The following is a 144,179-nucleotide window of genomic DNA, read 5'->3' as shown; positions in this document are numbered from 1 at the left end:
TCATCCTACAAAAAGTTTTTCCTTCCAAAAAGTCAGTGAGATTTTTATCATTAATTTTAACAGAGGAAGGATCAAGACTATTGTCTTTAGAAAGCTAATGTGCAACTATTTAAAGCTAATAAAAGAAAGTAAGCCATGTGTTTGCAAAGAAGACCTTCACTTTCAGTGATTCACAAAATACAAGTATAGTTTTCTGACAATATCAGCTCATATTAATTAATAAGATTACAAAAAAGGTAGGTCAAGTTTTAATGAGTCAAATTCTGATTTAATCTGTCTTGACTCTTCTGAGTTTAAAGAAGTTACTCTGGATTTTCATCAGTCTAAACGAGATTAAAATCCGATGTACTGAATACAGAAAAAAAAAAAAAGTGGCAGTGTTCATAATTTGCAGAAACCTTGCTCACAGGAAACATGGCTTAAGAATAGGCACTTAAGAACACTTTCTCTCCACTATATATTGTTTTAAAGTCATCTTATAAATGCAGTAACTACACTTAAATCTTCCCAAGAGGAGATATACTGGAACACGTTTCAGAACTGATTAATTTAGATCCTCTGGTGCTTTACCAAGCAGCAGGATAGGTAGATGTTTTACACTACTCTGGAAAACCTTTTTCTTCATTAAACTTTAAAATATCTTGAAATAATATTTATGCATACATGTGTCTTATTCTCCACTTTAATTAAGTGATGCTACACTAAATATGATGATACACTAAATATGATACACTAAATATGGTGAGCAAAAGAAACACTCAGAATATCACTGTATTTAATTAAAATAAACTAAAATACTCTCCATGATATGACATTGTGAAAGTTCCTGAGATTTTGCCACTGACTTGAATAAAGCTGGTATTTCACTCACAGTCATCACACAGGCACATAGAAAACACTTCTAACCACTCATTAGGCTAATTAAAGTAGCAGCTTGCAGACTTTGCCTCACTAGCATCTTTAACCTTGCAGGGCTACAGTAATATCACAGCCCTTTGCAGAGCAGGATGCCTCCTGGGATGCTTTTTCCATGCCAGTTGTTGAGAGTTTTAATCACAAACACTAAATAGAATCATTTTTGTTTTTTACTCTCAGCACAGTAATATGAAGCTATTGATTCTTGGAGAAAGGATCTCAGCTTTCTTTTTTCACATACACATGCCCCTTTTCTGCCATTCCACCATGGATCAGGGAAGCAAACTTATCAGAAGGAAAGCTGAAGTTTTCTTTGACATGTTGGCCAAGATACCCTAACAACAGCTTTGGTGAAAGTCCCTATATTCCCATTGATCTACAAGCCAGGAGCCTCAAAGAAACAGCCAGGGAAAGCGAAGAGCTTTCAAAGCTGTTTTTCTCACTCCCTTGCACCTCCAAGCTCCAGCTGTCATACTGGGGATGATGCAATGAAGAGCAAGTCCTTCTGGACAGACAGTCTGGAGGGCACTGTGAAAGTCTGGCTACATACAATTAGTCAGAATAGGACACAAACTGAAGCTGATTTTGGCAAGCGCCTTATGCCCCACCAGTATTACTGGAGAAGGCTTCAGGAGGCTTACAGGGGCACCTACTTCCCATGACCCACTAGGGGGGCAGGCAGCATGAGACAGTTTTCACTGTCAAATCAACTCTTTGATGATGACTATTACTGTCAGAAATGTTTGTTAGAATTACGGTTCCATTTAATTTATTGACAGAGGCCAGACGGCCCAGGACCTCATGTCAGCCCTTGTGGGACCATCAGCTCCTCTCCCAGCAGGGCCAGTCTCCATCTCCCCACAGCCCTGCCCTGCTTGGCCATGGGCCTTACTGAGCTGGACCCATTTTTGTGCCCACGGCCCGTCCTGACCTTGTCCAATCCCCAGGGAAGTGCCTGACGCTTAAGCTCACTAGTCCTCATGGAGATAACTCCTTCTTCCAGCCCCCAGGGAGCAGCCACCCCTGTAGTGCCCTGATATGTATTTTCTTAACTGTGTATTTAATTGCTTGTCATCACAGTTGGAATTCTCTGTTCTCTTGCTTAAGAAATAGCTTGTACTTTAAAAGCTTTTCATTTTCATTGATCTTTGTATATACAGGTATCAGCTTAAATTTGTACTTGTCTTTTCCTACAGTATACTACAGAAGTTCTTTTTTCCTTATGCTACAGCACAAGAAAAGCTAAAAAAGAATTTAGTGTGTTTATTCCTGAGAAAAGAAGGATTGTAGAAAAACATATGCCTCCCCCCAAAGCAGCAATGTCTCTCCTCCACACTAAAAAAGGCAGCCTACACTCCAGTGATCATTACTCCAAGTGCTGGGATGCAGACTCAGCATGACTGGAAAAAAGTTTCTGTATGAAGCTCCCCTTGAAACTTGATTATACTATCTACGCAGTAAGGTTTAGAAATACAACAGCCCCCAAAAGACTTCTGTCATAATCTTAACAGCTGGAAGTCAAGAGTTGCCTGGAGTTTTCCAAGAAGGTGTGGCATAGGAGACCAGGAGACACTGGACTTGACCAAATATCCTTTTCTCTGTGGTCCTAGGAGGCAGTGAGATTGGTTTTTCCCCAGTCTCTTCTGCTTTCCAGTGGCTCACGCTGACAGAAGCATTCTGCAAAGCTAACTCCAGGGAACCAACACCCTGAACTCTGCCGTTAAAATACAAGGACAATGCTAGACGATCTTAAGGTCCTTTCAAACCCAACCCATTCTATAATTCTATGATTCTATGTGAACACAACTGTGGCTTCTCCAGGAAAGACTCATCACATAGTATAGTGTTCATAGGAATTTTCTGTCATTGTTAAAAAAACTTTCAAATTGCCAGACCCATTTCTTTGATGATTACTGTCATAAATCTAATCAACTGCACACTATGCTGGCTGAAGGCCTCAACCAAATCATAATTTCTTTGATTTCCAAGCTCTTGATTAAAACCCTAAAACCTTTCATACTGCAATTTCAATCAATAACTTAGAAAAAAGCTTCATTATTTCTGATAAAGATCCCCTTAGAAGATTTCAAAAGCTTTACTCAACCTCTTAAATATTTGGCACAGCATATACTTGCAAGCCTGAAATTATTACTCTGTTTGCTACAGTTTCTTTTATTATGCTATTATACAAGACTCTTGTACATTGTCATTTGTAGCACATTACCTCAGACTTGTTCAGGTACAAAGATGGACTTCTAGGATGACCAGGGGAATAGAGAACCTATCATATGAGAAGACAGAATGAAGAGCATGGCTTGTCTAGCTTAGCAAAATAAGGCTGTTAAGGGATCCAGTTGCTGTCTATAAATATATCATGGAGGCAAACATCAGAGATGGGGGAGCCACTTAAAGTAAATGACAGTGTTGGCAAGGGAACCCATAGGCACAGATCGATCAGAATTTAATCTATGCTAGAAACCAGAAACAAGTTCTCGCTTGGACAAATGAGATTTGGGAACAATTTTCCAATTGGAGTAATGGCAGTAAAAATCCTAACTCCACTAGTGGAACTTGATAAGTTTATGAAGGGGATTATAAAATGGGATTCTTGCAATATTAGGACAATAGAACTGATGACCTATTCCAGTCCTGTATTCCTGTATAAAGTGACAGTATATCATTTAAATTCTGTAAACTTCAACCAGAATAAGATATGCCAGTATACTTTATATGCTTCAAGCTATTTAAAAACAAAACAAAACCAATCAAATCTCCCAACCAAATAATTCAGTTTAGTAAATGTATTTGTTCAGGGTAGTGGTAAAACTTTAATAATTTTCTCTCCCACAATGACAATAAATTCTATATAACCCAAATGTATTACAAAATAAACATCTTTTATGTTCAGTTATCCATCACTGAAATTCCTAAGATTATTGATACTTAGCTCTATTTGTCCTCTAGCACGGTTTAAGGTTTATTACAAATTTTATACAATATTTTATAAAGAACTTTAAAACCTTTGCAACTGAAGTTCAACTGTTATTTGTGGTATTCTGCTCTAAGCTATAAATTAATTAAGGACAAGTACATTTTTGTGCTAATGCATTTTACATTGGAGGGTATCCAAAAGATATAGCCAAAGGAACAGAATTATGATTGTTTGTCATTTACTTTGGTCACAGCATGGGTCCTACACATGAGAGGAAAGACTTTTGTTAAAAATAGAGCCATCTGGTTTTGGAGATACTTAATAGAACTTAATTTTTTTCATGCTTAAAAGATTGCTTATGCTGAGCTTGAAGTAGAAACCCATGAACTTGCACAAAGCAGAAAACTTACTGGGTAAAAGAAAATTTGGCAAAAAAACTACTTTCACCAAATGCAGTATTTACATAAAAATCCATCATTTATAAAAAATATTTATTTCTGAATGCATATGCATACACATACACACACAGAGACCTCCTTGAATGGGACAAAACTACGGCCATGATGGAGCTATGCATATTTTCACTTTTCTGTAGCTCCTATTTGAAATTTTGACAGAAGTACCAGCACAGAACCTTCATATAAAGTGTCCTAACACAGAGAAGGCAAATTTTACTATGAAGATGCCCAAAATACTACTATAAGATTATATCTTATGGCAGTTAATAGTATTTTAATCTGATTCACTCTGCTCCCACCTAAACTGGGTTCATAATCATAGTATTGGTTTTGCTGGTTTTGTTATTAACACTCGGCTTTCTTAGCCGGTGAAGTTAAAACTCTCACCAGTTTCTTGTGAACAATAATTACAGTTTTTCAGATTCAGCATTAGACGCTCAGGGAGAAAGGATCTAGTAGAATAGAAAACATCCTTCCATTGTCATCAGTTAATGGATGGGTTAGGACTGAATTATTGGATTCCAATGCCTTTTTCTACCTTGAATGAAAATACTTCTGAAAACATTCTCAACTTCTGGCTTGAATGAAATGTTGAAAATCAAGAACTCAATTATATATGTGTTTGTCTACGTAGCTTTGCATGTATTTTTTTCATTTTGACACTGTTGCCTTTTCCTTTTACTATATGCACATTCACTCATGTGCTGGGAAGGAATAACCATCTTCTCTAGACTCTTCTTATTCAACATCCTTCCTTCATGCCTCCATTACACTATTTTCTCTCAACTAAGTAATCACAGTTTCGCTTTTGATTCTGATGATGCTATGATCACATCCTCTGTTACTATTCTCATTTGTGCTGGCTTTGGCTTTATATCTTCATCATAGTAGCTAATATGGGGCTGGGTTTTGGATTTGTGCTGGAAACAGTGTTGATAGTTCAGGTGTGTTTTAGCTATTGCTGAGCAGAACTTACACAGAGTCAAGGCTTTTTCTGCTTCTCACATCACCCCACCAGTGAGTAATCTGCGGGTGCACATGAAGTTGGGAGGGAACACAGCTGGGACAGCTGACCCCAGCTGACTTGAGGAATATTCCACATTATATGGTGTCATGCTCAGCATATAACACTGGGGAAGGAAGAAGGGCGGGGGGGGGGGGGATGTATGGAGTGATGGCATCTGTCTTCCCAAGTAATCATGACACATGATGGAGCCCTGCTTTCTTGGAGATGGCTGAACATCTGCCTGCCCATGGGAAGCGGTGAATGAATTCCTTGTTTTGCTTTGTTTGTGTGTGCAGCTTTTGCTTTACTGTTAAACTACCTTTATCTTAACCCATGAGTTTTCTCACTTTTACTATTCTTATTCTTCCTCACATCTCACTGAGGGGGTGGGGGTTAGAGTGAGCAAGAGGTTATGTGGGGCTTAGCTGCTGCCTGGGGTTAAACCATGACATGACTATATATTTTTAAGGATTCAATCAGAATCCTTACCTCAGACATATACATGATGCATATACATCAAAACAGTCTTGTTTCTTCCTTAAACTGCTACTTTTCTCTCCATCAAAAAATAGATCTTGATTTGAACAGAAACTGTCCACTTGTTCTGAACTCTTTCAGACACAAACTGGTCATGTATAATTGGAGACTGATGATTTTTCAGAATGCTGATATTCTGAAATATTTTTCATACATGGGGGGAAATGTCCTCACTATTTTAAAGAGAAAACTTGTTCCATATTAAAAAGAAAAGTTATATGCTTTCTGACACTAGGTGCTGAATTCACACAACAGTAATTCTGACAAAATCTTAATGAGCCACATTATTTTGTTCAGGTTTGTTTATCAGGTACAAGGGATGGCTTCGCTAAGGAATCTCCAGCACTGTAAGTTTTAAGTCTCTGTTATGACTGGTATTAGTACAGCCTCCCTAAGGACTGCTGGTTTCTGTGCTCCTCTGAAATACTAGGGAGAAATAGTCTAGGGATAGTTGGAAAGTTCATAGTACTAATTCTAGATCTAGACCCCTGGGCAACAATTTCATATGCAGGTTTTTATTAATTTGCTGAGAGAGACAAACCTGCTCTCAAGAATCATACAGTTATCAGATCATTTCTGTGCCTCATGGCAGCAGAGAGCATTTGCCTTCACCTTTACTTGCTTGTTTGCAGCTGGGGGAGCTGAACTCTGCAGGGCTCCTGTGTCAACTGCCTCCCATCCAGGCGGAGTCTGGGAAGGAACCCTGCAAAAAGGTGGTTGACTGACATCTTTCAAACCCATGGAGTTCTAGCAGAAGACTTGTCTATGCTACTGTCATGTCCTGGCACCTGCTGTCTTTGGCTGGTTACTCTTGCTTTACACAGGCTTTGAAGCAGTCTCCACCAACAAACAGAACAGGCTGGTTCTTCACACACTGAACAGCAGATCTGCAGAACTGTGGCAGATCTGCCTTGTTCATGGATGCAGAAGTTAACATGGGTTGGAGAGAGACAGTACAGATACTCGGAAGAAATGCTTATGGTTGCTAACCAGATAAACCCCATCAGGTTTGGGCCATCTCTTGAACTGAAAATAGCTGGAGGGAGGGAGGGATAGTTCTCAGAGGAAGTTTCAAATCCTTGTCCTGCACTTGCTTTCTCCTGGAAGCTGCTTTTGGCCACTGGTTTTCTGTTGGTTGGTTTGTCTGCATGCCTGGGGCAGAGCACAAATGCAGTCCCCAGCTGCCACAAATTATGCTGTGGAGTTCCCTGCAGCTGATCGAATAGCAAGGGTTGGCACAGAGAGAGTGCAAGGCTTAAACCTCACCTTGAGAAAACTAGTCAGTGGCGTACTACTAATTTCTTATTGCTAACTTCTCTCTTTTCATCCAGTTGCTTATGACAGGACATAGAAGGATTTGATGCTCACCTATTTTAAATTGCTGTGGCTTGGCAGGGGCCCTTGAAAGCAGGCTTCATTATCCCACTGTAGTTCTGACACAAAAAGCATATTGTTATCTCACTGAGAATGCCTTTATTGAATTGTTTTAAATGTAAATGTTATGCTTCCCTTACTGTCTGAATGCAAAATACTTCTATTTTTAGAAGAAAAACTGTAATTCATACCCTGCAACAACACAAGCTAACCATATCCTCAGCTGAAGTACATGAAAATCATATCTCTCAGCAGGTCCTCTAGAACTGGCTTATGTTAGTCTTTACAAAAATTTGTTGTCATTACTGAGCAGTTCACATCAAGAAACCTTTTCTTGCAAAACAATATTTAATGGGCCTGCAAATAAGAACAGAACAGCAGGGAACTGCAAAATGTTATCTCAAAAGCACTTGCCTCACCCTTAAATTAAATCCAAAATCAACTCTTCTCACAGACAGAAAGAAAGGCAGAGCATGCTCTTTGTCAGTGGGTATGTGAATGAGTTGCATGCCACGGCTCAGATGTCACAGCATTCTCTTCAGCAATGTTTTTAAGCTTTCAGTAATGTCTCAAGCACCTAAAATTAAAGGTGAATATCTTGAAGAGCAAGGATCTTGCTTATATTGAGAGATTTATGCTTATAGATGTTAACAGTTCTTCCTCGGAAACTTTTCATAGTGCTGGAGCTGTAAGTTTTCAAAAAATCTGTATCCAATTTTTTCTAAGCCAGAAAGACTATTTAACATAAAACTACTGGAAACATAAATTATGTTTTCAGAGCTATGTATTGAATTGCTTCTTAATTGCAGAATAGTCTGATATCTGCAATCATTAGCAATGTTTATGATGAATTTCACAACTAAAATTCCACATAAGCATATTTTTAAAATTATCTCTTCTTTTACTTAGCCATTTTGTTCAAGAATCCCTTTCTCATGGATGAGTTGGTAAAATATGCATCACTTAAGGCTCTGTAAAGAATGCAGCCCCTGCTCTGCTTTATGTCAGATGATTTCATCAGCTTTTGGAGAAGGATTTGAACAGAGATGTTGGCAGGTAAAAGTCCCTTTGGTTTGCTTTATAATAGAGATAATTTATAATTTTAACAAAACATGCTTTGTGCATGAGCATTAGAAAATAATGCAAGAAGAGGGGTGGTCTTTTCTACTTCATGCTATCACTTTAGGAGGTTCTGCTTCTCTAACAAGAGGAACAACTCTTGGGGCTCTAAGGCACCACCACTGTCCTTTAATAGGAGAGGAGGGCTGAGGGATTCAGCCAGCATCAAATCCTTAAGAGCTGCTGCAACCCACAATGCTCTACTTCTCCATGGAACAGTGTAGAAAGCTCTGCATGTCCTGATGTTCCTACTGCATAAAAGTTGTGTGCTCCATTCTGCTGAAGCCAAGGGTTCAAAGTGATTACTTGAGTTTCTGGTTGGTTGGTTGGCTATTTACAGTTTAGTCATTGATGCAGCAAGAAATCCTTATTCTCTTCTCTGACAGAGCTTAGAATTGCCTATATGAGTTTTTTATGTTACTCATTGAACTGCTGTTCAATAAAAGACAGTCCTCCAAAACCACATATGGTTAAAATAAGCTTTTTTTCCCTGGCATTTTTTTCCTTACTCACATATTTCCTTTTGAGAAGGAGACAGTCCTGTGAAATCCTGTGCACAATTGTGCCTGTAGTGCTAAGCACTGTTTGTCCATAAGGAACTAAGAAGACCCAGTGAAGTATTATTAGTTTTGACTCATCTGACCAAAGTATCATCTGCTGTGCTCATTAACTACAATAGTTCAGGTGGAAACATTGGTCCCCAAGCTCTATTAAAATTGTCTGTTTGGGATTTTTTATCATCTAATGAAAAGAGAACAAAGAAACAGACATTTGAAGCAGAACAGGAGAAAGCAAACAAAGGTGCATGCAGAGGAGATATTAAAATAATGCCTAAAGAATAAACTCAAAAAAATCAGTCTAAACATGTGCCACCAATTTTTTTCTAGTGCTAGAATTTTCCAGTATTGGAAGTTCAAAATATGCTTGGAAAGCAGTCACTCTATCTGTAATCTTAGAAAAGTCTGATTCAATAATAATAAAATATATCTTTATAATGCAGAAAGGGTTTTATGTGATTGCTCAGATGATCCCAGGCATTTGATGTGTTCAGATGAGAATAACATGAGGATCATGTCTAAACTAGTAGACTTAAACAGTGCCAGGATTTGGTCAAACTTTTGGTAGGGACTAACAAGTGGTCTTCCTGGAATGGTTCAGGAATTAATGCTGGCTGGTGACCAGCCTATCCAGGGGGTGGCAGCCTGAACGTAGCCAGCCTGGTTTTAAGGCTAAGGAAGTTCAATAATGTAGGTATGACCGGCTTGTGACAACTGGACTGAGGTTCAGAGAACCAGCATTGGCATTGTCTAATTTCCTGACAACAGATAAAGCCAAAGTAGCACCCATAGTTTTTTAACACTTTCTGTATGGCTGTTACCACATCGCTTTCAAAAAGGATAAAACTGTAAGAAGCGGAAACACGTATTGTTGCTCTACCAAACCACAGCAGAACTGCAAAACCCTGATTTTTGAGAGGAACGCAAGAAAATGAGAAGCACTCAGACAGATGGCACAGTCATATGGAAGGAATTCCTGAGGGGGAGTGCAGCAGAGAGAAGAGGAACAACAAGCATGGTAAAAATATGGGAAGAGCAGCTGCCATAGCTGTTTCTACAAAAGTAAAGCAGGTTGAGCAAATTGCCTCAGGAACTTGCCCCATGCCCAAATCCAAAGGGAAGAGCTAAGAAGACAGCTTTGCAGGAAAATGTAGTGCCATGCAGATGGGTGAGGTTGAACTCTGCACTGTTACAGAGAGGGATCAAAGATGATCACTTTCAAAACTCACAGCTGGAGGAACACTGGGACCCAAAGAGAAGTCCAGCTCACCTGGCAGGCAACGGTAAATGCCAAACAGAACACAAATCTCAGACCACAGATATACATGAAACAAGATAATTCTGGTTCCAAATGAATCAGTTGAAGATCCAGATAAATTCCCAATAAAAGCATACTCACACTGGCCAAGTGTGCTTGTTGATTATCCTCTGCCTTCCTGAAGAGGATAATCGCATGGCATAAGGTGATTGACAATACCTGTCACTGGCAAAGAGATCCTGACTGACAGGTACAGAGGTTTCATACAAGGGCTTGTGATAGTGCTATTCCTTTCCAGTGTCCCTTCCTAGCAGGAAGAACAATCATGCTGTTTACACACTTTTTCCCACTGTGGCATGGGCTTTGCCAAAGAAGTGTTGTTGAAACAGATAAAACAAGAGCCTTCACCTCGTTTCCTGTGCTACAGTACTGTAGCATCAGATGAAGAATTAACTGTGGGAAGAGTATTGCTTGACCCTGTGACCCTGAGACAGAAGTACTCTTTGGAAATGGCATGTGCATAAGCCAGATGCAAACACATCAGATGTGAGGAAATGCGACAGCATCAGCATATGTGGGCTCTTCTGACAAGTTAGTTACAAACCTCTATTAGGTAACCTTGGTGAAATGCTTTTTCCAGTGGCTCTTAGCCTGGTATAACTTTTACAGGGATGGCAAAAGTCAATTCACTGCCACAGGACAGTTTCCTTACTGAATTTCAGTAGATCACTCTGGAGCGTGGAGATATTAAAGCTCTTCAGCAAACTGGTTATGGGATTGTTATTACATGGGCAAACACAGTTTTCTCTCATTTCATTCTTGGAAATGCTGAAAGCATTCTAGTTAAAACTTCCAAAACCAATTCAGACTCAGTCAGATATCCAGCCTGAACAACTGAAGTTTAGCAAAGCTGTAAACAACTGGGCTTCATACAGACTAGATTTTTTAATGAAAAATGTCAGGCAAAATTACATAGGGGTCTTGCTATCAGCTTGCTCTGTAGTATGTCTTCTATGTCGCAACTTACCATCACATTTGTAAGTCAACTGGCATACTTTTAATATAGCATTTAATATCTGCTCACATTTATACTTTCCCATTTTTTTTTATTGCTAATTCATAGTTGATTAGCTAAATTTTGCTAACACGATGACAAAACTTGAGACTAATAGAAATCCTTCAAATGCCTCTACTAACAGAGCTTCAGATTATTTTCTAGACAGAGAAATCTGTGTCAGCCTCACAAAAGTATCTGGATACAACATCTTGATTTTTCCTAGTTTTTTTGTGACTTTCAGCAAAAACTCACAAAATTTAAGAGAAAGCTACTGAAGTAGTTGACTTAGATCAACTACTTCTTTTTCTAAGAATTAAACAGATGAGATTCTGAATGTACTTACGTTGATAAGACTGCTTAGCAACAAACCCATTCCCTCCCCTCTGCGTTCAAAACCAGGCATTTTTAAAGATGCTGAAAATAAAAAACAGATTTAATGAAATAAATTCACGTATTTTCCTTAGTAAAGGAAACTCTCACTATCTTATTCTCACTGGATTTCATGGTTTCTTAGAGAGTATATGAAAAAAACAGATGGTCATGATCAGTGAGCTGACATACACAGCATCTTCTCAAAGATGCCCTAAGACATTTCTAAATACTTCTTGTAATAGTTTCAGCCAAACTTGGGTGGTTTTTTTTTTCCTTTATTTGATCTGCAAATATCCTATTTTGGAAGCACTTTGAAATTATATAAAAATAACATAATGTCTGCAATTTATGTTTTCCTGCTGCAATGCTCTGTGACAGCATTTTTAAGATGAATCTATGTGACACTCTGCCAGACTCTCTGTGATGTCCTTGGGAATTTTGACCTATTAACTACAAACAAGTTTTAATGCAAGCTGTTTAAAGCAGGCTTGTTTCCATAAAGAAAGGGTTTTGAATTTAGGGTTATACAGATGAAATGCTACTCCTTAGAGTCACACTCCAGATGATTTCACTGAATGGCATGACAGAATTGCAAAGTTTTTGCCATCCTTGAGAAGCCAGGGGAAGCGTCTGTTGTATCAAACAAGCCAGTGGAGTTGTACCGAAGAAGACAAAATAATACAAAATTAAAATACAACAGTACCTACACTGGGTATTTCATAAACTGTCAAAGGCTACATAATCTAGTATTATCATTGGGCTCAAGAAAACCTAGGTTCATTGCTTTCTTCATAATACAGTGACACCATATTATTTATTTGTACTTGCAGGGTTTGTTTTGGTGTTGGTTTTTTTTTCAGTAATGGCTTTGTGCTTGGTTACGTTCTCTCTATGCAGAGAAATGGGAAGATGAGGTTAATAGAAATATTCTCCAGCATTAAATCAGTTCTCGTGTCCTAGAGAAAGGCTGGACACCTGCACAGTCTCTAAAGGCTCAGAGATTCTCTCACTTAGCCCCTAGTGTTACAGTTACACATCTGTCCTGCTGCCAAGGCTTTGTTCCCTGGGGATTCCCACTACAGGAGGACTGGAAGCAGAACACTCTGATTAGAGCCTGCAGCTGAAATTGTGCTAGGCAGTTTATTCCAGTAAACAATGAATCCCACCTAAAAGCAGGGGTTTGACTACTCTGAAGCAGATCTGGGTCAAACTCTGTGTAAGGTTTCAGAGAAACAAAAAATGAAAATGGAATGTATGAACTGCAGAAACAGCTCCTTTTGCCATTTCAGATCTTTTTTTCCCCTCACTAAGATCACAAGAAGTCAGAGATGCTATCAGAGTGAAGCAGAAAAATGATGAAAAAGTGGTTTCTCTGCCCTCTTTTGACACGTGTCCCAGTTGCCTGTCAAAGCCCAGGAGTGTTTTAACATCTTACTACACAGGAAAAAAACGGTCAAATTGTCTGCATGCTTCAAAATAGGTATTTGAATAAAAATAAGTTAATTTTGAGGCACAAGAACTCTGTGACTTTGCATGTAACTTCAGGTCTTTCTAAGTGTCAGCTCTTGCTCCAGTGAATATTTAAAGCATTTAATATGAAGTAGACTTTTTCCCCCTGCAAAGAGTAAAGCAGTCATCTCAGAATACCTTGTATTTAAAGTATCTTCCTGGGAGGTAGAAGACTGTGCTTTAAGCCCTACACTGTACCAATAAAATATTCTAAACTTTTCCTTTCTGTGTTTTTTTCATGGTTCCAAATCCCCCCTTGTCTTGCTGTTCTTTATATTTTGCTGGAACAGCCTCATAATAAAACCAGTATTTTGCAGTCTGGTAAAATATTTAATCCAATCAAAACCTAATGTGCCGTACTGCAAATTCTGAAAAAATGTAGCAAAGCATTTCTTTTTTTTTTTTTTTTTTTTTTTTTTTTTAGAGTCAGCCATCAATCAAAAAAGTACATATATAGGCATAGTCTTAATCATAATTATTTTTCCTCAAATTCATTTGAAGGACTAACTGAGCAGTGCCTCCTTCCCAATTTTATTTTGGGTCCCTGTTACATGCTGGCTGCTTCTGAAACCTGCTCTCCACCTTTTTGTCTCTTGCAGTTTCAGAGGTACAGGGACAGAACTGGGAGCATTGTAAATGTTTTTGTTTTCTCTCTTGGAGGAAAACAGTGCTGCCTTTGTGAAAATTTCCTTTTGTAGGTGAATCACCATAGAATTACTGAGTGATTATTACAAGAAAACTTTTATGAACCAAGAAATCAAAGTCTGTTTCCTAGGGGATTATACAATAAGATGGATAAGGTTTGTTGATTTTTTTTTTTTATATTGACCATGGTAAAAAATATAAAAAAACAAAGAGAGAATCATAGAATCATAGAGCAGCTAGGGTTGGAAAGGACCTTAAGATCATCTACTTCCAACCCCCCTGCCATGGGCAGGGACACCTCACACTAAACCATGCCACCCAAGGCCTCATCCAACCTGGCCTTGAACACCACCAAGGATGGAGCACTCACAACTTCCCTGGGCAACCCATTCCAGTGCTTCACCACCCTAACAGTAAAGCACTTCTTCCTTATATCCAATCTAAACTTTCCTTGTTTAAGTTTGAACCCGTTACCCCTTGTCCTGTCACTACAGTCCCTGATGAACAGTCCCTCCCCAGCATCCTTGTAGGCCCCCTTCAGATACTGGAAGGCTGCTAGGAGGTCTCCACGCAGCCTTCTCTTCTCCAGGCTGAACAGCCCCAACTTTCTCAGCCTCTCTCCATATGGGAGGTGCTCCAGTCCTCTGATCATCCTCGTGGCCCTCCTCTGGATTTGTTCCAACAGTTCCATGTCCTTTTTATGTTGAGGACACCAGAATTGTATGCAATACTCCAAGTGAGGTCTCACGAGAGCAGAGTAGAGGGGCAGGATCACCTCCTTCGACCTGCTGGTCACGCTCCTCTTGATGCATCCCAGGATACGGTTGGCTTTCTGGGCTGCGAGCGCACACTGAAGCCGGCTCATGTTCATTTTCTCATCGACCAACACCCCCAAGTCCTTCTCTGCAGGGCTGCTCTGAATCTCTTCTCTGCCCAACCTGTAGCTCTGCCTGGGATTGCTCCAACCCAGGTATAGGACCTTGCACTTGGCATGGTTAAACTCCATAAGGTTGGCATCAGCCGACCTCACAAGTGTGTCAAGGTCCCTCTGAATGGCATTCCTTCCCTCCAGCGTATCAACCGAACCACACAGCTTGGTGTCATCAACAAACTTGCTGAGGGTGCACTCAGTCCCACTGTCCATGTCACCAGCAAAGATGTTGAACAAGATCGGACCCAACACAGATCCCTGAGGGACACCACTCGTTACTGGTCTCCAGCCGGACACCGAGCCATTGACCACAACTCTTTGTATGCGGTCATTCAGCCAGTTCTTTACCCACTGAGTGGTCCACCCATCAAATTGATGTCTCTCCAATTTAGAGACAAGGATGTTGTGTGGGACAGTGTGGAACACTTTGCACAAGTCCAGGTAGATGATGTCAACTGCTCTGCCCCTGTCCATCGGTTCTGTAGCCCCATCATAGAAGGCCACCAAATTGGTCAGGCAGGATTTCCCCTTAGTGAAGCCATGCTGGCTGTCACCAAGCACCTTGTTGTTTGTCATGTGCCTTAGCATGCCTTCCAGGAGAAACTGCTCCAAGATTTTGCCAGGCACAGAGGTGAGACTGACTGGTCTGTAATTCCCCAGGTCATCCATTTTCCCCTTCTTGAAAATGAGGGTTATATTTCCCTTTTTCCAGTCATCAGGAACTTCACCTGACTGCCATGATTTTTCAAATATGATGGCCAGTGGCTTAGCAACTTCATTCGCCAGCTTCTTCAGGACCCGCAGATGGATTCCGTCAGGTCCCATGGACTTGTGTACGTTTAGGTTTTTAAGATGGTCTCGAACCAGATCCTCTCCTACAGTGGGCCTAGGGTCTTCATTCTCACAGTCCCTGCATCTGCCTTCCAAGACTTGGGTGTTGCAGTCAGAGCCTTTGCCAGTGAAGATCGAGGCAAAGAAGTCATTAAGAACCTCAGCCTTCTCCAAATCCAGGGTAGCCAGTTCTCCCAATAGCTTCCAGAGGGGGCCTACGTTGTCCCTAGTCCGTCTTTTATTCGTGATATACCTGTAGAATCCCTTCCTGTTATCCTTAACATCCCTAGCCAAGTTTAATTCTAACTGGGCCTTAGCTTTCCTAACCTGGTCCTTAGCTTCCCAGACAACATCCCTGTATTCTTCCCAGGCCGCCTGTCCCTGCTTCCACCTTTTATAAGCCTCTTTTTTTCCCTCAAAGTTTCCTGAGCAGCTGCTTATCCATCCAAGGAGGTCTCCTGTCCCTCCTGCTGCACTTCCTTCTAGCTGGGATGCAATACTCCTGAGTCTGTAGCAGGTGATCCTTGAATATCTGAAGGGGGGCTATAGGGATGCTGGGGATAAACTATTCATTAGGGACTGTAATGACAGGACAAGGGGAAAGGGTTAAAACTTAAACGGAGGAAGTTTGGATTGGATATAAGGAAGAAATTCTTTACTGTAAAGGTGGTGAAGCACTGGAATGGGTTGCCCAGGGAGGTTGTGAATGCTCCATCCCTGGGGGTGTTCAAGGCCAGGTTGGATGAAGCCTTGGGTAGCATGGTTTACTGTGAGGTTTTCCTGCCCATGGCAGGGGTGTTCAACTATATGATCTCAAGGTCCTTTCCACCCCTAACTATTCTATGATTCTATGAATAACAACCAACAGTCTTGGCCTCCCCTGCCCTCTAGGGCTGTATCCCATGGAACCTTACTAAGCAGGTTCCTGAAGAGCCCAAAGTCTGCTGTCTTGAAGTCCAGGGCAATGAACTTGCTGCACGCTCTTCTAACTGCCCTGAGGGTCTTGAACTCAACCATCTCATGATCGCTGCAACCAGGGCTGCCCTGGAGCATCACATTTCCAACCAGACCTTCCCTGTTGGTGAGCACAAGGTCAAGCATGGCACCTCTCCTTGTTGGCTCCTCTATTACTTGCAAAAGGAAGTTGTCTTCCACACAAGATATAAGGTGATAACTACTGTAAAATATCAACCGACATATTACATAGCTATATATGCAATATTATTTTTATTCCCAGATTCAGGTGCCTATTTTCTTAGAGCATGGAGAGGATATGACAGGAGAGAGAAGAGGAGCTGTTGTTGCACCATTAGCAACTGTGAGATGGCTGATGTGCTCCCTCGACACATGACCAGACTGCAGCCCTATTTCTTCCACTCCGTTACAAATGGCCAGTATGAATAATTGCATAGTTACAAAGTGGCACTGTGATTCAGGTAAAGCCATGAGTAAGGCAGCATTTTCAATCTAAGTAAGGGAGCCTTGAGAGAGGGTTGATGTTGGGGTGAACTGAAATGTTATCTGTCAGCTGTAGCTGTCAGCAAAAATATTAAAGAAAGAGCAGCTGCATCATGCCACAAGCAGAGGAGTGGAGCAGTTGTAGCTCCAAATAGATTTTACAGTCAAACTGAGTTTTCTTTTAATGAACCCCAGTAATAGCCATGGACTGTTTATTTTCAAGCTTGCTTTGAGCCAGTTGATAATGCTACTGCTTTTAAAATGGTTTAAACAAATAATTGAGACGCAACTAAAAAAAAGCCATTTAGAATAGCACTTACTAAAAGATGTGGCACTACTCATAAAAAATGTAACTTTTCCTGCTAACTATTTTCATCTTCTGTAGTTTTAATTATACACCCATTTAGTGTATAAGTGCTGATATAAAAATAAAACTGGTATGAGAATAAAAAACCCTAACCATGTTTCTCAGTTGGAAGAAAAATTGTTGGTTTATTATTGTTACTGTAGCATTTATTCTTCCTTTTCAGACCATTTAATTAATAAGATACTAAGCTATCTGGGAAATATGTATTAAAGAATAATATCTTTCAGTCTTTTTGTGTTGCTATTAAGGAAAATAATAAGCAGCAGCCTCTTTTGGTTCCTGAATTCCAAGATAAATGTAATAAAGCTTGTGGCAGGGTGTTATTGTTTACTGCTTGGAAAAACTTATGCAATAGCAGAATACTGTTCTGATTTTTGAGCTGCTGCTAATGAAGTACAACCAGACAGGGTACATTGCCATGAGTCAGGAAATCTGGATGTTCTTGGACAGAGGCCAAGGGAGCTTAGACACATCAGAGATGTGATGTATATGTATCCTCTGGGGGAGATACACTGAGTTGTTTTCAAGCATTTCAAGCTGCCTGATTCAAGAGGCAACCAAATGACCACCCTGAAATGCAGTCTACTAGCTGTCTGTTTCTCAGAGTCCCTTGTTTTCACGCCAGGAAAACAAGAATGAAGTAAACTGTTCAGGGGAGCACAGAGATTAGATGTTAAGTTCAGCCTTGAGACAGTAGGTCCAAACCCCTGGGGGTTTAACTTTGTTCACTCTAAAAAAAAATATAAAAAAAAGAAAAAACCCACATAACACACACACACAAAAACCCTCCCCGAAAAAAAAGCCCTTAAATTAAAAAAAAAAAAAGATGCTACAAAAGAATGGCATGACTTTGTAAGAGAATGAGTGCTCCACTCTCCACAATGCTAAATCAGTTGCTGAAATGCTGCTCTTTCAGTACAAAACTACGGTACTCATGCAACTCTAACTAGTTGAGATCATGCAAAAGCGTGTCACTGGTTTCTTTTCCACCTCCCTTTTTTGCAGCTTAACATAGCCACTGCAGGTGACTTTAATTTTTCACTCTCCCCCACCCTTTTTTGGTACGTTTGTTTTCCTTATCTTCCTTCAACCATTCCCAGCATCGTGCCTCAGGGGAGGACTACAGCTTTCACTGCCTCTCAGCAGAGAAGGACATGCAGAGGAGTTTTGTCCAGGTACATGAGTGGCTGCTTGGACTTCCACATTTCACACCTTTTATCAGGGGAAGCTCTCAAAATAAAGACCTGAGCTCCCTTTCATGAAATCTAAGCAAGGGTCACTAATTACCCTATTCTTTCCTCCCCTGGAAAGGCTTCCAAGTAAAGCAACAAATAATTTCCAGACCTCCTACTTTGATCTGGACTAGCCTTGGACCTGCCTTCACAGTTGCCACTGCCATTACACCATGGCAGGGCATGATGTGGTAGACCTGCATTGCCTTCAGCAGTGTTTCAGCAGCTGTAACTGCAAGCCTTGTCCTGCCTCTTCTGTTCTGTGGCACATTCATGAGTGTGGGATTCTGCCCTGCTCTCAGACTCGCTGTCCCTTCTGTCTACTGGTGTTGCCAAGCACACACATTCAAAATCTTGAGATAATCTTCCAAAGATGCATGTCAGGGAATTTGACAGCCTCACGTCATGGCATCAGATCATTTAGAGCTCATAAATGGCACTTCTCCTGAAGCCATCAGGACTGTTTTTTAATGAATTTCTCTGTTCTTAATTAAAGTTGAGACTCATGCAATGGCAACCCAATTGCCAAGGGTAAGTCCTTATCAAAAATCTCAGTTGCCAAGAACAGCTACCTGAGTTGTCCCCATTGCTTTAACAAAGTAGGCAGGACTGGAGACCCTGTTTACTTGCTGAGCCTGCAGGAGACAGGCGGCACTGCAGGACATTTCTGGTTTCCAGGTGCTCTATATTCCTCCAGCCAGTATATGGAGTTAATGTGGCCTCCCCTCAGCCCCACAGTGGCTCCAGGAGTGTCCAATAACAAGCTAATTTGGGCAATCACCCAAATTAGTCACCTGCCCACCCCTTCCCTCAAAGGTCCTTTTTCCTCCAAGCTGTTTTTTTTTTCCCCAGATGCCTCCTCCCTGTACCAGTTCAGCTTCTCCTGGGCACTCCCATAAGAAGTTCACAAGCTGACAGTGCCAACTCTGCCCTATGAATTACTTCTGGTGCAACTGAACTGGAGAAAGTGGTCTTGTTGTTCCTGAAACATCTTAGTATTGATATTAGTTTGTTTTCTATTTTGGTATAGTTTTGTTCCTGCAGCTTCCTGGTCACTTCCTGGTCACATCCCTGGTCCTCCTCTTTCCTTTTTCTGCTGTGCTTTTATCAGTACAGCTGATTTCTTCCTATCCACAACTCAGGGCACAGATCTCCTTCCCTCTGGGGAGCTCCTCTAAAAATACATATTCTTGTCATTCAGACTAATTTAACTTCTATTCCTACTTCTCCCAACAGAATCTAGTTTCCAAGGAGGGCTATTTAAGTCTCCTTATTCAAAGCTGTTGACATGATGTTCAATATTGCAACATCTCAGGGTGTCAGTCACTACTATATTTATTCTTGTAACATCCCAGGTGTTATTTAAAGTGTAGAAGTAAATAACTTGCTGAAAGTCGTACAAGGAGCCACTGCTGTGAAAGCCAGCCATTTAACCAGCCTTCCTCTCTCCTGGTATGATACTTAGCACTTCACAGTTTAAGCTAAGATTATTTGAAAGGCATAAAAAACAAAATTCAAATATGGCATGAATATTTTGGAGAGGGAACCTGAATTTAGCAAAGTGTTCCTGATTAATAAGCAATCTATCCGATGTCCTGTCACTCTTACAGCCTATTCCCTGCAGTGTGATTTGTTGTTTATACAACTAATGTTGGAGGCATCTAAATTAACCTTCCTTGTGTAAACTTATGCTTGCTTCATTTTTTTATATACTTGCTGACTTGGAGGGATTTTTTGAGTTGACAGTGGTAGCCTGTAGAATTGTTCCCTCCCTATTTATTCTTTAACAAACTTACAAACAGTTGTGTTCAGAGTATTCACTGAACACTTACACAGATTATTCAGTTTATTTCTGATATTTTCCTATGTTTCCTTTGTGCTATCTAAGCTAAGGAGAAACTCATTACACTGCCTATAGTTAACATCACATATTTTTCTAGCACTTCATTAATTCTCAGAGACCTGTGATGATACAGGTTGTGTGGCTGGTAGTGATACGGGAGCTAGAAACTAGTATCACTGCAGGGAAACTGTTTTCTTGGAGCCAGGCAGCTGTGTCACTGTCACCGAGAGGGCTCTGAACAGGTCCTCTTGGGCCCCCAAGTACCACAGCAATCCTGTTGTGTATTTCCATTTACAAAGAGATTAAATTCTGTACTGAAGGTACTTATATTGTACTCCCTCCATTTTTCTAATAAAAAGCTGTTCCAAAATAATTTGGGGTTTAAGAACACACTCTCTGAAAGCGGGAAAATCAGTTCTTTTAAAACCACTGCACAAACGGATTCAAGGCAGGGTAGTTAAAGATACTGTTATCTGGTTAACCCACAGTTTAGAGGTCCCTAGCTTTAAAACACTAAGCTTCCTGTCCTTCTGCTGAAGCAATTCTTTGTATAACCTGTATGCGTGCAAGGAATTAGCTTCTCAAGTTCCTTTCTGCGGCAAGCACCGAATTTGCTCTAGACAAGTACAATGGGATCTGAGACCTCTGTACTCGCGCTGTGAGAATTCCCCAGCCTTTTTCCACTCATCTCTGTTGATGATGGCAAAATTTTAGTTACAGCATCAAGTTCTGGGAACATTACTTGCTGAGATATCTAAAGAGAAGAATACCTGTCTTAAGAGTTTATTCTTAATAGGTATGAGAAATTATATATGGAAAGACTGCCTTCCACATCCCTTTGAGTGCCACAAGGCCACTACCTTGTCCTTGTTTCATGCTATGGTAATCACCACCCAGGTAAATTTAAAATGCTTGCACAACCAGGGGTTTTTCTAAACCAAAAGAGCTTGTCTCAGGTTGGTTCAACCAGAACTCCATCTAGGAATCCTGTTTGCCATATGTGCATCATTCTCTGTTCCTGATTAGGATACAATTGAAAAACGATGCTCAGTAAGAATAGTGAACTCAGCAGTGGAAGCTGTCTGCAGGGTTTCCTTCCTCAAAACCAGCATCTCTGTTTTCCTTCCTTATTTTCTTGCTACTTACAATCTCAATGCTAGTTTTTCAGCTTATTGGACTTCCTAGAAAGATAAAGATGGCATATACTTAATCTTTTATTTTCAGAATTCTTTTTCAAAGAGATGGCACCTTAATAGCATCCTAATTCTAAATGTTTGGCTTTCAAACACGATGTGGTAGGGAGGAGGAAGGTGTCCATCCTAAAAGCTGGAGTGAACTAGGGTAGAAAATTTCCTACAAAATTTTTGGTTCTTATTATGCTTATTTTAGCTATAACACCTCAAACATAATAAAATTGAACAAAACCTCCCTACCAATATTGCTTCTTCTGCAATTTTGAAAGAGCCAAAGGCCAATGATTTATACTACTATCAGTTGTTGCTCCTGCCAACTTCTATTCAGCATAGGGATTTTGATACAGTGATTATCATCACTGGCAAAATATTCCTCAGCCAGCCATGTTCAAAAGTTTGTGGTCCAAATAAAATGTGAGACCTTAGAATAACTACAGGTTAAAAATACCCAAGATAACTGTAAATAATCAAAGCCCTGAGCAAGCTGATGAGATTCTGGAGTTAGCCCTCTTTGAATGAGACTGGATGCCTTCCATCAGTTCCTTCCACCTTAATTCTGGTTCTATAATGCCATAAGTGGTATCTGTCATTCAGAGAACATACCGCTGTGACCCTGCCTTTTACTATTTGCAAAGTGATGCCTTTTTTGACTTAGATTCTAGCTTCTGGCTACTGGCAGTAGTTGCCATAGCCAGCTGCCTCGTAACGTGGTTCCTCTGGCACTGAGGAGCTCTGTTGCCATGTGTGTCCCTCCATGCAGAAGGGACATCTTGTTCTCAGGTATGTTTGACATGCTTGAGGACATCTAGCATGGCATCGTTCCCTTCCTTCTGACTCCTGCCCAGAGTCAAACATTGGAATGTTTATTTTTCCTCTAAAGAATTTTATCAGATTGAAGAACTGAAATCTTTATCTACTGAAATATTGTTTTTCTTTTTATTACAGAAGTCCTTGTAGGAAAAAAAAAAAAAAAAACAGTAGGAGAAATGAAACTCTATAGAAGAACTACTGTCATCTTTACTTTAAAAGTTAGATCCAAGAAGTTTTGCGATTACAGATGGTGGGACAAGTGAAATTTTGGGGATAAGTATGAATGACAGACACAGGAATTGAATAGCTTTACCATGATAAATATACGCCTAATTTTAAAAAAATATTAGTCAGCTCTACACTAAAGCAGTCATAGTTAATCACATGTGTTTTGCCACCCTTTCATTTACGTCCTTGCCTGTGGCTTTTATGGGGATATTTTTTCAACAACCTGGATTAAATATTTTTAAAGTAAGAATGTTCTTTGAGTCACATAACTTGACAGTGTGAGGTTTCATGAATATCCTACCTATTACACTCACAAATGTGAACTTCAGAATAAATTGTATATGTTTTTCTTTAGTGTGTATTTGTTGTCACAGTAACTGCAGTTTTCCCAATAAATGGAAATTGCATCGTTTCCTTAGCATTCAGGTTGTTGCACTGAAATAGCACCATGAACTCACCACCACTTCTCCCTTCCTGTTGTCAAGCTAGTTCTCATTTAGTTACAGGAATAGGCACTAAAACAGGTTAGTTTAGATATGTGCACATTAGAAAGCTGAAGCAAGTCTGCTTAGCCCCATTACATCCTATGACTCATGCATGTGTGGGAAAGACCTTATTTTCACAGAGATCTCTTAGATAAACAAGGCAAGTTGGCAGCCGTTCGATTACACTGATGTTAGCAGTCTCCTGCTTTCTTTTGCATTCATTTGCTTCATATTTTCTGAAAAATGCAAGCAGTCTGATAAACTCTAATGAAAATTCTTGTCCCAAGGACACACAGGCTTTCATTTTCAATATTTTTTTTTTTAATAACAGCAGCCTTGAAAGCAGTTTCTAAAAATTCCTTTTCTGTTTTCAGAATAGAATCCACTTTTTCTCCTTTTTTGCTTTTTTTTTAAAGTTTGTTAGTGAAGCTGGGGCCCTTGCTATCCACACTCATGACACGCTAGTTAGTTACCTCCCCCCACCCAAGCCTACAACCCACTAAATACTGTGGACTTCACATAGAAAATAGATTCAACTTCCAAAATATTACTTTTACATATGCACTGGAACAAACTTTTAAACAGCATAACTCACAAAACCTTATACTCTTTGACGCCATTTCCCCAAAAAGAAAGAGCAAAGAAAGCAACTATTACTGCATTAAAGAGCTCTTAAAGTATACAAATAAAAATGAAAAAGTTTATTGCAAATTCATCGAGGTTTTTCCTCTTGTTCTGAAACCCTACTAGTTTAGACCTGAACAAGCCTGGCCACATCACAGATAATGAAGATTTTAATTGCCATTTTATCATCTTTGAAATGAAGCACATTTGGACAATGTACAGCAATCTTTTAGATCCACACACCCCTTTGCTTGTGTCATCTAAGAGCAGCTAGATGGGTTGCCCATTTAAGGGAAAAAGTACAAGCTCCAGCCTATTTCCCTGTACTTCAGATGTGTTTGTCCCACTCCTTCAGCAATGTATTCTGTAATGCCAAAAAGCATTTCTTTTTTTACAAAAGGCATGCACACGTGCACATACATACGCACATTTCTGACTAAGCTTCAACTCTCATAGAGCTGTGCAATTAAGGAACTGGATGCTGGAATTCTTAATTTTCTCCTCAGTTTTATAATACCACATACAGCAACTAATTGGAGGGAGGATTTATTAACAGGATGGGGGAGTGATGCCATTCCATCGCCTTGGAACACTACGCACTAAACAGCCCAGGATAAACCATGCATTTTAACAGCTGTGTATCTACAGAACGATGATTCCAAAATAAAAATGCAATTGAGCTTTTAGGATATATGCTTTTAAATGTAGGAATTGACTCCTGTGCTGCATTTGTGAAGCGTGCAAAGAATTTTGGAGGAGACCACAATCTATGTAATCTCACATATCATCTTTACAGCTAGAATTTGTATGCTTTACTTGTGGAAAATATTCAGAGATATAGTGATACAGTCCAGCCAAAGCATAATGAGAATGACAGGGCAAAGCCATCTTGAATTAAAAAAACCCCAAACAAACCACAAAACCCAAGCTGTCCCAGTTTAGGAAGACTTTGTGTTTGCATTGATATTTTGCTATGATGGTAATAATAAAAAGTAACAGAAAATGCAGACTATCTGCAGAAGCTGGAGGGCTAGGTGGAAAGACCCAAAAATAAAAGGAAAAAGCTAATCAAGTATCCAGAAAGGCGCAATTTTCACAAATACATTAGGCACCATGCAATCTTCAACACGACTAGAGACTCCCACTGTCTCTCCTGAACAGGCAATAGGCACAATTGTTCCTGTCCTTTGGACAATGTACCCCAAAGAATAACTACAGGACTGTGTTACAAATGCCTTATTTTTCTAGTATCACTAACCTGGTACAAATATTAGCTACTAGAGGAGAAAAAGAGAGGCTAAGAAATCTTAATTCTTTATGAAATATTGTTTCCTCAGTTATTCGATATCTTCCAATATCAAGAAAAGCCTGTATTCCCCAAATAATCCCCTGTATTCTGTATAACATTAGGAAACAACTTTTAGTAGAAAACACTGAGAAATGAAAAGTGAAAAGGCTAAAAATGAAAAGCACCAGAATAAGATGATTCTGAAAAGTATAGGTGTTTGTGCTTCCTGTAAAGAAGCATTTAAATTTTTCCATACAACATATTCACATTTTTTTATCACATACACTATTTTATCTTTCTAGCTTTCAGTTCTTATCTTAGGTTTTGCACACCAAATATTTTTTTGTGAAACAGGAAGTATGAATATATGGAGCTCCTTCTCCTTTGTCTTGTGTCATCTGGCTTCTTCATAAATTTTATAGCTCTATTTCTCAAAATGGCATTTTATACATGTAGAACTACAAAATCCCTGCCCCAAAATTCAGTTTATATATTAAAATAGTATGCCAAACTCTAACAACAAGCTTTGAGAAAGGAAGAAACAGGAAATTAGACAAAAAGTAAAATGTCTCTTTGGAAAAAATATTTGGACAGCAATACAGATGATGCATTTTGTTAAATGCTCTTGAGGGGACTGTAAATTTATATGTTAATTATTGAAGACCTGATCTTATTAAACTCAAAGGAAATCTCATTCTGAATTCAGTGGCATAAACCTGGCCTCTGACTCAGCACAGCTCTGAGGCACATTCTTAACTTATGCCTGGGGGGCACATCAACTGTTTTAGATGAGATTACCTAAAGCCTTAAATTAAAAATGTGTTGAATCTGTGCCAACAGAAAGATCCTGTATCAGGAGGAGTTTTACTGATACACCTGTGTCAGTATGGAAATGGCTACACTGGTGAAATTGTATCCTGGAGGAAAAAACAGGTAGAAGTAAAGATTTCCCAATGTAATTATGCTTACTACATAAGCTGCTTCATGGGCACAACCGTACTGTCAGAACGCTACACTGATCAACAGTGTTATACAATAGCTGTGTTAGTAGACATGTTTAGTCTTTCCATGACATTAGTGCCAGGTGCTACAGTGAGAGGCACTACAGAAAACTCATGTCATTAGGTCAATGTCAAGCTTGATAAAGCCAGTAGTGTAGCAGATGGACCATTTAACACCAGAGCCAAAGGTATTACTCTACCAGATATGAGCAGGAGGAGTTTGGGAAAATCAGGGCACATGTGAAGATGAGTTTTGAGGATTAATTTCAAGTCTTCGAATTTGGTGCTAAAATGAACAACATGTTCTATAATGAGATGGAAAGACCAAAGTGATAACAAAACAGTTAAGACAATAACTTTAGCTGTGGCCATACTGGTTAGAAAAGGCCCTAAATTATAATATTGACCCAATGAAGATGAAACAATGAGCCACAGTCAGAATCTGGAAGTGGATTCAGATCGGGAGGAATACACAGTCTTTAACACCATGAAAAGCACCATTCATTCCAAAGTTATGGGAATAGAAATAAAATCAGAATAACATCTAATAAGGAAAATAAATGGGTATGCTATGTCTACTTGTCTTCCAAGAAAATCTCTACAATGGGATATATGGCCAAAACCTGAATCACTTTTTGATTTGATATAAAATTGAGCTTGGTTTCTCTGGAGTCATTAGTAGAGTTGGCTATTCTTAAAATATGAAACCATCTGTGGAATAGACACGCTACATATTCCACAGATTTGATTGGAAAATCCCAGCGCCTCTTTGTGGACACCTGTTGAGAAGAGTAATTTTAGCCTCCTCCTCCATTTTAAAGTGGAAAGGAAGACAGACGTATGTAAAACCACAACTCCATGTGTTAGAGTTGGAAGTTGCTATCAGACTGTTCAAAAATCACTTTATTTGACAGTTATCAGGCTAATTTACCTTTTGCTTTTAAAAACTTTGTTCAAAGTAAATTGTGGAAGAAAAGTAAAATTATAAAGTCATACATTATGCTGAGCAACAACTAAAAGCAAAAAGCAGCTGATAATTAGCATAGCATTTTCCAGGTTTTGTCATCCCTACATATCCCTGTTCTCCAAAGGTTATTATTTGACAATTAACTCAGTCAAAAGAACTGGTAATATTCACACTAACTTCAAGATGACAAAACCTGTACAAATCATGTTGTTTCAGTTTTAGTTCTCACTGTACAGCTTTCTTAAAAACAAAAAAATAAAAAAAAACAAAACAAACAACTTTCTCCAGATATGTCTACATTAAAATGTAATACTAAAGTTTCCTTTTGACATTTAGATGTGGGATAACACAGTGCTGTAGTAATTCCACAGTAATGATTATCATGTTAAATCATGGCCACCAAAAGTATTCCTATTTAGTGCTTAAGTAGAGTGCCTCTTGCTATGACATAAAATGTAAACTATATTATTTTTACTTTTAAGAATTTCTCTCCATCCTAATACTCCATTTATCTCATTGTTTCACAGGCAGTTACATTCTTAAGCCACCAAGTCGAAGTTGCTTCAGAGTATTTTAATTTAATCAACTCTGTAAGTATGCCACTGCTAAGATGTGGTATTGACGTCATTTGTATAGTATGCAGAGATGAAACTAGAAATATTTAGCAAGCAAGACCTTCTCATCTTCCTGAGGCAGTCCCAGAGTCCACAAAGTGTCAAACATCACAGACAGTCAGCAGAGACTCACTCAGTCCATTCCTTCTTTAGGACAAATATTTTTCAGCTGAAACAATACTACATAAATCTGTGAACAGCATTTTTGCATGGGTTAAGTGCATTCTTTAAATCTTTGCCTTCATAACTGTACATAATTAGCACATCTTTTAAAAATTCATGCATACTAATTTTCTTTTGTTTGAAGAAAATGGCTTTAAAAAACGGCAGGGGGAGGATGGGATGGGGGCGATTTATTCTTCAATTGACCAAACAGCTTTTGTCAGTTTAGACAAAGCAAATCATACCAAGTATTTCCTCCTTTAAATTACATGATCATTATGGGACTTCCATATGTATTTCTGACAGACAAACAGGCTTCCATTCTGCTGTCAGTGTAAAACATCTGAGCACTGGTTTCTCATTTATTTTGCTAAAAGAAACAAATACTTTAACAACAGTGATCCAGCTTAAGCATGCTTGGCTACAATAAACATAAGGTCAGTCTTCAGGATAGTTGCATTATACAACAAATCAATCGAGCAGAGATACATATTTGTTCTATATAAATGAGTACAAGAGGAAGAACCACGAGCTCATGTCAAAAGGATAGTAGGAAAGGCACCAGGTGTGCCTGTGTGCTAAAAGTTAGTAAGGAAACAAAAAGTACAAATGCACTGGGTCACAAAGGATTCGGTTAATTCAGTTAGTGAATGTGAATAGCTGTTTCCCCTTACTTCTCACAGAGGCTGTCACTTTTAATAGCTGCTAGACTATCACTGGTAAGGGATGAGATGTATTCTATTCTTGAATGTTGGTTTGTCTTCTGTCAGCAAGTAAGCAGATATAAGCAAGATACATGTCAAATTCTATACACACTTATTCATATTACTACTAGGCATTTGTTTATGCTCATTCTAAGAACTGAAAAAGTTATTTAAGCAATGTTTTTGTGTAATGAAAGTCTAAAATAAAAATCTAAACCTGTTATCCCAGCTTTTATCTACTGATGCTTCCAAACTGTGCAGAAGATTGTTCATAAAAGGAAAGAAACAATAGTCACTAGAAAAGAAAATAACTTCTTTTTAAAAGAATGCATTGGAATGGTTAATTCAGTCTTACCTGTCAGCAACACAAACCTAGGAATATCCTTCACACCACAAGATCGCAGTAGCTCGTCCCACAGCACTACCACAGTAGTAGACTGATCCAGCTCAGGAGAACACAAAGAGAGAAACTTTCCCCACTTTTGTAGGTCTACCAGCAGCTAAAGTAATGAAGGAAATGGTTTAGAGAACAGAAGACCGGAGCTGCTTCTCGCAGAAATTCCAGGCAGAAGCAGGAGGTATACTCTGTCTGTGTCTCACCCAGACTTTTGTTTAAAAGTTTTTTCAACTGTTGCTAGGTGGTGTTAGGCTTTGGCAGTTTAGTTCTCAGATTGTATTTCCCCTCTTCTGGTCTCTTCACACAGTGTTACAGCAATGACTTTGTTGAGTTCAGCTCGCTTGTGCTATATTTAACCAGTGTTCTCAGCAAGTCAAGCCTGTCAACAGCTGAGAAGTTTGGAGCAGGCTTTGCCGAGTTCCTCAGCTGCTGAATTATCAGTGGATGTAGCACTGCACAGCCCAGCTACTACATTCACTGAAAGATTGTGGGGAAACTGTCAAATCCTTTTAAGGGCTTCCAGTGACTTCACAGGAGTAATTACTATTTAAAGCACTAAGCACAAGATATGTTTTTAGGCATATATTTCAGACTGCTAGAGAAAGAATACTTGTGTTCACAGCAGATGAGTTCAATTATTTATACAGTGAGGATTTTCCTAGAACAAGTAGGAAGTTTATAATTTGAAAGGTATGCACTTCACTTGAGGAAAAATTACACGTGGGGAGAACTTTTTGCAGCACAATTTTTTACAGAGTTCAAATATATTAAGAGGACACAGAGAAATTAATGAAAGGTTTAAGCTGGAAAGTTTTCAAGATATTTCAAAGGTTTAAGCTGGAAAGTATTCCAAAGACAACCTTTTCCTCTCAGACCAAGAGCTTCCTAGAGTCATTCCTACTCTGTCTCTAACTGTCACTGAAGAATAGAAAAGCCATGTAAATCACAACTTGTGTTATATGAGCATTAGGAACACATTACTCAAGGGCTGTATACATTCTGATGTATCCACACTTGCTTCTGGATCTAATTACTGTTCTTAATGCTAAGCCGCAAGTCTCTTAATCAACAGACCAATAGTAACATTGGGCAGCTTTCTGCCCACAAAACCACCATACCAAGATTCTCCAAAGATGCTGCAGATCTCAGACTCCAGAGCAAAGTTCTATAACCTCATGGCAGAGCAACCCCGTAAACATCTCTGGCAACGAAAATTCCTTACCCTGACAATTCTGTTCTCATTTGAGCTGTGATTCAGAGGGAAATGCAGAATGGGCCTCCTTTGTGAAGCTTTTCCCTGGTGATGATTTGCAATATTCATCTAGGGTTAGATGAAGAGGAAGGAAAGGAAGAAAGAAGAAAGGGAAGAAAAAAGTAGAAAGATGCTAAGAAATTTGTTGACACTTATATGTGGAGACACCCCAAATTTTCAGAGCAAAAGAAGATCCAAGCAAATCATAACAGTACCCTTCAGTGATGCAGGGTCACTGTGCAAATAGCAGGATGGGAAGCAGAGAAAAGGTACCATGTTCTTTGTGGCAATTTCCACATGCAGGAACCTATTTGGCCACAACTACACAAGATACCAGTGGATGAGTACAAGTCCTTATGGGAAGCAGCTGTAGAATCAGCGGTAGCCTGCTGCTGTGACCCTGTCTTTGGAATGACTTCTCCTTGATCTGTGTCATTGTCTAAACAAGGAAGGAACAATGAAAAAATACTTTCATTCCCAAGGAGCTTATAAGGAGAAAATGAAGTAAATATTAGGTATTATGTCAAACAACTGATATTTAGACGTTGATGACACATTTGTAAGTGCCCCAAACACTTCCATCATGTCAAATATATTTTATTTTGGAGACCAAGAAATAATCACTAATTTCGTGTTGTCCATTTCAATATTTGACTTGGACAAAATACCTGGAATGTATAAAAATAGAAACTTCTGTTTTACAGAAACAACTATTTGGAAGATTATTGTAGAGACATAATATATTGGCAGAAAGTTTGGTGTTACGTGCTTACACTTTGAACTGAAGTGAGTAACGTATATCTACATTCTAAAAAAGAACATCTAATTTTGTCCAATCATATAAAATTGAGGTACTCCAACCAAATGAGTAACAGTTTGACTATTCTGGCCCTAACTTCTTGCTCAGAGTGCAATATTAATAGTACTTTATCCATTAAAGTATAATAAATCAGGCAAACAAAACAATTTACTTTGCTCATAAATCTCAGAAAAAACAAATGATTCTCAGCATTTCTCTCCCATTAGTTAGTGGCACACTCACGGAGTGCAAAACAATACAACTTCTTAGGAGGCAATCTCCGCTGCCAGCCCTTGTGGGTGGGTTTCAATGGTGACCTGCAGATGCAAGTCTGCTAATTCTTATACACTTGCAACCTTACTCCGCAGCTGTGCACCATAGATACTAATCCTGTAACACAGTGCGAATTTCAGCAAAAACTTGGGGAAAATGGAATATTTTGCAAGTGAGTCAAAGAAAATATAAGGACCTCTAGCATAGGAAAGAGTGTAATTAATCTGTATTACTGGAAGTGCAAAACTTTTAAATTTGTGCAGTATGAAAATGGTTCACATCTAAGTATTCTCTACTGAATGATGAAAAAAATGATTAGAAATACATAGGCTGTGGAGGATGGAGAGTAGGAAAAAAACCAGAACCACAAAAGAGACTTTTCCATTTGGCATCCTACATTAGGTCCTAATATCAATATAAGGCATCGTCCTAAGTCCTAGTGACATCTTACAACTAAGTCTAAAAAGTGAGTTTCTTATAATTTCTGATATTTATGTTATGTCTTAATTAATCAACCAGGATACTAAAGTCTGAAGTCAATGCTTCTAAGAAAAATTTTAATGGAAGCCAAAGCTCTCAGCTTTATTTCAATCAAAACTCCAAATGCCAAAGCAATGCAAAAAGGGACAAAATGTGGCACTAGAGAGTGAACAGCAGCAGCAGCAGGACCTGTTGCCACTTTTGGAGATAATGTCAGTCACAAATACTGAAGAAGGATTGTCATTGTTCACACCATCATGTTTCTCTGTATCAACTTTACTGGAAAATGGAAGAAAAATTTTCATGATCTGAGCTGCTCTAGAGAAATTCCAGACTTGAGGCAGAAATTGCTGGCAGAAAATCCATGGTTTTCTACAGAGAAGATCAAAACAGATTGCTTCTTCTGACCTTACTGGTTCCTCTTGATTTTAAAATGTGTGCCTGTAAGTAAGCTTTTTCTGGAACACATTCAAGAGTGTTACTATATAACTTCTGTCTCAACTATCCATCAATGTAGTGTATAAATATATCTCATTCTCTTAAGTCATAGATGCATCCAAAGATAAAACCTTCTACCTTTGTCTTTTTTAAATATTTTACATCAAAATTAACTGGACCAATGTATTAGAAACAAATCTATCTAAATGGGGTTTGAGTTTCTTAACTGTATGTCCTGAGGAGCACTACTATGTATACATTTCTGTGTGAGCAATCACTGACTTCATTTAGTTGCTCCCTAAAATACACAGAAGTAAGTCATCAGTATATTCATTTCTAAAAAATTAATTTTTCATTTGCTTGAAGGCTAGTGCACCATAGTCTTTTGACACCCTACTTTCATAATACTTATTGCTCACTTGCAGAACAGCTATATTGTTTTAGATTGCACTACTGCTTTTAGCTTTGTTTGGGCTTTACAGTATAACTTATGCTGCCTTAAAGCACGTTGGAAGAGAGGGTGTTTGATCGTGTTTTGATGAATATGATCTTGGCTGCACCTCATAAAAGCTAGCACTGCTTTTTGGACATTAGCTCTGCTGTATCTTCAGCTCAAGCACCTACTTTTTTAGAACCAAAGAAAATACACATTTCTGCCATCTAGCTCATAGGTTCAGTTTAGTTGTCTATTTAATAATCTTGCAAAATTAATGAAACTAAAAAGACTTTGTGATGTTCCACATATTTCCAATGTTCCAATATTTTCCCAGATACGTAAACCATTTTCCTAAGAAAACCATGTAGAATTAAAAAGTCAATTGCGTAATTAACACTGGCATTTACAATTTTCTTACACTGTTTACTCCCTTTTTCGACATCTGCAAAACAAATGCCATTAATCTTAATTTTACTAATGGTAAACATGTCAGATATATAAAAAAATAAATAAAAAAATTCATGCCCGAAGATCATTGCCACAGTCACAAATCTCCAGGAACACTTACAGGAGTTTTATAGTCTTTCCTGTAACAGTTTTCCAAGCTTTATCAGTGAAATAAAAATAGCGTGTCTTTTATTTTGATCCTCTATATGCTGTCTTGATCTATATTCTGTCTTCAACAAGCACTTTTGGCTTCTTTTTTTTTTTTTTTTTTTTTTTTCTCCCCTTTTGTAATTTTAGTGAAAGAAATATATTAAAAGATTTGGCCACTTCAGTTATTTTAAATTTCATATTTCTCCATTGTACAAAAAAAAAAAAAAAAAAAAAAAAAACAACAAACCAAAAAACTGACATTTCATACATCTTCTCCAAATGAAGTGAGGTGCAATTCAAAGATGATTTGAGACAACTAGAATACATAGCCACATCAAGAGCATCAGATGGCCCATCAGAATTAGAGGGGCACAACACTGTCTACAAAAAAAAGAAAAAATACCGATAACTAGAATCATTTTTGGACACTTTTCAGTTCAAAGCCCCAGAACCTGGCTGTCACAGTTGGGTCAAATGGAGACAGTGTGAAGAATGGGTCGAGCAAAGTGTCAACTCAGACCTCTGCAAATAAAGCAAATCATCTTATTTGCTTCGCTGCCACACCCCAGGAGTGGTATGCAGCTTGCTCAAAGACTATGATAAAAATGAGCTGAACATGGATTAATTGCTTTTAGGGCAGAATATTTTTATAATCTAATACAGCCTCCTACACAGGAAAAGCTGTGGAATTTTCTCATGCAAAACAGCAAGTTGCAGTGAATTAAAGCACATCTTTTAGAAAGATTATAGAAATAAAATATGGATAATTTGCCACAGCAATGTATAATGCAGTCCAACAGTTAATTACATCTACTGTTTCAAGCAAACAGAAACTGCAATTTATTACTGGTCTGATGTTGGCTGACCTTAGTTTCTAGCCCATAAGACGGCTAGTCAGTGGCCTTCAACTTTTCTCAATTCATTCAATTCTAATAACATTCCTGTAGAGACTAACAACCCTGCAGAGAAAAACTAGCTAGCTGTGTTTTTCCTGGGGTTTGTGCCCGCATTGGAAGTAGTGCAGATGTCCTTGGACCACTTTCCATTAAGTAGGTAATTAAAAATCATTATCAGACTTCTAGGGACTATAATGAGCTTCTCACTGTCCCTTAGCAGATATTGTCTTTTCATCAATTCTCCACGATACAGGGGAGGACCTTAAAAAAGCTAGGAGGATTGACCAAGTTAATAAATGATTAAAAGGGTGGTGTCATAGTCAGGGGTTTGGGTGTCTTGACCATGGGGCCCAAGTTAGTAGGCCAGGTCTACTGGGGGCTGGTAGAGCTGATCTAACAAAGAAGGGGAAGAGTGGTTTTGGCAGGAGGCTTACCAGGCTGGTCAAGGTTGCTTTAAACTAGATGTGTTGGGGGAGGGGGACATTGTTTCATCCCATCACACCCAGTCAGTTGCCAGCACCTACAATAAACGCTCGGAGCAATGCAGAGATATTCCAGCCGCTCCAGCCAATGAGCCGGCTTCATTCGGAGCTCGGCTCAGATGCCTCTATACAAACGCTCATAGCATGGAGAACAAACAAAAGGAATTAGAGATGTGTGCACGACTATGGGAGTATGATACAGTAGGCATCACAGAAACATGGTGGGATGGCTCCTACGACTGGAGTGTTGGAATGGAAGGTTACAGGCTCTTTAGAAAAGACAGGCCTGGCAGGCGGGGAGGGAGAGTTTCTATTTATGTTAGGGATAGGCTGGAGAGTATGGAACTCTGTCTGGGGACGGGTGAGCAGTCGACAGAGAGTTTGTGGGTCAGGGTTAAAGGGAGAACAGCGATGGGGGACATTACTGTGGGGATCTTTTACAGACTGCCTGATCAAGAGGAACCTGCGGATGAAGTGCTCTACAGGCAGATAGGAACAGCCTCACGCTCACAGGCCCTTGTTCTCATGGGGGACTTCAACCACCCTGACATCTGTTGGAGTGAAGGTACGGCCCGGCACAAGCAATCCAGGAGATTCCTCGATTGTGTGGAAGACAACTTCCTTCTGCAAGTAATAGAGGAGCCAACAAGGAGAGGTGCCATGCTTGACCTCGTGCTCACCAACAGGGAAGGGCTGGTTGGAAACGTGACGCTCCAGGGCAGCCTTGGATGCAGTGACCACGAGATGGTCGAATTCGAGATCCTCAGGACAGTGAGAAGAGAGTGCAGCAAGCTCACTGCCCTGGAATTCAAGAGAGCAGACTTTGGCCTGTTCAGGAACCTGTTTAGTAAGGTTCCATGGGATATAGCTCTAGAGGGCAGGGGGGCCAAGACTGTTGGTTGTTATTCAAGGCTCACCTGCTACAAGCTCAGGAGTGTTGCATCCCAGCTAGAAGGAAGTGCAGCAGGAGGGCCAGGAGACCTCCTTGGATGGATAAGCAGCTGCTCAGGAAAATTCAAAGAAAGAGGCTTATAAAAGGTGGAAGTAGGGACAGGCGGCCTGGGAAGAATACAGGGATGTTGTCTGGGAAGCTGGGGACCAGGTGAGGAAGGCTAAGGCCCAGTTAGAATTAAACTTTGCTAGGAATGTTAAGGATAACAGGAACGGATCCTGTAGGTACATAACGAATAAAAGACAGAGTAGGGACAATGTAGGCCCCCTCTGGAAGCTATTGGGAGAACTGGCTACCCTGGATTTGGAGAAGGCTGAGGTTCTTAATGACTTCTTTGCCTCAGCCTTCACTGGCAAAGGCTCTGCCCACACCACCCAAGTGTCCTCAGGGGTTGGTGTTGGGACCGGTCTTGTTCAACATCTTTGTTGATGACATGGAGAGTGGGATTGAGTGCGCCCTCAGCAAGTCTCCTGATGACACCAAGCTGTGTGGTTCAGTTGATACGCCGAAGGGAAGGGATGCCATCCAGAGGGACCTTGACACGCTTGTGAGGTGGGCTGATGCCAACCTTATGAAGTTTAACCATGCCAAGTGCAAGGTCCTCCACCTGGGTCAGAGCAATCCCAGGCACGGCTACAGGTTGGGCAGAGAAGAGATTCAGAGCAGCCCTGCAGAGAAGGACTTGGGGGTGTTGGTCGATGAGAAAATGAACATGAGCCGGCAGTGTGCGCTCGCAGCCCAGAAAGCCAACTGTCCTGGTTTAGCAGTAGCAGTCAGTTTTTCTACTGGTGCAGTGCTGTGTTTTGACTTTTGGCCTGGGAATAATACTGATAAAGCTGATGTTTTCAGTTGCTGGTCAGAATGTTTACCCTGAGCAAGGACTTTGTGAGTCTCATGCTCTGCCAGGGAGGAGGAGAAGCCGGGAGGAAGCAGGGACAGGACACCTGACCCAAACTAGCCAAAGAGGTATTCCATACCATAGCACGTCATGCCCAGGATGTAGAACTGAGAGTTGCCGGAAGGGCTGGATCATGGCAGGGTGCGGGTGAGGTACCGGTTGGTGAGCGGTTGTATTCTCTTCCTTGTTATTTCCTTTATCATTATTATTATTGGTGGTAGCAGTAGTGATTTGCGTTATACCTTAGTTATTAAACTGTTCTTATCTCAACCCGTGGGAGCTGCATTCTTTTGATTCTCCTCCCCGTCCCTCCAGAAGCGGAGGGAAGAAAGGTGGGGGGGGGCAGTAGACTTCGTGGTTCTGATTTACGGCCTGGGCTTAAACCCCGACACCAACCGTATCCTGGGCTGCATCAAGAGGAGCTGTCGTGGTTTAAGCCCAAGCTGTAAATCAGAACCACGCAGTCTACTGCCCCCCCCCACCTTTCTTCCCTCCGCTTCTGGAGGGACGGGGAGGAGAATCAAAAGAATGCAGCTCCCACGGGTTGAGATAAGAACAGTTTAATAACTAAAGTATAACACAAATCACCACTGCCGCCACCAACAATAACAACGACAAGAGAAATAACAAGGGAAGAGAATACGATACCGCCCGCCGGAAAAGACAGCCCGACCGACCAGGGGGCGTGCCCTTCCGGGTAGCTCCCAGTTCCATCCCCTGGCATGACGTGCTGTGGTATGGAACACCTCCTTGGCCAGTCTGGGTCAGGTATCCTGTCCCCGCTTCCTCCCGGCCCCTCCTCCTCCCTGGCAGAGCATGAGACTCACAAAATCCTTGGTCAGTCTAAACATCGGTGTTATCAGTTTTTTGTTCCCAAGCCAAAAATCAAAAACACAGTGCTGCAACAGCTACTAAGAAGGAGAAAAAAAAAAACAAAAAACTGACTGCCACTGCTGAACCCAGGACAGGAGCGTGACCAGCAGGTCGAAGAAGGTGATCCTGCCCCTCTACTCTGCTCTCGTGAGACCTCACTTGGAGTATTGTGTACAGTTCTGGTGTCCTCAACATAAAAAGGACATGGAACTGTTGGAACAAGTCCAGAGGAGGGCCACGAGGATGATCAGGGGACTGGAGCACCTCCCGTATGAAGAGAGGCTGAGAAAGTTGGGGCTGTTCAGCCTGGAGAAGAAAAGGCTGCATGGAGACCTCATAGCAGCCTTCCAGTATCTGAAGGGGGCCTACAAGGATGCTGGGGAAGGACTCTTCATCAGGGACTGTAGTGACAGTACAAGGGGTAATGGGTTCAAACTTAAACAGGGGAAGTTTAGATTGGATATAAGGAAGAAGTGCTTTACTGTTAGGGTGGTGAGGCACTGGAATGGGTTGCCCAGGGAAGTTTTGAATGCTCCATCCTTGGTGGTGTTCAAGGCCAGGTTGGATGAGGCCTTGGGTGATATGGTTTAGTGTGAGGTGTCCCTGCCCATGGCAGGGGGGTTGGAAGTAGATGATCTTGAGGTCCTTTCCAACCCTAACTATTCTATGATTCTATGATTCTAAGATATTTAGATCCAGGCACAAATCCATGCTTGGGGAACATCTTTGCAAGGGGCGAGAAGCAGGGTTTTGAAATTCAAGATTATAATCTCCATGAAATATCAAAACCATGCCACTTTAAATAAAAAGAGGATATATGCAAAATAGCTTACTTCTGTCAAACTGTTCATCAAACAATAGGTGCTTCAGATATCTCTGAATATTTGCCATAATTTACACACTGTGGCTTTACTTTCACAGATGTGGGGAACAGGAGTCTGCTTTCTACTTCCTATTATTTAAGAATTCAGTAAACAATAATGAAGAGGGCTCAGTTAAATTGGTGTTCCATTTACTTGCATGAAGAAACATGCTTACCAGTGATTGATAGTCAAAAATAAGAGTCTTTTAAAAATGCCTCATTTTTAAAAACACAGTTTACTGGGGCATGTTAGAAGAGACTTGTTCTTCCCTTTTTATTGACTGTTGAAAGGGCAGGAGAATTTGGATATCAAATTTTTAACAGTAACAAGAAAGAATGAAAATTGAGAAAAAAAAGAAAAAAAGGATTTATTGCTTTAAGAACAGCCTTGCCCTAACTTTTCCATATTAGCATAAAAACTTCCTGTATACTTTGGCATTAAAACTGTTTTTTGTATTTTTAAGCATATCTGTTAGAAAACATTCTCTGTAAAGAAAACAAAATTGCTACTCCTGTTATTACCATTAAGTCAGCAGTTGGAATAACAGGAAAAGATTAATCTATAACATGTTTGGCCTGAATATAAAATCTGTCACCTTCGCTCTGACTACAAAGCATCATGCTAGAATGTCACCCATGGGAGAATTTAGCACTAAAGTAGGAAAAGGAGACTAGGATCACACCAGTACGTGACTGACTTAAAACATATGCTCACAGTGCTAAAGAGCAAACTGACAAATATAACCCCTTTTCTTCCATAGATAGTGACTATGCAATTGTCTAGAAAATCCATCTGAAACAAAACCTACAATGAATGCCTAATAATCTCACTACAGATCGGTGTCCAATGCCTGTCTACTAACAGAAATCACTGAGAGGAAAACCCTCAAAGTTAGAAGAAACTGCTTGAGGTTCCTATTAGTCCTTGTAAATAAGAATGCAGTTTTTCAAAGAAAACAAAACAGAGATGGGAGGTGAGATGGGGAAATCCTAGGAAACATGGAAATGCATTACTGCACAGTGCAGAAATGAAGAGAGGGGATACAGAGAGGAAACTGAACCTGCAGTAGCAATAACGCTGCAGAATGCCTCCTCGCAAGGAGGATCCTCCTAGAAAATGAAAGGGAGAGCGAGAAAGTATTTTAAACATTCCGCATCCATTAAACTATTGGCCTTCAGGGTATAGGCAACATCAACAGAAGGAGGAACATACTAAGCCAAATGTAAGCAACAATCACCACTGATAGCCATGTATGTTTTCTTCTTTTTCATTACCTTGATAATTTAAGCAGATATATATTCAGCTAATTCCTAATTATCCATTCTTTCAGTACTCAAAAGCTTAACAGCATAAAGACTGCTGAGCAGAGAAGCCAGACTTAGTGCTGGCTAAAGAAGTTTGTAAGGAAATTATATCATACTATTTAGTTTCTTAGGCCATTTTTCTTTTTGCAAGTTAACAATATTGCTACTTTCTTTTTTTAAAAGATGTCACAGAATCAGATAATGGTTGAGATTGGGAGGGACCTCTGGAAGTCATCTTATCCAGTCCTTCTGCTCAAGCAAGGTGATCATGAGCCCAGAATCATTCCCAGACAGCTTCTGAGTATTGCCAAAGATGGAGTCAATACACAAAATGAACATTGTATCAGAGCAGACTATCTCACCTAAATTTGCCATGGAGTTAAGTATACTATCTGAGCTGGTTGTTTATGCTTCTTCTATAGCCAAAGTGAATAATTTCATCCAACTCATGTTTGGACAGTCCAAGTAAGATAAGAAGAATCTAAACTGAAGCACAATTCCACATCTTATATTTATCATCTTTCCAGAGTAATAATTTGTATTATTTTTATGAGTGTATTTAGTAGCATTTTTCGTGTGCTAGTTTATATAACATATTTTTAAGATATAAATAAATAAATAAAGTTCAGGTTCAACAAAAAAGTAAATATACCAGATTTTTTATTTTCTCCAGAAATTCATGAAGTTCTGGTTATTTTTATGTTTTCTAGAATCTAGTGTGTTAAGACCTAAGTCTTCATAGTTAGCTAAATAAAACAAGGCCGGGCAGCAAGTTCCACTGCTCGTTCTTCACACTTATATTGCTTTCCAGGTTATTTAAGAGCTACAGGTCTTCCAGCATTGAAGTATCTAGCTGCCTTCAAAACTCAGAGTTTAATGAGCTAAGAGAAGTCCAAGGAATCTCTTGAGCTACACTTTTAAGAGATACTGAGAAAATACATGATTCAATTAATATTCAATGCTGATGCACCTTGTGCTACTTCTGTTGTATTCCTAGAATCTCTACTAAGCCTAAGATTCCTTTAACCAGAAACAGATCTCTTTTTGGCAAATATTACACTCACATTCCTCCTTTTACAGAGGCAGGAGGCCAAGATTTTTAGGTGTTTTGTGCTTCCCTCCTACATATATACCTTTAAAAAGTGAGGCTTAGTTTATTTTGTCATGTATTCCCTGCAAGTCTTTCATATTAAGCAGATATTCTTTCTCCCTTAGGTCTAAGTAAATCCTTCTACAAACTCAAGAAGACACTCATGAATCTCAAACTATTCTTCTATACTTCTGTCAGAAGGATGCCCTCCAGATCATCCACTAAGTGCTTTGGTATTGCTCACTTTTTAGTGTTGCGTGTATGAAAGGATGTGATATAAAAAATTTCCAGCAAATAATGAATTTCTAGGGCACCATCAGTAAGACTAGTTTAACCTTCAGAAAACAAGTAATAGATAAAAATAACTAAAATAGATATTACCCTCCAGACCATAGTGAAATAGCGGGGAACAGCCTGGAGAAGAGAAGGCTGCGTGGAGTCCTCATAGCAGTCTTCCAGTATCTGAAGGGGGCCTACAAGGATGCTGGGGAGGGACTCTTCATCAGGGACTGTAGTGACAGTACAAGGGGTAATGGGTTCAAACTTAAACAGGGGAAGATTAGATTGGATATAAGGAAGAAATTCTTTACTGTTAGGGTGGTAAGGCACTGGAATGGGTTGCCCAGGGAAGTTGTGAGTGCTCCATCCCTGGCGGTGTTCAAGGCCAGGTTGGATGAGGCCTTGGGTGACATGGTTTAGTGTGGGGTGTCCCTGCCCATGGCAGGGGGGTTGGAAGTAGATGATCTTGAGGTCCTTTCCAACCCTAACTATTCTATGATTCTATAATTAAACAGAATAGAACAACATGACCATTTTAAGCTAAAAACAAGACAAATCAGAAAAGCATTGCAAAAGAAGTAAAACAAATAATTCTTAAGAGAGAGTAACAAAGTACTGAAGCAGCACCTGAGCACCTGAAGAAAAGACTAGTTCTGCTGTAGCTGAAGGCTGGTTTCTCACATACAGCTGTAGTGCTCTACAAGACAAAAAAACCGCAAACAAACACAAAATAATTGCTTGCTAGTCAAAGGAACAAAATCTGATTAAGAACTCTGTATTCTTCACCTTAATATTAGTAGGAATTGCATCTTCAAGAATAAGCTGACAAACCTGAAAGAAAAAGCTCTTTAGAAACAGCCAAGCAAATAATCCATCCAGAAAAGAAATTGAAACATGCAGATAAGGAGTATGAGTTTCAAGCCTTTACCTACACTGAGGTTTATTTCTACCATTCAAAAGAAAATACAAGGGTCATCATACAGAGCAAGAGACAGCTACCAAGGTAGACCTTTAGCTGCAAACATGGGGATTTGATTTTTTCACATATATATATATGTGTGTATAGGAGGACATACAAAGAGAATAAGCCGATTTGCCTCAAACATCTAAATGAACTTTACCGATCATTAAAGCAAAGGACATGCTCATAGATTACTGTAACATCAGAAGAGAAATACGATGAGAAATTGAAGTAAAATAGTAAGGGATTTTAAAAAGTTTTCTGTGCTGATAATAGAAGCAATCTAACTATTGCACTGAAGTATAAAGTAGCTTCCTGTGAACACAGATTACTGTAAACACTAGCTTCACTCAGGCCTGAGAGAAAGACATCAACTCAAGATGCTGAAACCCATCTGAGGGCAACGTTCATTTCTAAAAGGCCAAGTATTGCACAAACAGTGTGTCTTCAAAACATTTTCTTTTTGGAAGGGACTAAAAGAAAAGGAGAGGGCAGCCTCTGTCCGTGCACAGTAAAAGTGACTGGCTGGCAGAGTGCTTGCTTTCCATCTGTTTCCACACATATAAGCGTTCCACGTCTTGTCACTCTTAGATCAGCATAAACAATGTGTTCAAACTGCAAAGGAAATATTCTCTGCAATCCTTCAGGAAGTACAGAAAAATAGACAAAGAAAAATACAGAAAATAACTGGTTTGTATCTGCTAACAGCATGTTTGGAGTAAGTCTTAGGAATAACAGAGAGCACAAGGCAGCAGCACAGAGACAGTCACTGGAGCTGTAAGTGGGACCTGCACAGTACAGCAGCACATCACAGGCCTTCCACATCCTGTAAACACCTAGAACGGGTGGGACAAAGCAAACCTGGACAAACACCATATTTAAGTGTAGATGGTAATCTATATGACACTCCTGGGCAATCAAACTACTAATCTCAAATCATCAGGATGCCAGAGATAGCTTTGGTACAGAATGAGAGCTACATATGAGTTTTATTAGGTTGGGGCTCCTCAACAGCTCCCTGCTACACCTTTTTCCTCTTGGATATAAAGAAGTTACCAATAGCTGAGCATGGCAGGCTCACAGAAAAGCAAAGGACAGCCAGGGTTAGAAGTTACAAGTAGCACTGACTGCACAAAGAGCAAGAGAGTGCTTGTAAGGACACATGCAGGACTAGTCACCCCCAGGAAAACACTGTACCCTAAAGAGTGCATCACTGCATTTCCCAGGGAAGAGCAGTATCTCCTTACTTTGAGATCTTTCTCCATCAAAACCTGTAGAGGCTCAGAGGCACTGTGAGAAGTCCTTACACTACTGTCTTCAGGTCATGGACATAAGCTGGAGGGGGTTTAGTGAATACCCTTTGACTGTTTAATCACTCTTTTTTTGTTGCCACTGATTCCCTGTTTTTTTCTTCAATCCTCGCTATTGTGTGTCCTTTTATTCTATCCCAGATATTTTCCTGGACACATTACAAGAGTGAGTGGAAAAATAGGTTATTCCACAAATACTAAGATCCATACTTTTGAGAGATTCCACAAAGAACAAAATCTAGTCCAAACATATATGGGTCATATATGCTTTAAACTCATTTATAGAACTGAATATGAACATCTCCCTATTATTTTACATAAAAATTTCTGACATCCCAGATGTTGCCTCAGGTTTCTTCAGTGCATAACTAAGTACAAAAGAAGGCAGCAGAATATTTTCTCATGTTTTCAATAATTCTTCAACATCATTATCTTTACAAATTATAATTTTATAAATATTACAAAATTACCATGTTACAACAGAATAAGCACTATAGAAAACCCAATTTATAAAGAACAACCTCAGAAACAAAGACAATAGATTTTTGTTTTCTATGCCGTTCAAATAAAATAAAAATAGATTACTTAAAGCACATAAAAGGAAAAAGAGGAGCACTGAAATGTTCTGAAAAATCACTAATGAGCATACCCTCCCAAATTCCTCTTCTTTGACTTCACCACAATCACGACATTAATTCCTCTGGTATGTAAACAGGTTTGTCTTCTGTTCAGCTACCGACAAAATTAAGTCAGCCTTCACCTGACCTTTGCAAACAATGGAATCACAGAGATACAGATTCCCTGGACTGCCCAACAGCTTCTAAAGCTTCTCATTCTTTCTTTGGCACACCTCACGGTAAAACAGCAATGCACTCTCTGTTAAAAACCCAACACAGCAGTTCCCTGATTAACTATTGTTACTTTTCTAGCTCTGTCAGTTTAACAAACTGCATATTGCAACCTTTAAGTGTATTGTAATATGAAAATGTTGCTTAAATTCTATCCCACACCTCTGAGACTAATTTAAGATGCAAATAGTGGTTACACAGAAATGCATCGTTTTATTACTGGTCAGAATAAGAAATCCCACAATTGCTCTTCATATAAAGAGTGCGGCTGTGAGAAATCTGGTACCTGAGGAGAAGACACTTCAGATTAGATATTCCCATCTAACAAAGCTTCAGGGAAGTTTCTGTTACTTTGAGCTTTAGCCAATGAACTTCACATTAAATGGAAGGAAAACACAACCATAGTGAGCTCAATATAACTATGCATTAAGTAGAAAGATGTCAACAAATTGCAGCTTAAAGACTCCCCAGTTTATTAATTTGGTACCAAACAATAATTGGTTTGAAAGTTTTGCATCTAAAACCAGAGGAATTTTTACAGGAAGGAGGGGCAAACAGGGCAAAAGGCTCTTTTTCCCATGTTCTGATGAGAGCAGAAAGAGAGAGTCCCCATCATCATTATATTCTGATATGCATACCACAGATCATATACATTATGATCAGCTTGGGATTCAGCTGTACTAACATACAAAGCTCTGGCATTCATGAATGCTTTTGAGCTAGTTGCCCAGTCTCCCTGGGCTGTTCAGATAAACAAGCATTTCCAAAGTGTAGCTCCCCTCCTACTAATACAGTCAGTGAAATCACTCCTTAGAAGTGTTTCTTTTCCTCCACTGATCAGAAGATGCTGAGGATAAATCAGATGTCCCTCATGTGTGAAACTAGATGACATGACTCTTACACTTGCCATCCTAACTGTTGATTTGAGATCCCAGGTATCTGTCTGTACCCCTGGAGAAAAACTGCATTTCCTTCACAAATCTGAAGCTATTTTAAAAGGTTAATTTTCTGTTCTCTATCTTCATTACATTGAGCAGCCTTATGTTTTCCATTTTTCCTTCAGCCCTTCTGTCTAGCCAGAAAATCAGCCACACATAGAGAAGACTAGTGAGACCTGCTAAATAAGCATCAAGAAAATATGTACCTTGGGAATAAATGCATTTAGCTAAGCTAATAATATTTTCCTCCTAGTTTCAACCCAACTTTTCTACTTGAACTTGAGCTTGATGTAAACTATTTCTGTGGTCATTCTAACATCAGCTGAAGCCAGTATAAACAAGGAAGGGCATAGCATAAAATCCCCAAATTCTCTTGAAAGCATCCTGGTTATCCCAGGAAAGTTTAATGAGCCTGATCCAAGCCTTATTTATATCAGATCTTTATAAAGACAACTACATCATACTCAGTGTATGCAAAATAATAATAATAATAAACAAAAACAAATGAACAAACAAAACAACAACCAAAAAAACCCCCCCAAAAAATCCAGAAAATAACTAAACTGCCTTGGGCAGACTTAGGTTGGTAGCAGACACAATTACCCTGCTGTATTAGTTGGCTATATTTGTAGAGATATGCCCCAGTATACTATATAGTAGATGCTTTGTTACTCTACTATCCAGTGTAGAGTGAATGAGTGTGACTGGTGAAAGAACAGATTATGTTTATTATACCTGTATTTGAATACGTTTATTAGGCTAATCCTAAAAATAATAAAATTCATATCTTATACTCACATATCCTAATGACAAATATTAGAAGTATAGAGGATGGAAAGGTTCTTCAGTGAAGAGCTTGCCTACTCAGACATTTACTGAAAGAGCTACCTGCAAACTTTGGCAGCTGCCTGAATCTGGAAGACACTAGTGCCACAAACTGAGGTTTCCCACCATGAACAGCTCTGAAGACTCCCCACTCCCTGCTGACATCATTAGCAACAGGAAAATTAACATGGGTCACAAATAAGAAATTTTTTTAGGAACTTTAACTAAAACCATATATAAACAAGACTTACAGATAAGTAATATTTGAATTTTTATAAATATTCATGAGAAATTTAATGACTAAATTTGCCCTAAATTATAAAGGTGAATCAACAAGAACTATATGCCTGTAGAGAAGTGGTGAGAATTTGGGCCATTACTAATAAGACAAGCCTTTGGGCTACAGGCATTGTCTGTATTTGAAAACTAGTTTCTCATGGATATTTTCTCTCATTATGAAGCCATCATAGTAAATGGTAAACTGAATAGGCTTTGTTAAAAAAGTCCCAGGGGCTGCAGTACTCTTGGTAGAGATACACTTACGCTGCAAATTTTGGATCTGAGACTAGATTTTAAGCATACTAAAGTTCCTGAATAATTGGTTCCAGGAGTTAGTCCCATTCTAAACATGGGGAACATTTGCAAAATTCCTAACTGGAAATGAGTGTTGAACATCATCAGGGTTTGGAGTTATTCATCTTCAGGGTTTTAACTGGGACCCATCTGTAGCTGTAAGTCAAGGCTGGATACAAATGGAGGAACTGCAGAAGAAACCTTACACTGTGTGAGTGCATTGCACTCACAGTGCCTTTGTCATCTGTCCCCATTTTTAATATTATTGCATTTTCCAGCGATCACTCTAAGTGTCTATATACTGCTAGTCTGAGTTTTAATAAGCTAGCAATTACTGGCATGCTGTTACAAACCAATATTTAAATATATCTTATGTTCTACCTTTAAAGAGACACCATTGAAAGTTGCATGAGATGTTTTTATTTATTTGTATGAGACGTTTCTACCTGAAAACAGATTTGTTGTGGCGCAGTAACACCAGTTTTCACGTTATCTGTATGGGTTATTAGTACCGTGCGCCGTTCCATAGCTCCTAAATGACTACATAATGCCATCTAGTGGTAGAGGGCTTCAGTTCTTTTGAAAATGCTAAATTCAGCGTGCTCGTCACTAAGGATGTCTAATTGTGAGACTTGCGACCGAAACCATCATAATTATGACTTTGGTGCTTAAAATAAACTGATCCTCTAAACTTAAAGACTTCAAAGCTTATTATAATCCATTTAGATTTCAAACTGCATTATTATCAATATACAACAGGCGCAATAACTAACTAGTTATTTTGAGTCTCAGGACAAATACACGGCACACATTCTCATGACTGATGCAAACATATCTCAGCTATTAACAAAAGAAAACACAAGGTGCATAGCAAAACCTAACAATGTGGTTATATATTTATAACTCATCACATTTAACATGCTCCACTTACAAAGGTCTCATATCAAGAGTCAGTGCTGAATGGGCCATGTGGTACACAGCCACTTGGGAAGTACAGTGAAGCACAGGGGCTTTTATTCTACTGGATCCTTTATACAACTCCTTTAGAAAGAAATAATTTCTTACCAGCCTTTAAATGTCTCCATTTTACCAGCCTCACTAACACGAGACTAGGCTTCTGGCTTCACCATCTCTGGCTACACCTATATGAGTAAATAATACTGTGGCCACATGGCTCTACTTTACTCCCTTCCAGACTGCCTACTTCTGTGAGTAGACCTTGGCCTGTGCTAACTTGAATCTTTCCCAGGCAACATATAGGAAAATGTTGGTTGGCACAAACAACAAATGGTTGCAGGTTCTGCTCTGATAATCTAAAGAATGGTCATGTGTCAATGCTCAGGCCCATAGTTTGGACCAGCTTAATTTACTAGTAAAGATGTACTCTCCATTTTTTCATAGCTGTTCTTTCAGTCCTGAATACATGAGCTACAACCATCTTTCATTGCCCATTCTTAAGAAGTTGTCAACTCTTTTGGTCTTAGATCATGATATAAAAGTAGGTGGATAAAATGAACCATACTCAGAAACTCTTCCTTTTCCACTTGCATCCTGTGGTCTCCAAAGAGATCACAGAGTGAGCAGTTTTGATGCTTTGTTACATGATGCTTCCTAAGCAGCCCTTGTCAGTCTAAGCTTTTGTTTAAAGATGGCATATTTCCAATTATTTTCACTGCAAGACTGAGTAGCATGTAAAGCACATGGTGCTCTTTCCAGTTTGTTAATGACTTTTTTTAAACACTATAGTTCCCATTCAGTTGTATGCCCTCTGCCTTCTTGTGGAAATGTATAAATTTTTGTCATGAGATCAGTAAAACAGTGATAAAAATACCTTCCCAAAAATCAGAAGCTAAATTTTCTAACTGTAATAAACTTACTAAATATCTTGCTATCATACACCTTACATATATGCATATGTATATATAAGATATATCACAAAAAAATCCAAGTCAAACAACATAACCTTTAAAAACAGCATAAATTACTTCAGGTCGTCTTTTATACTGTGTTCGGTATGTGGTCAAAAAGATATTAAGCAATAGAACTCATTTATCCACCGACTTAAGATCAAAAAATAATTTCCCAACATTTTTATTCTAGGAATATTGTAACATAAAACTGAATTAAAAAACAACAGTTTCTTACCATCACCTTTGTCACCGTTTTCCAAAAGTTTCTGGACATTTTACTTTGTTCCTGAATTCAAAATCTAAGAGAAAAGATCAGATACACATCCTGAATGACAATTTAAAGTGCATAAAGAGTAAATAGCCCATTCACATCCAGTGAGATTTCTTAGAGAGCTCAGCTAAAATTCGCAAACACAGTACACTAAATGTTTGCCATCTAGTCTGTGTCACTGGTTAGATTCTAGAAAATGTCTTAAAGAGTACTTTGATTCTATTTAAGTGTGGGATGTACTGTCCACAACAACATTATGCATATTTTTCCCTTACATAATGTCCTGGATACAATGAATAAGGTCAGTACACACCAGATTTACTAGTAGGAGTAATGGCAGCATGGAATAAATATTTGGCATAATAAATACATTTCTGTTTCTCTCATTAACTACTACCATGGGACACTTAAAATCACAAGAAGTATACACAGTAATTATAGAAAATTTAAACAACACTCTTTTGATGTAGAAAAAAGCAAAGGCAAGTTGACATCTTTCCTTTTAAAAACAGAGCAAAAATTTCAACAGCGAGGCTTTTAAATGCCTGTCTTCAGATCACGGAACAATCCCCACTTTGTACTTCATCCCACATACATATAACCTGCAGACTGAGAACAGATTATCTAAAGCATTTGCTTATTTGTAACAAAGCCTGGCATCTGAAAATGCATTTATATATACATATGAAAATATATAATCAATTTAAATATTTTGTATTTCAATTTGGCATCAAAATTTTTAATTTTTAACATTTATTTAACATTTAATTTTAACATTAATTTAAACATGCCAAATATTTTAGTCAAATGCCATTTCCTTTGACAGAGCTTTTATCACGATACATACATATATATTCATACACAAATATATGTACACGTATATATATAGTATGCGGAATTACTAGATAGAATCTCTTTCCTATAGTTTTCTCATACTTTAAACATCCGAGCTGAATTTTTCTATAGCATAGAATCACTGAATGGTTTGGGTTGGAAGGGACCTTAAAGATCATCTTGTTCCAAACCCCACTGCCCTAGGACAAGGCAGAGACACCTCTCACTACATCAGGTTGGTCAAAGCCCTATCCAATATGTGATCTCACGTTCAGGCTCAGTTTATTTTAATTTGGCTTGAGACATTTTATTGCAGCAAAAATTTCTTGCTATCTCCTAGTAAAGACTGATTGCAACTCTGCTAAAACTAAGACAGTTTCATTTTTTGTGTGTGTCTTGTCTTACATAAGAGGCCTGATAGTTCTGAAGGTGGGTTGTTTTTACAGATCCTTCAGCTGGGTGGACTATTGAGTTATGCTTGTAGCAAATAAACAGGGAGGGATGCAGTTTCAGGTAAAAATATACTGTTTGAAGAATGAAGGGTAAACGAGAAAAAATGTTTTTTAGGAAAGGGCTGTATTTATGGAACTAAATTTCTACTGGTTTAATTTGCCTTCATAAATAAATAAATAATTATTTTTTTTTTTTTTATTTTTTTTTTTTTAAGGGGTACTACAGACTGTTGTCCCATGATTACCAGAATCTGTGAAAGAGTTAGAAATCAAATCTGTCTCATTTGCATTTATAAGCTACAGAAGTTACAAAAGTGGCAATAGCTAATCATTTACAGCAACTGACTGAACACTATGTGAGTTGTGAGATAAGCAGAATGCAAAATCCACTACATTATATTGCTTAATTTTATTTCTTGCATTAAAAAGTTACAAATACAATCCCCCAGAACAAACGTTCATTCTGTGATTGAAACGTCAAATAAAACCCTCATTAGTCAATATTGATAAGAAAATCAAACTGTAGGCAACAATTTCTCAAATGATAAGTCTGCACATGTGTCTTCTCATACAGATTGCTACTGCTGATGGCCGGAAAAAAAACCCTATGAACTTCAACAGTACTAATCTGCCCCCTTGTGACAGACTAAGAAAAAATGTTACATCAATAAAATCTGGAGTCTTTACACAAAAAAAATGGATTGAGAGTTCAGTAAGTGAAACTGAAATCAAAGGGCTGCCTGTATGACAGCATCTTGGTGCTGCTGGGAGAATACAGCATCACTAAATGTAATCCTTTAGAAGTCTACTACAACACATTCACTAAATGCCAGTCATGGAAGAGGTTTGTCTTAAAATAGTGCTATACCTCTTGACGTCTTCTACCAATTTGGACTACTTTTACCCTAACATTGTGGTTCCTTGTCTCACCGTGCGTTCAGTGATATGTCAGGGTACTTCACAATATTTGTAAGTTCCTCTGAAGAGTGAAATGCTCATACTGTCATAGTTAGTTTAGCCTATTTTTTAAGATTAAGACTGTCAAGACAGGGGTTCTTTATTGTTTTGTAAACAACAGGTGTGTTAATGGCACACAGTCTGGTCAAGACTAGCATCATAAAGATGAAATATTTTCAACTGCAATCCATCTGACTAGTTTTAAAATAGTTTTAAAAGTATGATTTGAAAAGGTGACAAAGTAATTTTAAAGTATACCTGCTCTTTTATTATCTCACATATGTGGTTTACAAAGCCAAGACTGCCCAACTATTGACATTTATAAGTTCTGTTCTTCAGCTCACTAATTAGAACACTCCTTCAAAAACTTAAGAAGAGTAATTATTCAGTTTCAACCTCATAAGAGAATGAAAATCAACATAATTCTTTAATTTACTTTGTAAATGACTTGCGGAACGACAGTGTTACACTTTACTTTGAAGCATGGACAAGAGGTCTATAAATTCCTATACTTGCTTAAAACTAGTATTTATATTCATCAAACATTGCCATAACAACCTAATTAGATGAGATGAAAAAGTTGTGAAGAAATTTTCATTCCAGAAATGACAGAAGAGAGAAGTCCTAACGAAAACTGATTAAAGGTGCTGCTTGCACAAGTAAAATGACATCAGTGTGAGACAGGGTAAAAAAGAATTTTCTCTAAAGTTCCCTGTTCTCAGCAGACAACACAACAGTTAAGGGAAAAGTGTCATATAGCTGTTTCCACAGTAACTGATGAAGCTAAGAAAAAAGGAGAGTAATACTGTGGGTGCAATGATTAGAGATGCAGACTGTACAAGGCGAAATTGTCCCTTGAATTTCCTGAAGAGATTAACACATAATTTTAGTAAGGGAGATCTCACTGGAGAATCTCAGTCTTACCTACACCCCAATAATTGTACATCATATTCTTTGTTCAGGATAGGACATCCTCTGATGTTAATTACTCTGACTGCAAGTTTAAAAATAGTTCTTGCTAGTTATGTGTCATTTACACCAGTGGAACCCTGAATTTCGGTTCTTCCTCTTTAGAAGCCTGGGTAATCTTTAGAGTTGTCTACTCAATCAGGTCACACAGAGGAAAGAAGCTATAATTCATCAATTCCAAGACATCATTAGATCTTTTTTATTTTACTTATATGCAACAATCTTCTCTGTGATTATTACACAGTCATAATCCTAATCAGATGACAAGCAGACTACACAGCTACGAAAAAGCAAATGGAAGGGTTATAACCCTTCTGCAGCTCTGTCTACTCGGTTGCTTCTGACAGGCCCCAGATCACCATGCCTGTGTTCTGTGCTGATCAAGAGATGCGGGAATGCAGTAAACGCCACACCATGCCAGACCTAACAAGTTTGCTATGTGGCATGGTTAATTAGCCAGGGCCAGGCACAGAGTGCACACACTCTTAGTTGGCTCAGAACACTCACAGTGTGAGGTCACATTCAGCACCAGCACAGAAAGACTGTCTACTCACAGCACAACATGTAGGGATATTCTAAACATAAATTGGGGTCCAGAAGCATTAGAGAAGACAAGGAAAATCAGAAAGAAATAAAGAAATAAATCTTGAGACACATGGACAGGGCATTGACATGTAACATTATCCAGTACTTTCCTCTTTAAGAGTAGGGATGTATGTGTGATTCTGGAACTCAAATAGCCAGCATGCACTTTCCGATAAGTCTCTCAAGATACAATTCATCAAATCAAAAAGGACTCCTATACTATAGAAATCTACGTCTATGCTAGACATCTAGATACCCTTTATAGTTAATGGGAAGAAACAGGATATTTGAGAGAGCAATTCACCTCATTCTAATGTAGATATCTAAAAATATCTCAAATGAGTCATACCTTAAAAGTGCCTATTTCTCTCCATTAAACATAAAAGAATGCCAGACCTCTATCTCAGATGGAGACTATAGTTCTACATTCATCTAAAGAGAAGAAAGATGAATCCCACTGTCTGTGTCTATGTACCTTTAAATAAGGATAACTGTTTCTTAACTCATTAGGAGAATTGTAAGGCAGTAGAAACAGTGAATAGTTCAAACACTAACTTTCCATGGGCCAGGTAACTGTAACAGAAATTTATTTTTGTAATAGCATTTATAAAAGAATTCTTACCTCTGAGGTTAGGTTATTTGAGATTATATATAATGTGAGATACTTTTGTTCTTAATAAAACCTGCTTCATCCACATGTTTTAAATAATCAGTCAGCATTGTCTGTATTATGTAGCTGTTTCCTAAAACACAAGCTAAGACCAAGGCCTAATTTTCTGATTTCATATTTAATTGCTCAAGGAAATTGACCAATTCTCCAAAACATTCACCAGCTGATCCTGCTGATGGACTTAAAAGCTTGATTTGGAGCTCTTTGTTCCCCCTTATGTAGCCTCATCCTCAGTATCTTTCCCCTCTCAGCTTGAGCTCTACTATTTTCAGCAGTTAAGATTCCTTGCTTCCATAATTGAAAAGGCTGCTATTCAACAGCTTCTGCCTAAAACCTGAATGAATTACCTTTATCAACTTCTTTCAAGATCTTGTGTAAGTGATCAGTTCAAAACCAAACAGGAGTAAAACTGGGTTTTCCTCTCCTCACCTGCCTGGTGGTTCTTAACTTTGTTAATGGTGTATCAAAACAAAAGAGTAGTAAGCTAAGTGTTAATTTATCTCACGCAGCCAGGTTAATGTACCTTGCAGCACTGTTACCTCATTGCTAGCCTTTGTTGTTTGGATCTATGAGAAAACACGTTATGATATTGCTGTAAATACAATAGTAATTATTAAATCAGAAGTTCCAATTAAGAATTAGGCACGCCAAAAACAACCAGTAGATAGCAGATCTCTAGCAAACTAACCCTATCTCTGCTGCAGAAAGATGTTCACAAGTTTTTACCTCTGAAATACAAGTTTCCAGTTTGGGAGTTCATCTAAGTTTTCTAACTTAGACAGTAGTGGTGGTTATTTCTTAAACCAGAGAGACCTATATCAGAATGCCATTACACTGTTTCAAAATGGTTCTATGGTTTCTTATGTGTTGACACTTCCCATGGCATTATGGCTTGCAACATGTTGCAGATGATACATGTGAAGTGTAAAAACATCAAGAAAACCTTCATGACCCAAGAAAGGCAAATGTTGATGATAAAACTAACTTTATCTCTTTGCACTTACCCTTGGTGGCAGGCTGTTCTTACATATACACATAGATTATCAGTAATTCAACATATACTTTAGTACAGTTTTTGCTTATGGGTTACTACTGGTTTACAGAAATTGAAATAATACATTTATTAGTTGCAGTGCTGGTATCATATATATATATATATCTCAACCTCAGTGTTGCAAGACTAATATATTAACCTAAGTGCTATGACCACAAGACTTACAAATATGGTACATGATGAATAATGTAGATGTTTATGAAGTTTGTAACAAATAGCTGGAGCAAAACAGCACCAGTTTGACCCACTGCCTAAAAAAAAAAAAAATAAAATAAAAAAATAAAAAGGAAAAGGCTTGTGACTTTTCCAGTTGCAAATAATACTTATGTTCACTGGAATTGTAAATTGCTTTCTTAGAGTTACACAGCCATCAGTAACACAGTGGCTATATTTAACTGTAGCTGTTCATTACATAGACACAAATGCATCAGAAGCCCTTCTCTGAGGGACGCCTCCACTACCTGCATTTACCTCATAAGGCGAGGCTATGCCTTGCAGGAGTAGAGCCGGGCAAACAGTCCTCAGGTTGGGCCGGGCCAGGCTGGGCCCTGCCGCTGAGGCCTCGGTTGGCGGTGGCAGTTGGAGTGACCGTTGGGCGGGTCCCGGCAACTGCGCCGGCGGCTGCAGACGTTCCTCTGGGCTCCGGCAGAGGGAGCTGCCTCAGGGAACCTCCGCTGGAGACTCCCCCGACAGGTGACTTGTTTCTGGACCAGACGCGTCTGTTTGGTCTTCCCGCACGTCAAAGCTTTCCCTTCCTCTCCCGACACGCGGGCCTTTCCCTTGGTAACGCAGAAAAGATGTTTTGCTGTCCTGTTTCAAAATCCGCTTTCTCCAGGCAGTTGCTACAGGCCTGTAAGTAACCATGCATGAACAAGCTTTTTAAAAATAACCAATTTAAAACCTGGTAAGAAAACAACATCTTTGCCTGTGGACCCTCAGGGCTACCGACATTCTTGTCTCAGGATACAGTTAGTCCAAGTGTATGGCATTCCTCACACGCTGGCCAGTGTTGATGGTTGGATGCTGTTCTCCTAGTGATTGAGAAGCTGAAGTAACTTCCATCTTAGAAGAAGAAATAATAATGCTGTTGTCTCTGAACTTTGTAACATAGGTTAAAGGTATATTGACCCACTATAGAGAGTTGAGAACTGTATCAACTAAGGACAAATTGGTAAGGAGGTCAAATATTTTTGTTGCTACTGCTTGTACTTACGAGAATTTGCAAGGCTCTACTTCCCTGGGCATACCACAATTTAGATAACTTAAAGAGTTCCCCTGTTCGTAGCATCAGAAAACATTTTAGCCTGTACTCTGCCATACAAGCCTTGACATCTAACAGCAGTCACATATTATTACTCTTCAAACTCTCAAGCTTTTTTCCCCATTATGTTTCTATTTGTTGTTTACATATTTTCAGCTGAGCTATTTCCCCACTTTGCCTCCATGAACTGTATCTAGATGAAAGCTTTTCATTTAGAGCATTCATACCTCCAGGATCTCATGCATTTGCTTTTTGTTTGGGTGAAAAAAAACCCCAAACCTTAACTTCCTCTATCTTAAATGAAGGTTTACAATTAAATGTGCTAGTTCCAACAAAGTTTAATCCAGCACAGCACAATACGATTACTGCCTTGTAATATCCCTCTGAGAAAGATTATAATAGTTGAATAGTTCCTCATTATTATTTCTCTGGGGAACTGTTCAATATTTCAGAGTGCTACCCACTTTCATTTGGATACATTGTCTCATTGTTCTCTATATATTATTATGGGAAAGCAGATACTTCGGGAATCTGCCAGTCATCTAACTGATGAGTGTCAGATTTCTTTGGAGCTAGCAGTGTTTGAATACCAGTGGTATCCACTTGCTTAGCTTCTAACAATTGTCAGAACATTCACCAGGTATTCTCTGTAGGTCATTATGACAAATATACTGAATATGGAAAACGTATTCTGCAGCCCAGCTGAGGAAGTGGGTGATGTTTCGTTTTTGTCAGGAGTACTTCTTTGTGTTATTCCTTGGTTTTCTTCATTGTATTATTCTTGTTTTAAAATCCTTTCCAAATTAACTGATTGCCGTCTGATTTGCCAGAGTTTTGTATCAGTGTCATGCAAAACACTTCCAATTCCAAACATACATTTCAAGGGTATGGATAAATTACCAGGGATCTCAACTTTGTCACCTTGATCTAGATCCAACAAAAACTTATGGTTTAATTACTTTGGAGCTGCAGTGCCTAACCCAGCATCCAGAAGTAGAAATCAAAACTCATGAGTTGGGTGCTGAGGTACCTTATCCAATGTCTGTAAAAATATATCCCCAGGTTCTCTGAGACAGTCCTCTATGAAAAATGTCACAGCTGAAGAATGTAAAGTGCTGAATCAATGTTAACTCATTCTGCTGGTTTAAATACACACAAAAATGAAGTTCTTCCAGCATTCTTTATGTATAAATTAAGTAATATTGTCTGCATCATTTTAATATTTGGTCAAATAAGGTATAATTTGTCTTTCTGCAGTCAATGTAAACCCAAACTAATCACAGTGCTGTTCTATACCTACTCAAAAGAGATGGTCTGTGTTGTCCTATTTAACCTAGGCCACATCCGTATTGCAAAGTGAAGGTGAAGTCATGTATTTAAACGTTGATCAGACATCGGTGTAGTCTGGGGAAATTCCTGTATCTAACCCATAAGGCACATAAAGTACTCAGAATTGTCTGAAAATCTAATTCCTTTTTCTTAGACAACACAGCTTGGATTTATCCTACTTTAAGCATTAAACTGGGCTAGGAAGGAATCTTGACTGGTTTCTCCAGACCTACCATATACTCAGTAGAGTAAGATAGGCAAAAGGGAAATCTCCTGAGAACTAAATCTTGCTCTGGAGATACTCTTCCTTCTCCTTAAATTGTACAGAAATTACAAGGTACATATAACATTCCCATTTGTTTAAGTGCTTACAGTTAAATGGGATGATTTCAGGCCCTGAAGTCTGACAAAAGCCTTCCTCTTTTGAGTTTCCATATACTTTTACATAGCTTCCTACTCTGGAAAATAATCACTTAAAATTGAAGAGTCTCCTGGTATTATTTTTAAGAAGTACCAACAATTTTCCTCCCATAATTATTTAGCCTTTATACTTTGTATATATACAAGGAAATAGATAATTGGCTGGATGTTAATGATGTTATAACACCACGTTGAAGCTTACATGAAAATTTCTTCTAGTATTTATACATGTACAGAACTTCTGCAAGCCACACTGATGCAATTTCCTTTGAAACACATATATAATTTTGTAAGTCCTTGTGTAGTTAAATCACCCATTAAACTGATGTTCTATTTATGGAATAATACAGCACACTCTCTAGCAATATGTGGTCATGTAAAAAAAGGCCCTATCACACCGACACAGGAGGAGACAGAGTAAGGTTGCTATGGGAACCTTAGCTCTAAATGGTCTGGCTTTTGTTGGGCTTAAAATCTCAAACATTGTGTTGCATTAATTATATTCTTCTTGAGGTTCTTGCACTAAATATGAAATTTGTTGGATTGCTGTTTCAGTCTTCCGTGTATGTATGAAACATTTTTAAAACAAAATGACATGTACGAGCTAACACAAGAAAAGAAGAATACTGTTTACTACCACACTGAATTACGACACTAGAAGAAAACAGACTCAAGAAATAGGGACAAGATTTTCTTTCTACTCACCTAGCTAAATTTCAGCTATCTGTATCCTCACTTACTGAATATGAATCATGTATCCTAACTAATATAGTAAAAGCAGCAGTGCGAGGGAACCAAAACAAAACGCAGGAATGGGGTGGCAACTGTGGAAAAAAAAGGTTGCAGAAATCTCTGTTGGAAGCATGGGAGGGATTTTGTTACTTAAAGAGTAGGGGGAAAGAAGCTGAAAACAGAAACTGAATAAAAGGAAAGAGCTAGAGAGAAAGAAGGGAAGAACTTGAACATTTACAGACAAGAAGCTGAAGGACTGCATTTAGTGCAGGAGTCACAGGGAGAAGTGAGACAGTATTGGATAGAGACTCTGAAAACAAGGTTGAGTCTGTCTGGGGTGGAGGAGATCGTAGCTGATGGGTTGCTATTAAATAAGCTGATGAGGACAGTAACAGAACTCAAAATACCTCAAAACTATGAAAACATTGTTAATCAGATCCTGCAAATCAAAACCCACAAAACCACTCTAATACAGTTTAATATAAATAGCATTTATATAGTTCTAAGGCCTCCTTGAATCTTCTGCTGTATGAAAGGATCAAAGTTTCAAGCAGTAATAAAGGAAACCTTCTACAGCACTGAATTTCTTCCCAATATATTTCAAGTGTCATGATGATAATTTCAATGGCAATTTTCCTCTTGGAAAACTAATGAGTGATGAATAAGATTTAGTTTTCCTTCCCTGAAATTATACAATCTATTCTTAAGAAGATTCTATTTCACTTGCTGAATTTTCCATAGAATGATTACAATCTTTATTCATCCTTGTGGGTGGTACAGAGTCTGGAATTTTTATGATGAAAACTGATACAGCACTTTAAAACTTCTTTATGCTGAAAATCAATCCATTTAGCTTCAATACTACAAGGCAGCAAACAGGACAGGCATTAATAATAGGTCAGCTCCACTTCAAATGTCCTCATACGGTAACCGTAATTTAAACAGGCTGCTAAAATTTCACATTGTTTTAGCAACCATAAATCCTCAGTCAAAGTACATACATCTTCAAACTGACAGAAAACTGATCAGTTTTCATAGCTTCTATCTTTGTTTTGTTTAAAATTAAACAGTGCTTGTGATCTAAGTACCTTTTAGAGAAATTTACAGAATTTGATATATTAAAGCAAGCAAATTTAATCACAAATTACAGGGTTTTCTGAAAAAAGAAATAGAGATTAAGGTCTTCATAATATTAAAAGGACCAGTATCTTTTTTCTGAGCACTAGTCTGAGTAATATACTTACATACGTTCACAATATACTTAAAAACTCCTGTAGACGTCATGCTCCCAGAAAAGACAAATAAGTACCAAAGTGACTCTGAAGAATTTTTCACAGAAAAAGGAGTGAAGCACTAAAACCAGTCTAACCCACTCCTGTAAAAATCTGCAGGCCAATCATATCCTGGTTATGCTCAGAGCAGTTAACATCTCCTTAGCTTTTGACAAAATCAACAGCAATGCTAGACATTTTTATGTAACATGAGTGTGTTATTATAGGGGCAGCAATGATTTCTGACAGGACTTGGAGTGGTAGCAGCTATTCCTTGAGCCCACTGTCTCCTGGCCTCTTGGCCTCCTTCTTTTAACAGCTACATGTGACTACTAGAGACTATGACCTGATGGTACCCATTAGGAATAATACACCAATGACAACCAGATTAATCTCATTTTTATACATGCAGCTACTGATAAGGATTATGTGTGCCTGGAATGAATCAAAGAGAGAATACATAACACTGTCATTTATCAAAGAGCATAAAGACTTAGAGAATCTTTAAAGTTACAACACATGCTTGTGATAGGCCACTTTATAAACTGGGACAGCTTGTTAACAAATCCTGCAGAACTCACAAATCACTATGAGTTAGAACATCCTCTCCCACTGAGATGTCCTTATACAGTATAATACGAGACAACTCTCATTTCTTTAACCTCCCCTCTCTAAGGGCTCTTATTGCTTATCCCAAAGTTTTCTACAGACTATTACGGCTGAGGCTCCACTCCATGAGTATTTCTTACCTCTTATTTCATAAGAATCTTACTAATCATAGTTTGGCTATCCATACAATTCTGGAGAAAACTTCATTTTGCATTGAGCCTTCTAAATACACAATTACTCTATTTCATGTGGATTGGTGCTGTTAGGATACACCTCTATTAAAGAATGTAAATGACATCTTCAAAAACAGCAGTGGACATCCACATCCTTCTAGTAGAGGAAATAATATCTCAGAATGACATTCCTCATCTTGTAGAAAAGAGGAAAAAGACTGAGAAGAGCAAAGAACTTTGGACTTTTACACAGATACGAAAGTCTTCTTACACATCTTTGGGAATCGTATTCTAGTCTTCTGAGGTTAAGGACCGGATTAGAGTTCACAGGGATCTGGATAAATGAAAATAAATTATTTAAAACCAGCAAGATAGTACACAATGAAGACAAGTAGAAAATCATACACTTCGGAAGGAGGAATCAACTGAACTAATCCAAAATCAGATATAGCTCATGGCTAGGGAACAACAGTACAGAAAAGGACCTGCAATTTATGTAGGATTACAAAATGACCATGATCCAACTATGATTTTTTTGACAAATATTTTAGGACCTATTAAAGGGCACTGCAGTATGTCAGAAGCAGAAGAGAGTCATTTTGCTTTATTCAGCTTTGGAGAGACCTCCATTAGTACTGCATCCTGTTTTGAATATCCCACTTTAAAATACAGACAAGTTAAAGAGACTCCAGAGAGATTAAAAATAAGAAATGAAGGAAGACTGAAGGAACTGTAGAAAAGACAGAGAAACACATCAGCAATATCCCAGTATAGAAAAGTTACTCAAAAGTGCAAAATGAACTCTAACTCAGATAGAAGAAACTTATTTCTAGAGATTATTTAGGTTAATAAGGAAAAGCTCCCAGCTTTCTAATGCACTGTGGTGACTGAAGATCAACCTTAAAATGAGATTTTTAAGGTCATATGCCAATGACATTTTACAATTTACCTCTATGCAGAGGGACAAATGAAATGTGTCCTTTACATCTTTCAAAGCCTGTATTGGCTAGATTCTCTTCTCTGTAGTACGGTCATTCCTACATATGTTCTTACTGGCTCCACTTCAGAGATGACATTGAGTACACCACTGTACTTAACAACTGAAGTACACAGACAGAAGCACGTCTAGATCTTTAATCTCCTTTGTATATTGAGAAAGAGGTTTTAGAAGTTCTGATTAGAAGGGAAATTTTTAAGAAACAAACTCAGTGCCTGTGCCAGCAGCATGAGCAGTAGGGGAGTAAGTCATGCATACTGTCTATAGGTAGGATGTAGTGATTTTTTGCCTCTGCTTTCATTATGATTATGATACAATCCCTTGTACATAAACCTGACCTTTCTTTGCTTTAGCATTTTTGTCTGTATGCACATGGGTTAATATCTGCTGTTTTGCATGCCCTTGGTGTAATTTATTTGTATAACCATGAGTGGATATATACAAAAGTTTCCTACAGGTAACATGTAATAACTTTTGATAAAAGATTGCCTTAATTGCTCTGAAACCCAAGTATTCTTAAAGCTTTAGACAAATAGGTTATATAATGAAACAGACACGCAGAGAAAAGGTGATCCTCCTCTAAGATGCATCACCCTTTAGAAACAATGTCAATTAGGTATTTTCTGTTTATTTTATGTGTTTCTTTAAATTAGACATCTCTACCAACATAAAGATCTTGATTCTAATGATTATTGACAAAGTATCTGCAAGGATTTCAGCTACAAAACAGTTTCCTTTTCTAATGATTTGAGACCATTATAAAGACCATCTGCAAGTTCTGCTAGCTGGCAATTAAGAACATGCATTTCTTTCCATGTGATTGTGAGAGTGATTTCTGTATAACCTCATACCAAAAAAGTTGCAATATCTATTAAATATGTTTAAAAATACTTTAGAAGTTGATTTAGGCATATTTTCCATTTATTTGAAAAGCATGAGATTAGAGACAGGGTATGACCCTATACATATATGCATAGTATGTTTTGTATGCTGGATGTTTTTGGATGCCTGACATGCCTTAAGCAACAGTCTGTCTTGCTGCGCTTTTATTTTTATTGCAGTAAAAAAATGTGTTATCCTGATTACACAGTCTTTGATTTTAGTTTTTCTTGCTGTAGATGCATTCATTATATTCTTTTTGTTAGCAGATGAAAGACTATTGTGATTATGCTATACTATTTATGTTGGCAAATATATTTTCTATTTTTTCCCCTTTAAATCAGTTAGAACTTCTGCTCTTATTAGTGAAATTATGAAAAGAGCTATGCTGAAAGACAAACAACACTGTTGCCTAACTATAAAGCTTGGATTGCAATTGATAAATGTATTTCATCAGTCTGTATATAAAAATATATTTCCATTACAGAATCACCATAAAAATACTAAGACAAAAAGAAAAGTTTATTTCAGATTACCATGAGTTACTTCAGAAACTTACAGCAACTATTATAAAGTGCAACAAAATATCAGTGAAACAAAGCAACAGTTAAATGAAGTATCTTTTATACAGAAATTCTGAACATACACTGGGAAGTATATTCACAGAATCATGGATCTGATGTATTCTCTTAAGCCTTTTATGTCCTCCCCTTCTAACACTTACAAAACTACTATCAACAGTTTTGCTTTTCTTTAGTTAAAGATCAATTTTGCCTCAAAATGTGTAATAAAGTAATGACCCGATGTACATTACTACGGAAAATTAAAAATATAAAAGATTTTTTCAGATGGAATATTTTATATTTGATTTATAATTGGTTATTTCTTCTTTAGTATGATTCCATGCATATATTTTAAATTACTCTCTTTTATAGTTTTCCTTTTCTTAGGATCATAATTATGCTTCTATTTAGGAGAGGTCACTGATGTAATGGTTCTGGGCTGTGCACCAAAAAATGCTCAGGTGTAGCCCAGACCTTGCACAAAAAAATGTTTTATTTCCAAAAGCAATATCTAATGCTGTGTTGTGGCTAACAATGCTAATGCATCACTTTTTATATTGATAAATCTCATTTTGATACTTAATGAGTCATAATTTTTTTAGCCCAACACAGTTGCTTGACCTCAATGCCCAACAAGAGAAGTTGCAGATTTAAAGCAAAATTGTTTCTCCTTGAATGGTTATAATGCAGTGAGACAGTGCAGTGAGGCAGTCACAGCAATGAATTTATATTTACTATAGTATCAGGAAACCTAACAGGTTATTTGTTTATTATGGTTATTCTCCAACACCCAGTACTGCATTTTGAGGTAGGCTGACCAGATTTAAAAAGCAGGTCTCCTTTAAGGAAGGAATTATGAAAAAATTTTAGACAAAGTCACAGTGATCTTAAGCAGTCTGTAGTTATCTACTACCTACTTGACAAACAGTCTTTGATACCAAAACTTAATATAAACTTTTCCACATCCTGATGTATCATTGTAAGTCCTAGCACATAAATGAATGGTGCTTTTCCATTTGGGAAAGTTACCAAAGAATGAACTGTAGTATGTGAGCTATCCTGGGATAAAATAAGGTAAACCCCACACACCCCAAAATTAAAACATTAGCTTTAATAGCAAGAACAAGACATTGCAAGCACAAGAAATAAATCTGACTTTGCTTTAAAATGCACAGCAAAAACCAGGCATCAGGACAGCAACAAAACTGGTTTTTGTTTTGGTTTGGGTTTTTTTAACAAAGGACATACATAGATTGTGCATCATTAATGCATTCAAGGGACAGTTCTAAGAACACCAGTGGGAAACAGTGAAAAATAATTAGCCCATAACCATTATTTTCTGAAAGGTGGGACTGTTAAAGAGCACTGATTAACAGTTTGTGCAATGGGTTCTGGGCTTGTAAATAACAAAAAAGAAGTCAAGATGCCTATAAACTCCCCTGAACTTAAACATACACAATTTACGTAGCAGTAAAAAAAAAAAAAAAAAAAAAAAAAAAGAGTTATGTACACTACCACAACTACAGAAATTGCAAAAGTGCAATCCCAATTCCATTTTATTTCTTTTGCAAGGAAACAGGAATTTCTATGGAGTAGCCACCCCCATTTTGTTGGCAAACTTTAAAGAACCTAGAGGAAACAAGAAATAATTGGAAGGAATTATAAATACAAAGAAAAAAAATGTCTTTTTTTCCCCATAATTTCAGTACCGCATAATCTAAGCCATAGTCATTAATAACACCTTTTCATTGTGGGAAGAGAAGGAAAAAAATAGATTTCTAAGGTAAAACAAAAAGACTTTATCATTGCCTAATGAATTAATCAGCTTGTCACTTTATGCAGTGCTGAGCCAACAGAACTGTGCACATGCAAGTGTTTGTAAAATTCAGGATCTTAGACTGTGTCCTGTGAATATAGTGGGACTAGTCAACTTGTAGTGAATGCTAAAGGCCAGGTAGTAATGATCTGATGCATTTCATCCCTGGGATCTTACCCTGTGAATACAATTAACAGTTCGGCTGAGAACAGGAAGAAAACTCAGTGAATTCTGTATGACTTCCCCCAACAGGAAGGGGGTATGCTGATTTTCTCTTTGTCATTGATGACTCAATTAATTCTTAAACATGAAGAAAATCCTCTCGTTCTAAGTAAAGTTTAAGCCACTCTAAGGCTGAGAATAGACTACTAATGAAAGCTTAATGAAAAACAGATGAACAAGAGATTGGACTACACGCTACTCTCTTGCACCCTTCAAGAGCTTCAAAACAAAGGAAAAAATACTACTGCAGTCAGATGTAATTTTGGAGCAGCTCTTCTCCGTAGAAAAGTAGATGTTAGATTATCAATCAAAAAGTCTAAAATCAGCCACACATCTAGATAAATATTGGTAACTTCTTTACCTGCCATTTCTACTTTAGAAGGTATCATAATCTACACTGTGCCTCAGCTCACTAAAAATAAGACTATGGAGCTATATTTGATGCCTTGACTTGGATCAACAAAAGCACACTACTGTGTGTCAAACATCTATTCAAAAAACTCATAATCCTTAGCTTTTTAAAAATAGTAAATAACTGAGTAGACATGAAGCAGTCTGGTCTCAACTGTGTGTTAAGAACTTGGTTTTGTGAATTAATGCTGTAACCTCTGCAGTAAACCCTCCATCTACACAATGATCGTCTGAGATACAATAGGATACTTTTTGAAAATTACATTCTGGATTTCCATTTTTCTGGGGTTTTTTGTTTGTGGGCTGGTTTATGTTGCTGTTAGGATTTTGTTTTGTTGTTTGGGGTTTTTTTAAGTTAGGTTTCTATCAAGCATTTCTGCTGAAGTCTTCTGATTTCTGTATAATTAGCTTGCACCAATTTTACCTATTTTTTTCCTTTTAATTTTATTAAAATTAAATATTTTATTCAGAAGTCTTTTTTTTTCTAAGGACATTCTGAAGATCAGGGCATGTTGGCCAGCACTGTTCCAGCTTTTGGAATTCTTTCTAATCACTCATTAGTTCTGGTGGTGTGAGGTAGCATTTGGGGAGAAGCCTGACGTCTCATTGTGTTTTCTTCCACGCCAGTTCTGCACTCTTATCTGCTTCTGTGTACCTCTTGCTTGTGTAAAAACTGAGCATTCCTACTTGCAGTATTTTTAAATACTTTGGCTTATGACTATGGTTGGTGTCAATACAGAAAACTCAGTTTTTAATTTCCATATGCACTAGGCACTTGAACTTACCTAATTTAGGACTTTAGTCTACAAATTCTCAAGTTCAAGCACCTTTGGGAGCTCATTTTTCAAGCATTAGTAATTTTTGTAAACTAGCTACTTTAAGTTAGACATAAAAATTCCCCTGTTCTGCAGTAAAAATCAGGTCAGGAGAATTCCAGATGAAGGAACCCATTCAAGAAAGGAGGATCTACTTTTCCCTACCTCAAGACTGTCACAGTTTACCTCCCAGGTTTTAAATGAATGTATTTTTCATACTTTGGCTTCACAATAAGTCTTTTTAAAATGTAAAACCTCATATGCTAAAAAAGGGGTTTTTAAATTCAAACACACCTGAGAGCATGACTTGCAATTTCTGTATAGTCGGCTTGGCAACGCTTTTCGTTTTGAAGAATCCAGTTTTGCATTTAAATACCCCTTGATTAGGCCACAGGTTTTATGATTTGTAAGAACTCGTAAGACTTGCGTGGCCTCTAACCCAAGCGTTAGCACGGTGGCAGATCAGCGGGCCCCAGAGCTGCGCTATGGGCTCCCACACTCCTGAAAGTCCATTCATTTTACGCAGACCGATCCACCTCCTCACCTCCCAAAAGCTGCCGCCTCCGAGCTGATCAAGGGGGGAGCGGGAGAGCCCGAGGCATTACCGGGTGCAGCCTTACTGCGGCCATTTTATCGTCTAGGGGCCGCCGGCTTCCCGCGGCCCCCAGCGCGGGTGGCGGGCCGGGCGAACCGGGAGTCCAGGCAGCGGTGTGCCGGTGAGGTCCCGCCGCGCCGTTCATGGTGGAGAGGGGCGGCAGCGCAACGCGCACCGTTCCCTTATCCTCCCCGTGTGCTCTGAGGTACCGCCGGCGGAGCCCCGGCCAGGCCCGCCTCCCCAGCCGGGCGCCATCAGCGGCTGCTGGGCCAGAACCAGCCGGCAACCCCTCGGGGGACTGCTGGTGGCGGGCTCGGTGAGGGAGGAGCGGGCACGCTATCCCCGCTTCCTCCTGAACGAGTTCCGGAAGGCAGCGCGGCCCGGGCCGCCGTGCGCGCGGACTGGGAGCGGGAGAGGGCCGGGCCTCAGCGGCGCTGCCGCCGCTGCGGGTCACCCAGTCTTCCGCAGTGGGGGTGGGCGGCGGAGCGCGCAGGCCGGGGGAAGGGCCAGGCCCCGCCGTCTCTCTGGGCGATGGAGTGAGTGAGGGAGCGAGGCTCGGCAGCAGGAAGATGGCCGGTGGCGGCAGTGGCGGCGGCTGCAGAGACAGCTTGTTTCTGGAAGGTGAGTGTATGGCTGAGAGGGGGGGAATGCGGCCCATGGGCTGCGTTTTCCTTCTGGCAACCAGTAAGGGGCACGGTACAGACTGGGGAATGGGAGAGGCGGGCGTGTGTGTGTGTGTACATCTGAGGGGTAGAGGAGGAGGAATGGGTCTCCTTCTGGGGACGACGACAATGAGAGGTGGCTTCGTGGTGGGGGAAGGGTGGGTGCCGTTGAGGGGTGGTTTGATTTGGTGAAAAGAGACCTGCTTTTGAGGGAGGGGTTAGTCAGGGCGATTCTACTCCTTATTCTTTTATTTCTGTTAATGTTCCGACGCTTTGGAAGTGCAGTGGTTTCTTTGTAGGGGCAGAGGTTTGAGAGTAGCCTGAGCTTGGTGCAGCAGGGCCGGTTTTGCAGCGGGAGAGATCTTCTGTCGGCGGGTCGGTGGGCTGGTGGGCGGTTGGGCAAGGTTAGCTCTAGGTGAGGAGGGGAGGCCAGGATTGCTGTGCCGCCTCCCCGCTGCACTGCCTTGCCTTTAGCCTGCTCTCAGGCCCCGGCCTAGCCCGTACCCTTTCACCCCACCATAAAATGAGGCTCGTGTGCTTCTAAAATACTATTTTAAATGTTTGGGACTGAGGTTAATTTTGGGAGGCGGATCATCCTTACATTTATGATGCGAGGCTGATGACGAATCTGTCCGTAGCAAGTGAAAGAAACCTTTAGCGTGTATAAAGCCTTGAGTAATATTTTTGATGTACGGGTTTGGTGGTTCGGTGGTTTGTTTGTTTGTTGGTTTGTTGTTTTTCTTTTTTGGTCACTATAAATCTATTAATTATAATTCAGAAAGTCTCCTGAAATTCGAATGCCTTTAACTGTTGAGCCTTCAGTTTCACCAATAAAAAAAAAAAAATTAATAAAATAACTCTGCTATTGTAGTCTTACAAAATTGCTATGAGCACATATCCTGATGGCATAGGTCAATAGTCTGTTAAATTCTGCTAAATTACCATGATGATAACAAAGAAAAATACATGTTAATGAAATAATTTTTTCCTCATAAGCAGAGTTTTTCAAGTCAGGTATAAGTTTAGCATTGGAGATTTTGCAGTACCTTTATTACACAGAGCACACACCTCTTGCAGACTTTCTCTTGCTCTAGTATGTTGGGCTTTGGTTTTTATTAATAGATGTTCTGGAATAGAGGTACTATGTGAACAAAAATACTGCTTGTTGTTTTGAGTAATTAATCTGAAATTCTGATGTTCAGAAACTCTTTCTGCTTAATAACGGCTATTATGTTACTTCCCTTCTACCTTTAAAGTGGTGAAATGCAGACACTGTTTTTTCCTGAACTCTCTCCACAGAATACAGTGAGCTTTGCTCAGACAACTAAAATTGTCAAGGTAATGATGACTAGTCACTGTCTTCTGTTGTACGCTTTGGCTGTTTGCTGGTCGGATGGGTGGCTAAGAAAAGACAGATTTCATATGCATCACTCACATGTTTTCTACTTAGGAGATCTCTTTCCAAGAGCAGGACCAATACAACACTGGGTAGCATCCCCATTAGAAGCTCCAGTATTCCATGGCTGGTGAATTATCAGCTGGTTTTGTTTTTCCCCAGTATTTGGGGACGTATTAATTTTAGGACTGATGATGTGATAGCGTGAATGTGCATGCATGTGTGAAGCAAAACTAATGTGGATGGTGACAAAAAAATTCTAAGGATGGCCCAAGTCCAAATGGGATGATAGTACTATACCAGATCTAGTAAGAGCTGGTAAACTTTGTTCTGATTTGAAACAAAGGAAAAAGAAGGCTTTCTGATGTTATTTGAGAGGGATGAGATGTGCTTATTGGGGATGGTGACTTTATAGGAAAATGTAAAGGCACAGAACATATATATATTTATAGGGTTATTTGGCAATCTGTAATCTGGAGCTGAGAGCACATTAGATGCACCTAACGATGTTAGAACCACCATTATCCAAAGGTGAGACAAGCACAAGAGTGCCAGGCTTGTGAAATAAGTGTAACATGGGCAAAAACAGATGAAAGTGTACAGAGTAGGAAATATGGCAACTTTTATTGCAAGATGATGATTGGTCTTTGAACCTATAGGTACATCTGTAAGTAGTCTGTATATTTCATTAACTCTATTGAAGTCTATGTAAGCAACAATCAAAAATTGTTTACTTGATGTTTTTGGAAGTGTTATATTAAAGGCTGGTGAAGAGGAAGGGGAGGACTCTTCTGTCCATCCCTGGTGTTAAAGCATAAAACTAATTATGTGCCAAGTAGATGTTAGATCCATCACTGATTAAATTCAGTCTAATGGAAACAGTGCTGTTTAAATGTGTACCCATATGTGTATGTGTGTATACATATGTGTACACAGAAACTTCTGATCCTGTCATGCTTGAGTTATCAGTCAGACTTAAGATAAACATACAGGTAAATTAAATAAATTGCTTTTAAGTGTGATGGTTGTTCAGAATTTTGTTTTTGATTCCACATGTCTAGTAAGATACTCGTTTAGTGTAACAGATGTTACTATGAAGAAATGTGGCTGTCATTCTGCTGTTAAAGTGCTTCCTTTTAATATTTTTATTATTTTATTCTCCTATAAAAACAAAACGGTCTTTCTTTAAAGATGTTCCTTCAGTGATTTATCTGTTGCCTTTCTGGTAATGCTGTTGTTGAATGCAGTGATTCATACTGGTACATGTTTTTTGTCCAGTTTTGCATGTCTAATGTGTCATCATTATTTATCTGTGTTGTATAGACTGTTCAATGGAAAATGTGAAAGAGATTCTTAAAACTATAATGTTTGACTTTTTTTTTTTTTTTTTTTTTTTCAAGCTGCATTTGTTACCATTCTGGAGCAGTGCTAGTAGTCGATATGTTCTATACAATGATATACATGGTCTGTGTGTTTACTTTTCATGAAATGTCAGGACTGTTAGACTCTAGAAGTGTGGAAAGTACCTTATTTTTGTTATTTAAGCTAGTTTGCATGTGGAATTAGCAAAACTTTTCTGAATTTACTTTCCTAAAGTAAGGTTTCTAAGTTATAGGTAGAATATGCAGAAATTCACGGTAACAAATAGCCCTGTGACATGGGAATTCTTTCCTGACTTGGAGGAGTAGAAATTTAGTCATTCCCATTTGAAGGAATTCCTGTGTTTTTCAACTGATAGTCACACCTAAAATAAGAAACAGTGACATGCAAATCTCTTTGGATTTAGAGTAGGGGGATGTTCAGCATGTGGGAATGGAGATGACTTGTAATCATTCCCCCTGGAGAAAAATTGTGAGAACTTGTGTTATATTCTGCCTCCTTGGATATTGCTGAGTTGCAATGAATTTGTAAATTCTCTTTTCCAGCCTTTCATTTAAAGCTTCCCTATGTTTGTGCAGTTGACAACAGGCAAATTTTAAAGTATTCCTATATGCATCTATTTTCCTGATGAAAGGAGAAACATTTTGTTCCTTCCTGCCTTTTTCTGCCTTTTTTTTTTTTTTCTTTTTTTTACCTTCAGTCTCCTGGTGGTTACAGTAGTGATACTGAGAACCAGTATTGAATTTTCTTTCTGAGGATCTCCTTCCTAAGGAATGTTACCAGTCCATACCTTCAGAGCTGCTGAGAGATTTCAGTGCAGTCATGACAGGAATTTGCTCAATTTTGATCCCATTTTCTTGGCTACAAGTTTCCTAATAACAGTAGAGAAAACTGTGAGGACTTCCTATTAACAGCAGCAACAGAATCTTTACAGTTGTCTGTCAGAGGACTTTAGAAGACTGCTTTGTTTTTCATTCAGCTCACATGTAAAGAATAGTCTTCACAAAGTAAGGGTTGTAGACTTCTGTATTTTCTTAAAGGTAGCTGAAATTCTGGAGTGGTACAGAAACATGCAGTATTTATATCTTAGTGTATAGACACAGAGGTGCCATTTGAAGTGATCAGCCTTTCCTGCCTTTTTCTTCCTTCCCCCTTCCCCCCCCCATCATATTGAGAAATCACTGACAGGAGTAATACAAGTTAGGAGGGCAAAGAGGAGTTTATATTCAGGTAGAACACTTGAGGATTTGCTACCTTCTGTGAATCTTCATTTTTCTCTTAACAGTGAAATTTAATTATTAATTGTTGTAACCGTTCCTGAAGCAATCTCTGCTGCTTTGTTTATGACCTAGTGGAGATGAGTATTAGCTTGAAAATGAGGGGAAGGGATATTTCAGTATCGTTCACTTTGTTCTGTGTCTTTATCATAATCTAAACTCCTGCTCTATGATGTTGAATTATTCTTTGGTTTGTGTCAGTCCCGTAAATGTCCAGACATGTTCTGTTCCTTTCTTCTGTTTTACTTTAGAGTAGTTTTTGATCGGAAAGTGAGAAACTTGTGAATTTTCCATGTTTGCTTATGTCTCCCAGTCTCTGACCCATTCAGAATTTCTTTCCAATACTGCCTATGTGTCTTTTTAGACCTTTGTTCAGATGTCCTTTCCAGTAGTTTTAAGAATAAGAAACCTTCTCATTAACTTCAATGACAGATTATATTCTAGGACTGAAATCCACTTGCTGAGAAAAGTGAAACTATTTTCTTATTGTCTTATTTTTTTATATGTGCCTATCTGACTTTTGAGTAAGACAGGCTGCTTCTTAAGACATGTAGAAAAATACTAAAAATAAACTTATCTATTAATGCTCTAAAACACGTTGTAATATGCTTGGTAGCACATTCTTAATAGCCTATGTCCAAGTCCTCTTCCACATCATCACCTCCTTTTTAAGATTTAGAATTCTAGGAGCCCAGGTTTGTCCTCAGCTTTCTCCGTTTGAAAGCATCTGTGTGCAGTATTCTGGTTTTCATTATGGAGGCATTTATTATTTGGTAGTTTTTCCTAAATAGCTACTACTGTAGTAATTTTGCACGAAGTGGGACATAGAAGCTTCAGGTGTAAGAGTAACTGTCTTGTATGGGATGCCTCATTGATTGTTTTCTGGCACTTGGATTTGGTAGTAAAACACTACGCTTTGAAAAAGTACAGAAATTCTACTGAGTTTTAGTGGAGGGAAAAAAAAAAAAGAGAATGTTCCTAAAAGAGATCCTTACACTCTTCTTTATGTAGGCAGAAATACAAAAGTAATAGTAATAACACAAGTAATGACAGCAATATGTGGCTTGATAGCAAGCATAAACCAATATTTTCCAAATGTCTGTTTGAAACACTTTTATGATGATCCTATTTGGATATTTTAGTCTTTTGCTTCTTGTTTTATGTAATGGATAAAATGTAATAGATTATTTATTGTAATGGTTTCAACAACAACTTTGGCTTTTATTACTATTGTTTTTGTAAGACTGCATGGATTGCAGTGCAGTGTCAGACGTTCTATGGAGTTTTAGTTGTGTCTCCTCGTGGAGAGAACTGAGGGGTTTCAAGGTGTGTTATGTTGTAGCAGGTCTATGATGTGAGATTGATCACCAAACTCACCACTTTTAAATACTGCTTTATAAGAATATGAGGGGGTTTTAGGTCATATCGTATAATTTTGTCTCCTCTCTTCCCACTAACAGCTATTAAACCTTTTGTTTGCAGAGGAGTAGAGATCTCACAAGTAAACATCTAGGAATTTTGTGATACTTGGCTTACTTCCTTAAAATAGAGAAGTCAAAATCAGCGAAAGGTTTCAGTGCTGCCTCAGTATGCTTTGGTTTGCTTCTAACCTGTGAGTTCACAGACTGGCAGAGTAGTCTGGGGTCAGGACAGCCAGAGCACTGAGTACGTGGGACAGTGTGTGCCTCCATCTGTGTGTATCTTGCAGAAAGGAGTAGAAGAGTGTACAGAATAGCTGCAGGAGAAAACAAGATAAACAAAAATGGAGCTGTTGTGGTGGTGGAGGTTGGAGAAATAAAGGCAACAAATTCTTTTTGCAGGAAAACCAGCAAATGCAATTTTTCTCTTAGCTTGGTTGTTCTAAACAAACAGGCACTTCCATTGGGGGAAGTGGTTTGGAAAGTTAATTTCTTTTGGCCAATGTTTTAGCACCTATATGGTTTCAATTTAGAGGGTTTTTGTGGTTGAGGTATTCTTACATAGGTTGAAATTTGTCTAATGCTCTGTACTTGATTACTTTGTGCTTACATTTAAGAAAATTAAAGCACTAGTAAGAACTAGTAAGAAGTTTACTGTTCTTATTCAGTGTATATGTAGAATTAAACCTGGTGGTAATTTGATCTTACACAATTTTTTAAAGCATGTGTTCTTAAACTTCCTTTTACGGTGTTCAGCAGCTTAGTGTGTATAATATTTTCAGGTGAAGTAAAATTTGGTGTCTTATGCTGGCCAAGTCAGTTGCATATGAATGTCGTGTTCAAAGGAGTAAATGGCACTTTTATAGTGGGTGCTCAGCAGCCTGTGTTGATGGATATCATGACACAGAAATAATTACCTGGCAATCTTTATTTCCTTGATCCTTCAAAAATATAAGACTAAAAAAAAAGTGTTTTTTATTTTGCTGCTAAGGCCACAAAATTTCATTTCGTTTAGGAAATGTGGAAAAGATAACCAATTGTTAATTAACGGGTTAAAATCAAACAGTATATTTTTAATAATTAAATCACTGCCAATTCAGTGACACACATTTAGACTGGAAGCTTTGTTTGAGAACTGCTAACATGGTATAAGTAGAGCTTAGTAGTTTGTTAGTACATAGATGTATTTTTGAGATGTCTTCTGAGTACTTTCAACAGAATGTCATAAAAGTACTGAAAACTTATTTAATTTTCTTGTATGGTGTAGTCTCCATGCACAGACCTGGGGATTGTGCCAAATGGAATTCAGTCCCTAAATTACAGTCTAGTATAAATCAGAATACAGAATGGCTAATGGTTATTTGGGTACTGTAGCTAACAGGGATGATTAAAAGTAAGTAACTTGTGAGAAGATGTTTTATTTTGATTTATGGGTTAATGTCTGCCGTGAGTTAAGGAATTAGCATTTTGGCAGTGCTGCTGCTTAAATAACTTTAAATAATCTGTGGAAGGAATTATGTTCTAATATATGAGGATAGTTGACTATTGAAAGAATTGTAGCAAATGCATGAGTACTGATGTGTAGTTAATGTACAGTAGCAATTTGCAGCATGGATAGCAAATTTGAAAATAAAGCTTTCAAAATAAACTGAAGAACAGTAAAATGATTAAGGTGTGATGCTCTATTGTCTTGAACAGAATAATAATAAATTGGGTATATGAATTCCCTAAAGCAGCAAACTGTGACATTGCTGCTTTTATCTTATCATGCAGCAACTCCATTTTGGATGCAAAGCTGAATGGCAACTATTTATTGTTTCTCTTTGCAAGACTTAAAATTATTAGTTGGTCTGGAGATAGGGACTAACAGATCATTATTGACTGATTACAGGTAGGTGTTGCAGCTGTGCTGCACTTAAACTGCAGGTGGGGGCAATATGCCTGCTTCTCTACTCCCGATGCTCCCCCACCTTTCCTCCCCCGCCTCAAATTGCAGTCTTGCGGTGTGTCTTGTACTGTCCTACCACCCCTGAGACTTACCAGTTTATTGCCAGAGAGGTTGAAGTTGTTGTGCATAGTTTTCTCATATTGGTGCTTTGCCAAACCTCTGTTGAATTTGCTCACTGAACCGTAAGTGGGAGAGGCTGGACAATGACTTGAACTGCGGAGAGCAGACAGACTGGATGTGAGAAAAGGGTATTCCTACTTTCATCTGTCATTGGTGACCTGTTAAATCAGGTTAAGTTTTAATATGTAACTTAAACTTTAGAATAAATAATTTTGTGTAACAGCAGCTTTACTCTTCCTAGGGAAATGCAGTTACTTTAAATAACAGGTTAACTTCTGTGCAGAACAAGTTTTAAGGCTAGAGACAGGAGGGAGTAAATTAAAAGGCTGTGGTTATTCCCGAGTTGATCAGCAGGCCGTCAAAAAGTTTTTGTTGATGGGTAAGCACTCCAAGTGCTGCATGAGACAAGGAAACATTTCTGAATGAGTGTCACAGTCATTCCTATGAAAGAATAATTTGGAGTGAAAGATGCTGACTTTGGGATATCTTTCTCTAACTGAACCTTCAATGATAGTAAATAACAGTGATGATCGAGAAACTGTACAAAGACTTCCTGAGTTTTATTTGTTTGTTTTTAGACCATGTAAGCTGGAGCAAAGTCTCCCTGTTGTTTGTTTGGAGTTTTTTATGTTTTAATTTTTTTTAAATAAGACTTGCCACAAGGCTGTTTTGGGAATGATATATACCAATAATATTTTGCTGGTGTAGTAAAACGTAATACTACATGATATGGTTAATATTATGTAATCTTTGAAGAGTAAGTCTGTAAGGAACCACTGCAGAAATATTTTTATGAGAATGTTTTTGTTCAATGCCATACAATTGTTTCACTTGCACTAAAATTCATTCTTCTGAAATATTTTTATTAATGATGTAGGTTATAGTGTCGTGCTTGTTTGGCATGTCAGATTTTTATGGTTCATTTAGCAAAATACGAATATCCTGATGATAACAATTTAATACAACAGTCTAACAGAAAGATTATTTAAAAGCCTATTAGATGAGAATTTGAACTATGCAATAGATGTTAGCTTTCATATTTACAATTGCCTTTGTGATTTCTGAGGGTCACTTCTAGAAACATTTATTAGAGTCCATTGTAACTGTATTTTTAGCAAGCTTTACTGCTCAAGAGGCAATTTAAGGATCCTTTACAACTGCAAGTAAACTTTCAAAAGTTTATTCTGTTGTACTGCTCTGGTCCAGGTTATGATGATGGCACAGTGGGGCACTAAACCTTTTAACTGACATTACCAGTTCTGCTATTAGGCAAATATATTTTGTATATAGCTGAATCTTTACCTTTTGAATACCACCAAAAAATCCCCAACCTATTATTAGTGTAGTAAAGAAGTTATTTGTCATCTAACAAAGCCTTTGTTAGATGGAAGAGGCACTGTTCCTTACTTGGAAGAAAGACTTATGGTGTGCACTGTGATCAAAAGAACTGATAGATCAAGGTAAGGATAATTTAATCTTTGGGTGAAGGTGGCTGAAACTCATCTCTAGTTGCAGGCTGGTGTCTTAAGTTGGATGTTTTGCTTCAGCTGTCTTTTGAGTGTTATTTCTTGAAAAGTAGGTTTGTAACTGTTAGCGGTCAACAGGCTGACGTGTTATTTTGTTATATTAACGATTGATAGCACTTCTTCACTGCCTTTACAAGTAATTACTAAGAAAATGTTTGTTTTTCCAGGGATGTTAAAGTTATTTTTTAGCTTTTTAAAAATAAATCCCACTTAGTGAATTTTAGTATACTGCGGTTTAGTTAATAGTTGTCAGTGTTTCTTAAACTTGTTGTTACGTCTAGTGAACTTTTATACTTCCATCACGAAGAACACTGTGGTTTTAATGCAGTAACGTAGTTGTATTACATCATGTCTTGTTGCATTTGGTGATCTCTAAGTGCAGAGGAAATTGACATATATGATGTGTCTGATATAAGCAGGAGGCTGTTGCTTATTTGTGTTGCATTTCTCTGGTTTTTGTTTTGTTTTGTTTTTTCCAACCAGACATGCTTTACTTGCAGGGTTATTTTCTAACTCTTAGAGTCCCCACGTGTGGGGCCATATTGAATGGCCATGGTAGTAATTGTGCCAGCAATTTACAACACAGCCAGGCCTCCCTAACTGCTCTGTGCTGTTCTGAGTTACAGTCCTGCTGCCCCTCCCAGAGACACTGCCCTTGCTCATAGCTTTGCTTGAGTCGACACCAGCACTTCTCTGGCTTCATGGCGAGTTGGCTGAAGGAACTAAATTGGCAGAAAACTAATCCTCAGGGGGAAGTGTTGGTGGAGCTAGTCTGCATTACTTTTCAGCCATATCAGCAGTCTAATCCAGCTGACTGCCCTCTCATTTGGGTATGAAAGCTTGCCAGTGTTACTAAGAATAGGGGGAAAAAAGCAGGTCTTTTGGTCTTTACAGAAAAGCAAATGTGAATTTTTCTCACAACCTAAAGTTTAATTGACTCTTTCATATTCCTTTCACCCTTTCCTTACTCAGATTTTTCTGAGATGTGCCTTTTTCATTTGGGCAAATTATCGAGTTTTTTTTAATTGAGGTTTTCTTTATCTGTGCTTTTTTGCTGTCCGTTTCAGCTGGATTTTGAACAGCTGGCAACGTCAAATAAGTGTCTTGCTTTTTTTGGCTTTAATTACATTTTAAAGTTTTTTCTTTTGTCCTGCATTTGCATTTTCTTGTAAAAGTCATGGAACCATTCTGGACTTTAATTTCTGTATGGTTTTATATGAAGGGGATAATACCTGTGACATAGTTTTAAAAGTTTGCAGAAAGTGTTAAATAATACATATTCTTATTTTTTGTTTCTTCTTCCCTTTGGTATGTAGATACAGTGCTTTATTGCAACCTGACATTCCAGTTGTTGCAGCAAAGCTGAAAGCTTAACTGTTGGCTGCCAAATTTCCAGGTACTTAGGCTAGGTTATTAATCTTACCCTGCCTTTTAGCACTTTATAAAAATAGATTGTTTAGTGTTGCTGTATTTTCAGTTGCACAAGTTTAGCTTTTCTTTATGAAGGTGGATCCCATGGTGTATAGCTGAGTCTAAAATCAGAAGTGTGTAAATCAGATGCATAATATCCTGTAAGATTTCCTGCTGTGTTTTGCTTATATTATAAAACTCTTCCACTGTTTAGAATTCGAGATCATATGTGATTAACATCACATACGGATTTGCCACAGAAATTATGTTCTGGAGTTCTTGTTTGCGTGTCATCTTCCTTGAAATGGCTTGTTAGCTTTATATACTTTTTCACATTTTGAGAGGAAACTGTCAGTTCAGAAGTTCCCCCTAGCCTATCCATGTTCCATTTTTCCTTATAAAATAGGAAGATAACTCTCCTATATTTATATTTCATATAAAAAACCTTAAACTTTCTCCTTACTTTCTGAATTTTTTAGTATGTCTCTAGTCTAGCAATAGAGGCCTTATATAAGTAGAGAAATAAATTCATAGTGCTAACGAGCAGAAAAAAAAACCCAAACCTTTTTGTTTCTTTTTTCTCTTTTTTTTTTCTTCTTGTTTATTGTTGGACCCTTGTGTGGAAAGTTTGAACGGGTGGCAGAGAGAAAAGTGACTGAGGTACTTCTTTTTGGGAGTGTTTGCGATGATGGTGCAGTTGCCTTAGGTGATGCTTTGTAGCTACGAGTAGTCACTGGTTTTACCTGACTGCTGGTTGGAATCACGTGGGTTGGAACCTTCTGCCCCAACCAAGACCAACTGGATCAGTTTGCTTATTTGGTCATGATGCAGGACTTTGTTGTTGTTGAACTATGTAAGGTTCTTGTCAACCCATTTCTTTTGCCTGTCACGTCCTTCTGAATTGTAACCCTGGCTTTCACTCTATCAACTGCTTCCCCAGATTTGGCATCATCTACAAACTTGTTGAGTGCAGTTGGTCCCAGCATCCAGATTATTAACGAAGACATTAAACAGTACTGGCTCCAGTACTGATCACTATGGGATGCCAGCAGCTGGATTTGTACTGGTAGTCATCACCCTTTGACCCCAGTGGTCCAGCTGGTTTTCCTCTCACATTCTCATTCATTTACTCGGTCCATGTCTCTGTAGTCTGTCTATAAGGACCCTGTGAGAGACCATGTAAAAGGCTTTGCAACACCCATTGCTCTCCCTTTACCTACACAGCCAGTCATCTCACTGTAGAATGCATTTGGGTTAGTCAGGTTTGCCCTTGATAAATCCATGTTGTCTGTTCACTTTCTTGTCATCATGTAGGTGGGAATGGATTCCTGGAAGATTTGATCCATAACTTTATCAGGTGTTGAGATGAAGCAGACTAGCCTGTAGTTCACCAGGTCGTCATGTTGCTCATCTTGAAGATAGGTATGATATTTTTCCAGTCATTGGAAACCTTTCTTATGCCATGACTCTTCAAAGATAATGTAGAGGGGCCCAGCAGTGACGCTGGTAAGTTTCCTCAACACCATAAGATACATCCTGTCTGATCCTGTGGACTTCTGCTTGTACAACTGGCTTAAGGGTTCGTTAATAATATCTTCCTTGGCAATGGGTGATGTTGCATTCTCACATATTGTGCTGGTAGACTTGGGGAACTGGGAGGTCAGGGGGCAAAATTTATGAGTGAAAACTGGAGTATCAAAAAAAAAAAAAAAAAAAAAAGTTCAGCGTTTTCCATGTCTTTTATCACTAGGTTCCTGTCTCATTGAGCAGTGGGCCCATGTTTTCTGTAGCATTTGTTTTGCTGCTGGTGTAAATAAAGAAGCCCTCATGAAGTGCTTCTGCATTAGTTTCTGATGCTGTCATAAGAGCAGTGTCCTTGGGTGATACCTCTACATCTCTGTTGGGAGAATCAGTAGAAAAGGTCATAAAACACTGGTCATTCATTATGTGGTTACCACCACAATCTTATCAGAAAAACAAAAATTTTCGAAGACATAGTCAAGAAAATGTTTAACGTACTTCAAAGCTTTATCCTCCTTTTATCCTTCTCTGTTACTTGTTAATACTTAGCAAAGGTTAAGCACGGTTCAGCAAATGAGCAAACTTAGGCAGTTTGGTGGTTTTGAGTCCAGTCATTATACATGATATTCTACACTGTAAGCAACCCAGTGTGCATTAAAGTCCTGAAGAAAACCCCCAGTCGTTTATCAGAACATGCAGATTTTCTACCTTTGAACTACAGACCTCTTATAAATGCTCTTTCTTTGCAAACTTTCTGTTCAGGAGTGGATGCCCTGTATTTGTCATTGTTCTTCTGTTGTTACCACATTCTTGAAAGGGTAGGGGGTTTTTATTAGCAATCTGAGAATTTAGATTACCTCAATGTGTGAAAGATTGTCCGTACTTTGTATTCATTACATTGGTATCATAGAACTTTACTACTGAACTCTGTCTTCATGTAATATCTCACTATCCATTTATGTTTGCTGCCTGTTATTGGAAGTGGCTTTGACAGTTTTTTGCATCTGCAGCTAATTTAGGGGGAGGAAAGTTAAAGCATCTTTTAAGAAATAGATCTCTTAAATCTGTACTTACAAATGAAGGTTAGGCTATGGTTCCATGCAGTTTTCTTTGGTGCCTAAAATAATCTCAGTTCCTGGCTGCCCCTTTCCTCTGCTCCACTGTCACAGCTGTGCTGTGGTAGTATGGTCAAGCAGATGGGGGAACTGATAAGAGTTGAAAAATAACTTTGCCCCTTCCCTGCTGCTCAAGGTATTTTTGCCTGAATTAGTTTTATTCCCCAGGTTTGCTCTTAGTGAAGAAACAGCGGTGCTGACATAGGAGGGGTGCAGGGCAGGAACAAGAAACCCCAGCTTTTAGAAAGTGTGAGGGGGAGTAAACCCTTTTACGTAGTGCTGCCTACGTAAAAATGTGAAAATGCAGTCTCAACTGTGGTTATACATTGATGTACCACAACTGATGATATCAAAGCTGGAAGATAACAAGCTATTTTACATAGATGCCCGAAGAAGCCTGTCTGAAAGAGTAATGAAACAACGGGGAAAGTGAAACAATTGAAAAAAATATTTCTCTGTCAGACTTCTGTGAAGAAGAAACTTAACGTGAGCTGGCAGTGTGCGCTCGCAGCCTGGAAAGCCAGCCGTATCCTGGGCTGCATCAAAAGGAGGGTGACCAGCAGGTCAAAGGAGGTGATCCTGCCCCTCTACTCTGCTCTCGTGAGACCTCACTTGGAGTATTGTATACAATTCTGGTGTCCTCAACATAAGAAGGACATGGAACTGTTGGAACAAGTCCAGAGGAGGGCCACGAGGACGATCAGGGGACTGGAGCACCTCCTGTATGAAGACAGGCTGAGAAAGTTGGGGCTGTTCAGCCTGGAGAAGAGAAGGCTGCGTGGAGACCTCATAGCAGCCTGAAGGAGGCTTATAAGGATGATGGGGAGGGGCTCTTCATTAGGGACTGTAGTGATAGGACAAGGGGTAATGGGTTCAAACTTAAACAGGGGAAGTTTAGATTGGATATAAGGAGAAAGTTCTTTACTGTTAGGGTGGTGAGGCATTGGGATGGGTTGCCCAAGGAAGTTGTGAATGCTCCATCCCTGGTGGTGTTCAAGACCAGGTTGGAGAGAGCCTGGGGTGGCATGGTTTAGTGTGAGGTGTCCCTGCCCATGGCAGGGGGGTTGGAACTAGATGATCTTAAGGTCCTTTCCAACCTGAACTATTCTGTGATTCTATGTGTACTTGTATTCTCTTGGCAATATATGTGATGACTGTAAATGAACAAGAGATTAGAAAACTTAAAAGCATTCTTTTTTATTTATTTAAATATGAGTCTGGATGAAGGCAATGATTTGAGCACATTTAAATTAATTTACATTTTTTGTGTCAATGCTGTAGTATCTGGTAGGTTGATTTCAGTTGTGATGGTCTAAGCATTTCTAAGAGGAGGCTTGTATTATTTCTGTGCCATGTAACTGGGGAAAAAGAATGTAAACTTCTGGAAAGATACCTTGGTCTTGTAACAAACCTCTTGTTTGATTCAGGTTTCACGTTTAGGATTGTTCTTGGGCACACAGAAAGAGATGTCATCTCAGCAGATGAAAGACTTGTAAAAGCTTCTGTGTGTTGTAATAGAAACCTTATCATCTCTACTGTTGTATTCCGAGGGTGGTGAGGAGTTGTTCTGGCAATCCAGTGATGTACCTGAAAAAGTTGCTATCCTAGAAAAGTTGGTCTTCATGTGGCCAGTTAAGGCATCTAGCATCTGTGTTAGGTTGACCCTGGCTGGTCACCCGGTACGCACCAAGCTATCCTATCACTCCCCTCCTCAACTGGACAGGGGAGAGAAAATATGACAAAAGTCCTTGGTTGAGATAAGGACAGGAAGATCACTCGGCAGTTATCGTCATGGTCAAAGCAACACTCTTCCCCTGCTTCAGCATCAATCCCTTCAGAAACAGACATCTCCAGCATGGGTCCTCTGCAGGATCACAAGTCCTGCCGTAAACCTGCTGCAGCATGGGCGCCTCTCTTCACAAGGGCACAGGTCCTGCCTGGAGCCTGCTCCAGTGTGGGCTTCCCACAGGGTCACAGCTTCCTTTAGGCATGCCCCTGCTCCAGTATGGAGTCCTCCATATGGGCTGCTGGTGGATACCTGCTTCACCATGGGCTACAGGGGAATCTCTGCTCTGGCACTTGGGAGCACCTTCTCCCCTCCTTCTGCACTGACCTTGGTGTTTGCAGAGCTGTTTCTCTCACATATTCTCACTTCCGTCTCCTGACTGCTGTTTCACAGCAGTTTTTTTCTCCTTAAATACGTTTTCCCAGTGGTGCTACCAGTGTTGCTTGTGGGCTCGGCCTGGGCCAGCTTCTGGCATCTTCTCAGAGAAGCCATCCCTGCAGCACTCCTCCTTAACCCCCACTACCAAAACTTTGACATGCAAACCCAATTCAGCATCACATCCAAACCAATAAAGGAATAGGTATGTTTTTCTGGTCATCTGTAGTATAGATTCATATGGAATGATTTGCCTTAGATCATGAGGTAAAAGACACGCAAAAATATCTTCTAAGATGGTATCTTATGTTGGACATAGCAGTTTACTAAATACTGTATATGTCACTCCTCACTTGAGTCACTTCAGTGGTGTAGTGTTTCGGTTTTTTTTTTTTTCTTAGTAGGGGCATTTTTGGTTGGGTTTTTTGTGGGTTTTTTTTTTGTTTTTTTTCTTCTGTAAATGCACAACTTTTCTTCTTCAATGGAGATTCACTGTGAACTTTTTTCCTCCCATTTGGGAATTGTTTAATGACACTATTGAATGATAGAAGCTACTGTGAAAGAAATTTAAGACAAGTGTCCGCACACAGTAACATAAAGGTGTTGATCTGCTTCCTGCCGTTCTTCTTCCTACAAGTATACTCTTTTGTAATCCAAAATTTGTTATTTGTCTTTTACTCAAAAAGACTGTATGAGGACTTTTAAAATGCTGGCTTCAGGATGTGGTTGATAACGTTATGAAAGTTCTCATAAAAAGTAAAATACACATTATTCAGGATTTGATTTTATTGACTTTTAAAAAATTACATACAACTTATCACAGTTGTTTAAAAAAGCAGTGAAATATCCTAGATATATACCTGTTTTAAGTTGTCTGTTTAAAATTCCATCTAGTTTCTTGGGCTCAGAATTGCTTGTCTCCCTTGGTACAACCTCACCAAAGAAAGCTTGTAGTGGGAGGAAAAATGATTTGTCATTGTTAGTGAAATCTGCTCCAGCATGCTGCCTTTCTTGGGAGGAGGCCTTTCTCAGGAAGAGGACTTAGATTGGTTGTTGGCTTCTATCTTAGGGCCAGTTCTGCTTATTTGAATATCTTCACGTTCTGGATGTGAATGTGTCTTGCTGATGAAAATGGCTGTGATAGTATACATAGTAAAAGCTACAACGCAGAGATTCCAAATGTGCTACTACAAAATAGTGAGAGACTTTGCCTGTGTGACAGATAACTTGCTTTCATTGTTAAAAAAAAAATCTGTATAGAATCAGATCCCACATGACCATTCAGATCAAGTAACTCAGCGGAACAGTTCTGCTAGCATGATGGTATAGTTCTAGATTTGCATTTTTTTGGTAGAACCGTGAATGCTAGAGAGAAAAAAAATTTATCCAGAGCTGAGTGAGCAGAACTGGGATACTGAGACTCCTCTTCCATGGCAACTGAGCTGGTCTCTGTTGGTGGACAAACCATCCAACACAGAAAAGCTTTATTCAAAAAAAGGACTACAGAAAATCTTCAAGGAACTTCTTGAAAAGGAACTAAAAGATGCAGCTGGGGTGTAAAATATTTGCAGACAGCTTGGGAGTTAAAGACACCATATTGGAGTCTTACTGTACATGCATGCTGCTTATTTAAATAGACTTTAAAAGGCCTCCCAGATGTTGGCATGGCTGAACAGCAGAGTAAGGTGAAACGTCTGAATTAAAACATTGTCCTTCTTGAAGCTGTATTCTGTATTTTCATCATTTGTATGAATGATGAAAATACAGAATAATGAAAAAGGTGGTGTATTTGACCTATAATCATAATGAGGCAGGAAAAAAAAAGGGAATGTGTGTGGAATAATTCCCAGCAGCCATAAAAACTATTTTTAAGTATTTCTTCAAACTCAGCAGAAAAGTTTCTGCATTATTTGTAGGGTCAATGGACAACCCAGATGTAAAAAGTGGCTTTGGAGAATATAAGGTCATAGCTGAAAAACAGAATTGCTTGCACTCACTTTAACAACACATAAAGATGTCTTCATGCCAGAATATTTCTAAAGAAGGAATGTGATAGTTTATGACTCAAAATGAAGCATCAGTGGAAAAACTGTAGTACATTAAGCAAACAATGTACAAGGCAGCAGGATCAAATGGCGTTCATCCAAGCGTTGCAAGAGGAACTCAGGGATAAAGGAGCTAATGGCTGTAGCATATTACTTGCGGGTTAGAATCATCTTTCTGCTACAGGTAAAGAAGGTAGCTAGTATGATACCAGCTTTTTTAAAATGCAGTGGAGGTATTTGAGGAACTTTACATGAGTGAGCTTTATGACCACACAACCCAAATTCATAGAAATGATAATGAAGATCAGAATTAATTTCACTGTTCCCTTTGTAAAGGCCTTTACCAAAGGATTTTGGAGAGGCTAGTTGCCTCTGGATAAAATTGAAAGTTTTCTAAGGAACAACTGGCAATAGATGGAAAAAGAAGGCAAAAATGGTTTGTGTTTTTAATAGAAGATGTAACTGATTGAATTCCACAAGGTTCTGTGTTAACATTGATGTACAGATAGAAGGAAAAGTGTTTGATACCAAGGTGACAAAGTTTGTAGATGTTTCAGACTTTACTTGCGTTAGTATAATGGCTAGCTATTTAAAGAAAATTGCAGATGCTCAGGTTTGGGGTTGTGTGAGTTAAAAATTATATATGAAATCCACTGTAGGTGAATGTAGTAGTCTAAGTGAATGAGAAGTAAGAAAGAGAATTTTTGTAGGAAACGATTGGCTCTGAACTGGTTCGTACCAGTTGTGAGTGGAAGATACTATCTAGTATATAAAGATCAGTGCAGTTCTCCTTAGCAATGAAAACAGCAAATTCAGTGTCAAGTGTTATTAGTAAAGGAATAAAGAATAAAACAGAAACAACGTGCTGCTGCTTCTGTAGAAAATCATGGCACATACACATCTTGAATATTTCTTACAGTGTTGGTATCCTCATTTCAAAGAGGTACAGTAGACTAGAAGAGCTTCAGAGAGAAGCATTGAGAGTGATTTAAAGGTATGAAGCAACTTCCCTGTGAGTAAAAATTAGGAAGACTCTTTTTCTGCCTGGGAAAAGGATGACCATGAAAGAACACATCAGAGATCTAGGCAGTCATGAGTGAATAGGGAAGAATTACTTATTACTGTCTTCCAAAGTACAAAAACTGGAGGAGTAAAGCACTAAGTAGGAGCAAAAAATACCAGATTAAGTATTTCCTTCTGTTTGTCCTGATTCACTCATATAATGTATAATTGAGCTGAGGTACTATCTGCTGCAAGATGTTGTTGATTCTCTAAAGTAGTCTTGATTAAAAAAGCAAGTGGGGAGACAAAAAGGGCTAGCAAAGGCTGTTAAACGCAAAAATATTACCCATGACTTGGGAAGTCCTTGATACAGAGGTTGAATATGCAATAAATATTTCTGTGTGCCTTGTTTGTACTTTACCCTAGACATCTGTTGGTTGTGATTTTTTTTTTTCTTTTCTATCAAAACAATAATGCCTTCATTATTCCTAAATGCATTTCTAACTATGTGAAGAAAAACATAGTAAGAAAAGACATCTAAATTACACAAAATCAAAGCTGCTGCGTAGTTTGTCATACAGAATTTGTGTGAGACAGCTCTTAGTTGCAATAATTAGGACCTGGAGTGAGCAGTGTCTTGCTTTAATGAGTGCTGTCTCTGTGCTCTGGACCTCCTTCACTTAAGAATACCCCCGTGCTGTCATATTATATGAAAATCTCCATACTGTTGGATATTGCAGTACATAAATTTAATGCAGTGTGACTGTAGTTTCTACTTCATTGATGCCAATGCTGAAATTTCAGTTAGTGTCTGATGTTGAATTAAAAAGAAGCATATTATGTTGAAATTGTACTTGGGGCAGCTCAGAACTGTTGCTTTTATATGGAAAAATTAAACATGTGTTTGGGTATTAGACAAATAATAAATTTTAGGACCTTTTCTGTGTGTGGCATATAGTTCATATCAGAGAAGGAACCCTTAAACTTCCCGGTGTCAGCAAAGCAGTTGAAATTCTTGTAAAACTACTTTGCATCATAATTTTTAATAGCTTGCTAACTTGTTGCATTAGTAATCAAGATGTTGACAGATACTTGTATTTATTTAGGAAAATAAGTCACCGCTGCATTGATGAATTTATTAAATGATGGTTAAACATTAGCATCAACAAAATAAATACTTGGGGAAAATACATGCATCTGGTTTACTCCTCTAGTTTGTGTTGATTAATAACTCAGCTTGAAATCTAGACTTATCTTAACTTGTTCTCATTTCAGCTTTGGATAGATCACAGTCCAAGAGAGATGGAGGTTTTAAAAATAATTGGAGCTTTGATCATGAAGAAGAAAGTGAAGGAGATGCAGAGAAAGAGTAAGGATGCTTTTATCTAGGCTATTGAAAGTATAAGTGTCTATTTATAAATAAATAATTTTTGTAACTTATTAGTAAGAAATAATCTATAGTATCTTAAAACTTCAGTGATAAAGAAAAATGGTTTCAAAGAAGTGATTATTTTAAATTATTTTAAATATTATTTTAGATTGCATTTTAATGTAAATGTAATTGTCAACAATTCAATTTAATAATGTAAATTTAATTGCCAACATGGGGCTTACAATAATACATTTCAGAAATGTTGCAATTGTCTTTGGAGCTACTGTGTAAGTCTAAGGAACATAGGCAAGAAATATGTCAACATGTGAAGTAAGGAAATGAAAAAGTAAGGTGTCTAATCAGATTCAACTTTTCTTTTAATGGTGCTGCTACTCAGTACCTCACAGTTATGATTAAGGTACTTCAGTACCTGTAGGCCCACATAAGTTAAATTCAGCTTAAAAGACTAGATACTTCTCCCTTGTGTTTATCTCACTGGGTAGAGTTAAGGCTGGTTTTGTTCCCTGGTCATTTTTTCCTTTACTGAATATGTTTGGATTTTGACTAAAACTTAAACCCTATAACATGTAGTTTGAATACATACTTTGTCCTTGTGATATTTTATTGTTGCTAATGTATTTATTTCGAACAAGACTAATGACCTGTTAGAAGGAACAAGTTTCATGCGGGAAGAATGCGTGTTACATTTATTTGTTGTTTTTACATATTTGGACGATAGGACCTGAAAGTTTAGAAAGGATGCTGTGGTTTTCTAGTAAGGAGAAACTGAATCCTGTGTAAAGAATCAAAATTTGTATCTTGTAATTTTCTGCCAAATATTGTGTGTTGGAAGGGAGACGGGAAAGTAGACACATAACCACTTAGCCTACAACAGCAGGCTATGCTGTAATCTTATAAAAACATTAGGAAATGTGATGTTTTAGTCATTATAAAGTGAGTTCAGGAGTTCACTGAAGTGTGAGGTAAGCATTAAGAACTTTTGTCAAAACAGAACTGTATCAGAAGTTAAAGCACTTTTTAAAAGGTTCTCAAAATTAAGGGCATTTTAGTTTTATAAAATTAAGCTTGTTTTTTTATTTTTAGCAATTTTATATCCATTTCTGGTGCACAGTAATATGTTTTAAGAGTGGCGGCAGTACATACAACACTGCATTTGCATTTTACTTCAGAAATAAAAATAATTACATTTGTGAGCATAGCAGCTTTTCTCTGCTAGTAATTTACTGCTCTTTTCTGTCTCCAGCTGATGTTGACTTAAGAATACAGAATGAGATATATATAGTGGTGTGATGTTACAAAAAAAAAATAGTTTGAAAAACTGATTATGGAATGTATTTCTGAGTGATTTTTCATTCCTTTCAAATATTTTGTACAATAAACATTTTTCCTATAGTAAGTACTGAAATTTTGTTACCTCCTTACATCATGAATTTGTTTTTATACCTGTGAATTATACAGAATTTTATCTGTAAATATAGATAAAAGAATAATTTAAAATGGATTTAAACTGGAAAACCTGTCTCGTTTGCTACCATTTCAGGCAACTTCTCACTCCCTTCAAACATCTATATGTTTTAAGCTACCCATGTATTTATATCTGGTAACACCTTTTCCTTTTTTTTCTTTTCCCTTTTTCTCTTAACGGCTTTGTAAGCTTCGAGTAAAATTGTCCTTTTCTTTCTAAATTCCCTTTACCCTTAGCAGAGCATTTCAAAGATTAGCAGCTTTAGTTCATAGAATTGTTCCAGCATAAAGTTTTTCATCCTTATAGTATTTTGAGTATACTATAATAAGTATGTATTCTGACAATTTAAAAAAACTGTCATTCACTATGGAGTGCTGCAGTGCTTGTAACTAACTGCATTTCTGCGTGGAGAAAGCTGTAAATCTGACGCAAGCATCTGGATGCATCTTGTCGTTGTTGGGGCACTAGCATTTGTGTCTGACCTTATCACAGCTTTTTGCACTCTTAATGACAGACACACTATAAGTTTGTTTTGAGCTGTCCCAAGAATAGCATTAACATTCCAGCACTTAAAGAGTTAGCTGTATTCACATGTTACTCCACGAGCCCTTTGATAATGTTGTTGGTCAGTACTGGATGTCTGCTTGGATTATCTTTCCTAAGTGAGATGAGCACAAAATATGTGGCCAGTGATCTTCTGCCAAAGCACTTTTCAGAATAGGTAGATTATTTTAAAAGCAGTGTGTTGTTAACTGATTTGGGGAATCACATGAGCTGTGTTGTAATGGTAAGGTTTCCAGTAATGAACACAAAAAGAGTAAAGAACATTTGTAAACTGGAGGTGATTTGGAAAAATTGAGGATCACCCAACACAATATATACATTTTAAAATGCTGCTATAGTTGATACTTGATGTGGTTAGAGTTACGGACATTTAAAGTGGTAGTGAACAAGTATCTTATCCCAAAGTAAATGCCAGCAGATAATCTTTAGTCCACTTGAAAGAGTAAAAGTAACATTTTTGATGATTTACAAAATTTGATCTACCCAGGAGAGCAATCAACATGATAGCAAATGTCTGGAGACTTTTCTTTTTTTGTACTTGGAGATCCCACAGGAGAGGAACCTTTATGTAGAGCAATAGTGAAAAACTGAGTTGGTCAATGGAACACACTGAAACTTTCATGAACCATCACAGAATAAATGATGGAGATGATGTGTATCTTATGTAGCAGAAGACATGAAAGGATGGCAGACTTACGCAAACATGGCCAAAATAATATAAGAATTTATATTTACTTCTGTTTTAAAATCTGAGTAAACGTTTTTGAAATCCGTCTCTATGTGTCCGACGGTGGTTTTGTAAACTGACGGGCCCAGTGTTCTGATGATTGTACTGGTTTTTTAGGAATCCAGGCTTGGGCCTTCCCCTGAGATTTGTTCACTAATAGCTTTATCAGAAACTGAATACAAATAAATGGGTAGTAAATATATATTTGTGCTGTGCTGTCCTTTCTTAACTAGATTTTTATTTCAAAAGGTTTGTTTGGTTGGTTGGTTTTTATTTACTACCTTTTAATTAGGGGATAAGCCGCTTGTTTCCTTGTATTCCTGACTGTAAAACCAGTAATTTTTTTGTTTTTTAATTTCTGTTTAGCTTTTTTCCAGTAATTTCTTCCTTTTTATTCCTTTGTCAAAAAAACCCTATATTTCTATAGGTGTTTTTATACTTCTTTTTGATCCTGTTAGAAAGGCACTACAGCTTTTAAATTGATAAAACCTTTTTGTTCAAAGCCTGAGTTCTTGATTTTTAGCAGTTTTAGTTAAGGTTATTTTTAATGGCATGGCATTGTACATGACTTGAATAATACCACTACTTCTCTTGGGTCTCTTGATACCGGTGCTTCTTTTGCCATGTAATTTAAAGTCAAGAATGTACACAGTGCACTTAGAGGAGAAATATGTTAGCCTCTTGTTTTTATATGTAAGAATTTTCAGAAAAATTCTAATTATGTTTGAAATGTGACTGAATCGGTTGTTTGAAATATGATTGAAGCTCAATGGAGTGTAACTTCAGTGATCAAGAGAGGTTTAAAATCTGGGTTGCGTGTAGATAGTAGTAAGCCCATGGTTTATTAAATCAAGGTGTCCAGCTATTGCACAGTTTTTAATGTTTTAAAACATTAAATAAATGGTAAGTGATTAGAGGTACTAATCAGGATTTTTTTTTTTTTTTCTTTTTCAATGCCTAAATTTGAATGTACAGTTACAAACTCCCCTTTGGAAAGAACTCTGTTAACCTAATTTTTTTTCTCTCTCTCTCTCTCTTTTTTTTTTTTTTTCCCCCCTTAATTTTAATAAAGGCTTTAGCTATTCATTTGTTACAAAATTTTAATTAAAGTATTTAAAAGTTAGAAATTGTCATTCTAATGTGAAAATCTCTCTACCTGGCTCCCTGGTTGAGAGTGACAAAGTATGAAGGCATGGACTTCTCCCAGCAAGGCCACTGAGATTTCATTTCTGTAGTGTTAACATGTCATTGTCTGGTTATGTGTGAGTGTGGGATAGTGTTTTTTTTGCCCCCTGTCTGTGTAAATTGCATCTTTTAAGCAGGCAACTGTAGGCATGTGATACATGAGCAAATAGACATTACTCAGTTGATGTGTATTCATCTCTCTGAAAAAACAGGCTTTCTGGTACTGGTACGTATACTTTGCCTTGCTTAAAATGACAAATACTGGTTCTTTAAAAACATCCAATTCCCAAATATTTTTTCCAGTCATGTCATCCTAATTGTATCGTAAGTGTTACTCTGGTTGAGTTTGATTAAAGGATTTTTTTCAGTGTTATGTTCATTTGCAGTCTGTTATATTTTCTTCTCTCTCACCTATTCAAACACCCTTTTTTAAAATGGCTGCAGTATTGTGGCATCTGAAAGCCCTAAAAGTATAGCCACTGTACAAGGGCATTTTTAAAATCATCATGATTTTTATGCAAGCTGGAGCTGAAGAAGGAAAACATACCTAGAGATTAAATGGTCTGGCTAGGTCAACACAGTAAGTAAATGCCAGAGCTGCAGGTGCAATAAGGTTGCTGTTCAGGTCTGTGCTTCAGGGTTTTGTTTTTTCTGTACGATGTGGAAAATTTCTGAAATGGTTAAACGCAGTGGCTTCAGATGAAGAGTTAAGAAAAATCAGTGAGCCTCCCTGGAAAGAATAATCTATCCTGAAAGAGAGTATTTTAAAATTCTAATATCCATGTATAGTTTGTATAGAAGTACTACTATTTTGTCTTTTTGACACTTTATATTGGAAATTAGTGATGATCCACCACTTTGTTTGTTTTACCATTACATATCTCTGTAAATGCAAGGAAAATATGACAGTGCCTCTGGCTACGTCTTGACATTTACATCATTCTTCCAGTATCAAGGCTAACTGCATGCACAATCTTATCTCCTGAATTTTCAGGGTCTGCAATTCTTACCCTATGAGCCAAGAACATTTTTCTTTTTTTTTGTTTAATTTGATGTAGGGATATTTGTATTGTATCGGATGGACGAATTATTGTTGCATTAAGGGAAATCTTGTGTCTGGAAGATGTTTTTAGGAAATTGGGGTGGGTGTGTGTTATGAATGGTTACTTATATATTAAGAGCTAAAATCACTATGTATATTGCAATCAACCTGTCGCATGTGTAGCTGAGAAACATTTCCACCTCCACATCTATGGTTTTTTCTCTTGTGTAGCTATTCCCTTGAAAATCCTGGCATAACTGCTTGTATAACTAATTTCTGTCTAAATGACCTGAATTAAAACCCCCAATCCTATGCAATTACAAGTTGGCCAAAAGTTGTATTATTTTGTTGCAGCCAAGAGAGTACTAACCTTATCAGGACTGATGAGAAGGGATTATCTGCAGGTTGCTTCTGGAAGCAAGAATGTATTAGCCTAATGTAGCTGCTGTCAGTATAAAATGTATTCTTGGGGTTTTAATTTAGATACTGGAGATTATTTGAGGATAATTGCCTATTACTGAAAAGACTATGTTTTCACAGTTACATGGGGTGGGTTTCTTTTTTTGTAGCTTCCTCTCCATTATAATAGTTGAAGATTATAGACACAGAAGTACTAAAGATACACATTTTAATGAGCAGTTGAGGCAAACTGAATATGCTATTTTTAGGAAGACATATTTTTTGCACTAATTGCTATGGGATAAAATTTAGTTATACGTAAGTTCTTCTCCTAAAACACTATGAAATTTGCAGTTTTAAACCACATACTTGATATGCATGCACAAACTTAGACTGCATTATATAGCTTAATTTAGTACTTGACTCAATTTATATATGGAGTTGTATAAAATCTTTCATGATGTCAATAACATTGCCATAACAATATTGAAGGTTCAACAGTATTCTCTATTTTGAACTAATAACATCCTTTCAGTTTTGCTTTTTGTGAAGTAATTTGATGTACACTTAAGTTCGAGTCTGCATCAGATTTTGGGTCACTGTTGCTTGCTTATATGTTCCTGGTGTTATAGGTGTATGTATATAATGTGTATGTGATGCATTTAAATTTAAAGAGGAAAGTTAAAAAATAAAGCCCTTTGTGTTCAAATATTTTGCTGGTGCTCCGTTGCGTTACGAAGTATTTCCTTTTCTCTCCCACACTTATGTAGTGAGGCAAATCTGCTCAGCATAGATGACAGTGATGGACCTTTCAGTACCAGTGAAGAAAGAAAGGCAAGTACTTTGTTCATCTCATGGTAAAAATGTATCTTTAAAGCTTTCTAGGTAATTAAACAATGTTGCATAGTCGCCTGTGCGGTTTTGCAAAATCAAAGTTTCTGTGTTGATTTAGCAACATATGCTCAGGCAGGCTGTCTGCTTACTCTTAATGTTTTTGTTTCTCTTACTCCTATAGATCTTGTGTTTGAATAGTATTCTGAAAATACGAGCATGAATAAGTAGTTCTAAGTTTAGACAGTTACCATAATGGGATTATATTTTTTAATCACTAATTTAAATCATTATGTCCCATGATTGCTTACTGTGGGATTCCTAATTTTGTATGCATATATACATGTATGTATGTGTATATCTATATAAAAGGAGAAGATACATAGGCAAAACTCATGCTTTTTTGTGGTTTATTTTAATGTACGCTGAAATATCTTGCAACTGTAAGATGCTTCATAATACTTTGAAAATAGTCATATTTTGTTAAGTAAGGAATCTTAGTGAGTAAGGGTATAGACAGGGTATATTTTACATTAAATTTGGTACAAAAGCAGTCTGAAAATGAAGCCAAAGTAATATGTAAGTATTTTGTAAGTAATCTTTTCCTTTTACACAAGTGTTTTAATATTTGTGAATTCTTTTGTTACAGTCACTTCGTTGTCGGCCTGGAGCTGTCGGCACCAGTGGTGATTCCTTAAAAACATACGCAAGGCGAGGCAAAGCTGGGGGCTTGAGACTTCTTAAAGGGAACTCAATTGGCCTCAACATGATGGGAAATAATAAGAAACTGAGGTACTGCTTTTAGTTTTACGTTTGCTTATTTATTTGGTCATTGTTACAAATCAATGCTAAATGAACAGAACTTGTAGTATATTTACATTATGTGCTGTGCATTTTAAGAAGCTATGCTGTTCTGTGCTTCTGAACAGAGATGGAAAACTAGATGAAGGTTTTTGCTCTTCCAAACTGTTAAATAGCACATTACTAAAATAGCAGAAGATTATTAAAATAGAGTTAGAGCAGTCACTGGCATACTTGTCAATGCCTTACCAGTGTTGTCTGCATATGCTATTGCTTCCTCTATACAGTGCTAACAGGTAGAAAAATATTTCTAGCATCCCTATCAAGAATTTCTTCTTTCCATGACTGTGAATTGCCAAGATTAACTTGGTGTGCATTTTCTGTTTTCCTTACTGCAAGATACCCTTTGATTTAGGAGTCATGGACTGTTCCTTTAAAGGATTCAGAAATACATGTATTCCGGCAAAATAGCTTGAGATTGCCACTTGCCTTTAGAGCTGACAGGAACAGTGTTTAAGCATTCAGTGCTGTACTTGCTTGTTACTACTGTTCCTAGCTTGTAACAGACTAATCTCTTTATTTATTATGTAATAAAAAGTGGTACATTCATGTAACTTTCTCTGGGAGTGTTTCATATTGCTAAAGTGCACTCAATTTGATTACCTTTGCAGGAAGGAAAAGTTCGTAAGGTAGATTTAGTTGGGCCTGTTATTGGTTAATGGGACCATCTTAGCACTGAATCACTTGAGAAAATAAATCCTTGAAGTCTTGTGTGATATGTCTCCTCTCCTGTTCTCATCTTTGATCTGGGGGTACAGGGAACAAATTCAGAGTTTTCAGTCTGGACTGGTGGTCCATCAGTTGCTAGATGAGGTACAAGATGATCCAATACTTGAGATTCATGAGCTGTTCATGATGATTTTTATCATGAAGTTGAAGTCTCTTCTTTTTCTACTTTGTCTGTTGCACAGGGGTTAAAAACTCTTCAGATCGGTGGGGCTTGACTCAAATTATTATTATTGTGTGTCCTGGGTTCAGCAGTAGCTGTCATTTTTCTTAGTCTTAGTAGCTGGTGCAGTGCTGTGTTTTTGACTTTCAGCCTGGGAAGAACGCTGATAACACCGATGTTTTTAGTTGTTGCTACTGTACTGTGGTACAGTATTCCCTGAAATTCAGGAAATGAGTGATAGGAAGAAGAGATATGCAAGGACAGTGAGAAGAAATTTTCCCTGTACATATACACTTGAATGTACAAAAATTTAAATCAGCCCAAAAATTGTCATCTGTTATCTGGTTAAGCAAATCCAGTATGAAACCAGTTTAACTGTAATAGTTTTGTTGTTGGGTTTTGTTTTAATCAGTCATTCTTTAAATAGCTTTTTTCTTTGCTGGTTTTCAATAACTTGTATCAAAATTTCTCACATTATGAAGTCCCTTATAGATTTTTGTTTTGTAATATTTTATGAAAAAAATTACTTAATGAATGGCAGAATTAATGTAGTCTGTAGTTGTGTTCTGTGTTCCTGAAAATACCAGCACAAGATTACTCTGTGCTTTGCCTTTTGAATCTGTGGTTTTAGGAAGTTCCTAGGATCAGCTGATAGAATGTGATGATGTAACCTTTTTTTCCTTGGAGCCTAGACTTTAAATGATGCTGTGGTTTCTGAGGTCATGTCAAGGAGAGATGTATATTTTTAATATATTGTAAGGTCTTTGAGACTTCTAGAACACTTGTTCTTTCAAGGAATTTTCTGACCATTTTATCACCCTGGTTTTGGTGTTGTATGTTAATTTTCTTGAAACTGTGCTGAAACTTGCAAACCCAGATTTCAGTTTGGATGTGCCCATTTTGTACCTTGCTAGGACTTGACTGAGTTTCCTGTTGATTCTGTCTGTATTGGGTATGTTCTATTCAAAGAACAGGATTATAGAGCAGATTGTATTTTATGGCTGGCCTACTTGGAAGCCTATCTGATGCCATGTGAACCATTTAAGTGTGCCATCTAGAACAGTCAGCATTGACTCAAATGTGGTCACCCACCAGGCTGCGATATTCTATTCCAGTATCTACTGGAGTTTCTAACTACTTGAGCATGAGGCAGAGCAATGTCTAACAGTTTTTTGTGTTCAGGGGCACAAGACTTAGAGTTTCCCAATCATGATAGCTTGGCAAAGCTCAGATTCAACAAATAAAATGATAAAATACGAGATAGGTGTGTTTATAGACTTAGTTGCTTGCTTAAACTCCTCAAGTCTTCAGTAGTTCAGAAGGCATTCCTGCACTCTGCTTGTGTTTTCTTTTCTAAGAAAATGTTTTTTTCAAAGACAATAAACTGGAAGCCAGAGAGGATACCCTCAAGTATTTAGGGCAAGTAGCTGTCATCTTTTTATTTCTCAGGTGACAACATTAAACAGAATGTTGACTGCAAATAGTCTAGATGATGACTGACCAGCTGCAGTTGCAAAGTCTTGACTTAGAAGTAATGTAGGATGATTGTGTTTACTTTCAAGAGGTTGGTGTGAGAACTGAATGCTATTGGTTTAGTTTTGAGGAAATCGAACTGTTAGAACATTTATGATATTCTAGGAAAGAGTTTTACCATTTGGTTGGTTTTGATAATCTTGTTCTATTATGTTCATGGTTAAGCCATGTCAGATCATAACAGCCATCTTATGACCAGTCAGAAATACTCTGAAAGCTCTAATATTGACTTACGATACTCAATATAAGGCTTCCAGAAGGGTTTGTAGTGCTAAACTGAAAAAGAAAAAAAAAAAGCAGGCAAGCTAGCAGTTTGCTCACTTTTATCTTTTGGGGGAATGTAAAGGAAGGATTAGGAATTGGTTGCCATCTTTTGGGGAAATTTTGGTGCTTCATTTTTTTTCATTGTTCATGACAGAATAAAAGCAAAGCTTCTGCTGAATAATATTTCTAAGAAGTATTATTAAGAATGCTTTTTCACATAATTTTATTTAGTGCAACTGTAGTTTCCAAGCAATTTTACAGGCAAAATTTAATCGTTGTATTTCCATAATTTGAAACATTGTCAAGATGCTCTCTGTAAAAAGTTGCCTGCTTTCTGAACATTTCAAATGTGGTGGTGTGTGTCTGGTCACAGAAGTGTGGGGGATAATTTTTAGGGTCTAATAATCTTCCAAGGAGTACTATATTATTGGTCTACCATATCTTTATGTCGGGTTTTAATGGAGAGGATAATGGTAAATAATCTTCTCTCCAGAATTACTTGTTTTACATAGTAATGAGATTAAAGTGTCAAAAGGCAAGAAATTAAGAAACCAAAGAAATGATAAAAAAGACTGGTGAATATGCTATCTCTCTGCATAGTCATCCTCAGATGTTTGAGGACCCAAGAATCTGTCACTTTTTTTTCTTTTTGAGATGTCTTGTGTTTCAGTTGTGAGCCATCTTACAGCCATAAATTTGCTGTGGTTTCTTTCCGTTTTGAGTAACTAGAGGAGGGAGATTCCAGAATGTGCAATCTGTTCACCTTATGCCCTTTGTCATATTAAAGAAGTTAATACCATGTCTTAATAAAATGAAATTTGGAAGTATAAATTATAATTTAATTAATTAGCCATGAATAAAGTGTGAATAAAATTATATATAACATGCAATATATATTACATTATATATAAAATATGCATTATATATAATTTTATTAATTCTATTTAAGTAATAATTTAAAAAGGCAGTGTCTTTTTGCAGTGACAGGAGGAAAAGGAGAACTGGTTTACAGTGTATTAGATGGTGATAAAACTAAAAAAAATCTTTATCTTTTCTTCTTGGGGGGCGGGGCGGAATTCTTATTTGTCTATTTTAGTCTAGGATTGAATGCTTTTATGCCTGTCAAAAGACCATAACAAGTTGAATTACTGATTCAGAAATACTTTGTTGATATTTGAGGTTATATGGCTGGTGTCATAAAAGCAGAACACCAAAATTTTTAGTTAAGACCATGTACAAATACGCCAGAGTCCTTTTGTCTTAAACAATTTTTCTGTATGTTTGCAGTGAAAATGCTCAGAATATGTCTTGTCCTGTAACTGTGGTACATGGTAGACGTTTTCACCATGCGCATGCACAGACAGCGGTAGTCAAAACAGCAGCCCAAAGGTAAGGCTAAGTATATTTGTTTCTCCAGATGTTCCTAGTGTCAGAAATCCTTTCTAGTTTTGCATGTAATAGTTTTACTTATGCTATAAAGTGTTTTAAGGAAACATGAGTTTTATTGTATGATGTATTCTTGATCACGAGCTTTGATCTTAATTACTGAAGTTTCATAAGACCATTTAGGAACTACTGTTATTTAATATTAGAATTTACTTATTTTAAAGCACACTATGGCACATGTTCAGTAGGAGAGCACCTGCTAATGTAAATATGTTTAGAAAATACTTCGAAATGAACAGATGTAGTAGGCAGTAGAAATTCACATAACTGATAATATGAACTTCAAATACTAATTCACAGCAACTCCAGTTTGTATAAGATCCATCTAAAGATTAAGTTGTAGATCTGTTGATCATATGTAGTCTGTAACTACAGCATGAAACGTAAACTGGAGCTTCTAACAGAAGCAGGGTTTTTCATTTATATAAATAATTGTTAGAATAAATGACTGGGGAATCTTAGTTATGCTGAGTTAATTGGTTTGAAAACTTAGAACTACATCAGACTTCTATAAAGTGCAGGGGTTTATCTTTTTTTACAGGGTTTTCACACTCATTGTGAGTCAAAAATATATGAGCTTTAGCTTTAAGGAATTTTCTTTCAAATTTTGTCCATTTAGAGCTCTCTTTATTAATTTCATGGATTTCTACCAGGCCACAAATGCTTCATTGTGTCAGCATTTTGTAGCCTCCTTCTGCCCCCTTTTTCCTCTCTGCTTTTTTAGTGTAGACTTTTGAGGTGGGATCATATGTAGGCATTATCTTCTTTTTCGTCCCACTTCCCTCACTTTGATTTGCTATCTTCTGAAAAACAGAGCCCATATACTAGTTTGAATGAAGTGATCCAAGTACGTATCAGGGTAGTCAGGCATTGAAGAAACAGACTGAAAAATGGGTGTTGCAGTCCTGTCCCTGAGAACCTACACTATTGTTTCATCCTTGTATTTCAAACTGGACTATCATCTGTAAACAGAAAAATAGTGTGTACGTTTTCTTTCCCTTAGTAATAGCGGATGCAGTATTAGGGGTCTCCCTGTTCTTTACATTTCTTCCTATCGCTGTGAGGCAGAGATGACTAAGGAGGTTTGGCAGAGCTTTTCCCACAAATTAAGCTGAAAGAAGAGGTTTATCTTGTCAGTGTAGTTTGGGCTGAACCAGATGTGCTCTTTTCTTCTTACGTACAGTCCTTTTCAGAATATTTTTGTTCAGTGTTGATTGAGAAAAGCATGGGGCATCTGCAAGCATTCGTATTCTTTCATTTTCTTTTTTTTTTTTTATTATTTTTTTTAATTTGGTAATTGTAAGGGATAAAATCTTGATCTGTAGTGCTAACTAAAATGGTTTGAAGTGAGCAAAATAAAGCGAGACTGCTCTTTACTGCATCTCTGAATGTTGACCCTAATAATGTTAGTGCATTTGATTAAGTTTTGTTGTGAGATGGTTCTTTGAAACAGCCGGTCAACATGGATTCATCTTGTATAGTTAAGTGCTGTAGGCTTCTTCAGCATGCAACAGGGTCTGCTCTGGAGAGTCTTAATTTTGAGGGTATGCTAGACTTGCCTGTTTGCCTGTCTCACCTATGGGACTTGCTTCTTTATAAGCCTACAATGTAATGTGCAAACGAAACCCAGAAGCAGCAACTCCATGTGACATGCAGAAGAAAAACTAATGCATAATATAGATAAGCTGAATATTGCGTGAAGTAATTGGATATTAGTCATCCTGAATATTTCTAAATATGTTTTCTTTTAGGGTTGTTATTGTAGTTCCTTTACATTAACAACAGACAATTAATTAAGAATATTTATGGATTTTCAAAGTCAGGAAGTAGTCATAACAATGCCAAGTAATGCTTTGCTACTGGAGGATGTCAGAACCAGCGTGATCTAATTGACTGAGGGTGAGCTTTACAGGGGAACTGTGCAAAGGGTATTTAATTCCAGTATCTTTTGCCAGTTGACTCAATTGACTACTTTTTAAAGGCTTCTAAATCTGTTTCTGAGGTAGAGGTTTGAAAATTAATAGAACACGGTCTCCTGTAATACTGTTGGGTTTGGGGTTTTTTTTAATTAAAAAAGAAGGGGGATCTCAGGGCTACTTGATATGGAAAATACAGATTTATTAATGAGAAGACAATAGTTGTTAGGAAAAAATAAGTAAAATAGGACTGTTGAAAACTGTTCATAGCACGAAATTCAGTGTATATGAAGTGGGTGTGGTTTTTTTGTTTGTAGTTATGCATGATTTTTTTATTTCTTTTTGCTAATTTTTACTGACATTACGCAGTAGTGAGTTTAAAAGTGAATTCTGGTTATGTCTTCTCAGAAAGGACTATATGCAGGAAATGTGGTTCTGATTTACAGCCTGGGCTTAAACCATGACCATGAGTAAAATTTTAGGTATATATCAAGATAAATAAGATTAAACAATTAGACACAAGACAAAGTAAAGCTGGTAGCATGGAAATTGAGTTCTAAGGTGTTGGGCTTTTTTTCCTATATGAATTTACAAGCAACACAAAGATGTGTTCTTTTACACTAATTGCATTTATGAAATTGTTTTAAGGTATGGTGATCAGAAACAACATGGGGAAAATAGTTTTAACTAACCTAATATATTGTTCCTAAATCTGTAGTGGATTATTGAATGGATAACTGAAAATAAAACCATGATTAAATTAGCTCTGAGCAGATTGACTCTGTGGCGCTGCCATTACAGATTCTGTTATTTATACTGGGCTCTTTGTGTGGGGATGGTGTCACGCAGAGCAGACTAATTATGAAACTCAGTCATAATCTCTATCAAGTTGAATTTGGAGCTTGTGATATGTCCTATTATTTCTCAGCTCTTCAACTTTTTGCACATGCATGTTAATTATTAAATTTTGTCTGAGTATCTGTTGTACTCATATGTAAAATATAAGCTTCTGGTAAACAGAATCTGGCATTTCAAAATAATATTTTGATAAATATTATTCATGGTTTTCTAATGCAGTCTGGGGGTGGCATTAAAGTTTGTTCACTTCTGATACAACAGATTTTCAGATATGGCTTGGCCTAGTGTTGTAGTTGGTTCAGACTATTTTGCTTCATTTAATGGATGCATAGTTTTTTCTTATGATGTTGATTTATTGTTCTCTAAGACTTGGCACTGGCATCGCATGTATCTACAATATGTTTAAGACACCTTATACATGAGCTGCATGAAGCAATTCGTAGGGACACTGCTTGTTATAATTCCTGGGTCTATCCAGGATTCTCATTTCTTAACGTTTCTGAGATGGATGAATTTTTTAAAATGCATTATATTAATGTGGGATTTTAAAACAAGCAAGTGAGGCATTTAATGTAATGAAAATGTACGGTATCGGGCATTCTGGAATTTTTTCCTGCCATTAGTTTTCTTAGCATTAAAATTTACACTTTAAAAATTTGCACACTTAACTGTGTGACTCTTTACAGTACCTGTAAACAGTTAATCCAAGTTACATATTAACTGTGCCAAGGATACAAAGATACTGGATCTGGCTCCATCTGGACATGGTTTGGATCAGAGTGGATTTATAAACTCAGATGTGACCTGCAAAAAACAGGGGTTTTTGTTTGTAAAGGCCAGCTCCAGTTGGAAGCAATTTTTCGCCATTTTCATGCAGCATTAGCTGATCACCCTCATCTCAGTCGAAGTTGCAGTGGTCACATTCAGTTTTGAATTCCTTTTACTCTCTTCCCAGAGCACAGGGAGATTAAATATGTTTTTATACTGCTCTCTGTAGGACTATCAGGATTACCTTCTTACGTGGTCTACTTCCAGTATTGCTGTTCCTTTGGGTAACAAAGAGTTTGCCCTATTCTTGTGAATGTTCTGTTTGTGAAAAGGAAAGGAGAATGAGTTTATATTACCCTGTAATATCATCGTGCTGTTTAATTTGACTGCAGTAAAACAGGAAACAGTTTGAATTTATTCTCTTTTAGGATACAGTTAGCATAATGCATATATGACAGAAGTTTGTTAGGTTTTTGATATTTGGGAGGAACAGCTGCATAAATTAAAAGCTTACAGCATTCCATATTGCGAGTTTTGAAAAGGCAGGAGAGATAACGACAGTGTTCTCAAGTTGCCTTTGTGCTGTGCTTAGTTAGATCTATTTTTATCTCTAGCTTGGTATACAAAGGACCTGAATTGTGAGTATCAGCTCTGTGCACTGATGTTAATGGAGATGCTTCTGAAACTGGTAGCCCTAATTCTTTAATGTATTTGGAGGTTCTTAGCCAAAACCTTGACAGGAGGCTGGTTGCTTCTGTTTATCCTTCTCTATCCGGTAACTAATTGCATGTGGTCTCCTAACTGTTTAAGTAGTGCTTTCTGATTTTTTTTTTTTTTTCCCCTCTCAATTGAAACACTTAAATATTTTTATCATGTTTTGCATGGTAATCGGGGGTTGAAATTGAGGTTTGATCTTAATTCAAGTATTACGATTCTGTCATGTCAGGTTCTACATTGCAGTAAATTATGTGAGATTGCCAGGTTGAATTTGGAATTAATCAAATTTTACACGTTGAAAAAGAGGCAAGACAGTGTAGTATTTGGACCATTGCTGTCTGTGAAGTAACATTTGATTTTGTGTTTATAACTACTGCTACAAAAATGCTATGAAAAATAGTAATGCTCATTTGAAAATTAGTCAAGTGAGTGCAAGAGACAATTAAACAGTTATAGTTTATATTGAATAACTTTTGAATTTAGTGATGTGCAACACGTGTGGGGCTTTGCATCTTATGTTTTTTTTTCTTTTTTCATATTTTAAGCAATCTGGATCGAAAGGAAAGGTAAGCTTACTGTTGATGAAATGAGCATGGCAATGAGCATTAAGAAAATTAACTGATTGAGTGATTTATAATTCTAGTTAAAGAATATTCAGTCCAGTCAGACATATCCGCTCATGTGTGATAGGGGTTGGTTGTTTTTGTTCTGTTTTGTGATTCACTTACTCCCTTTTTCCAAAAAAGGATCTTCACATGCATCTCTAAATGCTATGTTAACGTGAACATTTCCGCTGGTAGTTTACCTATTTATTTAACCAATGTGAAAACAGATAAAATTTAACTTTCTCCACAATTTAAGAATTCGCTAATTCTTTTCATATTCTCTGTGCAATAGCATGGTTTTGGAGCATGTCCCATTAGGGTGCTTAACAGCTTTCAGTCTGTCATCTCAGCTTGGTTTGAATACCATTGAAAGTTTTTATTGGGTTACTGTGTACATTCTGTTTGTGAATTGTATGTGTTAAAGCAGTTAACAGAAAATGTATAGCAAAACCAGGCATACTGGTTTTTCATTGCTCATTTCTGGCTCATTTCTCTCACATTTTACATCTGTTTTATTGCTGTTAATATTTCATTAGCAATAGGAAATACATTTGGTTTTCTTCCTGTATAGTTTAAACTTGCATATTAGTGGAAATGTTGTTGATAGTATTGAATTCATTGATGTTTTGTAAATATTGTGTCTATGTAGGTGGTTTTGATAGTATGTACTAGATATCATGTTGAATTATTTAAACAGTGTATATAATGTTTAAGCAATAAGGATATAAATAGTGCAGAAATATCATGTAGGTCTCCTCTTTGTGAATTCAGGATTTTCTAGATTAAGTAGTAAAATAGAGCCTTTTTGTTTTACTGCCTTTTGTTATTTCTTAAAAGAAATCTCAGATATATTCACCAGTTAGTGTTGGCCCTCTAAGAAGGGATTTGATCGTATTTTCGCTGCCTGAGCTTTATGTACTTCTTGCCATTCAAACTTGTGCTGCATTTATGTTATTAGTTATACATTCAGCAATTAATGTTTTTAATTTGGCACTGAATGTCATGAAAGAATAGGGCTGAGTTCCAGTTCCAGTTGCTGATGATCTTTATTTTCCCTTGGGAACACCTGTTGCTTTTTAGTCCAGTACTACTGGATATGTTCTTTTTTTTCCTTCCCTCCTTTTTATTGCTGTCCTAGTGGGGGAATGTGATTTAGGCAGAAGGTCCTAAATTTACTTTTAATCATTGTCATCATGATAAGTACAGTTGCAGCTCCTGACTTTCTGGGCCAAATGGGGCTACTTATCTGTGTACTAAAACCCCAAATCTCTGTGCTGCTGCTTCTCTCTTTCTGCTTTTGACTATTGTACTCTGCTTTTCCTACGAGGCATGCTGAAGGAAAATCTCACCTCAGCAGCTTGGTGCTTTGTATCTTACCATGCTTTACTTTGTTTTTGTGTAGTGATGGAGAAACCAGCAGCTTGGCTGTGGTGTTATACTTCCAAATAGTGGTATACAGAGGCAGAATGAGGGAAAGCTGAATAAGGCAGGCTCTCTCAAATTGATGGTACCAAATTGTGGGTAGTTTTGAAAGCTCTGGTCTATGACAGCACTGTATCCTAAATTCCCAGATACAGTTTTTTCTTTACATTCATTCCTTTCTGGCATAGATGGAAATTATCATTCTTCTGTGTCATGTTCACCATCCCTCAGCACCCCTTTCCCCTCCCCCCCCCCCCGCCTTTTCTTTTTTGGTAGAGAATAACTTTTAAAATGAAAATTTCACTTTGTCTGGCGAGTGTCACAGAAGTCTGTGTACCAGCCGAATGTGAAGATAATTAAGGTCCAATTCCATCAGCATAGAATAAGGCAATAATTTTCAATATGTGATGAAGATACTAAATCAGTGACACTATTCTGTCTGGGCAAAACATGTTTAATGAAGACTGCCATACCATTTCGCTGTTAAGATGTGTCAAAAGTTCAGGATTCTCCACAGTCCAGACTGCCTCAGTATTTTTGTCATGTCTGCTGGAGGAAGAGCCTGACCTGTCTTGGTACTGTAATTAATGTTATGCTGTTTGATGCTTTGCTACTTCTTGAGATTACTTTTGTCAAATACTGGTCTACCTCCCTTGTACTTAAAGTATTAAAATCAGAACTGCTTATAATGGAGGAGATGAGATGCCTAAAATGATTTAATCTCAGAGCATGAAGCCCTGTTCTTCAAGCAAAATCTAAATCACATAAATATTTCTGGGAAACCTAACAGGCAAAAAAAAAAAAATTCTGTATTTTTAGTATTTGGTAGGAACAGAGATCAGTATTATATTTCTTGTGGGGTTTTTTTCTGTTGAACACAGTATGCAGATAATCTTGCATCTTAATCTGTTTGGCTGTTTGATCCCTCATTTATTTATTTTGAAATGGATTTAACAGCAAGAAGGCATTTGTTTGGAAGTGCTGTATGTTCTTTTTATTCTCTGATAAGAATTTTTTTTTCTTTTCCAAATAGTCTTTAAAGATAGGTATCATGTTTAAGAAAAAAAAACAACTAGAGTTTCCATTCCATCTCGTTTCTGCACTCACACAATTAAATCACTCAGTGTACTAAGTACTTAGTAAAGTAGAAGGTATTAATGGATCTGCAGCTGTTCAGATGTCAGTGAACACTGTGCGGAGAGGGGAACCTTCATTTTGTCATCTATAAAAACCTTGTGGTGCTGGGCTCTGCTCTGGGCTCTTCTTGGTTTTGTGTGGGTTTTTCAGGATAGGAAACTATTAGGAGGCACTTCAGGTTGCTGCCCTTTTGTGGGAGGGCTGTCCCTATCTCCAAGAAAGCTTTTTTTTTTTTTTTTTTTCAGATGAAATCTCCAATTAAGTAATCTTAAAAGTTGTCTTTGCTTTTGTTTCTAACTCAGACCAACTTCAAATTTGACCTTGAATTGCTGACCAAGTTAAATTGTGTTGGAAAGCCTCACTTGACTTGGAGCTGGTTTTTGTAACATAGGTTTGGGTGTTACTGGTTCGTTGTGAGCATACAAGTGAAAGCATATTGTGGGAGAAGAAAGATACTCATTTTATGCTAGCACTTGTGTATTCTTGCAAGTGTTTTGCCATTTAGTAAGTATATCAGTCTATATTGATAACACAAAATTCAGACAAGGGTAAATAATGCTACTGTATTCTTGCAAGTATTTTGCCATTTAGTAAGTGTCAATATCAGTCTATATTGATAACACAAAATTCAGACAAGGTTGAATAAGGCTACTGTATTCTGATTTATTGTCAAAAAATTCTTTAGTGATATATGGTAAGCAAATTACCATCTTAAAACAATAAGTACATGTTGCATGTTAAAAATGTAACACAAACCTGTATGATTTTTAGAAGAAAAATAACAACTTTAAAATGTCCAGAGACCTTCAATTGTCAAACTAATTTTTAAAAGATACTGTAGTATTCTAAATCTCCATATTGTTTTCATGCTTTCAATTAAATGTCAAGTAGTTGCAATATTTTTTATCATAAATATTGATTAAATGTTTTCTGTTTAAAATGGTTTACGGAAAATACTTTTTCAAACAGTGGTTATGTTCAGAACAAGACAATGTTATTAAATACTACTGGGAGATAATTATAACATGTCAGAAAACAACTCACACATCTTTACTGCAAAGTGCATATATTTTTAAATCTCCTATAATGGTGTTACAGGATTTTTTCTACCCTTTAGAATGTCATTATCATTGGTTTTGATAGTAATAGCTTCTCACTATGTAGGGATTAATCTGAGCTCTGCCTTACATTTCCGTGAATTATGCCTTTAAAGTAATCCTTTGTGATTTATTTTTTTAAAGAAAATGTTCCAGAAAGTCATATACTTTTTGAACAAATATTCATGTTAAGCTTCTGATTTCGGTTCTGGTATTTATGTGTGCAGACGTTAAAAAAAAAAAAAAAACAACCTTTTTTGGGAGCAGGATTGTTTCAGAAACAGTTTGACACAATCAGTAACAAATAAATTACTTAATCTGTCATCTGTGACGTGTTTGTGGGCACTCAGGGTTAAGTACTGTGAGGTCTCTACGTTCTGTGTTGCAATCTGACTGCGCTAATTTCTCAGTCCTTCTTTCTGCCGAGTCTTCCTTCATGCTGCAGCCTCTCAAGACAGTAAAACTTGTTTGTGTTTAGGTGAAGTATCCCAAAGGGCATTGTAGGTTAATCTTGTTTGAAAGAACTGGGAAAACCCTGAGAAATGCTACCTAGGAATGCAGAAAATTCAGACTTTTCAATTTGATGTATTGGGAAATGCTGTGCTGAAAGAAATAAAAACTTATGCCTACTGCTGAAGTTTGCTTCAGTCAGAGCCAAACTTTTGTCAGGTGGGTCATCAAAATTTAGCTGTTAGTTTGAGATGTTACTGCCTTCAGCTGTTTGCTTTACCCTCTTGCTGGTGAGTAATGTGCTTGTAAATCAGAAGTAGCAATATGGGATGTGTGTGACCCATTTGCAGCCGATTGTTCTGGCTTAACTTGCCAGTAGAAACAGTTTCTGCTGAAGTTACTGGCAAGGCCTCCTGTGTTTCAGGTGTGTGCCATCTTCTGTTATAACAGAAACCATAATGTTCAGCTGCAGAGCATGGTAAGACAGCTGAGAGAGAATTGCCACAAACAGTAGCTGAGATGCAGTGAGCTTCAGGAGTCTTAATTTGGTAACAGCCAATTTGACACACTTGTTTGTAAACTTAAAATATCTTTCAGGAGACTCAAATCTTATCATAATGTTTTATATTGCATTAATTAGCCCAAAAAATGTGGTATGTGTATTACCCAAATTATACCAACAAAACTTTTATCATCCACTAGTTTGTCTGTGTTATTATATTTTCAAAACAAATATACAGGAACTATCCCTTCTCCCATGTTCTTTTGCATTTTCGGCCACAACAGTTTTTGACGTCAGATCTCTTTCCTCTGTTTTGTATCTTATCTTCCTGTTTTTTTTAATTGTGGAACTTGTGGAATCCACTTTAATATTAGAACAATAGTTGTTTCTGGTTTTGTATTTTAAAAGTATCTATCTTGTGCTTAATGAGTGAGGAGGAAGAGATGCTGGCTTCAGCCTTTGAAGACTTGGGTCTGAAAGTGAGAGATTCCTGAACTATTGATTACAATCAAAGGGGATTTAGATCAAAACACTTCTAAGACCTTTACAGTAGCTGCTCTTAAGGTTCTGGTCATACTTAAGCATACAAATAGCATGTAAGAGGAGAAGTTATTTGTAGCTTTGAAGATACATTTCAGGTTTGTTTTGTCCATGTCTGATTGTTGCTGAATTTTGATGGTGTCTGTCAAAAGAACAACTGTCTGTCTTATTCATTTTCCAGAAAAGAATACCCCCCTCAGCTTCAGAAGTTAGAAGCAGACCACATTAGGTTACCACGGTCTCAGAGAGTGGGTAAGTTATGTTTAGAGTTCTCATTTCTTTTAAGCAGAATAATTTTTTTAATACCTGCTTTGGGAGTGTGTGTTACCAAACTTTGTGTAACCTTTAATATATCTATTTGTATCCTTATATCATGTTATTCTAGATTTATACAATTCTGTGCATGAAAGAGGATTTTGCCCTTTTTGACTGTTTTCTGCAACCTATTCAGTCATGTTATAATGAATTTTAAATTAGCTTCAGTTACTTTAGAAACAACTGAATTGGGACATTCAAAATCAAAGAATTGTTTGAGGTGGAACAGACCTCTGAAGATCATCTAATGTGAGCCCAAGCCCTCAGCTTGTTCTTGAATTATGGACAACGAACTCCTGTAGCACTGTTAGTATGTGCAAAATGTGCCCTTCATGATTAATAACACTTGATACCAAGTATATTCATGCACTAAGTTAGTAGAAGTGTTGGCATCAGCACTGCTCTATATCTCTACTGAAGTATGCTTTTGTATCATTGGTTGGAGACTGTTGATGGAGAGACAAGGGAGAAAATATTGTTTGCTTTGAGATGTAGAAACTGAAATTGGAAGAGAAAAATTACTGTGTTCGTTTGAGCTTTGTCAGTGTGGGTGCAGATAGAATCTGTAAACCTGCTGTTCAGCTGCTTTAGCCATTTGCATTGGCCAGTTACGCGTCTATGCCTTTTCAGGTTAATGTTAAGTAGAAAATCTCACTCTGTACATTGTTAATTTATGGGTTTCTGTTTTCCTGTACTCTTCCAGTATTTAAATAAATGCCCCAGTATAAAACTGAATATAGCAGTATAGTTCACTGTACTGCTGAGTCTTTGTGTTGAAGGAATAAATCCTAACTGCACACAACATTTCCAATTATTCTAAGTGCATCCACCAGCAGTCCTTTAGTGAAAATTACACCAGCATAATCCAGCAGATCCCCTTCTGCTTTCAGTAGCAGATGTAGATTTTAAAGTCCAAAGTCTCCTCCAAAGATACTGAGCTACAAATTGTCACCAATAGAAACTGAAATAGTATTAATAAACCAACATTACTTCAGGGATTTTTTTTTTTTTTTTTTAATTCATACAACAAAATCATGAGACACTTGAAGCAGTGTAGTTTGTTGGATATTTAAAAATGTGTTTATTTGTAATTCAAGTTTTAGTATATGTTAAAGATTAAGTTGATCATAGTTTTAACAGCATATGAGTAAGCATTTCTTGTTAATATTTTTGCATTTTTTTTTCCCCTGTAGACAGTATAATGGAAAACAGAGAAGAGTCAGAGTCAGAATCAGAACCTGAAATTAAGAGAAAGGTGCAACAGAAACGTCACTGCAATTCATATCAATCTGACTTCACTCTATCTTCTGCTACAAAAAAATGCTTAACTCAGTTAAAGGTGGGTTAGATTTTAAAAACGTGTAAATTAGAATTTTAAAAACATGTAAAACATGATGGAGATGTTTAAGTGTGTATATTGATACTACCTATGAAATACTTATTTTCTGATTTTAAACAAACATGCTGCACTGGAAAGCAAAAGAACCTGTGTTTAAATTGATTGGCTGGTTGGTAAACCAGCAACTGATAATTTTGGTTTCCTGTCTGAAACAGAGAAGTGATTTTACTCTTTGACACATGTTGGTGTCTTTGACATTTTTAGTGTCAAGATTTTCTGTACTGATAACAATAGAGGTACTGCAGAGATGCAGGTACTTCTTCCTAAGCTACTTTCCTTCCCAGTGAAGCTAGCACAGGTATCCAAATGGCATTCCCTGGTCTGGATGCAACCAACCAGGATGTTTTGTCTGGAACTTTTTCGAACATCAGATGTAGGATATTTTGAAAATTCGTATAAAGCTTTCTGTATTTGTTATCATCTTCCCAGGTTGCTATGGAAGATTCATAATGCCTACATACAGGTCACACTGTATGTCTATGAAAGCAAAGCTTCCTGTAAGGAGATCTTGGTTTTAAAAAAAAAAAAAGTAGATCTTTGATTACTGCATATAATCAGCTTGTGTTTGCTCCTGTGTATTAGAAACCAAGTCTGTTTGTATTTCTTTGTTAGGATGAAACACTTAGTGGTACTCTTATGCATTTCCATTACGTATTTAGTTAATTAATATGATGTTATTTGGAAATTCTAGTAGCTGAAGTTTTGATCTTAAACCACAACAATATGATATCTATATAGATGCGAACTATATAAGGTAAGTAATGAAATAACAAAGCAGTTAAAAGCAACAGACATTATAGTTCTGTGGAGTTTGTATTAAGCATTACATTGATAACTCCATTTATGTTTGTTTGAAAAAGTAAAATATTCCGTGCAGCCTAACTTATGTTCTGTCTGGTAAGGGACAAAAGAAGAAAACAATCTTCTAGATTGAAATGATAATTGAAGAAAACAATTTAAAAATAAATGGAGGATTAAAAATACCCCAAAACTAAAAAACAAGAGTCTGAAGATCTAACAAATGTCATCTTTGTGTCTTCCTTATAAGTTACGTGAATTAGCATGAGAGGAAGGGGGGCAGCCCCATTATTTGTTGACTGGATTTTGATCAGTGTAGGCCATTTGCAGTAACTCCTGGCTCTAACTTGAAAACTTTGTTTGCATGTTGGAGCATGGTGTGGTTTGAGCACATTCTGGCCTATTACAAGACCAGAACTACTTCCTTGATGGTATACATGTGGAAAATGAGACCACAGTTGCATGTAGAAGCCTCAGTGGCTTCATGTCCTTGAGCTAGATTGCATGTAGCTGACCACATTGCTACAACAAGCTGTTCTCTGTCTCCCTGATAAAAAAGTGTCAGACTAGATTACATTGTTCCAGGGGCATGATTTAAATTTGTAAAGCCATCAGACAGACTGCATTTGTAAGCAGTATTTAACAGTTACATCTGTTACTTTTTCCCATGCATATCTTAGAAATTTGTAAAGTTGAGAACACCAGCAGCCAGGAATGGAAAGCAGTTACTTTTACTCAGACCCTAGAGCTGAGTGCCTGTGGTAAAGCAGTCCAGCAGTAAGCTGAAGAAAAGTAACCCCCCATATTTTTCGCACAATGTATTATGAGATTTTGAGAAGGGATTGATAAAATTTGTGAGGCTATATCATCATCAAACAGGTTTATTTCAATTCAACCACTGACTCAGGAAATGTTTAAATTGGTAATTAAATCAAATAAGGAGGATATGTCCTTACTGTATTTGCTGTGCTCCCAGCCATCTACCAATGGCCACTGCTGAAAGTGCAGCACAGGGCTGGCTAACTTCAGTCCCATGAGATAGTTATGATCCCATAAGACTGTGTAGTTTGAGGATACACCTTCTGGATATAGAACAGATCTTGCTGCCACTGAATTCGCTAGCACAACTCTTTTTTTGTCAGGAACCGTATGCATTTTCATGAGCCATGAGTTGTCTAAGTGTGCAGAAGATTGATTGGAGGTTTATGGGACCTCTGAACAATTGGAAAGTGTTAGCCGTGGTTTTGTGCCAGAGGAATTACAAACATAACTAGCTGCTTGCCAGGCAATGTGCAAATGGTTTTCATCTTATTAGGCTATAACAGGTTGCACTTTTTAATTGTTAAAAGTCTACATAATTTTTAAAGGAAGGAGGATTTTCTTCATCATATGTGCTTACTAAAATAAAAGCTGAAAAACAACAAAAGCTTTGGATTCTGAAACATTTGGATGTAGGGCAGAGTATTTTTTATAGGGCATATAGTGTTTGTGTTTTACAGGTTTCAAAGTTTAAAAAAATGCTGTATGATACAAGTTGTATGGCATACACATTTAGGTACAACTGATCTAAAGTCTAAAAAAAGAATATGCCCCTCTTAATTAAACACTGCTAGCCCTACCATCAAGATGTAGGCTCTCAAACTGTGGAAAGGAAGTTGGTTTTACGTTTCGGGTGTGTGATTGAAATGAAGGGATGCATTTATTCTGTACTTAAGATCCTTCAGGTACAATTGGTAGCTTCTGTTGAATACTTTAGTGTCTGATTGAAATTCTTCAATGCAATATCTATGTAAAAACTGCATCCTGTAACTGAGCACTGAGGCACAACAGTGGTTTTCATGTTACTCACAATCTTAACTCACCGCTCAGGTTTTAAAGGCTGAAGGTCTGATACATTGCATACACTGGGGCTTTGGGCCTTTTTTTTTGCATCTCCTTTGCTGTGGTATGTGTAGCTTTTTTTAAACTGCAGAAAAAATATGTACTCCTTATATAACTTTACAGTTGTTTGGGGTTTTCTTAAATGGTTAAGATCCCACACCAAAGGAAGTCCTCGTTATTGGATAACTGTTTGTTCATGGCTGGGGGTGATGGCTGTGTTTTGGAAAATTGTGCCTTTGCTATGATAAGATACATTGTCCATATTTTCCACTGTAGCCCCTGCTTTGCTCTTGAAAGTCTGGGGAACTCCTCCTCGAGTCCAGTTTTCTTTTCTGAGAAAAGAACTCTAGAGCAATGTATTTCTCATTTCCACACCTCCTCCCTCCTGGCTTTTCTTTTTCTTTTTTTTTTTTTTTTCTTAGAGGAGTGATTTTTTCTATATGCTTTGCCAGGCTGTTAGAAGATATCTTGGGAGGATAAATTAACTTCATGACCTGGGTCATTTCTTCTAGTCCTCTTTAGCATTGCTGTATGGATTCTTAGGTTATTTTTGTCAAATGAAACTGTTTTTACAGAAATGATGTAACTGGACCTTCTTGCTGGTGGATATGTGTATCTGAACAGTGTGCAACCTTTTACATATGGAAAGACAAAAGGCAAGAAGGAAAATTTGAGTTGTCCAGCATTAGTAACTTTTAAAAAATTGTCACAAATTTGTTCCTGTTAGAACATTTTTCATTCTCTTAAATGCTAATATAGCGTTGTCAGTCTTCATTCTGAAGAGAAATTAAATGCAAAATTTGAAAATGGTATCACTGTACTTACGCAGTTACTGATTTTGTGTGTGATTTTCTCTAGCTTTTGGAACAAATTGATTATTCTACTAATTGCCCAAATTGTGGGCGGGCGAATGAAAAGCAGACCAAATGCCGACATTGTGAAAGTGCTTCTCTGCAAAGAGTCTCCAGACAAACTGTGTCATTAAGTGAATCTGTGGGACCTTTATCACGTTCTTCAATACATCAGAATTCAACAGGGCAAAAATCTTCAGGTACAGGGTTCAGCACAAAGAAGTTTTATAATTCTACTCTTGGGAAGGGTCCATCGGATATTCTACTGAGTAATGAAGTTGTAGGACATTCTATGTTGCGACAGAATGGAAAAGTTGGTCTTATAACTGGGACAAAAAATCCTAAAATTACAGGAAGCTTAAGACAGAGGAGTACAAGGCCGTCTGAACTAAATGATCCAAGTAAGTATCTTTTTATGACTGTAGTCATAAACTGGAAACCCTAAATATTGTGTAATGAGGGAACTGTCCTTGCAGGTTTATGTTACTGATTTTAGATGGAATTGTTTTGTGGATGTGTTCTTGGGAGGTGGGACAGACCTTTTTGTAATTTCTTTTTTATATACTGAGGTACTTTCTGAGGAAGATCTACATTGAGGAAAAGAAAAATTATTTTATAAATCTCTTTTGTTTTAAAAAAGACTTATACTTTATAAGTTTTTAAAAAACCTTCTTAGCAGAATTTTATCATTCATTCTCTCAAACGGGCAGTCTTTGAGTCTTTATTTTATGTTTTTCCCTCTTTCATAATTTGTAAAATGTCATTTTTTCTGCTTTCTCTGTGTAAACTCAAATTAATTTATAAGCAGGAAGGAACTGGAATTTGGGAACGTAAGTTTCTAGTTCCATGCTTAGTTTACTGGACCCTGTTGTCTTACTGATCTGAATAATTTCATTCAGAATTTCTCTTGTCAGTTTCTCTGAAGTCGTATTCTTCGCTGTCAATGCTTGATTGCACCAAGAATTGTATGGCTTCTCTTCTGTGTCTAGAGGCAAATTAATGATATCAATTTCTTGTATAGTTAGTTGTGAGAAATAAAAAAATGAGGGAGAGAGCACCTGCGAGTAGATTCCAAATAAACAGTAATAAAAGCATAATATAATGATAAATGTGGACTTTTTTTGGCACTGCAGGACAATTACGTAAATTACTTTTAAGCTATTGCTTGAAATATCTGTTACAGAAAAATGTAGTGGTTGAGAATTTAATATTTTCTGTTTAGTTGTTTTGTCTAGTGATGATGATGAGGAGGAGGATAGTGGCAGCACTAGGAGAATGGAAAGCATTTCACCTCGTCCTGCAGATTCAGCCCGCTCCTCCCCAGCTCCTTCTACAGGAAAGGTGGAAGCAGCATTAAAGGAAAACAGTTGTGGAATAGAACAGAGAATAGGTAGTATAACAACAGATACAGAAATTGCAGTCACACTACCAAGAAAAGCAAGAATGAAAGATCAGGTACTATTTAATGCTTTGTTTAAACAAAACAAAAATCAAATCATAAATGGAAAATGTAAAGCCTTGTTTTGCGTTGTCAGAAGTTGACTATATTTGAATGCTTTTATTATTTAGTAGCTCATCAAGTAGTAATCTCTGCTTACATAATACTGGAAACATGAAAATATGTTCATTGTATTTTTACAAGCATTCTTAATTTTAACATAAACGCTTCTGTGTTGCATGTATACTCTTTGAGACTGGGCGGGGTATCTCTGTGAAACTCAAGGGCCTACATAGTTTGCAGAAGAATGTCAGTACAAGCCGTTGCCTGGTAAGACTTTGGACAGACAAAGTTAAACATGAAAAGAGACACTGGGAACAATAGTGGCCCTTTAAAATCAAAATACTTTGACAACTGTCCCAATTAATATCACTTATTTTGGGAATTTCATTGTGGGACTTTTGTTTTTTAGTTGAGTACCACTGCAAGAATTGAATAAACAAAGACAATGCACCATTGAACTTAGGTGCCATCAAAGGGGACAGCTTTCACAGTATGTTAAAATCTTATTCATCTCAATAGTGAGCCATTATGAAAATAAATTCCCTGTGACAACTGGTGTTGAATTAATAGTGCTGATTAAAACCATTTTTTGGTCACCTGTCCAGTTTCACTATTGCGAGTTTGGTTTAACAAGAGTATTTAATCAGATTTCCACCTGCTGTCTGAAATCCTTTGTGTTTCCTGAGTTAGAATGCTAAAGTAATGATGCCAAAACTTTCATACTATATTGAGATTCAGAAGCCAACATTCTAGTACTGTAATTCATGGATGTTTATAATGTGGTGTATAATTGGTCACTGCTAGCCGTGGAAGGCTTTTGAACCTCTAGCCTACAGTAAGGCTTGGATGATAATTACTTTTGAATTTCAGTTGTTCTGACTTTATATGCTGGATTAATTTAACACTTTGCACTGTGAAGGCACTGGTGTCTAAGACTTTTGAAACTCTCCCAAATGTTTCATAGAATCATAGAATGATTTCGTGTGTATATCCATATGTTCTGTTCACTAGTCTTCAAGAACCAGTTGTAAAATTGGAAATTAACTGCATATTGTAGTCAAAAATAGGCAAGAATTTGCTTTGGAAAACAGGTTTGCTTTGGTTTTGGGGTTTTTTGGTTTGGTTTGGATTTTTGTTTTTTGGGTTTCTTTGGTTTTGTTTGTGGGGTTTGGTTGGGTTTTTTTTTTTTTTTTTTTTGTGAAATTTAACACAAACTTTGTATTGATTCAAGGAAACTATTAAAAATTTCAGTTATTGGCTGATATAATAGAAAATTTAATAGATACAATAGAAAAAGATTTAATGCTTTAAGAAGCCTTTTGTTTTTCTCTCAAAATATTTATTAATTCTTTACTGAAGAGGCTGCTTTAATGTAGAAACACTTTAATGTTTTCTGGTTTACAGTTTGTCTGTTATTTGAGTTTTGAGCTTCTAATAATATTTAGCTAGTCCAGCAGACAAAAATGAAAAGTTGTCTTCAATAAGAGTCTTAGAAAAGTATTTTAATTTACAGGGGTTTAGAATCTCTCCATTCTCCACTATAGTTAGATGAAACAAAAAGTGTATTTTGCATTATCGCCAAGATAGGCCATAGTAATTAGGGACTTCAGCACAATTGTCAAGATTTAGTCTTAATAGAAATATTAGGTACCTTAAAATGTTTTTTTTCTGTGGGAGTTTGTCTTTTGTAATCCAAAAGAATGTTTATTAATGGACATCTGTATGAAACAATATAAATACCAAAGAAAAGACTAGTGTATAGAAAATCCTTCAACAAAATAGAGCAATGTAAGCAATACAAGAAATACATTAATCTGACAGCTATCAGCCAGCTTGCTTTCATTGTTATGCTTTTTTAAAACATTGTTCTGTTGGTAAACAGGAGACTTCATTGAAAGTAGAGCTTCAGTCAGTATCTAGAGGCTTTCTTGAACTGGAGCCAAACTCCATGTGGCCTTCTTTCAGTATTTAGTCTTCTGGCCCTGGAATTTGTCCTAAAAACATCTCAATAGTTTTGTAGAGTTGCTTTAAGGATTTTCATTGGGCTTATTTTTTAAGTTCCTTAAAGATTGCACTCCTGCAAATGTGATGCACTGTACTTCAGTAATTACTCAATATTTTCAGTCACCAAAACCTTAGACTAATAAAAACTGAAAGAAAAAAATAAAACCACCATCATTGTGGTACTTACAGCATTGGTGGTTTTGGTATGTATATAAACAAATAAATTATATTAAAAATAACCTTGTTTTGTCAGGCTGCACAATGTTTCAAAATGACAAAAACTAAATTGGTTTTGGCAATTTTAGAAGTGCTGTTTGTGATTCGGAATTATTAACAAAACGTCTACAAGTGCCAGCTTCTTTTTTTTTTTTTTCTCCTTGAATCTAGCAATAATAACATCTTCAGGTGTTTCAAAAAGTCTTTTAGGAAATTTTTTACGTTTTGTATATGGTTGAGATGGATGCTATAGTAAATAATCCTGTTTACCAGCAGGAAGGTACTGAAAATTAAGTCACTAATTTTTAACAGGATTGGTTTAGCAATAAATCTTAGTGAGCATTCTGAAACCTTGACAATTACTTTTCAGTTTGGGAACATTGTATCTAACACTCCAATAAAACGTCGTAAAGTTATTTCTCAAGAGATTCTAACTGAGACTGTACCACTAAGTTATCAAAATTCCTGTGAAAGTGTCATTCTGAACTGTCGAAGTATACGAATAGGAACGCTACGAAGAATGGTAGTGGAACCTGTGATTGTAAGTAAACTTGTTATTTGACAAATTAGGTTCAGTTTTTGGTGGGCATTGTTATTTTCGTACTTGAATAACATATTTTGCCTTTTCCTGGAATAGTAAGTTTCTCTAACTTCAGAGGTTGTGATTCCCAAAGAATCCCCAAGTACTGTTATTTACTAATGCATATGATCTAGTTCTGGTGTTTAATAGAAACATCATGCTTGCAAACCTCTTGAAAACCCTGTTTATGTGCTTGGGGAGGGGCTTATGGATGAGTGTGAATTTGTTAAGAACATTGAAGACAACAGCTACAGGAATAAACATGTCTGCAGGCAAATAATTTTACTTCTATCGAACAATATTTTTTTGATAGCCTTCTAAGTTACATGGGCACTTTCAAGGATACATTGAATGTTAGCTGTATGCAGTAAGCAAGATAAAATGCGTACTTCTTGCTGGAGTAATCACATAAATAGCAGAGAGGTATTGATCGTTCTTTCCACCTCTTTGCAAAACCCTATTGCTTGATTTGGTTAAATACTGATACTGATAGGTGACATTCTCTTCTGAGGATTTTTTTTTTCCTCCTTATAATTTGTGGCATTTGTCAGAGTATTTTAAACCTTTTTGAAAATGGAGTACTTAAATCTTAGGTTTCCACAGTTACTATGACTGAAAGAGACACTGAATAGTTAGTAAAGATATGCTTGCTTTGTTGAGTTGTGCTAAAATGTACACTGTTTTTTTTTTAAAAATTATATTTTACATTTTTATTCTAAATTTTTCATTACTTAAGTATTTAGTCAAATGAAGTATGTTTACTAACAGCTAAAAGGCATTAAGTCGATTTTGGTTTGGAGAAGGTGTGAAATCTGAACTGTTGTGTTATCTTCCACAGTTCTGCCTGGATTATATCAAAATACGCCTAGAAAGTCAAGAAGGTGAGCACATCTTTCATTTCATGTTAATACTCATTATATGTATGCTGAATGAAGAAACTTACTAAAAAGGAATTATCAAGTGAAAGGAATTATCAAGTGAGTCATAATGAAGTGTTGATTCTGCCTTTGTCGTGTACATAATAAATTATACTGGGTGCCTGTACCCAAATAAGTAGGGGATGGGGGGAGGGGTGGGAAAAAGGGGGAGTATAAATTTGACCTGAACTGCCTGGTGAATAAAAACCAAAATGATTTTGCATCATCTCTGCCTTCTACTGACAGAAAGAAATTCACGGATAGCAGTAATTAGCAATTTGTGGTGTGCTTGCAACTGGGTTGTTCTTCCCCTTCATCCCTAGTTGAACAGCTGTAGGTATTCTGGTGATGGTTGGCAAAGGTTTTCTTGAAAATAATTAACAAAAACAAGAGGCAAGAGTAACCTCCTGTAAAAGGTGTTCTTTCTTTAACACTTTCTTAGTTCTTTCATTTGAGATGCTTAAGTATGCTGTAAAAACCACCCAGTTGTGTTAGACCTTTCCAGTCTCTATCTCCCTTGCAAATTTTTTCTTCTCTGGCCTGAACTTAGTATATTTCTTGTTACTGAAAGAAATACAGTGACGTAGTTTAGGAAATTGTGAGCTTACAAGTGTTGCTCTATTTCCTTTGTTTTCTTTTGTCGGATTTTGCTTTGAGCCTAAAAATAATCTTTGCCTCCTTTTGTTAATCTTAAGTTTCCATGAAGATGCAGTCTTACTGAATTTTATATTTTGGTATTTGTAAAAGAGAAATATTGCATTTTGACACAAAAAAGGTGTCTGACAACCTGTAAAGATAAGCGTATCCTTTGCTAACTGAAGTGTTTAAGTTTCTGTTGCATCTGAAATAGAGATGCGTAGAAACTACCACTTTTCATGTATTAAATGTATTAAAAAAACTCACCCCAAACCACTGAAAAGCTTATTAAATTTTGTAGTAAATATCTGTCAATTTTTAGTCAAAACAGCTGCGTAGTGAAATTATTTCCATGGGACTTGATCACTCAATAGCATAAAAATGGCAACTCATTAAATGCTGTGTTTCTGCATTTATTGGAATATTTGCTATTTAGAGTTTTTTTGAGTTTTGCATCTGGTGGAAGATGAGTGTATTCCCAACTAGCTCCATTTTGGTTACCTTCATAATCGTAGTATGATTTGTTTAAATACAAGTAAGGGTCTCAAAATAAAAATTACACCTACTGTTTTTTCTTTAGGATGATTACAATGGTCATGCTTTTTCATGGAAAGGCAAATGCTTTGAACAGCTGTAGAAACAGCAGTACTGTCCTGTCTTGAGCTTGTTTTTACATGTATAAATATATGTCAAGTTCTCAAAATTTTCCTCACATTTCTTCTCAGTTTTCTGCAACTCCCAGCTGGTATTTCAAGGAAACAGCTTTCTAATGTGTAAAAAAACCCTGTTCTTGTTGCTTTGAATGGATAAGTCCTATTGTCTGTCTTATGTCAGTGTTACAGGAAATATTGTTCACAGGTTAAGGCGTTTATGGTAAAATATGTTATGCTTGTCTTCATGCAGGATAAATATAATTTAGATTTTCATCTGAAGAGTAGACAATCTTCCTCACACAGGAAATGAAGTATGCTTCTTGTCAGTGTAAACAGTCACAAGGAGACCAACTAGGTCATGTTTTGGCAATGTTCGCTATCTAGACACAGTTAGAAGGACCTGTATGCTTCAGTTAAATAGGTTGAATCTGGTTTTAAGTTGGGATTGTCATTACTATGGTCTGCTTCTGAAAGTGAGAAATTAGGTAAAATGAGTTAAGTGCTTTCATTTAGGAAGGAGAAAACTGGCTGACAGGCCATACCCAGAGGATGGTGGTAAATAGCTCCTTTACAAAGTTTGTCACAAGTGGTGTCCCCCAGGGATCAATATTGGGCTCAGTGCTTCTTAATGTAGTGATCTGGAAGATGGCATTAAGTGTACCCCGCCAAAGTCTGCTAATGATACTAAACTGAAGGGGGAAGTAGACACTTTGGAAAGGAGAGCCACCCTGCAGGATTACCTGGATAGGCTGGAAGAGTGGGCTAACAAGAACCTTAGGAAGTTCAGCAAGGACAAGTATAAGGAAAATGTAATCTAGGTGTGCAGCACAGGGTGGGATCTACCCAGCTGGGGAGCAGATCTGTTGACCGAGACTTTGGGGTCCTGACAGACAGCAAGCTCAATATGAGTAAACAGGATGCAGCTGTGGCAGAGAAAACCAACATGATGCTGGGTTGCATAAACAGATGCATTACCAGCAGAGATAAAGATGTTATTATCCAACTCTACATAGTGCTTTTCAGGCCATACCTGGAATACTGTGTTCAGTTTTGGTCCCCACTATACAAAAAAAATGTGGAGAAGCTGGAGAGGGTCCAGAGAAGGGCCACAAAGATGATCAGAGGATGGGAAGCTTAACATGTGAGGAAGGGCTGAGAGAACTGTGTTTGTTCAGCCTAAATAGAAAGTCTCAGAGGAGACCTTAACCACCGTGTTCCAGTGAAAGGTTGGTACAAGGAAGATGGAACTCCCTTTTTACAAGGAGTCACATGGAAAAGACATGGGGTAATGGCACAAGTTACTCTTGGGGAGATTCTCACTGGACACAAGAGGAAAAATCTTCACAATGAGTACAATCAGCCATTGGAATAATCTCCAGAGGCAAGTGGTGGATTCCCCAACTTTGAACACTTTTAAGATTCAGCTGGACGGGGTGCTCAGACATGTAGTCTGCACTGTTGTTGCCAAGAAAGGTTGGACCAGATGATCCTGGAGGTCCCTTCCAACCTGGTATTCTGTGATTGAAAATTTAAGTATTATGATACACACTGAGGTATTACAGCCTAGCTTTGGAAAACTATTTTGTTTTTTTGTTTTAAACAAAAAAAAAAGGGAAAGGAAGACTCATAAATGAAGAGTCATCTATAGATTTTCATTTAGTTACTAGCTTCGTTTTCTCCTTTGTAAGTCCTTGGGGAGAGAAAGGAGAATCAGGGCAAGGAGATGGGCTAGTTGGATAATGTACCATATTTCTGCTGCCCAGTGGGTTTGAAGGGAGTATGTTGTTGCTGCAGCCTGACTTAGAGCTGGGCTGCTTCTTCCCCAGTTAGTGGGACCAGAGGTATAGGAGGTTTAGAAGAAAGGAGAGCTGCTTTGCTGTGCAGAAGCCCTGGTGGTCACCACTTCAGTCTGCAGCCAGTGAATACTTGCTTTTGGTAACTGTTTAACTATTTTCCTTGGCTGTACAAGCAGCAGACTCCCTTTATGGGAGCCACAGGGGTGAATTCAGTAGCCAACAGAAGGCAGGATGTAGAGTATAGACTTTATTATATTTTTTTTTTTTTTTTATCATATGGTTTTCTGCAGTTATGCTCAGAGTGATGCAGATTGGGTGGTAATAGTTCTACTAATTTTCACTCACCATCTGTCTGACCAAGATATATTTACAAATTTAACTGAATAAAAGCCTAAGTATTTTCAGGAATTCCCTACAGTGTCTCTTCCCTTTTACAGGGAAAGGAGGAGGAGGCAGACATGCTACATTGATTTTATTTTATTTTATTTTATTTTATTTTTTTTATTAGCAGGACTTTATGTTGGCTCCTGTTTTCTATCCTGTTGATGGTTTGGCTCCTACATAGCCTCTGTGGTGGAGGCTGCCACTAAATAAAGCTTTAACTGATTACCATTAATCATTTTTCTAATGATCATTCATCATTCTTTTAATTTTGAAGTTATTTTTCATAAGGGAGCTTGATCAAAGGTAAGTCTACAAAGAAAGTTTTACAAACCTATTGTTGTAAAATATGACATAGTAATAGTTGTGAATTTAATCACTGGAAATGGTGTTTTTTCTTTGGAATTAAAACTGGATTAAAGTTGGTGAGAAGAAAACACTTTGTTTCTGATTCCTTTCCTGACAGGTGAGAGTGGAGCTCAGTGTGTCTTTTAAGGTATTAACAGGCATTGCTTCCTGAATATGGGTTACTTTCAGACTTTAGAACACTTTTTAGAAAGTTAATGAGCACATAGTGGTTCCTCGTTAAAATCAAGGGAGAAATTGCAAAGGAAATCTATGTATTTTTACTATAATTTAATATAATGTCATTATTTTCTTCTAGAATCAGAAAGTGATATCCGAGAAATTAACCTGAAAACTTCAGAACTTACCAAATGTGAATGGTGTAGTGTACGAAAATTACCAGTAGTTTTCCTACAAACAGTACCATCAACTTGTAGTAGCCTGAGAGAACAACTGAAAATGAGTAAAGATAATGTCTGGTACGAATGTAAAGGAGACAGTAAGTAAAACAATTTTAGTCTACTGTTCTCTTTAAATTGCTTTTTAATGTTTTGCATCATGACAGTGAACAAAACACTAAAATTGGCATCATTGGCAGAGGCAGGTGTCATGTTTTTCCAGACTATCACCTTTCCAGGCTGATGAGCAGTACAGTTCAGAACAGCTTGGCAAAACTGTAGTCTTCTGTCTGCCCAGACATGTGCTAGTTACAAGTTAGTCAGTTTAGTATATCTTTTTTCCACTAATATTTGTACTGAATGTGAAAGCAAGTCTCTTTAGCTTTTGGGCCTTTATGTTTATAGGACAGTTTTGGATTATACTTCCATCTGCTTTCTGTGCTATTCTGCTTACAGGCCTGAGTTTAAGTAGAAATTGTGTGAGTTGGTTTGTTGTTTTTCCCCATATACGTTTAGTGATTTTGTGATATAGACTAAGGCCTGCTTGGAAACTAAGTAGATTGTCTTCAGGTATCTTAACATTAATTTCAACATAGTTTTCCTCAAGGGTCTAGCATCTTAATATGTACACTAATTTTTTCTAAATTAGCATAGTCCTCTTCCCCTTAAATAGGCTTTTCTTTAGGTTAAATTTTGTGGTTATTTATGCTTGCACTCAGCTTTATAGATACATGTTGCATTCAAATGGAGGAAGAATGCTTTCAACAATCTCATAATTGTCTGCTTCCAACACATAATACTGTTATAATAAGCTCATCCACTTCCTGTAAAAAGTGTGAGCTGTAAGGAGTATTATAATTACAAAGTAATTAGAGAGCATGCTGGAAAGCTAGAGACAACCCTGGGAGTAGGCATTAGACCCCAACTGAACACAGGTGTTCACAAGTGAAAAAAGAAAGCTTCCTGAGTTGTCCAGGTAGAGAAATCCTTCCTTCATGTCTCTCAGCCTTTCTCTCCCTAGCTTTTTCCCTCTGAGGCTGTGGTGCTGAGCTAGTTTTATACCCAACTGCTTTATTGTACTTGATGCTTAGGAGTACTTTGTGATAAGACTGTTGCGTTTTGCTTTATCAGCAATGAAATTACTGTAAGCCTGAATCCATAGCTGTGTTAGCAATTGTGTGTGTGTTCCCAAAATAGGACCTCTCAAAACCCAGTTATCCACCTAAATTCTGTAGGTGGTGAATTGGGAAATGTGCTACGGAAGAATTATTTTTTGGGACAGTTAGCATGCTGAGTTAAAAATAACCAAAAGGAAATGGTTACGCATGCGTCTGAAACTCTTCTTGTCTTACAGAAAAACAGGTCCCTGCTGTTTTGAGTTAGCCATCTATGTGAGACTGGGATTTTGTCGTGGTTTAAGCCCAGGCTGTAAATTAGAACCACGCAGTCTACTTCCCCCACACACACCTTTCTTCCCTCTGCTCCTGGAGGGACAGGGAGAAGAATCAAAAGAATGCAACTCCCACAGGTTGAGATAAGAACAGTTTAATAACTAAGGTATAACACAAATATTATTATAATATTATAAATATTATAACACAAAATACTGCTACCACCAATAATAATAATGATAAAGGAAATAACAAGGAAGAGAACACAAGCGCTCACCAACCGGTACCGGTAGCTCACCCCTGCCCCACTGCGTTCCAGCCCTTCCGGGTAACTCTCAGTTCTACATCCTGGGCATGACGTGCTGTGGTATGGAATACCTCTTTGGCTAGTTTGGGTCAGGTGTCCTGTCTCTGCTTCCTCGCGGCTTCCCCTCCTCCCTGGCAGAGCATGAGACTCACAAAGTCCTTGGTCAGGCTAAACATCGGTGTTATCAGCTCTGTTCCCAGGCCGAAAGTCAAAAAACACAGCGCTGCAATAGCTACTAAGAAGGAGAAAAAAATGACTGCTACTGCTAAACCAGGACAGATTTGCAGCCTGAATCCTGTTCCTTTGTCTGTCTAAATCCTCCTAGTGCAATTTACTGCTTTTTTTATTTTTCAGATTGTGTGAATAGGTGATATTTACACAATAGCTGATTGATCTGACACACATTCTCCAACTTTTGGTAAAGGGGTAGGGTGACCTGTTGAAGCCACTGTACCAAAAAAAGTGCCAGATTTATTAGGGCTACCAAGAGTAAGTGTGAGAGAATATGGTATTCTGCTCACAGAATGTTCACCACGGGCAGAGAGGTTTTCGATTGTTTGTTACAGGACCTGAAAGCAGGGCTTTGCTCTTCTAGGTGGTGAGATCCCTTTACCTGTGTAAGGAGATGAAGATTTTGATTACTGTAACATTTTCAATTCCTTTCCTTCTTCAGATGTGTACTTCTTAGAAATGAAACTGGTTGCTAGTGGATTTGAGATCCTTAAGAGATTTCTGTTTCTATGGTAACAGAAATCTGATCAGAGAAAAAGAACTTCCTTTCATGAAATTTCCATTACAGGTTTTCGTACTTCTGTACCTGAAACATGTGCCTAGAATCACTAAGAGTAGTTTTATTAGAACTTGGTGCCTCTAATGTGTGTTTATAGTTTATATCCACTTTTTCAAAGAACATCATGCTTATTTTCCCATTTAAGTCTGGAAACAGTTATCTCAAAAATGTACTTTTTTTTTTTCCTCCTCAGTATTCTATTCCATTTAGTCTCCAAGCAGTGGTTTTAAGTTTTGTGTCCTACTTGCTAGCTGCCCCAAGTTAAAGCAGTATCTTTTTCAATCTGTCACTGTTTCTCACAATCTCTATTGTCTGAAAGAGCTGGCATGTAGATGTCAGTGCTGTATATCCATGTAAAAATGACTCTTGTAGACTGTGTTAGCTAAAAAGCTAGGGACCTCTGGGCTTATATGCTGTGACTTCAATATACAAGATTTTCAAAAGGCAATAATGGTGCCTTCTAGGATCAGGGCAGACCATGAATCTACCTGAATCATGGGGTCTCATATGCTGTTTTTGTTTTATTTAGCATACATTGTCTTAGTTCTCCCTTTTTTCTTTCCCTTTTGTAATCACATCTATTTGAAAGTAGGAGAAAACCAGGCAGAAATATTTTAAAATAAATAACATGTAGACGTTGAAGGGGTTCAGTAGATGAAAGCCATTTTTATAATAAACATTGAGACCACAAAAGCCCTTCTATGTTCTTAATACAGTTCTCCTTTTCTAATAAATTTCCACAGATGAATATATATCAATCACAAATTGATTTGTTTTTTGTTCCTTTTTTTTTTTTTTTAGAGAGAGAGGGAGGGAGAGAGCTGCTCTAGATTTTTTTTAGCATTGATCTGAGAGAAATTAGGGCATGGTGTTTCTGTATGTAGAGAGGAAATTATGCTGAATACGTAATTTCTGGAATTGTATTGAAACAGTAGGATTATAGAAAAACAGAACTGTAATAAGAAAAATAAAGAAGATAATATTGAAAAAAGAATACAGAATAAAAAAAGAAAAATGAAGGAAAGTATTGATTGCAGAGTCTTACTGTCATTAAGCAGAGAAGCTGTTATTTCAGAATGTGTTTTGGCTTTGCATTCAATGTCTTTTAAAAATCTGTCAGGTGTAATAACATTTCTAGATTAGGGCAAAAGCTGAATGCACTTTTTTTGCAAATGTAGGTAGAAGGGCTTGGTAGTTAATTCTTCTATCTGTATTACTGTTTTCATATATTGTCAACAGTGTGTGCGGGTGTTGGCTTATGAGCCTTTGAAATCTGTTCATTCTTGCAACATTTTTTGTTTCTAAATGATAATTTTCTCTCTGCTTTTTTGTAGGTCAAGAAGAACAGTATATAATATTGATTTTTGAAACTGGTCTTGATCCTCATGCGAACTCAATATTTGAAAAAATTATTACTGACATTGGTATTAGAAATAATATTTCTGACTTCTTTGTGAAAATTTCCTTTGAAGAAGCCAATGGGAGGCTTGTTGCTTTTACCAAGTGCTTGGAAGACAATTCGAAAGGAAGCCCATCTCACAGAGAAAACAAAATAAAAAATGTAATTACATTTTTGTCAAAGTCATATTATTTGGGTTACAAATACACTAAAGGGAGTGTGCTGGTCACCAGAACACCCCAAAATTATCAACAATTTCTGCTGGCTTTTGCATGAGGATTCTCAGACTGCATCACAGTGGGTTATGAAACTATGGGAAATACTCTGCATTCACAATACGTTTTAGTGTGGTCCACAAGAAGTGTTGCAATTTAAAAACTACTAAGAGATGAGAGATTTCTACTATAATTAGACAACAAAAATGTTTCCAAATTAATCTACTTGTAGAATTTTAAACAAGAAATCAAGTTGCAGTGTTGTAGTTAAATTTAATCAGTGCTTTCTTTAAACAAAACTTCCTCTTAAAGAATTTGAAAGATTTGTGACTCGGCAAGAAATAAGAACAGACCTAAATGTAAGAAATTAATTAGGAAAGGAAAAAAACCAAACAACAGAAACTTGAAGTCTTCGCAAAAGCAGTGGGTATTACACTGCTGGACTTCTTAAAGCTTTATTACCTTTTTCGTAAATTTGAGCACACTATGCAAATTGATTTTGACTTTATTCTGTTAAGGTTGCTTCTGAATCCAAAATGCAGCAGCGAAATAAACAGTTACCATATTTTGATGATGATGAAGAAATTGGAGAACCACATACAGTATTTATTGGTCCTATTGAAAAGTAAGATGTTTATCTTTGCCCTGTATTGATTCTCTGAGGTTTTTTTTCAGCCTGTCATACTTGTTATTGATTATATTTTGTTTTTTTCTTTTCAGGTTGATAGTTTATCCACCTCCTCCAGCTAAAGGTGGTATTTCTGTGACCAATGAAGACCTCCATTGTCTAAATGAAGGAGAGTTTTTAAATGATGTTATTATTGATTTTTATTTAAAGTAAGTTTTATTTCAAATCAGTTTTTAGTTGTCTTTGAAACTTGAAAAATTCTTACACTAAAAATTCATAAGTCAGTTGTTAATACTTGGTCTCCAAGTATATATAGCTCTTAATTTAAAAGGTTGTTTTGTATCTTTGCTAGAAATTTTGGTTCCTCTGCTATCCTACTTGGCAGTGACATTGTTCTCACTTGGAAGAAAGGTTCTTTAAAATTTCTTAGCATCTGAAGAGGAATTTTAACAGAAAAAAAGAAAAAAAGGCATTTTTTTAAGTTCAATTGTTTTTTCCTGAGTATTTGTATTCCATGGAATTTCATTTGTTCTGATTAACATAATACATAAATTATTTTTTTGTGTCACTGATGCTACAGCTACTAGAAGCATATTACTTTGTTACGTGTGGCTGTGTTTATGCTACACATAAAACACGTGTATAATTTTCAGTCTACTAAAATATTTTAGAAGTAAAAAGAAAATCAGTGCATCAGTCTGGGAGTGTTTGCAGATTTAGTGGCTGTTACAAACTATGAATCTTTCCTAGATTTTATAGGTATTCTTTATGTCTTTATGTAATATATTCATTGAAAATTTGTCTTGCTGCCATTATATAAAAACAAATACAACAGCAGCAAAACAAATTGTTGATTGAACAGAGAACTTAATATCGTGAAATACTAGCACAGATTTCGCATTAATTAGTTCCTGTGGTTAGTTAGCTCTAATACTCTTTTATCTCTTTTGTGAAAGGCTTAGCAGTGTGGTGCGGAGGTAGTCCCCAAAAGACTGTTGGCAGTCCTTTTTACTTTGGTGATGAACACTTTGATGAATTCACCTCCATGAAATTTTTCTTTTGCTTTTTTTTTTTTTTTTTTTTTTTTTTACTAACTAGATATTTGGTACTTGAAAAACTGAAAAAAGAAGATGCTGATAGAATACATGTGTTCAGCTCTTTCTTCTATAAACGCCTTAATCAAAGGGAAAGGAGAAATATTCATGAAACTTCAAACCTTTCGTAAGTCTGTTGATAAGTCAGTTTAACTAAGAGCTAAGTAGGGGGGAGACTACAAGAAGAAGTGCTTTACAGAGGTAAAAGCCTTACAGGCAATATTGCAATACCAACAGAACTCTAGGAAGCATCCAGACCTATAACAAATGTAAAATACATCTTGAAAATCTTAAGAAGATGTTAAGGTGAAAATATCTGGAAAAGTAGTCTTTCACTTAAAATAAGCCACCCTACAAATCATGTGTTTTTCTTGCAGAATACAACAAAAACGACATGGGCGAGTAAAAACATGGACACGACATGTTGACATTTTTGAGAAAGATTTCATTTTTGTTCCCCTTAATGAAGCGTAAGTAAATGAACCTTTCTATCATAGTCAGTAAAGGTTTAAGCCTCCTCATTCTGAAACTGAAAGTTATAGTGTGAATTGAAGTTAAAAATCAAGAGAATAAACATATTTTTCCAGGTGATTAAAAAAACCAGTTATGTAAGACCTTTAAGTTCATTGTTGTAGTCTAAGAAGTATCAGACAGATTAAAGACTGAGAAAAAATGAACTTTTCTGAGTACTTCTTCTGAACCAGTTCAGAGAATCAGTTTTACCTGGTTCTCCAAAGTTCACTCTTCTAAGCAGTTATTGCTGATAATTTTTGGATTTGCCTTTTTTTAGCCCTTACTTTTTGTTCTGATGAGATCTGTATGGTTTACGTGAAATCATTCCTTAGTTATATTAAACCTACATTGGAAGAAAATGCAATTGAAAATCTCTACTACCCTATATTTATTCTTTTTCTTTATATCCATTTGTCCTGAAAAGTTCCTTGGGTCAGGAAGCAGGAAGATAGCATTCTAATAGTTGTTAAGGACTTTTAATGGTGTTTGCTTTCTTTAAGATCAAAGCAAGTTGTCACAAACACATTTCCATGTTTCATGAATAGAATCTAAGCTGTACTTAAGGCGAAATATTTAGGAATGTTAAACTGCTGCATTTAAAATATATACAATAAAAACATAAGTAAAGGACAGAGAGACGAGAGAATTGCAAGTGACATATCATAGGCATACCTAACAGGTCTTTCAATAATTCAAAGAAGTTTGGGGCTTTTTTAATTAGACTGTCTTCAATGAAGTGTGCCTAGATACTGTGCCATTGTGCAGTGAAAGGAAAATTTCTCCTCCCCATCTGAATTCTGAGGCTAGCTGTAGAGAGGCAGTTATGAGGTAACTGACCATAGATCTGTTGTAAAGTTGAAAGTAAGTCCTTTAGAAAGCTGTTTACAAGTATGGACTTTAGATTTTGAGATGCTATGACCTCTGTATAGCCATGAGAAGACAACCAGCCCTTAGGTGGTAAAAATGACTGAGTTGTAAGATAATTCTCCCTGTCCACTGCAGACTTCATCCTTGTCATCCCTCTCCTCCGAAGCTTTAAGTACCATAATTTTGAAGCGTCTGTCACCTAAATTTTTGTTGCTTTAGAGCTTGTTACATAGTTTACTTCCCACCATCCTCTCTTGTGTCATTCACACATCTGCATAGGAGAAATCATAGAATAGATGAGACTGGTAATGCTGCAAATAACATTTGAATTAGAAGTCCCCTGAAAATGAAAATAAATAGTTCTGTGGTTTTACAAGAATTAGTTATATTGCTAGTATCTTAACACATAGTAGTTTTCACTGTCTTGTTCATTTACTGATAAGGAACTAAAGCAATGTCTACCTTAGCAAGTAGTGCAGGTCCATAGAAGTGAATTTACAAGTTTGTACGGAAGGCATGATGGTCATACCATGTGTGAGTTGGGGATTTTGCATTGGACTAGCTTGATCTCATAGATTCATAAAATAGTGATTAGAGCATGAATACTGTGCTCTTGGTATACATCTTTCATCTGGAAGCAATGCCATTCACACTTTCTGGAACTGTCCTTCAGTGTGAACTGAAACTTGGTAAGTGGTGATAAGTAGGATATTCTTTTGCAAAAGTGGTTTCCTGATCTGTAGAATAAGAATATTGCAGAGAGAAATAAAACAGGGAGATGAGAAAGTTGTGGTTTGACAGATTGGGAAGTAGTGGTGGTGGTTTGGTTTTTATTGGTTTTGAACTGTCTTCTGACAACAAAAGCATAAATTAGATCTTTTTGTTATCATTATTTATTTATTTATTGTTACTAGCTGCTAGTATTTCTCTTGGATGCACCTTACAATTCTGTATCCCCTCAAACATGTCACTTCCCCCCTGCCCCAAAACCCATCATTCAGTTTTGAGGAACAAAAAGCTGAACTTTTTTGGGGGAGATACTAACATTTAGGAAAGAAATGGTGACTTGACAGTGAAATGCTCCTAGTATGGTAACTGGTATTGCAGGATAGAGAGGAGGCTGGGGAGCTACCTGGAGAAGAACACAAAACCCAGCACCCCATTATTTTCCATGTGCCTTATTAGCACAGTTTCCAGGAGGATCTGCTCCATCATCTTGCCGGGCACCAAGGTGATACTGACCAGCCTGTAGTTCCTTAGTCTTCCTTTTTCCCCCTCTTTAAGTTCCTTTAAGTTCCCAATAACTGGAGGTGGGCAGAATGAATCTAGAGGAGAATTACCTTCAGAAGAATATGGCTGATACAACTGCGACTGCATCTATGTCCTTTGGCAGTACAGTCCTTTTTGTTCATGTCTCCAGTGGAAATAGGTTGTTCTTTTAGAATTTACAAGGTCTTTTCTCTTTAGAGCCAGATTAGTTTGCTGATCTATTTACATAATTGGTAGATAAAGCCTGTATTAATAGAATACACACAAATTCTAGCATTTGGCAATACTTACATGTTTTTTTACTAGTTGTGGCAAATCATTCAAGAAAAAATGCTTCCATACTTCATATGCTGCTTTCAGAGGCCACTTTAACTGCCTTTGAATTTCAATAGAATTGAGGCTTTGTAATTGTCTAATTTTTAATATGTCTGTTAGACGTGCATTTTTAAATACGGTTTTTCTTTTTTTCCTAAACCACATTGAAAAAAGTCTTCACCTGCATAATACATAGTTAGGCTCTGTTTTGCTATTTGCTGTAGTGCATCTGCAGGGAATCAGAAAACCTTCAGAAAATTTCTGAATCAGGTCAGTCAGTATCTATTTGCAGTGCCTCAGTACCTGAATTTGCTGCTGCTCCATTTCTGATGGAGTGGCTAGTCAGTGAAGTCTGAAGAGGGAAGAGGAGATAAAGAGGAAACTTACTGTGTTTTGGGGGAAATAACTATTTTTGGTCCTGAAAGGGTTAGAATGTCAGTTCTTTGAAAGGGTCAGTCAAAGGGGCAACAAAGGGAGGACAACAGAGTTGTGGTGATGGCATTACAAATACTCTTTTCTCCCCTTTTTTAGTTCATTGTTGACAAGATTTCTTTAAAAATGTCAAGTGTCATATACAATTGGAAGATCTCGTAGGCAAAAGAATATGGGCAATTCAGCTGTACTGTTAGATCTGAGTAGTGTTGCTAGTGCTGAACTACCCGAAAACTTTATAGAGCGATAAAACGTGAATTCTACAATCTCTCTCTCATGCAGTGATAAAAAAAATGTTAAAGATGAAATAAGCTTTAATTAAAAGAAGTAAAAGAATGCAAATAGTATAAGCAAATTGAAATAAACTGCATCATATTAATGAATTTGTGACTGGTTGAATGGAGTGATCTTACCTTTAGAGAAGACTGTGAAGGCTTGAGTAAAACCTGCCCAGAAAAGTGAACAGCTATTACAATCTATCCTTGATAACTATGGGAGGCAAGGTTTGCGGTTTTGTGTGTGTGTGCACATAGGGGACACTCAGTATTTTGTTTATTTATTACCAACTTCAGATTTAACTATGAGTATTAATGTATTCATTATTTTTTAATGTATTTTTTTCCTTTTCAGTGCCCACTGGTTTTTGGCTGTCATCTGTTTTCCTGGTTTAGAAAAACCCAAATATGAACCAAATCCCCACTATCACGAAAATGCTGCAACACAGCTAAAATCTCCCTCTTCAGATGGAGAGAGCAACACACCATCTCCTTTGCCAAATGAATTAGATGCACAAAACTCACCTTCCAAGTCCACAGCAAAGAAAATATTGACCAAAAAGTTTAATACAGCTTTAATTGACCCAAACACTGAAACAGAGGACAGTGAGTCTTCGGGTTGTGGAAGAAGTCCTTGTAGGGGAAAAAGTGCTTTCAAAAAACTAAATCAAATAGACAGTGATGTGGAAGAACCTAACACTGTGGAATCAGCATGCCATAAACTAGACCATAGGACTCTGGACGTGAATGGTATACAGGGTGAATTCACAGCTGCTAGCCAATCTATGGGTATGTAATTGTAAAAATATGCACCTTTTAATTAAAAAAATTGAGATTTCACATCTGTTACTACTTCTACAATTGTGTAAACTTCTTACTTTAAAAGTTCAGTATGTGCTGAAGTTTGAGTGCTTGCAATATAAGTAATTTATAGCCATTGCGCATTAAGTTTTTTTGTGGTTGTTGACATAACTTTCATGGCAAAGGGCTGGAGATGAAAAACTGTTTTCCTAAATCAGATTAAGTTTTCAGTTGTGTGACCTTTTTTCACACAAATAATTTTGTAGATACCACTTTGGATCACTTAAGACTGTAATTGTTAAGGAAAGAACAGTAGTTGACTATGGATCCTCATGGAGGATCTGAATTAAGATTGTGTCAGCAACCTTGATTCCAGTGTGTTCCAGCATTTGAGGTTTTGCTTCAACACCATTAGGTTCTTTAATGCCCTGAGAGAAGGTATGTAAAAAGAGTAAAAAGAAAAAGAAAAAAAAAAAATCACTCACATGACCTCCGTGTTACATTTAGAGAGGCTTTCTTCATGCATTACTGCTGTGGAGGCTGATTTCAGTGTTCTGGAGCAGCATTTGTACCAAAGTGAGCTTGACATACTTTTAAAGGCAGATGAAGGAAATAGGAAAAGATTGTTTTCTCTGTTCGCTGCAAGGTTTGGATCCTCTTCAGATACAGATTGTATTGGTGGCTGATGGTCATTCAGTTCCTGACTAAACCACTCAGACTGTCTTGCTCAGCTATTGCAGATGATGTACCCTTTTATTAATGTAGACATTTGTATAGGTCACTGTCATAGTTAAAGGGTGAAATTCAGTTTGAGACTGACACTAGTAAATGTTTAGGCATCTAAATTTAGATGTGTATCTAAACTTTCATTTCAGTCAGATGAAAGATGGGGATATAAGCCTTGGGTTTTCTGCCCAGCCTTCATCTGTTGCTCCAGAAGGGTGTGGGTTTTGATTCTTGACCCTGCCAAACCCATAGGTATGTCCTTGATACCCTAGGATATCTCAAAAGGTAGCAGATGCCTCTTTGATAGTATAATCAATGAAACAAAGAGAACACCTTTTCTTGTGCTAAAGCAGACAGAGTGGCTGTTCAGTTGAGTAGTACTAAGTCACATTAGTGTATGGCCTACTTCTTGTGCTAAGGTCTTTTCAAAGATACAGAGTAAGGCTAATTCCCAAGTTTGTCCCTGTGGAATTCCACTGGCAACCTCTTTCCCAAGTATTTCTTTAACTTCTCTGTTGAAGTGTTCAAAAGCAGGTCTTCGCCATTTTTTCCATTAGCTAATTCATCGCCCTATTTACTGTTCTTACAGAAATCCTGGTTTTCCTTAATAAGAAATATATCCTTCAGTGACACTGTAACCAACACTTTCTATTTTAGCAATTGTTTAGATATATTATACAGCCCTTTAAGAAAAGTTTTCTTATGAAGATTTTGGGTTTTGTTGGCATGATTTTTTCACTTATTTCCACATATTTTTCAATTTTTCTCCTCAAAAATCTGTTCTGAAGTCTTGCATGGTAGTGAGCCTGTAGCCTTATGTATCTGCTTCTTTCACAGGTATAGCTGTAACATTCAGTAATCTTTATATCTTCTGGTGTAGTTTCCCAGGTGACTAAATATGTAGAGAGGATAGGGAGTGAATTTACAAATACTTTTTTTATGTAGCAGACAGTGAAGTTTCACAAACATTTCTAAGCTGCTGCTCCCAGAGGAGCTGATCCTCCATTCTACCCTCCCTGGCAGTGCATTCCCAAGCTGCTTTTTCCTTTTACCAGCACAAGTCTTCATATCACTGCACAGTGAATCTGATCAAGGAAATGATTCAAGTAAAAAATAATAAGCCTGTGACTGTCTTTCTCATTGTGGTCTTATTGTGTGTGGATATATTTGATATCATGGAAGAACCATGGGAAGGAAGGCATGGGAATAAGTGCTTATATGAGGATCCAAATGAGACTGCTGCTTTTGATGTCAGTAGCAATTTATACTGTTTTAAAGGCTTCATGGAACTTACCGGGTAATTCCATGATAGTGTTTAGTCTGGCTTTAGAATATTTTTACTCATTTCACAGAATAAGAAACAGTTTCTGCTGTGTTACTTAGAAGAAACTTTTCACTTTTGTTCATATGCATGAATAAAATATGTCAGCATTATCACAGTTACTGTGAGCAATCCTGAAGAAATCTTAGGTATTGAACATGAGTTTGGTCTTCAATGATGACATAGTATTTGATGTTTAAATATATTGGTGTGTGTGATTGATACAGATGGATTGCACAAAATCAGGCTAAACTATAGTGAAGACTCAGCTGATGGCAGTAAACTAAATGAAGATGAGCTTATAGATTTTTCTGAAGACCAAGATAATCAGGTAAAGAATTCAGCAATTTTATTTGGGAAATGTAAATTGTTGGTTTGTATTTTGAATGGGCAGCTTAAAAGCTGGGTCCACATTGTAAATGTGTCTAAAACTAGTTATCTTTACAAGTGTCAAATCCAAAACACTGGCTACATAGACAGTTTGCAAATTAGCTGGCAAGAAAGGATTGTACATTCATTCATCAAACTGTATAGTAGGAAACTGCTGTACTAATCCCACATTTAATATTTTGTGAGTCTTTTGCATAGTGACAACATTAGACAATGACTTTAGTGGAAACTCTTAAAGTCAACACATTTCTACCTTTCATCTTCTCTACTCCCATGTTTACCTACCAGACCCAAGAACAAGTTACTCTTCTTTCAGCTGCTATTTCCCAGACATAACCAGACACATTTATAAGTAGGTGCTACTTTGCTGTTTTGTTTCATTGATGCTTCTCCTAATCAAATTTAAACAGCATGGATTTGTAATCAAGTAGTGTTCTTGTTCAGATTGGAAGAAGTTTTAGACCTGTGGAACAACTGATCATTAAAATGCCCTTTACTGATTCACTACAGGGTTTAAGGGTATTATACCACAGCCCTGTTGCTTCTACAATGTAAGTTCAACATGAGCAAGCTAAGAGTCACACATTTATTCTTCCTAATTGGCCTTCCTGTTCATGTTCCAGGTGTATGACTCCAAGTTGTCCGAAATAAAGACTCGGAGGCTATCAGATATACTTTCTAGGAATTACCTGTTTTTCACCTTTGAGTCCAGAACAAAAAAATATTTTCCAAAGTCTGCAGCTATTTGTAATGGCTTCCAAATAGTATGTATATGTCTGCACACACACAAATGCTCCAGTTCACATTGAAATCTAAAGATGTTTTTCAAACAGACTCAACCCACGTCTCCTGTCATGCCACTTGCCTGAACATTCTGTGATTCTCACCTGATGGAAGTGCCTTTCTGTCTATTCTGTAGCAATTAGAGTTCCCTGAATAGGCAGCAGTTTCTAATAGAAGAACATCTTCATGGCATAGCATGAGGATTTTAGTTGTAGGATCCTTCATGTTAGTGATGTGTACACAATTCTCACCAAAGATGTCACAAATTATGCTTGATGCAGAGGTTCGCATTTTTGGAAAGCATCTTATTCCCTGTAACACAATGGTCTGCAATAGTAATAGTGAAAATAGAAGGGAAAGAAACTATGGATCATTGGGATGCTTTTAGATACAATAACTTAGTGGCTTTGTTCGTAAAACTTATATATCCTTCATAGCAATCAATATTGAAACTGAAAGGTCAAGGATATTCCCAGGTTTGTGGCATGACTGTTTTTGCAACCCATAATATGTAATTTCATGGTAGTTTAATTTCCCTTGCCCTGAAAACCAAGTTGGTTCATTCTGGAGCACAGATCAAATTTTAATTCTGAGTTCATTGCAGATTTTGTCTCATTTCGCCTAGAATATAATATACATAAAACTGCCAAGCAGGTTCCTAGTAGTCATTGGCAGGGGAAAATATAATTTGGATTATAACCAAATAATGGAGATGCATCTCTTTTAAGCTAGCAATTATTTGAAAATGTCAGTTGCAGCTTTTTTTCTAGTTTCAGTGGTTCTTAAATAAATAGCACCATTCGCTCTGTGTCATTCCAGCAAGGGTTTGAGAAACCATGTGACTAAAAGTTGGTAATGCAACCTTTACAAACTATGAATGGTTTCAGATTAAAGCTGCCACTTCTTTATTAAATTTGTGTTATTGGTCTTGAATAAGAATGGTAAGTATAGCAATAATTTCTTTTGCATCTGTTTCAAAAACAATACTAGCTTTTAAACACCTGTAAACATGTTGCTTCTGTAGGAAGACAGTAGTGATGATGGTGGCCTTCTGGATGATAATTGTAATTCAGAAATGGGACAATGGCACCTGAAGCCTACCATCTGCAAACAGTAAGTATTAAAACCGTTAAAATGGATATTTCATATAAAAGCTTATGAAATTGTCAAAGATGGTAATTATGGGAAATGGTCATACATCAGTGTTTAAATACTTTAATCAGCATGTTATTAGTGTTTGAGAGAGAATTTTATACTTTGTAGTATCATCTTCAGTGAGCAGAAAATTTCATGAGTGAAACTGCTACTGATATGGAAACATTCGGGGTTTCTGTTAAGCTTCTGCTGCTTCAAGGCAAATGAAGATTGTTTCTTCAAATAAGGCTGTTCTTCGATAGCTTGCACTTAGAATCCTACAAAAAGAAGGTGCAGAAGCATATTCAAATGTAGCTTTTTGTATTAAAAAGCAGATTAATGTCTTAACTAACTTAATGCTGAAGAAAACCTTAGTCACTACTCAAAATGAGTACAGGAAAATCGGAATAATTTTTTAACTCCCCCATTTCCTATCAAAATGTCTGTAGAATAATATTTTTTTTTTCTAATAAGATTGTTCCACAGTACTAAATTGAATTACTTTTTTTTAACCTTTCTAACTGTTTTGGACTTTAAAACTTTTTTTTTTTACTTTTTATATTTGAAACCAAGAAATTATTTCTTCATAATCTTTGGCTGTAGTTGCTTGCATTTTGGTGTAACAGAAATACATGATTCCATATCCTGAAATTTTGTTACTCGTATTGCTCTCTGACCATTTCCTTCGTATTTTTTCACAATTTATTTATCCATTTTCTTCTTTGTGTATCTAAGGGTTGCTAGAAAGAGAAAGTCTTTCACAATACATGCTTTTGGTACACCATAAGAATAAGAATAAAATTACATATTTATACGTGGTATGGAATGTGTATGACTTACTGTTAATGCATTTTTATGTAGGGGTAAAAATCCATCTGTGTTGTGAGTTTTAAGAATATTTATGAGCTGCTGATTATAGCTTGGATAAATTTGTCCCATTCTATTGATAGATTATCTGTACATAATACTGCCCTCAGACAATATTTTAATCCAAACATGGAATTTCATAAGATATTTGGCACTTAAGTATCGAAAGTGATTAAGGGCACTTAAATGCTTTACTATGTAACAGCCTCCTTCCCCCAAAGTACTGAATTGATAGTTTTAAAAAGCATAGCCTATGTAAATAGTAGCTTTTTTTAAAATCAGCAATTAAAACAAGTACAAGTAAAGGCAAAAGTTATTCAAGTGATTATATGCTTATGCCTAAAAAATTGCATACATGTAAATGAATTTATAAATGCAAACAAACCTAGACATAAATGCATGCAGATATTTTATCTGCATTTACTAGTTTGCAGTTTCTTTTATAAAGGATACCTTGTCTGAATGTATGTGTATTATTAGAAATGAGAAAGCAGAGCTTTGTGAAAATTAATTTAAATCCTATTTATCCCTCAAAATACATCTTGCACCTAATGCTGAGATTCTGAACTCTGGTGTGAGTTAGCTTTGATGTATAAATCCAGCTGTGGCATATAAGGCAGCTGATACAACTGTTCTGTTTATAGCTGCTGCAGAGGTGGTGTCCTCTAGGTCAAGAGACAGGATGTAAGCCTCTGTAGTGGACAGAAGTCTTCAGGCAAACGTGGTAGTCTAGAAAATGTTTGTTTACGGATATGCTGTTTTTCAAAAGTTTTTCAAATGGAGTACGTGTGTGTTTTGTGCATAGCTACCAGGTAGATTTCAGATTCATTAGCTGGAATAATTTCTTAAACATGCAACACCTAGTGTTACCTTAGGTGCTATGGACTGCTCCATCTGCCCTCCAGCTGCTACTCCAGAAGGATGGTTTTGGGTTCTAACCCTTACTTTCTGGTCTCTTGCCAGTGTCCCAGATACCCTGTGCATCTAGAAGAGTACTAGACATCTGAGAGGGTTTTAAGCAACTAGATTTTGCCTGTAACATATGCTTTCAGTCTGACAGTATGCTCAGTGTGTGGTTAAATCTAGGCAGTCTCGCATTTAGCTATCCCAGTTAGGGGATTATAGCAGCGCTGGTGAAACTTTATAGTATTGACCTACTTTTGTTCAAGGTCACCCCACTGTTTCATAGCTAGTTGTGTAACATTGTGCTTTCCAAATTGCTGTAAAATACTGTGTACTTAAAAGTTGCGTTCTCTCTTAGGCCCTGCATTTTGCTTATGGACTCCCTGAGAGGGCCTTCCCGGTCAAATGTTGTGAAAATACTACGGGAGTAAGTTTCATGTCTGGGTTTGGGGGGTTTGTTTTCTGCAAAATTCTTCAAGAAGAGAAAGTTTTGATTTGCATGGTCTTTTACCATAGATATTTAGAGGTGGAATGGGAAGTCAGAAAAGGCAACAAAAGAAGCTTTTCCAAAGAGGTCATGAAAGGTTCCAACCCAAAAGTGCCACAACAAAACAATTTCAGTGATTGTGGAGTGTACATACTGCAGTATGTGGAGAGCTTTTTTGAGGTATGTGATGTATACCTGTTTGTGTAACTATTGGGGGTGGGTTTTCTGGTTTGGTGGGTTTTTTTGGTGGTTTGTTTTGTTTTGTTTTGTTTTTGTTGGTATCAAACCGCAATCGGTGATGAACTACTAAATTATAACAGCTATAAAAGGCTCCTAGTGTAGCTGTTATACCTATTTATTAGATTATGCATTATAAACTATTGTATACATGAACATACATAATATTTTTGGGGAAATAAACTGATTATCCTTTTTAGTTTTATATATGTATCAGAAATTGGAAGCCAATTTGAAATAGGCTTTATTTCTAAGAGAATAAGAAAATACATATAGAGTCTTTCTTTTGTGTTCTTACTGTGCATACTCTTTAAAATAACCCAGTAAGAACCTGAGTTCAAGCTTGAGTTCTAAATCTAACCTAAAGATGCAGGACAAAAAGATGGTTCTTTTCCTCCTAAGAATCGTGATTCCGGGTAAATTCATTAATATGATATAAGTAGTTTTTCTTTAACTTGCAAGAAGACATGCAAGTGGAATCATTACAGCTAAATGCCAGACCTTTATTCCACTGGAGAATTTGGTTAAACACTTAATGACTTTAACTGTCTCGGTCTTTCACAAGTGGTAGAGGTGTTGACACCATCAGGTCTAGGGGAAGGAGAAGTAACAGTCAAATGAGATGTTGCCTGTAGTGGACACAAACTCTGTTTGAAGTCCATGGTTCTTGAGAGCACTGTTCCTGAACTGTCTTGTTACTGAACCTTTCCTGGGGAAGTGTCTGTTTCTTCTCTGTTTCTCCACCCTCCCCACGTTCATATGAGGGCAGACAGGCTTTAGCTGAGTGTGTTCGTGCAGATCAAAACCAAAAGCTTTTGCTTTACCAATAAGTCCTTGAGAGATTAGAACCATCCTCCTTCCTCTTTTGTACTTGGGGAGATATGAGGAGCAACCAGGATGGGCTTCCATCCCCTTCCTTCTTGGAAATGGATTGCTGAATTAAGTTAGGCCAAATCTCTCATGCTGCATGGTCTTGCAGTATGCAGCAGCTTCGCCTGTCAGCGCGTAGGGATGGCGTTTAGATGCGTCAGGTATCAGATCACGGGGTATTCTCAGAAGTAACACTGGTGGGGAGGGAAAACCCATACTGGCTGCATGGTACTTCACTGTCATACAGTTACTGAACTAGTAAGTTCAGCTGCTAATGTATTTCAAAACTTGCACAAAGTCTCATTGTTTTCAGCAGCTGTGCAAACTGAATGGGAGCGTGTGGGGAGGGGTGCTTAATTTGATGTTTGTGGACTATTCAGGCACATCTTTTTCTTGTTTGTCGATTTATTTAAAATACCTTGGTTTTAGTAATAATGGTTAAAATCATGATGTGTATTTTTTAAAACCATGACTCCTTGACAGGGTAGGTAGTGTAACAAGGAGTATACCTGTCAGCTATCACAGCAAGTACCTGCCAGAGCGCCTTCAACACCATGCCTGTTCAGCTTTGCCGTTGGGCCCAGGAGGGACATCTCTGCCCTGCCAAAGGAGTCCCCCCCCGTTTCCTGTCAGCGATCTGGGGAGGGCCGGGTCAGGAGGTCTGCTGCGGCGCGGCTTCCGCCGCCAGGGGCCGCCGTGGTGCCGCCTGAGGCGGTGCCGGTACGCGGAAGGGCACAGCCGGCGGCAGCCCGCAGAGTACCTGCAGCAGGAGCCGGCGTTTGGGGTGAACGAGCGTTGTCAGTTCCGGGGGACAGACCTGGCAGCCCAGCACAACGTGCACAGCTGGCTTCTGCCCCATGTCCCCGCTCTCCCTCCCCACAACGAACAGTAACAAAAAGCTGTAGTTAAGGACGTGTTCAGATTAATGTAAAATATCTTTCTATTGTGTTATCCACCCTAATGTGTGCTTACTCCTTTGTCTGACCTATTTCATGGTTTTTACCCATGGTTTTCTGCATCTTTAGTGTCATTCTTCTGAAGTCTACTTAACTGCTGGTGTTAAGTAGCTTCATTGGCAAAGTCAGTTCAACATAGGGGTTATTTTATTGCTGTGTTATCTAGCTAATGTTCTGTTTGGAGGTAAAGTGATGTTGCTAGTACAGTATATGGCATTTTTTGACTTGTTCATATGCAGAATGTCACTAGTTTTTTCCCCAAGTAGTCTTGTTAGTGTTAACTCAGTGGATGAATGTAATTCACTTGATGTAAACTGGAATACACAAAGAGGAATTTCTTTGAGAGAAAACACTATTCCACAAACCGTTGTTCAGTTAGGGTGAAATTGTTGTACATTGTCACAGAAGTGACATAGATAATGACTCATAGTAATAATTCTCTTAATTCTTTGGATGAATAACCTCTAGCAAGAAAACAAAATGCCAGAGGCTTTTCACAGGCCCTGCTTTTTAGGGTGAAATGTTAAACTGACTTTACTAGTTGGTTATGGTCCTAAAGGTTATTTATAAGAACAGGAGAATTTAGCCACTGATTCCTAATCAACTCTAGATAGCTCGATTGGTTTTACCTTAATTGTACATGTACAAAGTACCCAAATCATAGAAATTTTGTTCCATGCTGATAGAATGAGGTGAGGAAGAATGTGCTTTTCCCTACTACAGTTCTCTCCAGTCTTCTAGGTTGTAACTTCTTACCGTAATATCTAAATGACCTTTCTTTTCAGAATCCCATTCTGAGTTTTGAGCTACCAATGAACTTAACAGACTGGTTTCCACGCCCAAGAATGAAAACCAAAAGAGAAGAAATACGAAAAATAATCCTGAAGCTACAGGAACAGCAGAACAAGGAAAAGAAGGGACAAAAGGACGCAAGTTCAATGGAAAGATCTTTGCAGGAAAAAACAGAACAACTTGCCAACAGCAGCTCAGACTGAGTGTTGTATCTGTTGCATGTTTGCTCCACAATCAAAACTGAAATATACATTTTTGTCTGCCCAGGCTAAAGATTTGGCGTATTCTCTGCTCAAAGTCACTTGGGAATGTTTAATGCCTGTATAAATGTGTGTCATAAAATGATTTAATTTCCACAAAGATGTGTATTAAGTAAGCGAGTCTGTACATATGTTAATGAGGCCAACTTTTTCAGCATTTGTAATTACTTTTTTTCCACTTGTTAGGGAGCTTTTGTTATGTATTTCTGTTAATAGAACTTAAATAGCAACTTCTAAACATAAAGCAAATAAAGAAAATATTTATAGGATAAAATGGGTAATTTTTTATTTTTCAGTAAAGTTGTAATGTCACAGGCTTAAGTAACACATAGGAAATTATTTGGTAGTGAGATAATTAATTCATATTTTGACCCTATTTAGTTGCCCTTTATAAGATTATTCTGCTTGCGCTACAAACAATAATGTGGGTGTCTCAATGTACCATGGCCTCAAAGAGGGTGATCCCCATCCTCCCAGTATCTTAAGTGTAGGCAGTGTAATAGTTAATAGGACTGCTTCAGATTTGGGGTTTAAAAGATACGCCTTGCAATGAGAATAATTCCACCCTCGCTTCAGTGGGATGGGCTAGGGAAAGAGGGAGAATGCTCTTTGACCAGAGATAACTATTCAAACAGTATTATAACAGTGATTTCAATGAAGTGATCTTGAGTGATACTATTAAATCATATTTTGTGGATCCCAGTTGTTGTACAGGTGTATTTTGAGACTTTCTTCATTATAAAATTGTATTTTGGTAAGTGTACTTGGAATAGCAAATTGCCCACATTACATTTTCTATGTTACGATTCTGAATGTTACATTCATATGTGCTTTATCTAAGTAATGAACATTTAAAAAGAAAAAAGTGTATGATTACTATTTTTTGTAATATCCACGCAAAAAAACCAAAACAACAGAATACCAGTGTTCATTGCTTGATTGTTTATTCTTGGCTTTAGGTAGCATCAGACTAATGTTGGGATTTGTTTGGATATTTCCAGTGTATTTTGATTTTACAACAATCTGAACTGCCATCGTTGCTTAAATTGCAAACAGCCTTTTTGACTTGTTAAAGAAAGGCTTTGGTATTCAAATGAGGAAGGGAAAAGATGGTTTGTGCAAGGAGGTATACATACACAGTCTTCTAACACAAATATCTTTGAAAGGAACCAGAAACTGTCTCTCCCCAGGAAGAAATCTGTCGAAGAGAGAGGGACGGACCTTCTGCCCCCTCCTTGCAGGTAGTATTTTCTCTCTTGATTTTTCTACTGGGAACATCATTTGTCATTCCCTTCTCCCACAGAGAAGCAGCAGAGAATTCATTAGCTGAACTCTTGTGTCCCCGAAGACCAATTTTTCTACACAAGATCAAGTCTAACCCGGTATACAGGTTCTCCATGAGTTTTCATTCTCACTAAACCCTAAAAACGTGGCTGCTAATGATGTTACTACCAGGGCATTTCTGCATAGACAACTGTGTGTGTGAAACCCTTTGTTTACAAGGAGGCTCACTCCCCAAGGCAGAGCGGTTGCACATAGATTGCACAGGCTGCTCAGCTTTTGTACAGATAACCTGTGGGATTTAGGGGAGTTGTTTGTTCCTGCATCTCTTTCCTCTTGCATAGACCCTGGGCCCCATGGAGAGTATATACGTACACGCCACGTATATACATTACGTTAGAGATGGCACCTACATGGGTTTTTAATTGCAAGTATGTGGGGGCAATCTTCTGGATTACAAATTAAATATATGATGTGCACACCTCTGAGTTTCCTCCATCAAATTTATCCAGTATATGGTTTCTGTTGTTGGGGAAAATCTGTGATAAAATAGTTTTAGGTGGTTTCCCTTCAGGCT

At 37.5% G+C, this 144,179-nt stretch overlaps 1 protein-coding gene across 2 annotated transcripts; it reads left to right on the top strand.

Moving 5' to 3' along the window:
* Positions 1-66,465: 66,465 nt before the first annotated feature.
* On the top strand, positions 66,466-143,001 carry SENP6 (SUMO specific peptidase 6). Of its 2 annotated transcripts, XM_080616976.1 has the most exons (24): positions 66,466-66,657; positions 86,293-86,386; positions 92,563-92,626; positions 93,273-93,415; positions 97,458-97,559; positions 102,421-102,441; positions 107,810-107,880; positions 109,137-109,282; positions 112,880-113,273; positions 114,095-114,327; positions 116,964-117,134; positions 118,012-118,054; positions 122,221-122,400; positions 126,122-126,348; positions 126,920-127,026; positions 127,122-127,238; positions 128,128-128,250; positions 128,501-128,593; positions 132,150-132,583; positions 134,870-134,973; positions 136,840-136,928; positions 139,078-139,146; positions 139,236-139,386; positions 142,055-143,001. In XM_080616976.1, exons 1-24 carry the CDS (start codon positions 66,606-66,608, stop codon positions 142,262-142,264), a joined length of 3,438 nt encoding a protein of 1,145 aa, XP_080473102.1. In that variant the 5' UTR covers positions 66,466-66,605; the 3' UTR covers positions 142,265-143,001. The 2 variants fall into 2 exon arrangements, with proteins under 2 accessions (XP_080473102.1, XP_080473103.1); XM_080616977.1 differs by lacking the exon at positions 139,078-139,146.
* Positions 143,002-144,179: the final 1,178 nt, after the last annotated feature.

The sequence above is a fragment of the Psittacula echo genome (assembly GCF_963264785.1).
Source record: "Psittacula echo genome assembly, chromosome: 4".
NCBI lineage: Eukaryota > Metazoa > Chordata > Aves > Psittaciformes > Psittacidae > Psittacula > Psittacula echo.
Note: the sequence above shows the minus strand (reverse complement) of the source record. Positions and strands in the feature narration are given on the sequence as shown.

What these genes read in the sequence shown, in the direction of transcription:
- SENP6 (XM_080616976.1), top strand. Translation starts at nt 66,606, where the DNA reads ATGGCCGGTGGCGGCAGTGGCGGCGGCTGCAGAGACAGCTTGTTTCTG. An exon ending in GAGAAAACAAAATAAAAAAT is followed by an intron (nt 126,349 to 126,919) that starts GTAATTACATTT and finishes TATTCTGTTAAG; the next exon opens with GTTGCTTCTGAATCCAAAAT. An exon ending in ATGTGGAGAGCTTTTTTGAG is followed by an intron (nt 139,387 to 142,054) that starts GTATGTGATGTA and finishes CTTTCTTTTCAG; the next exon opens with AATCCCATTCTGAGTTTTGA.